This window comes from Gossypium hirsutum, chromosome D11 (assembly GCF_007990345.1).
Source record: "Gossypium hirsutum isolate 1008001.06 chromosome D11, Gossypium_hirsutum_v2.1, whole genome shotgun sequence".
NCBI lineage: Eukaryota > Viridiplantae > Streptophyta > Magnoliopsida > Malvales > Malvaceae > Gossypium > Gossypium hirsutum.
Genome location: NC_053447.1, coordinates 11,028,898 through 11,171,225, shown reverse-complemented (window position 1 = coordinate 11,171,225; position 142,328 = coordinate 11,028,898). Strand labels below are relative to the sequence as shown.

The 142,328-nt window shown below is 33.2% G+C and overlaps 19 protein-coding genes across 26 annotated transcripts; 8 read left to right on the top strand and 11 right to left on the bottom strand.

Annotated features, from left to right (window-relative positions):
- The first annotated feature begins 12,060 nt into the window (after positions 1-12,060).
- LOC107912362 (RING-H2 finger protein ATL5) lies at positions 12,061-13,867 on the top strand. The gene has a single exon (XM_016840496.2). It carries the CDS (start codon positions 12,474-12,476, stop codon positions 13,236-13,238), a length of 765 nt encoding a protein of 254 aa, XP_016695985.1. The 5' UTR covers positions 12,061-12,473; the 3' UTR covers positions 13,239-13,867.
- Positions 13,868-19,519: 5,652 nt separating this feature from the next.
- On the bottom strand, positions 19,520-21,514 carry LOC107912361 (probable pectinesterase/pectinesterase inhibitor 7). The gene is made up of 2 exons (XM_016840495.2): positions 20,497-21,514; positions 19,520-20,417 (listed from the first exon to the last, which is right to left on the bottom strand). Exons 1-2 carry the CDS (start codon positions 21,482-21,484, stop codon positions 19,726-19,728), a joined length of 1,680 nt encoding a protein of 559 aa, XP_016695984.2. The 5' UTR covers positions 21,485-21,514; the 3' UTR covers positions 19,520-19,725.
- Positions 21,515-26,578: 5,064 nt separating this feature from the next.
- Positions 26,579-29,903, top strand: LOC107912360 (pectinesterase). Its single transcript, XM_016840494.2, has 3 exons — positions 26,579-27,906; positions 28,009-28,169; positions 29,039-29,903. Exons 1-3 carry the CDS (start codon positions 27,080-27,082, stop codon positions 29,731-29,733), a joined length of 1,683 nt encoding a protein of 560 aa, XP_016695983.2. The 5' UTR covers positions 26,579-27,079; the 3' UTR covers positions 29,734-29,903.
- An 8,139-nt stretch (positions 29,904-38,042) lies between these two features.
- LOC107912359 (endoglucanase 17-like) lies at positions 38,043-40,276 on the top strand. The gene is given in 8 exon segments (NM_001327069.1): positions 38,043-38,303; positions 38,398-38,604; positions 38,729-38,929; positions 39,027-39,119; positions 39,227-39,388; positions 39,466-39,577; positions 39,672-39,835; positions 39,944-40,276. Coding segments are annotated over 8 exon segments (1,533 nt in total).
- A 3,290-nt stretch (positions 40,277-43,566) lies between these two features.
- LOC121223742 (protein PFC0760c) lies at positions 43,567-46,519 on the bottom strand. Its single transcript, XM_041106025.1, has 2 exons — positions 46,183-46,519; positions 43,567-45,129 (listed from the first exon to the last, which is right to left on the bottom strand). Exons 1-2 carry the CDS (start codon positions 46,437-46,439, stop codon positions 44,019-44,021), a joined length of 1,368 nt encoding a protein of 455 aa, XP_040961959.1. The 5' UTR covers positions 46,440-46,519; the 3' UTR covers positions 43,567-44,018.
- A 72-nt stretch (positions 46,520-46,591) lies between these two features.
- On the bottom strand, positions 46,592-47,736 carry LOC107912358 (protein SEED AND ROOT HAIR PROTECTIVE PROTEIN). The gene is made up of 2 exons (XM_016840491.2): positions 47,212-47,736; positions 46,592-47,141 (listed from the first exon to the last, which is right to left on the bottom strand). The coding sequence occupies exons 1-2, from the start codon at positions 47,399-47,401 to the stop codon at positions 46,795-46,797; spliced, it is 537 nt and encodes a 178-aa protein (XP_016695980.1). The 5' UTR covers positions 47,402-47,736; the 3' UTR covers positions 46,592-46,794.
- Positions 47,737-49,218: 1,482 nt separating this feature from the next.
- Positions 49,219-50,389, bottom strand: LOC107911285 (proline-rich protein 1). Its single transcript, XM_016839154.2, has 2 exons — positions 49,868-50,389; positions 49,219-49,740 (listed from the first exon to the last, which is right to left on the bottom strand). Exons 1-2 carry the CDS (start codon positions 50,346-50,348, stop codon positions 49,406-49,408), a joined length of 816 nt encoding a protein of 271 aa, XP_016694643.1. The 5' UTR covers positions 50,349-50,389; the 3' UTR covers positions 49,219-49,405.
- A 563-nt stretch (positions 50,390-50,952) lies between these two features.
- Positions 50,953-53,222, top strand: LOC107912357 (60S ribosomal protein L19-1). The gene is made up of 5 exons (XM_016840490.2): positions 50,953-51,254; positions 52,044-52,166; positions 52,424-52,737; positions 52,842-52,903; positions 52,987-53,222. The coding sequence occupies exons 1-5, from the start codon at positions 51,143-51,145 to the stop codon at positions 53,009-53,011; spliced, it is 636 nt and encodes a 211-aa protein (XP_016695979.1). The 5' UTR covers positions 50,953-51,142; the 3' UTR covers positions 53,012-53,222.
- A 93-nt stretch (positions 53,223-53,315) lies between these two features.
- On the bottom strand, positions 53,316-57,106 carry LOC107912356 (ethylene response sensor 1). The gene is made up of 6 exons (XM_016840489.2): positions 56,688-57,106; positions 55,158-56,087; positions 54,675-55,043; positions 54,303-54,569; positions 53,898-54,016; positions 53,316-53,803 (listed from the first exon to the last, which is right to left on the bottom strand). Exons 2-6 carry the CDS (start codon positions 56,061-56,063, stop codon positions 53,554-53,556), a joined length of 1,911 nt encoding a protein of 636 aa, XP_016695978.1. The 5' UTR covers positions 56,064-56,087; positions 56,688-57,106; the 3' UTR covers positions 53,316-53,553.
- A 13,783-nt stretch (positions 57,107-70,889) lies between these two features.
- On the top strand, positions 70,890-72,137 carry LOC107910941 (protein EXORDIUM-like 2). Its single transcript, XM_016838856.2, has one exon. The coding sequence runs from the start codon at positions 70,945-70,947 to the stop codon at positions 71,896-71,898; it is 954 nt and encodes a 317-aa protein (XP_016694345.2). The 5' UTR covers positions 70,890-70,944; the 3' UTR covers positions 71,899-72,137.
- Positions 72,138-75,877: 3,740 nt separating this feature from the next.
- LOC107912353 (uncharacterized) lies at positions 75,878-79,547 on the top strand. 4 transcript variants are annotated; one of them, XR_005921086.1, is made up of 8 exons: positions 75,878-76,476; positions 77,023-77,222; positions 78,025-78,277; positions 78,380-78,465; positions 78,551-78,642; positions 78,753-79,011; positions 79,155-79,336; positions 79,448-79,547. XR_005921086.1 is itself a non-coding variant. In XM_016840486.2 (7 exons), exons 1-6 carry the CDS (start codon positions 76,150-76,152, stop codon positions 79,004-79,006), a joined length of 1,212 nt encoding a protein of 403 aa, XP_016695975.2. In that variant the 5' UTR covers positions 75,878-76,149; the 3' UTR covers positions 79,007-79,011; positions 79,155-79,547. The 4 variants fall into 4 exon arrangements, 2 of the variants coding, with proteins under 2 accessions (XP_016695975.2, XP_016695973.2); XR_001688134.2 differs by having other exon boundaries at positions 79,123-79,336; XM_016840486.2 differs by having other exon boundaries at positions 79,155-79,547.
- Positions 79,548-79,685: 138 nt separating this feature from the next.
- On the bottom strand, positions 79,686-82,689 carry LOC107912355 (protein DEHYDRATION-INDUCED 19 homolog 3). Of its 2 annotated transcripts, none has more exons than XM_041106024.1 (5): positions 82,415-82,689; positions 82,192-82,337; positions 81,183-81,260; positions 80,699-80,958; positions 79,686-80,153 (listed from the first exon to the last, which is right to left on the bottom strand). In XM_041106024.1, the coding sequence occupies exons 1-5, from the start codon at positions 82,488-82,490 to the stop codon at positions 80,045-80,047; spliced, it is 669 nt and encodes a 222-aa protein (XP_040961958.1). In that variant the 5' UTR covers positions 82,491-82,689; the 3' UTR covers positions 79,686-80,044. The 2 variants fall into 2 exon arrangements, with proteins under 2 accessions (XP_040961958.1, XP_016695976.2); XM_016840487.2 differs by having other exon boundaries at positions 82,192-82,334; positions 82,415-82,686.
- A 14,532-nt stretch (positions 82,690-97,221) lies between these two features.
- LOC107912352 (syntaxin-41) lies at positions 97,222-99,841 on the top strand. Of its 2 annotated transcripts, none has more exons than XM_016840483.2 (8): positions 97,222-97,735; positions 97,861-98,117; positions 98,267-98,356; positions 98,481-98,552; positions 98,859-98,936; positions 99,005-99,070; positions 99,153-99,233; positions 99,469-99,841. In XM_016840483.2, exons 1-8 carry the CDS (start codon positions 97,663-97,665, stop codon positions 99,583-99,585), a joined length of 834 nt encoding a protein of 277 aa, XP_016695972.1. In that variant the 5' UTR covers positions 97,222-97,662; the 3' UTR covers positions 99,586-99,841. The 2 variants fall into 2 exon arrangements, with proteins under 2 accessions (XP_016695972.1, XP_016695971.1); XM_016840482.2 differs by having other exon boundaries at positions 97,254-97,735; positions 97,844-98,117.
- A 933-nt stretch (positions 99,842-100,774) lies between these two features.
- On the top strand, positions 100,775-102,830 carry LOC107912351 (two-component response regulator ARR1). 2 transcript variants are annotated; one of them, XM_016840481.2, is made up of 5 exons: positions 100,775-101,100; positions 101,247-101,399; positions 101,480-101,830; positions 101,908-101,993; positions 102,064-102,830. In XM_016840481.2, exons 1-5 carry the CDS (start codon positions 100,992-100,994, stop codon positions 102,664-102,666), a joined length of 1,302 nt encoding a protein of 433 aa, XP_016695970.1. In that variant the 5' UTR covers positions 100,775-100,991; the 3' UTR covers positions 102,667-102,830. The 2 variants fall into 2 exon arrangements, with proteins under 2 accessions (XP_016695970.1, XP_016695969.1); XM_016840480.2 differs by having other exon boundaries at positions 100,783-101,100; positions 101,480-101,833.
- A 186-nt stretch (positions 102,831-103,016) lies between these two features.
- On the bottom strand, positions 103,017-105,897 carry LOC107912350 (COBRA-like protein 7). Its single transcript, XM_016840479.2, has 2 exons — positions 105,081-105,897; positions 103,017-104,536 (listed from the first exon to the last, which is right to left on the bottom strand). The coding sequence occupies exons 1-2, from the start codon at positions 105,634-105,636 to the stop codon at positions 103,122-103,124; spliced, it is 1,971 nt and encodes a 656-aa protein (XP_016695968.1). The 5' UTR covers positions 105,637-105,897; the 3' UTR covers positions 103,017-103,121.
- Positions 105,898-110,954: 5,057 nt separating this feature from the next.
- Positions 110,955-113,301, bottom strand: LOC107912349 (probable galacturonosyltransferase-like 7). 2 transcript variants are annotated; one of them, XM_016840478.2, is made up of 2 exons: positions 111,681-113,301; positions 110,955-111,499 (listed from the first exon to the last, which is right to left on the bottom strand). In XM_016840478.2, the coding sequence occupies exon 1, from the start codon at positions 112,805-112,807 to the stop codon at positions 111,704-111,706; it is 1,104 nt and encodes a 367-aa protein (XP_016695967.1). In that variant the 5' UTR covers positions 112,808-113,301; the 3' UTR covers positions 110,955-111,499; positions 111,681-111,703. The 2 variants fall into 2 exon arrangements, with proteins under 2 accessions (XP_016695967.1, XP_016695966.1); XM_016840477.2 differs by having other exon boundaries at positions 110,955-111,469; positions 111,681-113,299.
- An 11,638-nt stretch (positions 113,302-124,939) lies between these two features.
- Positions 124,940-126,051, bottom strand: LOC107912348 (uncharacterized). Its single transcript, XM_016840475.2, has one exon. It carries the CDS (start codon positions 125,706-125,708, stop codon positions 125,280-125,282), a length of 429 nt encoding a protein of 142 aa, XP_016695964.1. The 5' UTR covers positions 125,709-126,051; the 3' UTR covers positions 124,940-125,279.
- A 1,924-nt stretch (positions 126,052-127,975) lies between these two features.
- LOC107912347 (histone H1) lies at positions 127,976-128,930 on the bottom strand. Its single transcript, XM_016840474.2, has 2 exons — positions 128,693-128,930; positions 127,976-128,602 (listed from the first exon to the last, which is right to left on the bottom strand). The coding sequence occupies exons 1-2, from the start codon at positions 128,759-128,761 to the stop codon at positions 128,150-128,152; spliced, it is 522 nt and encodes a 173-aa protein (XP_016695963.1). The 5' UTR covers positions 128,762-128,930; the 3' UTR covers positions 127,976-128,149.
- A 12,317-nt stretch (positions 128,931-141,247) lies between these two features.
- On the bottom strand, positions 141,248-142,006 carry LOC107910939 (secreted RxLR effector protein 161-like). The gene has a single exon (XM_016838855.1). The coding sequence runs from the start codon at positions 142,004-142,006 to the stop codon at positions 141,248-141,250; it is 759 nt and encodes a 252-aa protein (XP_016694344.1).
- Positions 142,007-142,328: the final 322 nt, after the last annotated feature.

Genomic DNA, 142,328 nt, shown 5'->3' with positions numbered 1-142,328 from the left:
CAGGCTAGTGAGCTGACTTTATAGGTTGAAACTTTTTGCACAGTGAATGTGAGTTGAAACTTTTCAAAGCTTTAATAAACATAAAGGTTTTGTAATAAATAAAATGAAAGGCTTGTCCACTGAGTACGTTAGAGTCAAGAGAGTTGGAGAGTGAGAGAGTGAGTTAAGAGGTTTTTTAATGGCAATGATAGGTGATTTGTTACTCCTTTGCGTTTGCTTGACTGGTTTGTCCAACAATCATTTTAAGGGAGAACTATTACATAGGTATATATACATTGTAATCGAATTGCCGACAGTGTGGTGTTAGGTTTGTCTAGTGGCCATTTTGTCAGCCTTACAACTCAAACTATGTCAGGATCCTTTCTAGTAGAATTGTCAATTCTTGAATCCGTTAAGTGATTAGCTTCTTAGCTATGTAGGGAGCTTGGGCCTTACAACTTGTGTGTGTTCATGGTCATGCTGGGCAGAGGCTTGATTTCAAAGAGTTTCAAGCTCGGTTGGGCCCAAATGGCCTATATTACTTTTTAGAAATAATAAAAATTACTTTCTATTTAAACTGAAGTATAAAAATATATTAATATTAATATAAAATATTTTTTTATTCCTTTTAAATAGTAAAAAACAACCAGGGTTGACCCAGACTAAGGTTACAAATATAAGCTCAAGTTGGGCCATGAACAAATTACTCTTTAAAGAATAAATAACTTTTTAATTTTAAAAATTGAAAAATACCCAAAAAATATTTTTAAAATTTTTCTATGATTTTTTAATATGGAATTATTTTTTAAATGATGCTTTTTTATGTATTTTTATAAACATCAGATTAATAAAAACTATAAACATTAAGTGATTTTAATGGTTGGGTATCCAATGAATAGATAAAATAAATTTGTTTTAAACCATAGTTTCTCTTTGCTACTCATTTTAATAATGTCGATGGATTGGAACAGGGGAGAGAAATGTATATAAGCTAAAATAAGACATTCCACAGAAGAAGAAGATGTGTCTGCTACTAAAATATTAGCTTACACATGCCAATACACGAGTTATTAGAATAGTTTACCGTGAAATTATTATGGAGGTCATTGTATTAAAAGTTAGAATATTTTTTTCTATTAAAAAATAGGTAAATTAATAATTGTGCATTAAATCAATAAGCAAATCAATTTTCTGTTAAAAATTTTGTCTATTTATACAGTTAAAAACTAGCATGGTGAACAAAATAACCATACATTGTCACATGATGTGCCACGTGTACCTTGATAATATTCTCCACCACATTGATTTTGTTGTTGGGATTCTTCCTTTTCTTTAGTAATATTATCAGCTTTATTATCCAACATTTAAAGTTCAAATATATTATTGTTAAATAGTTTATTATTCCTCTATGTATATATAGGTTGGTATTGTTTGACAAGAGGGATATGAATAAAAACCTTCTTCATATTATTGTTCTTCGCTAAATTACTTTCTGTTTCTCTCTTTCTATATGGTATCAGAGCCTATCTCAAACGAGGTTAGATTTGGATTCCAATGGCTATTGACAACTCTCTTTCCAACCCTCTTGACCCCAACAATCCCCTCACTATAGTCACAATCCAGAACTCTATCAAACTCAACTCTACCAATTATCTTTCCGAGAAAACCCAAATTGTATCCATCGTCATAGGCTATGACCTCTTCAAATTCATTGATGGCACACATCCTTGTCCACAAAAAATTATCACTACCGATAACACAACCTCCACCAATCCGACATATCAAACATGGCTACGACAAGACAAACTATTGTTTGGTGCATTAGTTGGCACCATCTCCCAAAACCTTATACCTCTAGTCTTAAGGTGCACAACCTCAGCTAAAACTTGGACGATCCTCGCCAACACTTATGCTCGTCCATCTCGTGGCCATATCAAACAAATCAAAGATAATCTCAAAAACATTTCCAAAGGCTCCCAAACTATCACCGACTATATGCAAGCTATTAAAATCAAAGCCGGTGAGCTTGCTACTTTTGGTAAACCGTTAGATGCAGATAATATTATTGAAAAAGTCCTAGAAGAGCTTAATGACACATTCCAACTAGTTATTGATGCTGTCAATAGTCGAGATGCTACCATCACCTTTGATGAGTTGTACGAGAAACTGATCAACAGAGAGCTAGCCTTACACAACTCGTTCTCAAGTGTATCAGTCACTGCACACTCAACGCTCCAACCAGTGGTTTCACCGATCTCCTACGCCATTTGCATCTCAACAGTACAATAGACCTATGTGTCCTTTTTTAGGCAAATATCAGTGGTGCTGAACTCGGGGGCATGTTGTCACTCAGTGCTCTCTCTTTCGCCAACAGTTCCCAAATGCAACCGCACCTCCACGTTAGGTCAATTCATCGACATTTCGCACGCCTCCATCGTGGAAACCTCAATCTCATGTAGCTACCTCTAATTCCTCATCCTCTAATCCTTTGCTATTAGACAGTGGTGTAACACACCACATCACAACTGATCTCCAAAATCTGTTTGTTCACAATTCCTACACTGGCTCAGATGAAGTAATGATTGGTGATGGCTCTGGAGTTCCTATTACTCACTCTGGTTCTACCACTCTTTCCACTCCCTTTTACTCATTTACTCTATCTAATGTGTAACAACCCGGTTTTGACCCTAATCGGAATAGTGGTTTTGGGACCACAAATCTGAACTAGAAAAATATTTTTAATATTATTTTGTGTGTTTATTTTGTGTGCATTTGATTGTGTGAACTTTTTGTGTTTTAATTTCGTCGTTAAAGTGTCCGATTTAAAAAAAAGGCTTAACCGCGTAAAATGAAAATTTAGGGGTAAATTTAAAAGCACCAATTTGTTGATGTCTTTTTAATTGGGAGGCTTAAAGGTGAAATTAAACCACTATATTGCATAGTGGGTGGTTGAGGACAAATTTAACCTTAATGAAAATATATTATATAATTAGTAAATAAGGTTAAATAAGTAAATAGTTATATATTATAATATATGATAAGTAAAAGTATGAAAATTAAGATTATTTCATCTTCCTTAGCCGAATATTTGAAACAAAAAGAAGCCATTAAAGCTTGGAAAGGTTCGGCCATATTCATACCAAATTAAGGTATGTTTTTGCTTCGGTTTTTGATGATTTTTACGTTTTTGAGATCGTTGCTTTGAATACTACCCGACCCATGCTTGAATTTCTGATTTTGATGAATATCTTGAGTTATGCCATTGATGAATATTTGTGTTTTGTGATGTTTGATGATGAATAATGAAAGATATGTCTTAGATTAACATGTTTTGTCTTGGGATTTTTGATGAATTTGAGTATTTAGGGCTAAATTGTGAAAATAAATTTTTGAGGGACTAAAATGTGAAATAAATGAAATGTATGGACTTGTATGAATACAACGAAGATTCGGCCTAACTATAGTGTTGTGAGATTTTGTGTATTTTGTGTTTTATGCAATAGGGACTAAATTGCAAAAAGTGTAAAATGTTTGGGGCAAAATGGTAATTTGCCCATTTAAGTGTTTTTGGATAAAATTGAATGATTTGATGAATAAAAGGGTTAAATTTGAATATGTTTAGATCGCGAACCGAAGAAAACAGAATTAGATCGGGGAAAGTCGAAAGTAAACGAATAGTCGATCGCGTCTGCTGATATCCGAGGTAAGTCTATTAGCAACTAAAAGTTATTAAGTTAATATTTATACATGTATACTAATTGTATCTTAAGTTGAGCTATAAATTAAAGTATAGTAGTTGAATAAATTTTGAATTGTAGATTATTGCATATATCATGTTCGAATATACAAATATGAACTTGTATAAATTATTAGATTAATTAAAGATATGTATAAGATATATGTATATATATAAGGTTCGAATGATTAAATAAGTATGCACATATATGTATAAACTCTTGAATTTGATTTGTGATATGTATGTTATAATTATATATATATAGATTCGAATAAGCATACAAATATACATGTATGGGTTGTGTATTGAATTGAGATAAGTCATTATATAAGTATATGAGGATCGATTATGTATTTGAATTTTATTTAAGGTATGTACGTTATATTGAATATGTGAGTTCAATTATATATATATGTATATATATATAAGTATAGATTTTCGAATTAAAAAAAAACTAAAAAGGTGAAATACATATACGAAAATATATGAGGTTGAAATAGTTGTACGTGTATGTATAAATTCTTGAAATGAATTTAAGGTATGAACTATGTATTATTGAATGAGTGTGGTTTGAATGGGTATAAACGTATGTACAATTATTTGTATTGAACTAAAAGTATGGATTGTAAGTACAGATTGTAACCGGGTTATGTTTTGCCAATTTCTTGAAAGTGTGGTTATAGCTACATGAATTATGTATATATGTTTAAAACATGTGTAATGCCAGTAAGAGTTATATGAGAAATTATTCTCGTATTTATGCTACTCAGGTTATGTACCTAGCAGGCTTAATGCCGGTGAAGTAATTCAGACTTTACGTCTAGCAGGCTTAATGCCGGTGATACATTTTAGACTATATGTCTAGCAGCCTAAGTGCCAGTGTACTGAATCAAGCTTTAAGCCTAGCAGGCTAAATGCCAGTGAATCTGTTTAAATTGTGTGAGAATATGCTATTGATATATCTATGATTTTTGATTATATGAAATCGATGAATACATAAACATTAGGTTGTTATATGTTTGGTGAGTTTACACTTACATTCGGGTTTTGCATTGGTTAAACATAATTGTATGGATTCGGTATATACAATTTAATAAAGGCATATGTACATTAGGTATATGCGATTGCTGAATTTATAAATGCATATGGTGATATGTGGTTGTTAAACATATATGTTGAGCCTATGTGTTTGATAATAAATTATGTATGCATTTGAGATATATATATACATGTACTCATTTATATGTATATATATATTCGAATGTATGTGTTAGCTATGTATTCAGGTATAAATTCATAATGAATATATATATATACAAACGAATATAAAATGTGATTAGTATATATATATGTGTTAGATTTGAATTGATTTAAAGCTTACCATGAGTGTACATATATATATTCGGTTATGATATGTGTATAATATGTATATATGCTCGATTGTATACATTCAATTGAAATGTTGTTTGTATAATATATATTCAATTGATTTCATTCGACAGGTATACATATCTGATTATAAATGAAATGGTCTGAGTACAATAATGTATGAATGTTAGTTGGTCGTGTTAGTTGAAATTTTAGTAAAATAGATTAAAAGGTTATAATATTTATATATTTATATATATTTAATATTGCTGTAGACTTACTAAGCTATAAAAGCTTACTTCGTTTGTTTTCATTCATTTGTTTTATAGATTTTGGAGACGCGTTACGAGCTCGGGGATCGTCAGCAAAGTTCATCACTCTATCTACTATTTCGGTACTTAAATATTTGAACTCAACTTATGGCATGTATAGGTTGGACGAGGTTTTGAATGTTACATTATAAATTTTGTATATGAAATTAATAGCCATGCGAAAATGGCTTATTTCCTATGATTGAATTTGGTTTCGTTGCATATGTTTTAAAAAAAAATGGTTGTGTTTGTTCGGTAATGCCTCGTAACTCTAATTCGGCGACAGAGACGGGTTAGGGGTGTTACATAATGTCCTGTGTGCTCCTAATATAAAACATAATTTAATTTTTGTGTTTCAATTTTGCAAATCCAACAATGTTTCTATTGAATTCTTACCTTATTCTTTTATTGTCAAGGATCTACAAACCAGGGCAATTATTTTCCAAGGTCAACCTAAACATGGTGTCTATGAGTGGCCCTCAAACTCCACCCCGTTTTTTGTTTTCTCTACAATAAATACAACATCTCATGTCTGGAATCACCGACTTGGTCACCCATCTCTCTTGACATTCAAGTACATGATTTCTTCTTTTCATTTAGATGTTAACACATCTTCTCTGTCAGATACATATTGTAATGCCTGTCATTCTAATAAAAGTCACAAACTTACTTTCTCTGCTTTCACCTTATTATCTTCATCCCCTCTTAAAATAGTTTTTACTGATGTATGAACCTTTCCAATACACTCTATTGAAAACTTTAAATATTATATGATCTTTGTCGAAAACTTTACAAGTCTGAGGCTCGTGATACTTTCATCCGTTTCAAAGCCATTGTCAAAAAGTTCTTCAACACTGAAATTAAAACAATTTATTCAGAAAATGGCAGTGAATACCAAGCCTTATTACCGTTTTTTTAACATCAATATAATTTCCCATCTTACATCTCCTCATCACACCCCTGAGCATAATGCCTTTGCTAAATGTCAACATCAACATATAGTAGAAACTGGTCTCTTCCTTCTTTCCCATGCCTCAATGCTTCTATCCTATTGGTCATATGTCGTTTCCACAGTCGTTTATCTTATAAATCGTATGCCTACGCCCACCCTTCAAAATGACTCCCCATACTTCAAACTTTTCGACACTCTTCCTAACTATAGCAAACTCCAAAGCTTTGGTTGCCTTTGTTATCCCTGGCTACGTCCCTATGCCTCACACAAACTTGAACCCAGATCGACCCATTGTCTCTTTGTTGGTTACTCGTCTACTCAGAGTGCCTATCCCTGCCTTGATACGTCTTCTCGTCGCCTATATACTTTTCGTCATGTTCATTTTATTGAAACCGTCTTCCCTTTTACACAAACTACTTCTACTCTCCCGATAGCTACTCCCATTACTATTCCTGAATGGTGCTCCTTGTTTATACCAATTATTACTTTATTCGCCTCAACACCTACCACTATATCCGCCTTTAATGCTCTATCTCCTTTCACCACTTCATTTGATCCAAACCTTTAGCTGCCTTTTCGAACTACTCTAGACCAAATCGTCTTACCAAACACTACATATACTCAACCTGAATTACCAACCCTCCCCACCTCCGCTCAACCTGAAGTACCAACCACTACCACCATACCCTCTCCTGGTATTGTTACTCGTTCCAAACACAATATAAGCAAACCCATTCAAAAACTCAATCTTCATACAAAACTCTACCACCCTACCTGTAAACCAGCCATAGTTACTCAAGTCTTAAAAGACCCTCAGTGGAGGCGTGCCATGTCCGATGAATTTGATGCTCTTCTTCGCAACGAAACATGGGAGCTTTTAAATGGATATTTTGCACTAAATATCATTCTGATGGTTCCCTTGACAGGTTTTCACCAACACCCGGATGTCGATTTTACTAAAACTTTCAGTCTCGTTGTTAAACCAACCACAGTGTACCTGGTATTTAGCCTTGCTGTTAGTCATGGTTGGGCCTTTCATCAGCTTGATGTCAATAATGACTTCCTCCAAGGCACTCTTTCAGAGGATGTGTTTATGACTCAGCCTTCGGGGTTCATCGATCGCGATAATCCTAATTATGTGTGCCAGCTTTGAAAAGCTAACTATGGGCTTAAAGAGGTCCGCAAGCTTGGTATCATAAATTACGATCATTCTTGCTATTTTTTGGATTTATCAACTCCATTGTCGATGCCTCGTTGTTTTTCTTTTGTGGCCACGGTACTATAATTTATCTTCTTGTCTATATTGATGATCTCATCGTTACCGGCAATACCTCTTCAGTTATATCCCAGTTTCTTCAGCACCTATGCACTCGGTTCTCATTGAAAGATCGTGGTCACTTACATTATTTTCTTGGTGTCAAGGTCATTCCTCATGCTGATGGTTTATTTCTTAGTCAGCGCAAATACATTGCTGACCTTCTTCACAGAGCTTAGATGACTGAAGCTAAACCGGTTTCAACCCTTATATCCTCCTCGGTGTCTTTTACATTACATTCTAGTTCTCCATTAGTAGATGCAACTACCTATCGCATCATTGTTGGTAGTCTTCAGCATCTCTCATTAACACGACCCGATATCTCCTATGTTGTTAACAAGTTGCCGTAGTTCATGCATCAACCCACGACCGACCATTGGACTGCCATCAAACGACTATTACGCTATCTTTGTGGTACCTTGGATCATGGTCTCTCCATCCATCGTCATTCGCCTCTTACCCTTTATGTTTTCTCTGATGCTGATTTGGCTGGTGATAAAGATAGCTTTACCTCTACAAGTGCTTATATTTTCTATCTTGGTCGCAATCCCTTGTCTTAGAGCTCGAAGAAACAGAAAACGATTGCTCGGTCTTCTACCGAAGCTGAGTATCGTTCCTTGGCTGATACAGTTGCTGAGTTATGCTGGCTGTGCTCTCTTCTGTTTGAACTCAGTGTCATCATACCACAACAGCCAGTGATATATTGCGACAATGTTGGAGCCACTCATCTCTGTGCTAATCCAGTATTTCATTCGTGCATGAAGCATGTTGCGTTAGACTACCACTTCATTCGTGAACAAGTACAAAGCGGTTGTCTTCGTGTGTATCATATTTCCACTACTGACCAGCTTGCTGATGCTCTCACAAAACCGTTACCTCACTGAAAGTTCGTTAACGTTGACAACAAGATTGGCCTCGCTTCAACGTTGTCCATCTTGCGGGGGCATGATAAGATTCTTCAACCACCTTGATCTTGTTGTTGGGATTCTTCTTTTTCTTTATTAATATTATCAGCTTTATTATCCATCATTTAAAGTTCAAATATATTATTGTTAAATAGTTTGTTATTCCTCTATGTATATATAGGTTGGTATTGTTCGAAAAAAGGGATATGAATAAAAACCTTCTTCTCTAAATTACTTTTTGTTTCTCTCTTTCTATATACCTTATGTCAATATGCATGAACCTTTTTTAACAGTAGAAATTGATGAAATTTTTAAAAGAATAACTAGTTTACTTTTTAATTTAATGTACGAGAATTAGTTTACCCATTTTTTATTAGAGAAAACAAAATACAATTCATCTACTAATACAAAGAACTTAGTTCTCAATCAAATATGAAATGGGATAAGTATACAGTTCCAAGTTGCAAACATAAAATAGTAGCTCCTTTTTAACTTTTAGTGTTGTGTCGTTTTGTAGACGCCTTCCGTTCGTTTTGCATGTTTGGAACTTGGGATAGTATGAAATGAGTTAATATTTGGAGCCGTCAAGTCCAACAAGTTGATGTTCTCTTTTTCACTTTTTCCTTTTTATTTGTAGATAATGTAAAGATTATAATAAATTTCAAAATTATTATTATTTTGTTTTGGTTTATATGCTCAACTTGTTAAAGTTGATAGGCTTAGGCCAAAATATTTATTATGAAGTAATTGGTGAGCGGAGCCGACCTTAATGTATAGCGATGACCATAGTGCTATGTATCCAATTGGGAAACCCGCCCTTCATTGAAACCAAATTCACGACTAACCACTGTCTATGTAATATTTTATGACACGTGTCCTTACCTATTTTTTCGGACTAAATTTCAATCTAAAATAATTTAATAAGAATACAAAAAATTAATTGCACCCTAAAAACCCAGTTTCTATGTAAGCCCATATATATGTCCATTAATTTCGTCACATGATGCGCTAGGATTGTGCTATGTGGTAAAATATGGTAATTTCTTTTACGATTGTACCATGTGCAAAGTTAATGGGTATATAGGACTTACATGGAAATTGATTTTTTAGGACTTAATTGATTACTTATATTCAATTAATGGTTCAATTAAGTGTTGTTTTCGATTAAAGACTCAAATGATTATTGAATTATTTTACAAGGATTTTTTTAGATAATAAGCTCTTTGTTTTTAAATTATGTAAAAATAATCAAAATTTAATTTCGGTGCTTATACAATGTTCAAATTTAAGATTAAATCTTTATATTTTAATTTTTGATATAATTTGGTACATCAATATTAGCCTAGATACCTTAACCGATTAAAATGCTAACGTAAATTTTAAAATTTATTAACATTATTAAAATTTTTTGTTCAATTCAAATTAATTATAATACTATTTTTTACATGATTATCAAGTATATACTTTTTTAATTTTAAAATATCACATTAACAAATTTTAACTATAACACCCCTCGGCCGGCCAGGAACAGATATACATATAAATGGGTAGACTTTCAATACATTTACTAAAAATATTCAATATACTTCTTATATTATAATTAACAAAAATGTAACATGAGGACACGTCAATAGCAGCATTTAGAAGAAGTTGAAAGTGAAATTAAGTCAATTTAATAACTTTCATGAATTATATTAATATATCTGACCCAAGTTAAATATCAAACCTACTTTTTTTCCCCATAAATTCAACTTTAGCACAAGATATTTCAAAAAGTGTAATTATTGTTTCTTTTACAATCATAATTGCAAATACAGTACTACATTTTAATAATTATTTATAGATGTAAATGAGAATAAATTTATATATAAATATGAAATGAAATGTAAATTTAAAATATTAAAAATTTTAAAACTTCAATTTTATTATTAAACCAAATCCTTATTCTTTATTTTATTTGTTTTAAAATTAGAAAACCTTCATTTACAGGAAAAATGAGAGGACTTTTAGAAATGTATTATATATGTATGATTCATCAGAGTGGGAGTATATTACTCGTAACAAAATAAGATTATAAGCAGGGGCGAGTTAAAAAATTTTAGGGCCGGGAATTAAATTTTAATTTTTAGTAGTTTATATCTTTATAATTTTAAATGATTAAATCAAAATTTTATCATTTTTAGGGAGGTCAAAGTGAAATTTTATCTTTACTAATTTTAAAATTTTTAAAGAACTTAAATGAATAATTTTCCATTTTAAGGGAACCAGCACCCCTAAATACGCTACTGATTATAAGTTTATCATCAATAAATAAATTGATTGCACAAACTTTTAACATGCTTTATAAATTTAAATTATAATGAGTTTAATTATAATCTAACAAATAAAAAGTCAAAATCATAAAAAAAATTACGAAGTCAAAACTTTTTTTATTAAAAACTGAGATTTAGTTATATCACACGAGTATAATAATATTGATTCATAATTAAATCACTCTAAATAAAATTCACATATAGTAAGATTTAAGTAAGAATAAATCTAATAAAATTTATGCATAATTTATATCCGGGGAAATCCGGATCAACTTGCCAACACAACCGATTTATAATCTATATTAATAAATAAAATGTTTGATTGAGTTAATATGTATGCATCAACTCAATTGTAAAAATACACTTGGTCCACTATAATTTTAAAATTTCTCATAATTTTATTTTATTTAATAACAAATAAATCCAAAGAGTTGATTTTTTAAAATTTCTCTTAATTTTATTTTATTTAATACACTTGGTCCACTATAAAGTAAAAAATTAAAATCTCATTTACAAAACTATTTGCATTCATTTTATTTCAATAATTATAGTCTTTAAAAACGATTACTTATATATAATTTTATTTCTTTCTGGATATAGCATAAGAGTAGTTTTGTCCATGTCTTTCACAAAGAAGTTATATTTGAAGGAACAGCAGAGGGGCCGATGAACCCCAGAATAGAGTTGTACATACACCAAATCCTGCCCTAATAAAATTTTAAGTTCAGTAAAAAAAAATGGATTTAATATTTTATCTAAATTTAACCAGGATAAAAATGTTAAAATTCGAATTTAATCTAGTCCAGTCATATTAATTTTTTATTTTTATATAATTTTTTTAAAATATAAAATACCAAATATGCTAAAAATATTAAAATAAATGGTTCTCAATAAATTGAAAATAAAATTTAAAAAAATTTTATACTTAAATAACACTAAGATAAGTACAACTTAACAAGTAAATACTTGTAAAATAGTAGCAAAATTAATAATAAAACATGTGTTATATAATACCTAAATATTAATAACAAAATAGTAGGAACGTGATAGTGAAATAATAGCAAAATGATAGTAAAAAGTAGGAAAACAATAATAAAATATAGAAAAACAATAACAAAATAATAGGATTTTTTTTATTACAAATTTCGATTAGACAAAAAAATTTACTCAAAGCTTGGCCCATTTTTTAAATAAGTTTTATTTTTTACTAAAATTTACATTTTAGACAAATTTTCGAACCGCGGCAACTCTACCCTAGAATATATGATAGGACACAATTCACATAATGTGATGAGGGGTTTTGAGAAGACATAAATGTGGGATACATGCTAAGAATACAGGACATTACAAAGACGGAATTAGAAAGCCGATGGCCTGGTACAAAGATAACTAAATAAAACCTCCCTCAGCTTTAACAACAACATCAAAAGCCAAAAATTAGATCCCCCAAAAAGTAAAATATCTAAGATCAAGAAATCCAAACCCCGTCAAGATCCTTCCTTTTTCCCTTTCCCTCCTCTTCTCTCCATAAAAACCCTCCCCCACCATTCCATCCTTTCTTCTCCACCTCTCATACCTTCATTTTCTTTTCTTCCATGGATAACTACACTGATTTTCAAACCAAACACATTAATTATGCTCTCAATGGCAAAGTAATGCTCTGCACCGGTGTCCTTCTCTTCATAGTCTTGTTCATCCTCCTCTGCTTCCATAACTACGCTCCTTTCTTCTTCGGGAACCGCCGTCGCCGCTACCTCCGCCGGCGTCGTGCTCAGCACTTGCTCTCCATTTCCGCCGCCATTACCCCTCCGCCCTCCGCTGCTGCTGCTTCCAAAGGTTTGGACCTTTCTGTCATTAAAACAATCCCCACCCTTATTTACTCTGACATAGCCAAGGCCAGCGATTTGACTCCACTTACTTGCGCCGTTTGCTTGTCCGAGTTCGAAAACGACGAGAAAGCCCGCGTTTTGCCCAATTGCAACCATGCCTTCCACGTTGACTGTATCGACATGTGGTTTTATACTCACTCTAACTGTCCACTGTGTAGAGCTCCAGTCCGAGTTGATGTTCCGGTCAACCCACCTAAAACATTAGAGCAGGCTGCCGTTGCTGTACCTGAACCAGCCGGTTCTGAGCCTCCTATTACAGTTATTGGAATGAGCAGCCTTTCTGCTACTGCTTCTTCTTCTTCATCGTCGTCGTCGTCATTGAAAACGGAGAGTTGCCCCATGAAAAGACTAGAGCTAGTGGGGGTGGGAATTCTAGTGGAGGTCCCCCCCGGAGAAAATAGATTAACGGGTGGTCCGGATGCGGGTTCGGGTAACCGGATTCTGAGCCTAAAGAGAATATGGAGCGCATAACAATAATAATAGGACAGGAAGTAGTAAAATCTCTGTAAACTGTAGGTATTTGCATTTACTCGCAGAAGGCTTTAGTAGTCAGATATGTGTGGCCGGAAACAACAGGTGGTGTTAGCAAAGACGGTATTGTTTATGTAAACGTGGCGATCATTCATTGCGAAGCTTGGACAACTCTACCTCTGAATCCCTACACCTTTCCTTTGATGTCACATCGGCACTGTTTCTGTCCTGGCTTATAACGTGAATAGGAGAAATTACTTTGACTTCAAACTAGCGAATCTGGACAGTGATTTTATATGTAACTGTAAATATAATCCCTATATTTTATTTAAGTAGAAAAAAAGTGCATCCTTTATAATTATTTTATTCATTGAAGAATTATGAACCAATACAATACAGGTAGGTCGCTGTGTCTAAAGAAGCATATTTGGCAAGCTTAGGAGCTGGTTCATCAGAAATTATTCCATAGTTATTGTGTGAACTTACCCAATATATTTTATTTTGAAGAATGGTAAATTCATCTATGCTTGGTTTATCCTTGGCTTCTGTTTTGTCAAGTTATGGCCTTGGGTCCCCTGATGTATTCATTCTTCTAACTTCTATTAATAAAAGCTTCAATTACCTTTTTCCCCTTAAAAAGAACATTTAAAATCTTGCAATTGTGGTTAAGTGTATTTATGAACTACTCAAAATTTTCGTTTCATACTTTTATTAAACTTTTTACTTAATATAAAATCTGTACATCCAACCCTAAATTTGACAATTTTTCTCATTTTGATTTTTAGATTTTTTTCGATCATATTAACTTTAAAGTTATGAACTGTTATACAAATTAACCTCTAAAACAAACGAAATATGAGTTGGCAGAATTGACGAATAGTATATTGACATGAATAAAAACGTTGATATTAGAAATTATAATTTAGTGGTAAAATTGTTCATTATAATTTCTTTTAATTAAATATATATGATATTAGAAAGCAATTTTTTTACACGTATCACTATGCTGTTCGTTAATTCTGTCAACCGGTTTAAAATAAAAATGTCGCTTGTCTTAAAGGTTGATTTGTGTAACAGTTGGCAACTTTAAAGACCAATATGATAAAAAGAAAGTACTCTAGGATCAATATGAGAAACGTTGCCAAGTTGAGGGGCTAATCAGTATGTTAAGCCTAAAATTTTCAAAAAACAAAAATTGAATATAATAAGTAAGGAGATAACTATTATTGAATTAGACTTCATTTTTCAAAATCTTATTCTTAAAACAAATATTTTCTCATCCTATTAAAATTTAACTTTTATTTAAAACTATTCAAAATAAAATAATTAATATCATATTAATAAAATTAGAATTATGAAATAATAAATTTTCAAAAATAAAAATTTACCATTGTAAAATTAAAAAGTTATTATAAATTCAGTGCTAACAAAATTTAATATTGAAAATTCCTTACTTAATATTTAAATTTGTTAAACACCCAGTGAATAATGAATGAATGAATCAATAAATGACTCAGCAATACGAAAATGTCAACAGTTTGACTTTTTGGTTGTTGAACGAATTGACAAGATAATTAAATTTAAAGTTGTCAACCCAAGTTTGGGTATTCCCAATTATTACCTGTACTTTATTTTCTTTTCAGAAATAAAAACTTTATTAGAGGATAGAAATTAAATCCAAGCCAAGATCTTATTAGTATTTTGTCCAACTTGATTTAGTATTTTTACGCGTTCAACAAAAGGATAAATTATAGAAATGAAAACCAATCAACCAAATGCTGATAAAGCTCTACCAGCCAAAGCAGAACTTTAGAGAGTGCAAACTCAATAGCTAATTTAGGCTTCAACCATAAAAGAGAATGACCAGAAAGTTTGTTGATAAAATTACCATCCAAATTTCAGATTAAAGCTGCAAAATTGGTCGACCCTTCAGCCATATATAATACAAGCCGCACCTAAGTTGCATTTTAATTGACTATCAGTAGGCCTAATCCAAACGGAACCACTAGATCACTCTATCAAAAATGCCTGACGCATTTGCAAACAATGGTGGAGCCATATTGATGCTTGTTGGGTACCTCACAAAAAATTTAAAAAATAAATATTATTTTTAGAAGTTTAATTTTTTTATATAATTAATGTATTAATTCAAAAAAAAATCTCACAAAAAATTAAAAAAGACTCACAACATTTTTTTAAAAAGAATTATTTTTATAAAATAAATGAATCTCTCTCTGTTACTAAAATTAAAAAATCTTTAATTCTTTTATGTTCTTCCAACACTCACTTTTTTCTCGGATTTTTTTTATTCTCTTATCCTCTAGAATTTTTACAAGATAAGTGTTCAATCTTTCAATACTTTCATGTTGGTCTCCTAATTTTGGTAATAACTCTCTCTTCTTCTTTTTTTCTTCCTTTTATGTTTTGTCTATTAATCTCTAAAAATTAGGATTGTGACTTTTTTTTATAATAGGTTAAAATTTTTATGCAAGCTTTAGTTTTTTTTTCTTTATTGAACAATTTTGAGATTTTTGATTTTGTATGAGATTCTTAACTTCGTAAGTGGATAATAATTTTTAGAGGATAAATAATACAAATACTTGAAAATTAAAATTGATTAATACAAACACTTGAAGAAATTAAGATTGATTAGAAACTTAGCGAAGCGCTATTTCTATTGTGATTATTATGAATCTTGTGTTTGAAAAATTGATATATTAAAAAGTATTTAAGTGATGTTTATTTTTATGAAAGAAAATAACTGATGATATGTTGATTTCATACAAACTTTTATATGTTTTTAAATGTTTAATAAAAATAAAAAATATTTTAAAAACTATATCGATAAAGTAAAAGAATAACAAAAAAAAACATTAATTTATACTAACTTTTATAAACATTTTAACTTTTTAAAAAATTAATCCCATAATCCAAATTTTCCTCACTATGCAAAAAATAACGGTTGCCAAAACACCAGTATTATCACATGCGTTTTTTCTTAAAAAAAATATCTTATAATTTATATTATTTATTTCATAACACATGCGTTTTTTCTCTAAAATTTTTTTAACTTGGCAAGCACTTGCGAGTTAGCACTTTGAAGAAGGAAAATTGTCTTGCCAGCTCGAACTATTAGGACCACTTATTTTGTACAGATTGAATGTTCATCATTCACATATTGCATATATTCGTTCTCCAAACATGATAACCCATATTAAATTAAAGACATGCCTAAGATAATTTAGGTCTACAATACACCAATAGTCCAAAAGAAACATATTATTGTTATTTATCGAGTAGTTAAAAGTTAAAAAATTACTCATGTTTCCATATCAGCGTGACTTGATTATTTTTCAAAAAAAGAAGAAGCTACACTTGCTTAATATTCATACAACATGATCCACCGATATCAATACTAGTATATATAAATTAAAGGCTCTAAGACTTTTCCTACATGACACTTGTTCATTGTTTTTTTTATTGTCATTAGAAGACGGTGGTCAAATTTTATTTTTCACCCTCTACTATAATCACAATTGAGATTTAATTTTTATATTTTAGATTTATAAAACATAGTATAAGACATTAATGACATACTCCATCATCACCTTTTCTTGCCATATAACTTGCCCTATAAAATCTTGCACAAAACACACACATAAAGAGACAGCCACAACACAATCATGCCATCAAGCTGTAGCAGTAACGATGTGGAAGCATCTTTTAGAAAAAATAGTTATGAATTCATCAATTATATATTTGGAAAAGTAGAAGGATGATAAGATAATTAAGCTTAATTTGTCATCTGGACAGATTAACATCCTTACCACAGGTGGAGAGTATTCTGAAATTCCAACCGGTGATTTCTTCTCGATGAGCATGTCTAATTTATAAAGTGGAATCTAAAAATGATTAAAATATATATATTCATTGCCGATTATGAGATCACCTTCAGTTAGCACCTCCAGCTTTGCATGATTATCGTGCTATAATTAACTTTATTTACTTTTAAGGGTAAACTGTAAAAATAGTCACTTTTGTTTGCCTCATATTACATTTTAGTCACTTACGTTATCGTTATGTTACGAAGTGGTCATTCTACCGTTAAAATCTATTACCTTCCCAACGGCAGCCCGAATGGGTTTTAAATGCCAACTTGGATGTCTAGTTTCTGGGATGAAAATAGGTTTTTAATTAAATAAATTTAATTTGGACTGTCATGTAGGACATTCAAGTTGGCATTGAAAACCCATTTGGACCTCCGTCAGGGAGGTAACGGAGCGTAATGTTAGAGTGACCACTTCGTAACAAAACAATAACGTAAGTGTCCAAAACGTAACATTTCAAACATAAATAACTAAAATATAATTTGAAGCAAACAAAAGTGACTATTTTTATAACTTACCCTATTTTTAATTATAATATAGGAATTAAATAAATGATAAGAAAAAGTTGAAAAAATAATTAATATATATAGTTTCTTGCTTAGCATTTAAATCCCAAATCGTACATTGAATGATACACACGCTCTTTCTCTTTTTTTTTTTCATTTTAATGCCAATCACATAAATATAATACAAATAATTATTCCTTCCTGTTTTTGGAAACTTGGAGTTGATTTTTATTTAAAGATTGCTGGGATGTTGAATTATTTAATTCTTGCTTAGAATTTGAATATGATTCAATAATTATCAATCATGTTCAAAATTTTATTAAGATCCTAACTTGGACCCTATATTTTAGCTCATTTCGATTGTCGGTTGATATTTTTAATTAATTAAAAATTTATTACTATCATAAAGTAATACAGATTGAATCAATATAAAAAAAGAAGGGTTTTTTGTTCCATACAAAATTTGAAGTTTATTAGGTAAATAATAAAACATTAGCGAAAGTTAAACTGTATTAGTATTGATTTTCCGCCATCAATGTATGCATCCCACGATATATATATATCATCTTCTAGTAGATTTTTTACATACTCTGGTGGATCTATATGGATAATTAACTGCTCCATTTTGCCTCTAACCTTTTTAGCAATACGATCAGCTACTTTGTTGTTGTCCCTCAAGATATGACGGAGTGGCACATCCTAATTTTTAAAGCACCACTCGTATATTTTACGAACTTCACAATATTTACTGTTCACAGCTAAACCGTTTTGGATAACTAAGACATTGCCGTTTTCAATTTCCACTTTTAAGTTCATTCAACAATAATATTGAGTTTACATATAATTTGGTAATAAATCAATAACATGCAAGTATTTACTTACTAGATTCCGATTTATTTTTTTGAAATTTTGACTTATTTTATTGTTAAAAATTATTCTTTATCTCGTGCGTGGTTGTTTGTAATTTAAATTTTAATAAGGTATTTTTTATTTAGTAGTTTAAAACTTTTTATTAGAAAAAAACGATAAATATTAAAATTACACATAAACTTTGTTACAATTTGTAATGTTATACATCAACTTTAATTTGGTGTATGTATATATATCAAACTTTAATTTTGGTTTAATTTTCACATTTCACTAATCTCGTTAATTATATAACACAATTTTCCATTAAATCATGTATAAATTGCTGACATAACATTTTATTAAGTTAAAAAACAAACAAACAAATTTAAATTATTTTCGCTTAGATTTAAAAAATAAACACACTTCGAAAAAGGGTTTCTTATTTTCTATTAAAATTTTTTTGTTTGTATTTTAATATTAGATTTTTCAATTTAAATTTAATGTTTTTATTTTAAATAAACTTAATTACCACGAGCTACTTTTTGATTGATTGAATGTGCCACATGGTATAATCTAATTGGTGTCATATGTTAACTGATTTTTTAACATCGCTATCTAAAATAATGAACTCAACCAAATAACGAAATCATAATTTAAATACCAACTTGAGAAAAAAACATGCATACCACGTTAAGCCATGAATGCCATATGTATTTCATAGCCTTACTAACTTCATGTAAAATGGCCGATTGCAATGTCATCTTCTTCCTCTTGAAAAAACGAAGCATTCTTCGTTTTTTTTTCTTTTGATTCGTGGGAGGGCATTGAAAGTATTATGCTATTCTTTTTGTTCTTTTTAAAATGGCGATTCGCCATTTACCTTCCCCGGAAGTTAAAATTCCTTTTATACATGAATAAAGACGTGCCCTTATGGGCATCTTTTCTTACACACACTACTGAACAATGTGAGAGCATTTCTCAAACCGCGGATGGAGCTATATATTCGGTTTAATAAAAATAAATTTGGATGAAAAAGTTGACTTAAAAATTATAGATGAGATCTTGAATATTTTAAGTATATTGAACTTGTATACGCTTAAAAGAGAGAATTTTACCAACCAAAAAAAAAAAGCAAGATTATCCAAATTGTAATAGCTAAGGCATTTACACGTTTATTACATCACAAAACCAATGACAAGAGAAAGAAAATAAAGGACATATAATATCATATGATAAACTAATTGCTTATATTAAAGTTGCATTATAAGGAACTCCTGTATCTGGCAACCAATCGTCTCCCAACAAAAAAGACGACACCGTAAAGTTAATAGCATCGGTAGCATTAATCACATGGTAACCAGGCCATGTGACCCTATTCGAAGTGTTTGATCCAAGTCCATTATTGTCATACTCAGCATAGTACAATGTACTCAAGGCAAAATCTCCATCCCATTCTCTCCATCCGGCGGGGTCTATTAAATTGTCCATGAAACTTTGCATGTATACTGTCCTTGAATACTCTTTCCATGGTCTCCCCAAATATGTTTTGAAGCTTGTATTGCTCGAGGCCAGATCATCAGCAGCCATGATATTGCAGTTGTGAATTGATGTGCCAGTGTTTTGGTTCGGGTCGGTTCGCCCTTGTGCGGTGATAGCATTGAATTGACCGCTCATTGGTTGTCGAGGATATATGTTGCAATTCTGCAAAACAACGGCAGCGTTTCCAAATATGAAATCAACGGTGCCATAGATGTCACATTCTCTATAGAATTGCCTCATGGAATGAGTGTATAAGGTATCTTGGTATCCTTCGAAGCTGCAACTATAAAATGTTGACAAATCGGCCCCACTTCGAAGTGCGACAGCCTGATGCTTGATTGCTCCAGCAGTATTTTGGAAAGTTATATTTACCGCAACGAAGTTTGAAGCCACCACAGCTATAAAATTAATCATAAATGATCAAAATTAAGCTGATAAACATTATGCAAATTCACATGTAGTTATTGAATAACTTACCAAAAGTTGCAGAGTTAAAGGTTGTCCACCCGTCAACAACACTGCGGTTTCCAGTGATAATTGTCTGATTGATTCCGTCACCGATCATCATCAAGTATTTTTTGTTCTTAGGAATGGAAATGTACTCTTGATAAACACCGGCAGGGATGTAAATCAAGAAGTAACCATTTACACCATTCGTGTTGTTTGGTGCTGCTGATATAGCGTCGTTGATGGTAGTGAAATTTCCGCTACCGTCTTGGCTCACTGTCACGATGTTACTGATTAATACTTCATTATCAGAACCACTTGTTTGAAGAAGCTTTCTTTGGCCTAGAGACTCATAAATTGTTGACAGAGTCTGACTAGACAATTTCATTAGCAAACGCCTATGTTTGAAACCTATCTGCTTACTACTCGGATGCCGTGAGGCTGATTTTTTCTCCTTAGGAACCCATCCCTTTGTAAAAAGAGCGAGAGAAACACTGTAAAGCTTTGTGTCATTAGACATAGGAACTGTGATGTTTTCCCTTATGCCTCGAGTTGAAGCAGTGGATTGTATGCCGTCCAAACAGGTTTGCTGGTTAGTTAAAATAGCACTAAGAAGAGTTTGTACATCCTCAGCTTCCACGGGGGGTAGAGTTTCACTAGTGCCATTGACGGTTTTAAAGGAGCTCGAAAGGAAATCCATGTTCAAGTTAGCTAGATAGCAGCAGTCCTCTAAAGCACGAATGGCGGATATTGATAATGAGGACCGGTATTTATGTAGATACTCATTGACTAAGTCGAGGAATTTTCGAGACTGTGACAGAGATTTGCGAATGGAGAAACGACCGTAGCCATAGACATTGGTGGTTCGATTAGGGAGCACCGATTTGCAATAGGAAGGGTATGGAGTGGAGTCGCAGATGGTCCCCGGTGAGACAGGGTCAGATGGGGAAGCATCTGCAAGAGAAGGAGAGAGAAAGAAGAAAGATATTGTTAGAAGATACAATAGCATGGAAGCCATAGCTTTTGGAAAGATGGTTCCTGGGGTTTGGTGTATTTAAAGAGAAGGTATGTTGATTCTATTTCTAGCACGACACCTTCATCTTAATGAGGATAAACGATAATTAATTTGTAAATTGAAGTAAACTGCTAAGACTTTTGATTCTAATCCAAGATTAGGGAAACCAAGCAACCAAGGGTTCCAATGACATTAACGTAATTTACAAGTTAGTTTTTGCGTACATTAAAGAAAGAAAACTCATCGCGCATGCCAGGACTTTGTTCAAAGCACTTGGGATCGAGTTTTTTTCGTAAACAATGAAGCTTCCCCAAACTATAAAATTAGATCCATCTATTTCCCACTTTTCCTTTAATATAAACTATCAATATTCTAAAGTTGAAATTTATTATATGGTTTACTTTTTCAATTATATCATTTTTAAAATGTTACAAATCTTACAATATTTTTTCATAAATAAATGTAATACATTTCAATTAATATGTACAATCAAATCTGTACATTAGATAAGATAAGAAATTAATTATTGTGATTATGGCTCATAATCACGTGTAAATATACATACATATTTATTTTAGACGAAGAAAGTTTTGTTTGTAGATATACTAAAACATTTAAAGTAATAAAATACTTTTTATAGTCATTTATAATATTCCCCTCATTTATAGTCATTCAGTTGAAAACGTTTAAAGTAATAAAATACTTTTTAGAGCATTTACTTAAACATGTGGTTGCACTATTTTTCTTGTGGCTAGCAGAAGTTATGATAAAAGGTCCTGGTCTCGAAAGAGATACAACTATTACGAGCTATTCGTAGAAGTAGTATATTATTAAGTTTCGTATGAGATGTAACCCTTATGCCACATAATGGTTGTAGACCCCCTAAAAAAAGACACGTGTAGAAATAAACACTAAAGAGATTTCAAGAGAAATAAATGATTCAGTGATCTGATCAAATAAAATAATATTACTATGGTTCAAGATAAAGTAAAAGTCTTTACTTCGGCTTGGACACGACAATGGAAGTGTGTTGAATCAAGAACAAATAGCAAGCGACTTTATCATGGACGCTTTATTCTGCCTCCACTTATGAAAGGCCAAGCTGACACAATACGATGCGAAGAGCTTTACTTGGAGAACTAAAAGGAACATGCATTACACGTGCAAAATCTGAGAAAATACCACACGAATAATCTACCATAGTAGGTATTCAAGAATTAGTCTATGAAATTTTAATGAATTTGAAAGAAAATGTATTGAGAGGGAATTTATACGTCTCTTTTGAGTTTTTTTTTTCGCTTGGCTTCAGTGTCTTAGAGAATTTCTATGAGAAATCTTATTTTCCAAAGTAAAGCTAATTTATATTTGAATCTAAAAAATTACCAAAGACTGTACGGTTTACCAGACTAAAGTCTTAGTCTCATAACACTAGTATTAGAGAAATGATTATATGAAACTATGATTCCACGTTATCTCTATCTCTTTCCAATAGGAGAATGATAAGTCGGATCTTTCCTCCTAATTTTCAGTCATTTCCTTCTGAAAAAATTTAAATACAACTTAAAATGCTAAAAATCAAGAGGAAAAAGTTGATTTGTTATTTTCGTATTAGAAAGAGATAAGGATGACATGAAATCATAGTTTTATACAATCTCTACGTCTCACTTCAAATGGAAGTAGCTTAATTTAAAAAAATTAGGTTATTCAGGAATTTTAAAATAGACAAATAAGTTTGACGTTTATTGCATATTAAAATTCAATTGGCATGTAAATACTAACATTATACTTTTAGTAAATAAAACTATAAAATCTAATAAATCAAAACAAATAAGCTCAAATCTTGTCATCAGTTTTGCACAAAATTTTATTCTCTGAATTTTTTAAAATTTAAAAATAATTAAATTATGTTATTAGTATTATATGTTTATAGATTTGACTTCTATTTGACATTGCTTTTGTGGGGGGATAATTCTATTTTTTAACTCAAGTGGTGCCAAAAAGTGTTTTTCTATCCAAACTCAAAACCTTTTTTTTATTTACGAGTTTTGAAGTAAAATTATCAAAATGTCCTCAATTATATTAACTATTTAAAAAATTTAAATTAATTTATATTTCATATATCATTATATTAAATTATTTAAATATCATTTATCATTATCTTTGTTTTTTTAAAAATATTTCATGTATCATTAATTTTACAAAAAAATTATATTAATTACTTAAAAGATTGTTAAAATGTATATTTTATCTATAATTATATTAAATTATTTAAATATTATCTAAATTAATTTATTTTTATTTTTCAATATTATGTCTAAAATGTATATTTTAACTTTCTACCTCAAATTTGGGCAACAATATTAAGCACTTAAAATTATAAATCACACCTTTTTCCGGTACTTTTTGAAAACATTTTTCAACGGCAATAGTAATTCCAAATTAGCCCTTAGTCAATATTCTTTAATTAGATCATTCTTAGTCTATATGTTTTATCAATTTTAAATTTTTTAATTTTGACGCAAGCGATTGTCTTTAAACTCATTAATTGATTTTTTGTAAGTAATATGTAAAAATAACAAATTGACATTACATATGATAAAATATTTATTGCATTAAAACTAATACAATTTTTTTAATTTAATAATTACGTTTAGGAAGGATTAAAATTTTGAAATTCAGAAAATATTGAAATTAAAACTATAACTTAAACATGAATTAAAGTACATGCATGGCTTCTATTTCTCCTGTACTCTTAGTTGTTTATGTTTTAATTAATTGCATTTGCATGTATCACCTTCCCTAGATGTGGGCATCACTTAGATTTGCCCAATGGCTGAGTAGCCCGTCTGGCCCAGTAGGTCCAATTTAATTAGAGTTATTTGGATAAAGATTTTTGTAGGTTGGTTCAATTCAATCCGAATATAATTTTTTAAAATTTAAATTTAATTATAAAAAATATATTTTTAATATTTTATTATTTTTTAGATAGTGAAATAAATTTTCTAAGCGGTCCGTCCCAACTTGAAAAATTTTAAAATCAAACATCAACTGTATTCATGAACACTTCTAACAAGTCACCTATATTTTTATTATTAAGTATCCTTAAAATTAATTAAGATGTTGGAGTTAAAATTTTGCTTTTATGAAATATATTTTGTTTGGTAGATTTTTGAAAATAGTTTTACATAAATTGTGGAATATAGTAATTAATAATTCGTTGCATTTTTCTATGCTATTATTTTAGTTTGTTTGGGTTAAACTTGACAAAATCTTTCCATTAATCTTCCCTAGAAACTTTAAACATCATTAGCAAGTTTACCATGTAGTTATATGTAGACAAGATAAAAAAAAATGGAAACTAATATTTTAGGAATTGGTCAGGATTAAATTTTTTAAAATAATCATATAAACGTTTAACATTTATATAAGTGTTCAAGTGAAAATTAAACCTTTCAAATAAAGGTCAAATCATTTTAAAAGTACTTCTCAAATGTCGTATATCATATTTCAAATTATGTTTTGATTGCTTTATTTTCTTTTCAAGCAATGCTTGATTCAGGTGTTATGTGTTTTATTCTAAACATGTCAACATTTACCAATTTTTTTTCTGCGAATTGGGTTGAAATACGTGAAAAGCCCTTATTTGGCCATTTTAAAATATATTTTTTGAGGGAAAGATATAATTTAAAAAAATAGAAAATTGTTTTTTTATAATTTAAGGGTGTATTTAAAAATTATAAAGTAATTGGATCAATGTATCCCTCTTGTATTTGCAAAGATTTCTAATTTTCTATGTGTGTGTTTGATCGATAAAGTGAAAATAAATCATAATTCTTCATGTCCTATTTAATAGTATAAATTGTAACAATACAAATACATAATTTTAGATTCTAAAAATTATTATAATAAGATAGTATTTATAATAACTAATATCTAATTAAAACTTAATTTGAAGTTATGTATATTACATATAGGAGAATATTACATTGGAGCAGAACTGGATAAATGAAGTTAAGTCTTTATACTATAAAATAATTATTACTAAATATTTTTAAATTGTGATATATTTATTATTAAAATATTAATATAAAGTATTTGTCAAAAAAGGTTAAGAATATTATTTAACATTCAAAATCATTAATGTTATAATTTATTATTAAAACATCATAATATTAAAGAATTTCATTAAAATAATTAATTAGATCAATATTTAAATAATTAATTATATTATATTATATTAAAATAATATTTAATATTTTAAAATGGAAATAAAATGTTATTTTTAATATAATAATATTTCACTTAATTCAAATTAATTTTTCAAAAGAAAAAATAAATAATTCTCAATTGATGATGGATCGAGATATTTAAAAAAAATATTCTTCATAGATTATTTTCCACAGAACAAACTCACTTTTAATTATAAAATATAGATATTTGTCATTTAGAAAAATACAATTATTGGTGGGCTAGATCGGCTTCATTCTTAACTTTACTCAAATCTAGTCCAACCTACGAACATAACATTGGTGGACTCTATATATTTTTGGAGGTATTACACTGTTCCTTTTACAACATTTGATATTGTAAATGATATTATCAACTTACCAATTGAAAATATCCACGTGTTAAATCGATTTTCCTGATAATATAAAGATTATATGGATATAAATTTTGCCGCAAAAGAAGGGGAAGGAAGCACAGCCTTTGGGTGCCTTTATTAACTTTTTCCATATGCTAATGCTATCTAGCTAGGCACTATGATGGTTTTAATTTAAGTTTGAAATATACAGGTCGAAGATAGTAGTGATGATAAGCACCGTCTGTCCTCTTGTTGGTCCAATACCATAACATGAATAAAGACAAAAATACTGGTCCTTAAGTGTTATCAACTCTTCTTGCTATATGTGGGCTATTGAGAAAAAGTAAGTTTAAGATTAGGAGGTATTCTTCATTACTCTCTCCATAATTATGAATTTTATGGGAACACTTTATGGATGTGGTTGATGGACGTATTAAGTGAAAGCATGAGCGTGGCGTACCCAGCCCAACCATCATCATCAGGCTTTTAATTTTGTCACGTGCATTTCTGCTCCCAAGTTCAAAAAATTTGGCACTCTTTCGTATTTCGAATCTCTGCATTTTAAAAAAAATTGTAATTTATGAATCTGGCATTTGGTTCTTTATTACAAGTTTAAAGATACGGCTTCTGTCACAGAAAAATGCGTATCGTTAAGACTGCGGCTTTAATCAACTACTTAGAGGCGCAATTTGTCATGAACATTGTGCTGCTGCTTGACATTTGCATATTCACGACAAAGATTCACCTCATGCTATCTGCCACTCAAAACTTAATTTCCTCTCTAAACAGCTAGCATCAGATTCGATTAGGCTGTTACGGTAGGCCCCCAAAAGCCAAAAGTTCCCTTCAAGCTCTGCCGATCTTGTGAGTTCCGAATACAAACATTACTCTACTCAACAGTGATCACCAAGCTTATTTAATAGCCAACCAGCCAATTCGCCTTTGTCCATTTGTCAGTAACTAAGGGTCTAAGCTCTCTCCTTCTCCTACTCTCTGTTCTTTTACTAGCATCGAACATGTATCATCCTAGTGCAAGATCCAAGACCTTGCTTGTTCTTTTACCCATTTCAGCACTTGTATTGGTCTTGCTTTCGTTCGTAGCTCTTCTAACAAACAGCCCCAGAGCCACACAACTCCAGCATTTACACGTCCACAATCACCTCCAAATTGCTCACTCAGCATGTGAAGGGACCTTATACCCCGACCTTTGCGTCTCCACCATCTCTGTTCTTCCAGATCTCGCTTCCAAATCACTGCCGGAGCTCATCCAAGCAACTCTAAACCAAACAATGTACGAGGTCCGTCTCTCCTCTGCCAACTGCACCGGCATTGAAAAGCGGATCAAAAGTTACAGCAAACGGGAAGAGGCAGCGATAAACGATTGCCTAGAGCTTTTTGATGACACCCTGGAGGAGCTGAAAGTTTCCCTTGCTGATCTCGCCCCTAAGAAATTAGCAGTCTCCAGGAACTACCACGACTTGCAGACATTTCTAAGCGCCGCGATGACCAACCAGTATACGTGTCTTGATGGGTTCGCACGTAGCAAAGGAAATGTTAGGAACATTATCAAAAAGGGTCTTCACAACATCACTCATCACGTGAGCAACTCTCTCGTAATGCTCAAAAAAGTCCCCGGTGTCAACAAATCCAAATCCGAGTATTTTCCTCAACAGGGACGCTTGAAAAACGGGTTCCCTTCGTGGTTATCCCGCAAAGATCGAAAACTTCTACAGGCTTCAGTTAATGAAACCGAGTTCGACCTCATAGTTGCCAAGGATGGCACTGGGAACTTCACTACCATCAACGACGCTGTTGCCGCTGCTCCAAATAATAGTAACACAAGGTAGTTTAGCTGACAAATTTGCGCTATTCCTCTTATATGTTACATTGAGAACGTTAATTAAGAGAGACTAATGAGGTGATTAACTACATTTGTTTGTAACAGGTTTGTGATATATATAAAAGCAGGGTCTTATCTTGAAAATGTAGAGGTGGTAAAGAAGAAGAAAATGCTGATGTTTGTGGGAGATGGGATCGGTAAGACAGTGGTGAAGGCCAGCAGAAATGTCGTTGATGGCTTTACGACTTTCCGTTCTGCCACCGTCGGTGAGTTCCAATTTCTCATTAACTTTTTAATTTACCACGAATTGAGTATTAATTTCTTTTACAAACTTTTTGGCTAGTAAAATAATTGTCTCAGGACTCACGAGTGTAATAATCCATATTGGATGCATTCACTAGTTGGAAGGTTTATCTGACCATTGATTTTTGACCAAAAAAAGAAAAGAAATGAAGCCCATTGTGACCTATCCGGCTGATGGGCTTTTTGGTTCCTTTTATTTGTCATTTCATTTCCCCTCCGGATGCTGCCTAGTCATATACAGATGACAGTGAATAGTGATAGCTCTTTGATGGCAATATGCATGTAATGATAAAAGCAACCACGTTCGTTCAATGATGGACCACCACACTCCTCATGCGCTCGTCCATTGTCACTGATTTGGGATTACAGTCCCAGGCATTCAATTGTTTTATCCATTTTATATGAATGGCGAAAACTTTGATTTTTAGGACGTCGGTTACTTGTTTTATATTTTTAATTTATTATAGAAAAACATAAAATGTTTATTGTGCTTTTAAATTTTCGTGTGTCGGCAGCTCAGGATTGACGGAAGCGCGTTAATCATTAATATGTCTGGGAGAAAGTTTTTTGTCTTCACCACTTATTATTATTATTATTTAGAACAACAAATCCATTATTCCAATCTTTATTTGCTAGTCATAATCTAGTAATTAGAAAAGACTTTACAAAAATTTCAACGAACTCTATTGCTGCTCACATGCTAAGTGGGTCTTCTCATTGATTTCGTTTATCTCCCTTCCTGGATCCCCACTTTTAATTATTTTGATCATTGTGGACAGTTATCCAACTAATCGTAGTAGTACTTTATATTTCCCTTTTTAATATATTTCAGCTGTGGTGGGGGAGGGATTCATAGCGAAAGGGATAACCTTCGAGAACTCGGCGGGGCCGAGCAAACACCAAGCGGTGGCTTTAAGGAGTGGGTCAGACCTCTCTGCATTCTACAAATGCAGCTTCGTTGCTTACCAAGACACTCTCTACGTCCATTCCCTTAGGCAATTCTATCGGGAATGTGACATATACGGGACAGTGGACTTTATATTCGGAAACGCAGCTGTTGTTTTCCAGGGCTGCAATTTATATGCTCGTAAACCCAATCCAAACCAGAAGAACATTTTCACCGCTCAAGGAAGAGAAGACCCTAACCAGAACACTGGGATTTCAATTCTGAACTGCAAGATCGCTGCAGCTGCGGATTTAGTCCCCGTAAAATCATCTTTCAAGACGTTTTTGGGGCGTCCTTGGAAAGAGTATTCCAGGACAGTTATTATGCGTTCGTACATTGATGATTCAGTGGATCCTGCCGGATGGTTAGAATGGAATGGGACGTTTGCTTTGAGTACCCTCTATTATGGGGAGTACCTGAACCGAGGGCCAGGGTCCAATACGAGTGCAAGAGTAACTTGGCCTGGTTATAGGGTCATCAACAGTTCCACTGAGGCAACTCAGTTTACTATTGAGCCATTTATACAAGGAAATGAGTGGCTAAATTCTAGCAATATTCCATTCGCTCTCGGCTTGAATTGAGAGCTAAATGCCACTTACGTGCCTCCCTTATTTTATTTTTCGTTAATAATTGGATTCTGTGTTTGTCTGATCAAGTTAGCCACCATGCAGTTTGATCCCATGTCAAATTGCTTTTGTACTGAAAATGAAATTAATAAGAAAATGAATAATTCTTTTCTCTCTTCCTAAAATGATTGCAGTACATTAATTATATCATCAATTTCAATCAAAAGAAATCATTATAAGCATTTAGTTGAGTAACTAAACTCATTTCAAATTAACTTATAAGCTTTAACCTTACTGATACTACCATACAGCAACATGCAAAAGTTTGAACTGCAGAAAGAGCAAGCGAGGCAAAGATGGGTCAGATTGAGGGAAAGGAACTCAATTTTATTGGGCTTAATACTACTAGACCGATTAGGCTTCCTATTCTTTTATGTCATCTACATACAAGGAGCCCATGTAGTTTAACTCAATTCTCACAGTCAAAATCTCTCTTTGATGTGCGATGGGAATTTTTTGAATTCACAGCCCTCAGGTCAGGCTGCTAGGATTGTGAGGTTATCAACTTGGGATGACATGCTTTTGCAATTCACTTCCCTTTTCTGAATAAACTAAGGATTTTAAACATGAAATCTTCAGATATCCCAACTTGTTCCACAAAGTATTCTTCTTTTGTTGTTTTAGTTAGAGCAGTCATAATTAAAAGCTGAGGAGTAATGGATGGTCCCCGAGAACACATTGGATGCCCAAACTGTAGAAATAGTGGCACCAATTTACTGTATCAAATATCGGAAATTGCGGGATACAAAGAAAAATATTATAATGAAACCCCGACCCATTGGTCACTCTCATACCCCTACTCCAATGATCCATTGAGCTCCGAGAAAAGAAATCATTAAGTTTTACTAGCAGTTTCAAATGTGCATGATTTGTGTCCTGCTCCTCCGCAATTTTTTTAATTAAAACTGGGATTTGGATATATTTTAATTTTTTAGGTGTTTTGTTGGACAAAATAATAAAATCTAGGGTAAACTATTTAGATTAATTTTAGAGAAAATGCTGTTTTTAAAATGTATTTAGGGAAATGAATATTTTTTTTATATTTAGGGAAATAAGTCGATTTTGAAGAAAGAAACAGAAAACATGTACCGAATAAAGCATTTTCTATTGAAAATATGTCCTGCAGACGCACTTTCTGACTCTTTTAATAAATCAGTTTTTTTGATAAGATGATTAAATGTTAGTGGTTTTGTCATTCTGTCTCGAGTTTGGTTTCTTTCTACCGCATATTTTTATTTTTGTTTCAAGCTTTGCTTTTATTTTTAATTATTGTTTTTAACACATTAGTGTTCTTTTTGTTAGATGGTTAAATAATAGTGAATATTTGAGTCCCAAATTCAGTTACTTTTCTAAGCACATAGTATTTTTTTTTATTTTAAGTTGTTTCAAGTTTTTTTTTAATTAATAAATATATTATTTTCAAATTTTTTATTTTTAATTAATAATTATTTTATTTATAGAATCAAATAATTATTGTCAAATATCATTCTTTTTAGTAATTATAATTTTTATATGTGTAATATTTATTTTTCAATCCATATCATGAGTGTAGTAAATTTTAGTATTATATATTTTTATATGTGTATTTCAAATAACTAATTGAAATATTTCGCATATAAAAATATTTGAAATAGCATAGTCACAATGTAGATGAAAAAACAATTATATTTAAAATATTTTACATATAAAAATAATAATGATATTTGAAATAATTATTTGATTTTGTAATATTAGAAAATCACCGTACCCACAATATAAGTGGAGAAAATAAATATTTGGCACATAAATATTATATATAAATAAAAATATATAAAAAAATAGTTGATGCTTTTAAAATATAAAATATATTTAACATAACGATAAATATCAAATTTATCAAATATATATTTTATTATATGATTTCCAATAATTATTTGATTTTATAAATAAAAGAGTTATTAATTAAAAAGATTTAAAAATAAAAAAATTTAAAAAAAATATATTTTTTGTTAATTAAAAAAACTTAGAACAATATGAAATAAAAATACAAATATGAGTAAGAGAGGAATTGAACTCAACACTTAAAGATAAAACTATTAACATTTAACCATTTGACCAAAAAAGCTAATACGCTAAAAAAGTTAAATATGTTTTCATTTAAAATTGGCATATTTCCCTAAATATCACAAAACGGGCACATTTCCCTTATTTTTATTTAAAATTGGCCTCATCAAATTTGGCCAAACTATACTTATGGTTACTAAGTTATTGGTAAGTTTACATTTTGGTCATTCAATTTCAAAAAGTTACAAAATGACCATTTAATTATTGAAAAGTTTTCATTTAAGTCACTTAATTATTCAAAAGTTATTATTTTTAAAGTCCAGCTAGTTAGCTTCGAGTGATAATTTGATAATTGATATAGTGGATCAATACTCATCGACAAGTAGAATAACATACCTCAGATCTAAGTGGATTTGACGGCTAGTTTAGGAGATTAGAGAAGAAAACTGTTTGGATTTTGGTTTACATATTCGTAAAGTTCAGAGCTATTTCATGAAAAATACCGAACTGTAGAAAAGAATGAGAATGAAAGCTTTCGGTTGGTGTAAGCGGTGTGAACATAGAAGGCCATACAATAGTGATTAAATAGTCCAATATCTTAAATGAAAATTTTTGTGTAATTCAGTGACTATTTTGATAACATTTTGAAGTTTAATGACTAAAACGAAAATTTACTAATAATTCATTGACGTTGAAGTATAATTTAATCTAAAATTTAATGAACCAAAACTAAGGGTCTGTTTGATTGACGGAATTGATTTTCCAGAAAATCATTTACAACTTTTCCAGCGTTTGATTGGCGGAAAACATTTTCCATTTGGAAAATGAACTCCAAAACAAGGAAAAATGGGTTACATTTTAGGGAAAATGTCTTACCCTTTCAATTTCCGTAAGACATTTTCCGTGCTCTCCTCTCTATCGCCTCCTTCATTCCTTCCTTCATTTCCGGTAGAAAACTGCTTCTGTTTATCGATTTTCCAGTAACTTGTTTTTTTAATTATTCAATACTTGTTTTTTTAACACAATTACAAATAATTTATTTGATATTAGTTTTTTTCAATTTATAACGATTAATATTGTAGCTTAATAATTGAGTATTATTATAAATAAATCATTGCAATATATGTAAAAATAATTTAAAATATAAAAATTTATTAATATATATTAATATATGTAAAAACAACTTTTCCGAAAAATATTTTCAAAAAATCTGCCAAGCAGCAGAAAATATTTTCCAGTAAATCATTTTACAGAAAAGTAAAATATTTTCCAGAAATCATTTTACGGAAAATATTTTACTGGCAATCAAACAGACCCTAAGATTATTCTATTCAAAAAGTGATTATACTTGGGTCCCTTTAGATCTAAATTTTAAACTAAAATTTATTTTTTTTAACTCTTTCATTTTATCTTTTCGTTCTCTTACTTTTTCTTCCAATTTGAGGTAAAAACTTCCATGCCTCGTGAGTAAAATCTTGCAAAGGTGACCTAGTATAGCAGGAAGTTAGGTACCAAAAAATAGTTTTAGAAGAGAAATATATATTTTCCAGATTAGCAAGTAGTAGCAGTTGAATAATAGAAGTCAGAAGTATTACTAAAAGAAATTTAAAAACAATGGTGAATTGATTTGTAGGTCTATACCCTGCATATGTAAGTAAAACTGAAGGTTCATCACCTAATCTCAAATACATTTGCCATTGCCCTAATTATTTCAACGTTATTGTGTAAGGATGTCAGCTTTTGTATCAGCATTTGATGGCTATTGATAGTGATTACTGATTAGTCGCTTCTTCTTCGCTTTTCCAGAGGCGCATATAGGGAAAGATTGGAACATGGTGTGTGTTGCATGCTTTTGCATGTGGGTGGGAGGGAGGATTTCAGAAGATCACATGTGAATGTGATGAAACCAGCTATATTTTTATTAATAAATATTGGGTCGAATTTTATTTTTCAAAAAAAAAAAAGTCTTTACTTTTCCATTTAATAACATTCATTTTGTTTGTTTTATTTTATGGAACTTTTAGTTGATTAATTAGTTGAATGTTTGAGAATAATTCCTTTTACTCGATTTGCTTATATCTCTTTGCTTTTACTTCAACACTGAGTTTAGTAATAATATGAAGGCTAAATTATTAAAATATTCACTTTTATTTTATTTAGGTAATATTTTAGTTATTTATGTCTGAAATGTTATGTTTTAATCATTTATGTTATCGTGTTTTAACATTGTAGTCACTGAGCCGTTAACGGTGTAACAGTAAGTTGATATGGCACGTTAAATCATTATTTTAAACGAAAATTTTATGTTAAATTTCACAGTTGATCCATATATTTTTTTCATTTTAAGCAATTTAAATTTTTTATGTTCTTTTAACTTTATTTTTTTCTTTATTTTTTATTCTCTTCTGCTTCTCCCTCTGTTTTACTTCCTTCTTCATTTCTTTTAACTTAGTTTTTTTTATGTTTTCCATTTGTTAAATCTAGTCCATATACTTTTATTTTTTTTAGTGAGGCGAGCTTATGAACTAGTTTTAATAAATGAAAAATATAAAAAAAACTATGTTAAAAGAAATGAAAAGGGGAGGAAAACAGAGGGAGAAGCAAAAGAGAATGGAAAATAAAGAAGAAAAAAAAAGAAAGTCAAAAGAACATAAAAGAAAAAAATTAAATTGCTCAAAATGAAAAAAATATGAGGATCGATTGTATAAATTAACCTAAAATTTTTGTTTGAAATTTTAATTGTTTACCCTAATATTAATTGTTTAGTAAGAAAAAAATACATGAATAATTTTTATAGAAATTAACTTGTAGGTTTTGACCTAAAATAGAATTCCCTCAATTTTCTTTTAGAAATTATTTTGCTGGTTAATAGTAACTATGATCAATTTAATACTTCAATCATGTTTCAATAATATATAGGGAGATTACTATGGCTGCTTCTTCTTTTTCTAATTATTATTTTCTTTTCCTTCAATTACATCAAACATTGGCTGACCATTTTGCTTGGCAACATGACATGGGTCCTCCTTTTCTGCCACACCTTTACATAAATTCAGAAAATTAAGACAAACATTGTCTAGCTATGAGTCTAGTCTCAATCCTTTTTCTGATTGGCAACAAATTAAGGGTATTCCCACCTAAATAATGCTGTATCGCATATGGAATACACAACCAAAAGAAAAAGGTTGCATCACAAAAAGAAAAAGGAAATCCTTTCCCTCCCGCATGGAGAAAGTTTGGTTGGGATTGTATGATACAGATTGAGAGTAGTATAAGTTAGGCCATTCATCCACTGCCCACAGCCTTTTTAGTCACTGGAGGCACCAAAGAAATACGAAATTAGACCAATTTAACCAATGTGGGAGAAACAAGATTGTATGACCGGACATCTACAGATGGGTGAAAGCTATTTGGGGGTGGATGCGACCGATTCAATAAAAATAATCCCATGTGAATTACAAGTTTGGTTGCCTTTGTCTTGAACTCTAGATTCAAAGGTATCATCACAAAGTGCAATACCTCTTCTGAATGCATGGGCCTTTCCTTTATCCATCCTTTTGTGGCTCACTCATTGAACTCAAACATGGATTCACATAGCATTTTTTAACCCCACCACGTTTTCAGTCTCCAACTTTCTCCGACATAAGTGTTTAGTCTCAGAGATCAACACCCATTATCTTCCCCCAATTTTTTCTTTTCTGTGTACTGTTTGAACGCCTTTCTCTGTCAACACCAATGTTTTTCAACCTCTGAGATTTTCATCTATATTCCTACATCGGTTGAGTTACTCAATGCGTTGTTCAAAAACTATGGGAACCCTGTTACTATTTTTGGCTTTGGCTGTGAAATTATTAGTGAGAAATGAATGCTGCATTTGCATCATTGCATGTTTCTTAAGTGGAGCAATGTTAACCGTTAAGTGTACTTATTAGGGGATACCCTCATAATCTTTGCAGATGTGATATGATTTCTTTATTTTGCAATTGATGTGAATTTCCATCCATCAAGGCATACCCTTTTTGCTTTATTCTTTTATGGTATTTTTTTATATTTTTAATTTTCATTTTAATATCTATATTAAAAGTTTATGGTTGTATTTTTTAATAGTGTCGTTTCAACGTTTAAATTCAAATTCTCTCCTTAGAAATGCAAAGTATATTATCATTATCCAAACGTTTGAGACGATAAACTGAACCAACTTTTTTCCATATCTCAAGATTTGACTTGCATGCAGCAACATTAAACCAATAAGTCTTGGTAGAGCATAACTGCTTTAACTATAGTATGATTAGTAATATTTACACATTCCAACGTATAGGTATTATAAAATGTAAAATCTAGTTAAGTTCGTTTTCCTATCAAATTTTATCCTGTAGTACTGTTTGATAAACCATAAAAGTAATATGTTTTTAATTCCATTCTTAACGCGTTTTTGGATGATTTATTATGTAAATTAGTGAATTTGATGCTCCTAATCCTTTAAATTCATGTTTCTATACTTAGGTGAGCATAGGGGAGCGAAAGGAGCTAAAAAGGGGCCAAAATCAGACAAAAAGAGCTGTTTTCATATCTACACGGCCTGGGCATTTCCACACGGGCTGGTCACATGCCCATATGCCAACCCGTGTCGATTTCGCACCCTGCTTCCCTTTTACGCGGAAAAACTCAATTTGTTGGGTTTCTGAGCATTCTAAAGTTTATAAATATATATTAGAAGAGAACCCCAAAAGGATATACAGAGAAGATTGAATAAAAGACTCGAAGAACGCTATCAGAATCATCTCGAAAGCGGATCTCCTTCAAGATTGAAGATCTCCATTTAATTTCTTTAAAAGTTTTATTGAGTTTTTTTATGTCTTGTTGTTATCTTAACTTTGAGATATTTCTATTTAGGATGATGAACTAAATTCCCTAGATACCTAGGGAAAATGAAAACTATGATGAATCTTATTATTTGATTTCCGAGTTACATGATAAATATTTGATTCTTGTTCTCAATTATGTATGCTTATTTCATGTTTTAGTATTTTGAGGATATTAATTCATGTTTAATGTGCTTAATTTGTGGAGTAAAAGTCCCTGCTTAAAAGTAGATATAGCATAATTGAGTGAAGTTGCATGGGACGACATAAATCTACTCGATTAGAGTTAAATCTAATAGGGGAATCTATAGATCGAGTTAATGCGACAATAGGGGTTTTAATTAGAAAGAGATTTCAATTAATCAACATAGAGTCAGTTGTTCTTACTTTCGAGATATTAACATAATTTAGAAATTTCTACGGATCAAGGCACAGGTGAATAAATCGTTTAATTCAGATTCAGAATAATAGGTGGAGTCTAGGTGTATTCTTTTCCTGGGTATTGTTTATCTCATTGGTCTTATTCGATTATTTTCCTAATTCATTATCTGTTGCATTCTTAGTAATTAGTTTAGTTAATTTTAAATTAAAAAAACAAACACTTCAATTTATCAACTAAATAATAAAATAACAGTAATTACTAATACTTTTAGTCCTCGTATATACGATATTCCCTACTCACTATAACTATACTAGTGTTCGAAAAGTGCACTTACCTTTATTATAATTATAGTTAATTTAGTGACTATAAGTGTTGAAAAAAATGATAAAGTAGTGAACAGGGTGAATAGAATACTTTGGTACAATATGATTTCTATTGTTTTGTTTATTTTTTTTCACATCCTATGCAGAGTAGCAGTTATAGGTGTGGAAAAAAGGTGACTGGCAGTACTTACATGTCATAACACTATTGAAAAAATTTCCCAGAACATGTTAACAGAACATTAATTAATGTAATCAAAACACCCATGTGAACACGGGAATTTCTGTTATTAAACTCCCTTGCCTGATTGCATGTCCGAATTTTTGGGCAAATGAAACATTGAATTCTAAAGGGTATCAATATTTCAATAAATTAATGTTGAAAAACATAGGGAGAAAAACGAGTAAAATTTATGAGACAATGCAAAGCACCTGAGAGAGAATGTGGGTCTAATTATTGTTCTAACAGGTAACTTCTTAAAAATTTAAAAAAGAAAGAAAAAGAATGGAAGGAGCGGTAACTTGTAGTTAAGCAGGAAGGTAACAGAGCAGCAGCTTTTACTATATAAACAACAAAGGCAAGTGTTGTGCCCTGCGGCTTGCAGAGATTGATTGGTTAGGGACTTGGGGTTGTAAAAACTCTGGGGTAGCCTGAAAATGGGTCTCTCTCTTTCTCCTTTGGCGCTGATAGTCCTTCTTGCTTGTTTAACTGCTCTTCATCAGTGTAATGGCAACCCCTTCCGTAGAAACAACCCTTTTCGTCACCACCATCACCCTCGCTTTGCCAAGCATAACTACAGAGATGCACTTACCAAATCTATCATGTTTTTCGAAGGCCAAAGGTCAGGGAGGCTTCCTTCTAACCAGCGGATTACTTGGAGAAGAGATTCTGGCCTCTCAGATGGTGCAGCCATGCATGTAAATATGCAAAACCATGATTCCATTTCTCTTTGAATACTCTGTTTCTTTCATGTCATGTATGGTATTTTGACTGCGAAATATGGAGATGCAGGTTGATTTGGTTGGAGGATACTATGATGCTGGAGACAATGTGAAGTTCGGATTCCCTATGGCCTTCACCACCACCATGCTTTCTTGGAGTGTGATTGAATTTGGTGGGCTGATGAAAGGAGAGTTACAAAATGCCAAACAAGCCATCCGTTGGGCTACTGATTACTTGCTCAAAGCAACCGCACATCCAGACACCATCTATGTTCAGGTTTTATTACCTTGTTTTCTCTTAACTCTTCAAAGCTTGTGCTTTATTTTGCATACAATGTGCATTCTTGTTTGTTTCACCCTAAACAGAGGATCTGATACAAGCTCTGCGTTGTTGTGTGTAGGTTGGTGATGCAAAGCAGGACCATTCTTGCTGGGAAAGACCAGAAGACATGGACACTCCGAGAAGTGTTTTCAAAATAGACAAAAACTCTCCTGGTTCAGATGTAGCAGGAGAAACTGCTGCTGCGCTTGCAGCTGCCTCTTTGGTCTTCAGAAGAAGTGACCCCACTTACTCTAAGCTTTTGGCTAGGAGGGCTATCAGGGTAAAACTCTTATTCTTTAAAAAAAAGCTATGTATTCATCACTGCTCTGTTCTAAATTTCCTGAGAAAATTGAAATTTGTTGTCTCCTGAGTAATAGGTATTTCAGTTCGCTGATAAGTACAGAGGACCCTACAGCAATGGATTGAAAAAAGTTGTTTGCCCATTCTATTGCTCTTATTCTGGTTATCAGGTGCGTTAGTGTTGTTAAAATTTTGCTATCTAGGTGTTGGTTGTTTGGTATAATGTGCTGAAATGTCAACCTAATTTGTTTCTCTGCTACTCTAAAAAAATTTTTAGGATGAACTGCTGTGGGGAGCTGCTTGGCTGCACCGAGCCACCAGGAACCCGACCTACCTAAACTACATTCAGGTGAATGGACAGATACTTGGAGCTGCCGAGTTTGACAACACTTTTGGATGGGATAACAAACATGTCGGAGCAAGGATTCTTCTTTCCAAGGTTCTATTTCTTTCCTTCTCCTTTCTGCTTCGGTTGTTCTTCATCCAAATTTAATTGTGAGGTCATTGAATTTTCAGGCATTTCTCGTTCAAAGACTGAAGTCTCTCCATGATTACAAGGGACACGCAGATAATTTCATTTGCTCTCTCATACCAGGGGCCCCATTCTCTTCAGCTCAATATACTCCAGGTTCCTACTTCGTTTCTAGCTTTCTCGAATAAACGTAAAATGTAATCTTATTAACGGGTGGTTTTTTTTAATGTCGTTTGTGTATAAACAACAGGTGGTCTCCTGTTTAAGATGAGTGACAGCAACATGCAATATGTTACCTCCACTTCCTTCCTGCTTCTTACCTATGCCAAGTACTTAACTTCAGCCCACCAGGTCGTTAACTGCGGTGGCACCAGGGTCACCCCAAAGAGGCTCCGAACCATTGCCAAGAAACAGGTCATTGCAAAAGCAACACAGCAATTCAAAGTTTGTTGGTGGTTCATTTTCTTTGCTCAGTTATATTTTATACTAACAACCAACTTTCATGGATGCGTTATGGATCAGGTGGACTATCTGCTAGGTGACAACCCCTTGAAGATGTCCTACATGGTAGGATATGGCCCAAGGTACCCACAACGTATACACCACAGGGGCTCATCTTTGCCGTCGGTTGCAAATCACCCAGCCAAGATCCAATGCTCCGCAGGCTTCAATTTCATGAAGTCTCAATCCCCCAACCCCAACATTCTGGTGGGTGCAGTCATTGGTGGTCCTGACCAGAAAGACAGGTTCCCAGATCAACGGTCCGATTATGAACAGTCTGAACCAGCAACGTACATCAATGCACCCCTTGTCGGAGCGTTAACTTACCTTGCTCATTCTTTTGGTCAGCTTTAGGGCCCTACAGGCGTTACTACTACTACTACTACTTTTTAGGGTTATCAGTAACTTTTTAACATATTTAGGTGTTCGTAATGTATTCCCTTTTAGTTAATTTTAAAATATTAAAAGGTTATAGTAATATTCCTCTGGAAGTGCACAAGGCGTCGAGGCAAATGGGTTCAGACCTAAGGCTCGAGCCACAAACCTTGAAGACTGAATGCACAATTGTCAAGGATGAATGCCATTGTGGGGGCGTGTTTGTTTTTTCATCTATAACAATATTATTATCATTGCCAAGTGTAAACAGTTATCAACCATTGTGGCGTTGTCGTGCAAAGAACGGCGTTCAATTGTAATGACATGCTCAAGCTCAGACTTATGGGCTCCAACAAGTGATAAGCAGTTTTGGGGCTCTGCTTTTCTTTTTTAATGTTGTTTTGGAACTTGTAATATGCCTGGTCTACTACTAGCGTTTAACTTGTAAGGGCACCTCTTCTCTCCTCAACTTGTGGGATTTTTTTTTTTAAAGTAGGGACCGTAAATGTGGGATTCAAGAAAAAGAAAAAAAGCATTGATGTGCTGCCATTGGAACTAGTAACCAGTAATGTTAAATAGTGTGGATAACGTTGCATGAAGAAATTGAATATTATACCGTTGAAGCTTTAATGGGAAACCCCACCATATTTTGACCGTTGAAAATGTGTAGTAAGCGAATTGGGATATGATAAACAGAAAATATTGGTCCAAACCAAGACCAAATCACGTGACAAAGATTGTTAATGTTTGTGGTAAGGAAAAGGCTGGTTTTTTTCACAGAGATTGTCAGTAGTATCAGAACTGAGCTAAGTTTAGTCTAGTGGATAAGCCTCCCAAATAGTTGCAACTAGTTATCTGGTTGGAAGAACCAAACCCAAAAATTTAAAATGTCATTCCCACTTACCACTGTGAATAGGGGTGTTCATTCGATTAACTGACTAGTTAATCGATTCGAAATAATATTAACCGAATTAATTGATATTTCAAAATTTTTAACCGTTAATCGTTCGGTTAATTCGGTCGGTTAACCGAATTAACCGAAAATTATATATTTTTATTTTTGGTTAAAAATTAACCGAATTACCCGAATTAACCGGATTACCAGAATTAACCGAATTAACCGAATTGAATCACTACATAATTAAATTATTTTTAGACTTTTAGACTTTAGTTTTAGTTTTAGTTTTAGAATTTTATTTTTATTTATTAAATTATTTGTAATTTTTATGATTGGGTTGGGTTGGGTTGGGTTGAATATTTGGGTTTAGATTAGGTTTAGGTGAATAGTGGGCCTATTGATATATTATAATTTTATTTATTAATTTTTTCGGTTAAACCGAAAAAAATTCGGTTAACCGATCGGTTTCGAACCGAATGAACCGTTAACCGAAAAATCAAAAAATAATTAACCGACCCCGACCGAAAAAATTCGATTAACCGACCGATTAACCGAATTCGATCGGTTAACCGAATTTTTTCGATTTTACCCGAATTTTGCACACCCTAACTGTGAATGTCCCCCATAAAGTACTTCTTAAACAAGTGTTGTTTAGCAAGGATCCCTCCTTCCTTCCTTGGAGTTCAGTTCTTTTTCTCATTTCAAAATTGAAAATTTATATGCAAATTTACGGTCAAGGAAAGTAATCCATAATAATTCTAGTACATAAAAGAACATGAGTCTTAAAGTATATATATATATATCTAAGAAATAGTATCACTTGATCAAAACCAGACCATATCGCAAAAACATCTGATTTTAAAGCATTGTTTCAAAGAAAATAAAAATGACAGGTAGATCACGAACATCTTGAAAATAAGCCACGTCCTATGGCATCAGCCGCTAGATCAAAACATCACGAATTGGTGTGCCGATTCCGTTAACGATAATCGGGATCTTTCCAGCAAAACTCATGTAGCTTCATGAACTAAAGCTCATCGAACCAAGTGAAGACAACAGGAGTCACCAACGACTTGAGAGCCAGCCTTGATTCAGACAATTCAAAGGAGTTCAATTGATTGAAGTGGATTTATTTAATAGGACTAAAGAGGCGGTAAGGATGAGATTAGTTAATACCAACATACAGAAAGATGATTCTATAAACATGAGATTGTATATAGCATGGGGGATTAGCTAATAGGGTACAGTTCAACTGTAGATACTTCATTGGTTCATTTGTTTGTTAATGTTTGTAATTATAAGGCAGATCACTGCTGCTTTTGGGTAATAAAATAGTATACACATTTATCCAATAAAATAGCCCTGTCACCACTCTTGGGTGACGACTACTACCATTGATGCCATAGGAGGTGCACAGAACGCTGCCAAAACATTATTTTGTCAAATTTGAGGAAAAAAAAACAAAGAAAAGGGAAGCGAGTGGTGGGGAAAGGAGGGGGCCAAAACAGATGGAATGGGGCAGAGATGGAAGTGTAGATCTTGAAGGTAGCTTTGTGTATGGCACATCTCCATCGATATCTGAAACTCGAGATATAATCAGAACAGTGACCAGTGTTCAAATTTGGAATGCTATGCAAGTCTATGCCGCACTTCATCCAAAATCATCTTAACCTACATAAAAACTTTGTATGCACTTATTCAAAATAAAAATTAATCAAAAACATATAAAATAAGTTAATTAACTATAAAAATTAAATTAATGCAAAATGTGAACATGCAAGCTAATATATTAACTTTCTTAAATTTTATTTTGTGATATTTACTTTACATCGTTTGAAATTTAATTATTATTTTAAATTCACCCTTTTACTTTCTTTTTTTTACTAAAAACTATCACTAACCTATGTGGATACAGATTGTATCATACAATCTTGTTCACTTCTATTTACAAGTTTATTTTTTAGTAAGAATTTACTTCTGTTTAATTCAACACCCATCACTTTAAGGACAACCAAAGTAACAACTAGCTGTGGTGGGATAGTGTTGGTGGGGTTCATGAAAGAAAGATTTTGTTTTTTTGTTTAGAAAGAAAGGAAAAAGGAATAGGAAGAAAAAGAAAAAGAAGGGCTAGAACCCTTGGACCCTTTAACCTAGGTGACATTAATGTGGATTACATGTAGACATTTAACAATAATATTTGTGCTACACGAGACTTCCGTCACACTTTTAATGGACAGTAACAATCCAATGATCAAAATTTAACAAATCGATAATATTAGTGACCATTTCATAACAAATTAAAGTTTAGTGACTAAAATGTAATTTAAACCATACATAAATGACTATTTTATAGTTTATCCTAATTTCCCACTATTAGACAATATTTATACCATTATTACATGCTCAATGAGAAAAGATTGTATGAAACCGTAATTTCACGTCTTTTCTATTCCTTTTCAGAAAGAGAATAAAAAATCAGATTTTTCTTTTAATTATCAGGATAGGGATGACATGAAATCATATATTCATACAATCAATCCCTTCTCCATACTCAAGTTAGGGAGGAGTTTAATAAAATGTGATTTTTAGGTTAGATTATGCAATTGAGAAGTAGAAGTAAGGAACGACAAGTCTAAATCAAACCAAGCCCAAATATGCCAATTTGTTGAATGTTTTATTAGACCATTCATGAGGACAAGCTTCTAAGTCTCTTTGTTGTTCTTGCCATTAGTGCAACCTCATTTGTCAAACGTTTTAGCCAAGTAGTGATGAAACGTTTCTTTGTTGTCATGCCCCTAGTCTTTGTTTACAGATAGTGGAAGGCTAATTATTCATCTTTTTGCTTTCTTCTTCTTCTTCTTCTTCTTCTTCTTCTTCTTCTTCTTCTTCTTCTTCTTCTTCTTCTTCTTCTTCTTCTTCTTCTGTTGAAAATGATGATTGCATTTGTGAATATTCTTCTTCATCTTCTTCCCCTGTTGACAATGATGATTGCAATGATGAGTCTTCTTCTTCTTCAAGTGTTGATCCCATCGGTGAATGTTCTTCATCTTCTTCTGTTGAATTTGGTGATTGTAACAGTGAGTCTTCTTCTTCTTCTTCTGAAAATGGTGATCCCATTGATGAATATTTGTTGCTGTTATCATCATCATCATCTTTTTCTTCTAAAAATGATCCCATTGGTGAATATTTGTCATCATCATCATCGTCGTCATCGTCGTCGTTGTCGTCGTCGTCATCATCATCATCATCATCATCTTCTTCTTCTTCTTCTTCTTCTGTTGAAAATGATGATTGCATTTGTGAATATTCTTCTTCATCTTCTTCCCCTGTTGACAATGATGATTGCAATGATGAGCCTTCTTCTTCTTCAAGTGTTGATCCCATCGGTGAATGTTCTTCATCTTCTTCTGTTGAATTTGGTGATTGTAACAGTGAGTCTTCTTCTTCTTCTTCTGAAAATGGTGATCCCACTGATGAATATTTGTTGCTGTTATCATCATCATCATCTTCTTCTTCTAAAAATGATCCCATTGGTGAATATTTGTCATCATCATCATCATCATCATCATGGTCGTCGTCGTTGTCGTCGTCGTCGTCATCATCATCATCATCATCTTCTTCTTCTTCTTCTTCTTCTTCTTCATCCTCTTCGGATGATGACAAAGATGATCGTTTTGGTGTTGACTTTTCTTCAACCATTGATTGTTTTGCATCATCATGGACTTCTCCATTCTCTATCTCTATGTCAATGGCTTCCACCATCAAATAGTCATTGCTCTCATTTTTTACCATGTTTATCGGATTATGATCAATTAATGATCGAGAGCTCTCTTCAATAGCATCATAACTTTCAGTCACTCCAATAATTTCTTGCTCTGCATTATGGATTGGAATCTCTACGATGCCAAAGTTTGATGTTCCATGATTTGAGCAACTGCAAATAAACAATCATCCAACATCATTTATAAAAGAAACATGCCAGCGGTATTTTGAGAAATTTGTACATGCAATGCAACAGTTAGAAGTATCTTATAACAAAGAGTTTTGGCTATAGAACTTGGTGAGATTTAAATGTGCTAGAGATTAAAGGTGTTCATGGGTTGAACTAGGTCTAAGCATGATATTAATATATTTTATGTTTGTCTAAGCCCGACTTAAAATATGAGCTTAAAATTTCACCCATATTTGAAAATGGTTAACCCAATCTCATTTTAAGCTTACTTATATTATTTAAAAAAAGCTTTATATTATTTTAATTTAATATTTAATAATTTCATATATGTTTTATTTATTAAAAAATTATATATAATTATCTTAATATTTTTATAGATTACTATACATTTAATTTTTATGAGTTATAAGTTACATAATATATAAAAATTTACATAATATAAAATATTAAAAACTCAAAACGAATTAAAAGTTGTAAATTTTTTTGAAATTGGGTGACGATCTGACCTCATACATGAAGACCTCTAATTATAATACGGTCTCTTCAAAGTTTGAATTATTCATATAGTGCTTATTAAATCATACTTGAACAAGTTTTTTGGATTTAATTCAAATAATTTATATATCAAAAATATTTTTAATTAAATTTAATTATAAAGTATATGAAATATTAGTGTAAAATATTTTTTTAATAATTATACAAATTCTTAATCCGTTTGAATTAAATTTTAAATTTTTTTGTTCAAATACCCTAAAAATTCAAGACTTAATTTATTATATTTGTAATTTTTGACAAAATAAAAAAAATTTAAATTTTAAAATCATTTTATAATTGTTTATATATTTTTAAAGAGTAAAAATTAAATTGACAAAAATGGTTAAAAATGTTAATTCTAATGACATAAAAAATTTTAAATAAAAAAAATATAAAGATTTAAAAAAATTAGAGGCGGAACCATATATGTTTAAAATACCTGTTGTTCCAAACCTTGGTATTGTAATTCTATGGTGGAATGTTAACATATGAAATACTCACCATGAAATTTGATGTAGAATTGAGGAAGATACCTCCTGCACTACAAAATCTAGCCCTTCAATACTGCTGCCACCTGCATTATTTCTCCCTTGTTCACAACTTCTCTTATGCTCCTCCATATTGTTTTTGTTTTCGTGAAGACTAATTGGTTTAATATTGCTGGTTTTTTTGTTGTGTCTGATTCTTGGCTTTAGTCTCTCACAAAGGGATTCTATTCTTGAAGAGGGGAAGAGTATCAAAATCGTTTCTTGAAGCATACATTAATTCTCTGGTGAGGCTATTCAGCATCTTATTTTGCTTCACGCACGCTCTTCTCTACAGATTCCGTTGTTTTCACCTCTCAAGACGATACGTAACCCAAGCAATTGACGCAAATCTAAAAGAAAAAAATTTCTTACAAAAAAAGCAGTAGAAAATAATTGCTTGTAGCTCGAAAATTAATGGGAAGTAACTGATAACTTTGGGATATAAATAAATTTTCTCCCATCCAAACAAGAACAACTGTAATTCTTTACATTGTTCCTAAGAAGTATATTTTCAATCTGTTATTGATGGAATCCCAGTACTGGAAAGAAGTACAACAAAAATGAATGTTTTATAGCAGCGTTTATTTCAGTATCCATCGTCGGGGATTGATTTAGCCTCCTGCTCTGGAACGAAGAAGAAAGGCCCCACAGTGAATAACTTGATGTTCTTGTCGTGGAGGCGTTGGAAGGAGGCGAGAGGAGCACCGGAAATGCCTTTGTTGTCATCAGTGGGAACATCGCAATCCTCGGTGGGAGAGAGTTCAAGGAAAGCCTTGCAATTCCTAAACCTCCGGTTTTGATCTTTGACCTCGTAAGGAGATATGGTTGCAATGAAATAGCCCTTTTCATCTGTCGCACAACTCAAGATGGACAATGACTCTGTTTCGTACCCATACTCATCCACACCCTCACAGGTGATCCTCGCCACAGCGCCTACACCCATAAAACACATTCTAGAACAATTTGCTAAACAGTTAAATGATAATGTAGGGAATTGATTTACCTTGGAGCGGGGTGAGTTGACTTCTTGATTTGCAATAAGCAATGCCTTGAATTCCAATCATTGTGGAGAGAAGCCTTTCTTGTTCAGAATTTGGGTTCATAAGGTTATATTCAGCATCACTGGCCGAAACAATTGACAAAAGAAGCATAAAAATCGCAGAAAATAAGAAATTGTCAAGAACCATTTTCATGTGCTGATCAAGTAATATGGTTGAAATTGAAACGATGGATAATTGCTTTGGGGGGGGGGGTAATGGGGTTTATATATGCACAACATTGGCCTTTCTAAGGAGAAGGGACAAAACTTGCTGGATGGATGGATGGTATGGGAAAGACTTGGGTGCACGATGGATTTAACAGGCAGGTGGGTAGCACCAAATAATCAACCAGGCATGCAAGATCTAATTATCTAAATGCGACGTGCAAACCCAGCTAATAATCCGTGTATTTGCTTCTTATTTTTTAAAAAAAAAAGTTTATTTCATTCATCCTAAGAATTTTATAGAGAAAAGAGAGGATGTTTCTTAATTACTTTATCCATCAGCTCGTTGACTTTAGACCATTAGTAGTAGCTAAGACATTATTTTAGACGGTGCACTGCTGTCCAGTTTTCTATTTTGTTGTATTGTATTTTTATTTTTGGCATAAATTACGTTCGCAATTAAAAAAGAGTGTGAACGAAAATTAGACGTTGTCAATCGGAAATGGATCTGAAATGTCTATTATTTGATAAATTTAAAAAATAAAATACTCATTTTTAGTATTAAATTTTATAAAAGAATTTTAGTTTTATAAAACAATTAATTTGTATTATAAAACTGTTTCATACATTACTAAAATTTAACAAAATAAATATGATTATTTTGTTTGATATAGTAAATCTTGATTTTTGTAAATTTACTATTTTTATATTTTTAATCTTATTAATATTGTATTATTTATTTTATTTTGAATAGTATTGGATAAAAATTCAAGATAATAATGTGAATAATTTATTTTAAAAATAAAATTTTGAAAAATAATATCAATTAATTATCTATTTACTTATCCTATTTAACACTTTTTTTATTGAAAACTTATATTAAATAAAAAACATATAGTTATATCAAAATTTCCATTTTAAATGATTTATCAAATACACTCTTAATATTTTCGATAACGAAATATATGTGGATTACAAATAAAATAAAATAGATGAGGGATATAAAGATTAAAACTAAAAACTCTATACCTTAATGTTGATTTTCTTAAAATTTTATGCTTCACAAACTATGTTACATCCAATACAGTAATTTAGTATATCACAATAATTATATGTATGAAAGAAAAAAATAAATAATTTTCTATCAAAGTCGTAGTTTTTTATAAGAGGATGATCATTAAAAAGATATTTTTAAATATATTCTATAAAATTAGTTTTATTATATTATTTAATTGTAAAAATGATTCTCTTTATTTTTTTTAAAGTAGTGTCATTAAGCCAAGTGATAACTCAAGTAGTAATGTTATAATAACTAGAATTTCTTCCAAAAAAAAATTCATTTTAAATATAAATTTTATTTCGAGAAGCAATGAATTTTTTAAATGATTTTTTTTCTTTTTGTAGTTTTAGGGGTTTTTATTTTTTTTTCATTTTTTTTGTTTTGGAGGATGTGATATTAGAAATATATATTTTATAAAAAATTTGATTCAATTGATTTGATTTTTTAATTTTATCAATTAATTTGGTGTCACTTCATGTGTAAATTTTACATGTAATATAGATTTAGATGCAAAAATTAAAATTAAAATTAAAATTAAAATTCTAGCTCCTTTCAAAAATTATTAATTTAATTTAAGTTTTTTAATTAAATGAAAATTTGTATTTTTAGTCCCTTACAAAAATTAGTTATTTAATTTAAATTCTTAACTCATAGCTCTAAAATATTTTTTAATTTTTCCCTTAATCAATATAAAAATTCTGATATCGTCCTTAACCTAAATTGTTTACCAACCCAAAAAATGAAAAAGAAAAAAGCGCCTTATAATTATGATATTCAAAAGTCAAAATGTTACAATTGATAAAGCAAATCTCTGGTAGAGATTGCAACAGCCAGCTTATAATGACAACATTACGAAGCAACAAAGTTCAATACACAAAAGAGGTTCAATACAGAAGATAAAATTATAGAAAATGGGGAGAAAGAAGTGAAATTTTAGTAACCAGTAGGGGTGGATTGAGGTTGGGGAGTGTAGAAGAAAGGCCCCACAGAGTACAATTTCATTTTCTTCTCCTTTAGAACACGGAAAGCAGAAAGAAGAGCACCATCGATGCCTCTGTTGACATTGGTGGGAACATTGCAGTTCTTCAACGGAGAGCTGTGAAGATAAGCCTGGCATTCTCTAACCTTTAATTTCTCAAGGCCACTTAATTTATTAGACAGTGGAGCAATGAAGTAACCTCTTTCATCAGTTGCTTCGCTGCTAATGGAAACACTTTTCTCCTCCCCATCCTCATCAACTGCTTTACATGTTATCTTTGCTGAAGCACCTGTTCATATATGAATCCAATTCAACTCAAATCTTCTTAAATTAGAAAAAATAAATTCATATACATAATGAACAAAAGGGATTATCATGAAAACACTCGTTGTTGTTGTTGTCTAACTAAACCTTACCTTGAACTGGAGAATACCCGGAATCTGATTTACATAAAACAAGGCCTTGAACACCTATGGTGAGACGATTTTCCTTTTCTTCTTTTTGTGTGCCATAGTAAGGCTTTTCTTTTTCTTCTACTTTTTCCTCAGGTTTTGGCGTGTAGATATCTTCTTTAGTGCCATAAATAGGGTTTGCTTGGGGGCTGTCAGCTGGTATTCCATCAAAACCATATTTAGATGAATCATCATAACCAGCGGAAGCAATGACTGGCAACGACAACACAAGTAATGAGAAAGGCAAGGAGAGACGAGAGAGAGCCATGATCATCTGACTATTCGTGCCAACTCTGCAATGTAATAAATCAGACGAGGAGATGAAGAATATTAGGGGCTCCCATTGCATTTTATAGGGAAATACTGATAGATATATTTTTATTAAGATTAGGACAGAAACCAATTTAAAACTAAACGTAGAAATGAAATTGGGTGCACGATCCATCCATGGAGTGCCACTATCTAATTCTCTCTCATGTATACGACTGGTCTTTTTTTCCTTTTGGTGTCCAATAAACGAAATATCATCTACATTGTTTTATCGGTGTATTTTCTCTCTTCAAACTTTCTCAAGGTCATTTTTGCAAACAACCTAAAGGAGCATGTGGTTGATATTTAATAACCAAAGTTTAAATCCTTACAATAACATTCCTTCCCCTAATTTATGATGTGCCGAAAAATGTTAACAAAAGTATCATTTTCAACTTCCTTAATGTACCAGATCATTTTCTTGAACATGGCAGGGATGACCATTGAAGCCCACCAATGGCCCCGCTGGCTGTATACACCGGAGTACGGGTTTTAATCCAATTGAGCCGATACCGTGCTCTTTTGGGGTCTTTTAACGAAAATTTTTATTCAAATTAATTCTTAAAATCTGACCTTTTTTCTTTCTAAATATTTAATTAATGTCGACGGCAAGATTCTTTTGAATTCTCTACTCTAATCTTACCATCCATGTACGTCGAAATTAAGGATTTTTGAGCACGTTCATTTTAGCCTGCACTTAAATGGCTTAGGGTTTCTCCAAGACAAGCTCAAAGCCTTAACCAAAATTAGGCCCATGAAAAAATTGAAGTCTCAACCCGGTCCAAACAGGAAGAAGAAAACAAAGTAGCAGCGGTTCCAAACCCTAGGGTTAAGGAGTTAAAACTCTTATAAAACTGCCGCTATCACTTGTTTCTTATCCTTCTCCGCTACCTAAGACATAGAGAGAGAGAGAAACACAGTGAGGGAGAAATGGTTTCTCTGAAGCTACAGAAGCGGCTCTCCGCGAGCGTTCTAAAGTGTGGAAAAGGAAAGGTTTGGCTCGATCCTAATGAAGTCAACGAGATCTCTATGGCAAACTCCCGTACGTCTTCCTCTTCTCTCCTTCTTTTCATTCTCCCAACATCTTCCACTTTCCTTATATCTGTTTTAAGTGCTATTTGGCCTTGGTTTTGAATCGTTCGTTGCCAATTAAATGGTGGATATGAAGCTCGCAGCATGTTTGTATAAGCAGCTGGTGGTAAAATGAAAGCTGAAAAGCTAAAGTTCCAATTTTTTTAGGAATCGGATCCATAACAACCTCGGTAATTCAAATCTCAATTAAAGCGCGTTCCTTTTTATGGTTTTTCTAGTAATTTATAAACGCAGAGTTTCGTGTAGCTAGCGCGTATGCGCCTAGGTTATGTAGACGTAGGTTTGTGATTATGCAATTGTTAATTTTTTTACAGTATCCAATTTCTTGTTAGAAAAAAATATCACTCTTTTTATTAAAACGCATCCTCTGGTGAATACATCACTCAATTTTGGGGGTTACTGAGAAAAACCGAAAGTTTCCTTTCTTTTTCATCTTTCTGTGCAGGGATTATGAATGCTATTGAAGCAGTATCGATTTTGCCTTTTCCAAGTGAAATTTACTTTAATTGAACAAAAAATTACTTTCTTGTTTGTTCTAGTTCATATAGTATATATCACTCAACTCTAAAATAATTGATTGCAAGTTCAAAATTTATACAACCTTCTGTTCATAAGAGAATATAATATCCACACATTAATGTTATGTTAGGGTATTGTTTTTTCTTTAGCAAAAAGAAGTTTTTTATTTTTTGATATTGCTTAATTTTCTTCATTTTCGTACATGAATTGGAACCTGCAGGCCAGAACATAAGGAAGTTGGTTAAAGATGGTTTTATCATCAGGAAGCCAACCAAGATTCACTCTCGATCTCGTGCTCGTCGCATGAAGGAAGCCAAGAGAAAGGGACGTCACTCTGGATATGGTTGGTTATCTTAATTATGATTGTGGCATTAAATGGACTTGGTTACATGCTTGCACATTAAGTACAATGTTGAATTATTAGTATATTGTTGAATGCTCATGTTTTTGGCGTTAGGATGTCCAAAACATACTAAAAAAAGTATGGAATGATGTATAATTTAGATTTTTATCCTGCTAGGAATCTATTGTTAGCTATCGGAAAGTACATGTATGTATTGAATTTTATTAGTTGGGTGCTAAGTCTTATGTTGATTCTAGGTAAGCGCAAGGGTACAAGGGAGGCAAGGTTGCCCACAAAGATCTTGTGGATGAGAAGGATGCGTGTACTTAGACGCCTACTCCGCAAGTACAGGGAATCAAAGAAGATTGACAAGCACATGTACCATGACATGTACATGAAAGTCAAGGGTAATGTGTTTAAGAACAAGAGAGTCCTCATGGAGAGCATCCACAAATCCAAGGCTGAGAAGGCCAGAGAAAAGACATTGGCTGACCAGTTTGAAGCTAAGAGGGCTAAGAATAAGGCAAGCAGGGAAAGGAAACATGCTAGGAGGGAGGAGCGATTGGCCCAGGTAAGAACTTTTGTATGGTGCAGTGTTTCTGGTATGCACTACAGCGGGCAAAATGTCAATAATGTTGAGTAGATTACTTATATGGCTGGAGTTCTTTTCTTCAGGGACCTGGAGGAGTAGAGAAGCCAGTTGCAGCACCACCTGCCGCCACTGCTCAACCAGCTGGGTAAGTATATCTTCGATATTCTACTTATTTTCCTAAAAGGATCAGTGTTCAAGTGATTAATTTCTCTCATGTTTCTTATTCAGTGGTTCCAAGAAGTCCAAGAAGTAAGGAGGTGATCTAGCGAAGAAGTGTGAGCCATGAATTTAGAGAGAAACATGTTCAAGTAGTTTTTTTGTCGAGCCAGTCTGCTGTTTTTGGCCAATATGAACTTGTTTAAGTTGGATTAAGGTTTCATGATTTTGTTCTCAGTTTCCATGCTGTTTTGTTTACTTTTTAGTGACATTTATTTATTTTTGCTATGGTTTCATTGATTTCTAAATACCATCGTTTCATCGACTGCTTAATGCTTGCTACCTGTCGCTTCCGAAACATCCACGCAATTTTTTATCGTTTACAAACTGAGGAAGATGGGTTACAACCTCGAAACCGTACAACAATTCTATCATTCCAATTGTTACTACATCGGCAACCAATTAATTCATAACATGTCAAGCAAAGAAAAAGAAAATGCCGCTTCTAGCTCGCTACTTATAGCTCTTTTTTATGAATAAAAATAAGACTATTATAGAAGTTTCTTTAATCAGCAATCATCACTTAAAATGATATGAAAATAAGAAAATAGTGTAAGTCGTATTTCTCTCATTGTAACTCTAAAGACTTCTTTGGTATCGTGCATTGGGACTGGATGAGATGGCTCGATGACCGTGATCTCTTAATATAGGTTTTTGTCCACTCAGATCTGCACTTCCATGATATGCTCTAACTTGCGATGAAGCTTGATGGATAGCTGAATCATCGGGATTGCTGCAGATCCCAAGTTTGACAAGGAACGTTACTGCGCAACCTTTGTCAAGGCCCTCACTCTCAATCCATATGTGGCCTCCCATCAAATTTACAAACCTGAATTCAAACATTTAAGAACAAAGGTCATTTTGATTATAAGAGAAACAGGCAAATCTTCCCATGAGAGGGAATTGAATGTTTCTAATTTTACCTTCTACAAATGGCAAGTCCAAGCCCCGCACCACCGCTATTTCCACTTTGAGGCTGTGCAAATTTGGTAAAGAGAATTGGTATATCTTGTGGGAGAACACCACAGCCTGAATCCTTAACCTGCAAGACCAGATGATAGGATCAACAGGAACATCACGTAGTAAGCTAGAAAAGATCCACACAATCTACACGAGGAGAACATGATGATAGTAATTCATTGGATTGTAAGTAATAAACAAACAACAGGTGATGCCTTCAATGTAAATCCTAACTGGCATGATTTGAATTGAAATTTAAAGCATTGGATAGCAACAGACAATCTAGAGATGCCTTTGAGATCGTACTGTCAAAACCTAAATAGGAGTAAACTGAAATGAAAAAAAAGTTAAATGAAGCAATTGAGAACCTGCACTCTTAGATAGAAGTGGCCTTCGGTAGACACTGGGTAAAATTCTGGAGGTCGCCAGTCTCTTAAAGTCTCCGGTTTTGCAACAGAAGCTATAATTGAAATGTAACCCTCCTTTGTGAACTTCACAGCATTACCCACAACATTTAGAATAGTTTGCATAAGCCGTTTCTCATCACCAATAGCAAACATCGGCAAATCAGGTGCCAGAATCATAGTCATAGATAGCTTCTTTACAGACGCGATTGGCTTTATCAGATTAATGACCTAAAATACAAAAATATCAACATTAATACCTAAGTTGAACTGCAAAAGCGAAATTATTTCCATCTCATTCATTAAAAAGAAAAGTGCAATATCCCAATTAACTACCTCTCTGAAGATTCCATGAAGATCGAACATTCCAAAGTCTAGTTCTAGGTTATTATCTTCAAGTCTAGAAAGATCCAGAACATCATTAATTAGTGTCGCCAAAAGGTTGCTACTCTTTAGCACTGTCTCAATCATAACTCTTTGCTCTGGGGTTAGCTCGGTCTCCAGAAGAAGGGAACACAATGCAATAATTGCATGCATTGGTGTGCGCATTTCATGGTTCATTACAGCAAGGAAATCATTCCGTGCATGAATTGCCTTCTCAGCCTCTTGACGAGCCAAGTCTAAATCAACATTTTGCTCCATGAGCTGATCACGGGCCCGCATAGATTCCTCCAGAATAGCCGCATGAGAGAGAGCAACAGCAACCTATACAAACACTACCATAAGTTCAGCACTGGAGCCATGTTAAGAATCAAAGGCTCATAAATCACAGTAAGTAAAATGAGCCAATGAAAGAAAGCACATAAATCATAAGATGACCTGGTCTGCCACAACTTCAACAAGTTCCAATTCATGGTCTCGCCATTTTCTGGCACTGTCAGTGGGGAGAATAAGAACCATGACTGCATAGTTTTTTGCAGAGAGATCAGGCCAGTCATTAATTTGGAAATTTGAGAGATGCAAAAGGGGAACCCGAACAGCAACAACTTCTGGCGGCACATATCTTCCCACTAGTGGTCTGATCCTAGCTAGAGGGCAGTTATAGGGTATACGCACTGCTCGGGCACTATTGAAGACTTCATTGACGATAGGAAGATTTATTTGCACAGTAGATCCAACTTGTATTTGGTAGTTTAGAGTATGGGAAAGTTGCAGATTCATACCGGTCCTCGATGGCATCCACAACGCACATTCCTCCAGGCCCAAGGTCCTACCTAATTCAACAAGGGTAGTCTTTAATATCGTATGCCTGTCAAGCGTGCTTCTAATTTCATGTGTTAGCATCCTTACATGCCTTCCAGTTTCTTCTTGAGTGAGAATAAGGCCCATTTCCCTGTCAAGCTGTTCAGCCTTGTTCCTCAGAAATAATTCGCGAGTTTTAACACTCAACAAATCAGGAATAATGTGCACAAGCATCAAAGCAGTTGCACATGATACAATAGCACATGCAACCTTCGCAACAGTCATCACCACAGCAACAGCTTTAGTGTGCATAGTGAATGTCCACAAGTTTATAAAGTGGGTTGCTCCACAAAGAATGATAAAAGCACCAAATTGCATAAGCACCCATCGATATGGGAAGAATGCAGATTTTTTAACAAAATAGATAAGCTCTAGAGGAATTGAGAAATAAGCAAGGGCGATTAAGACATCCGATATATACTGATATTTAACCAGCAGTTCATCAGGTGGCCACTGAGAATCGATACAATAACAAGCCTCCATAATGTGACAACAATAGCTCTAAATCTGAAAAGAAAATCGAGGAGGAAAAAATAAGATTATATAACTTCCAATTCAATAAAGTCAATGAGAAGTTTCTTCTGCTCACAAATATCCTGCAGATCTGCTTAATTTGTTAGGATGTCTACCGAAATTTCATATATCCGTATTTAGACAGAATATATCACTCTTAAAATTTCCTATGAGGACATTAGCATAAGATCCATTACAACTTTTTTATAAAAACTATATGCTATTTCCATAAATATTCACCGTCATCTTCTCCATCCTTATCCGTGAAATAAAAAAGGGGGGGGGGGAAGAAGTGTTCCTAAAAGTTTGCATAGCTAATCAGTAACCGCATCACTAAATTAATGATATGAAAGCAAAACTAGAGAAAAACTATTTTTTCTAATGCAAATATTATCCCTCTAATCAAACACGGTTTAAGAAACAAAACTACTCAAACCACGCAAAAAAAAAAAGCATATAAAGCCTGAAACCCATTCACCTTGGATTTATTATATCAAAACATATTTCATCTTAAACAAATAAATAAATAAATAAATCTCAAAAACTTAATCTACGGATAAGTATGACTAAAGAAATAAGAAGAAAATGGAATACCAAGCTAGTGAAGACAGAAAAGGAGGATTGAGGGCGAGAGATTAGTTGCAGAGGTAAGGCGCGTGATCCAAGCCGTCCATGCGACGAGAGAGCTGTCCCTTTATCCTTCCCACCTTTCTTTGATGTTATCAAAGTTGAGTTGCAAGTTGCAACTGGGAGAGAAAGAAGGGGGAAGGAAGGTGGACAAATTAGTAAAGTGGAAGGAGGCGGAAAGCCAATGCCTAAAAGGCCAAAGCCAAGGCAAAAGTTTCACGAATCACAGACAGAGAAGACGACGCACGAATTCAAAGGGAGGTTTTGCACGTGCAGTTAGTGATTTGGATTTTTCTCTTTTTTTCTTTTAGTATTTTATAGTTTGGTTTTTGTTAAAATATATGGTCAATCTTTTTCTTTCGAACAGGAAATGTTACAACCTAAGAAATTTGTATGAATGTTTATGGGAAAAACATTTTATTCTCCAAATATCAAGAAGAATGCGAATATCATGGATACAAAATTATATTATTGGGTTTTCTGTGGCCAAAAGAGATTCGGATAGTATGTTAGATTCGACAACAATAATTTGTGCTTTCTAAGTAGTTTGTAAAAACTTATAAAATATTAAATCTTCTATATTAGATATAGACAAAAACATGTTGACTCGGACTCAAGTAATCGAGTCACCATGAGCTCGAGAAAATCAAGTCACTAATGGCATGAGAAAACAACAAATCCTCACCAAGTTGGGAAGACCTCCCTGATGGTATGGGTATAGGGCCAAACCCTAGGCCAACAATAAGGTATTAAAGGCAATGTGGCATAGTCTGACATTGCTGTGTCACAATGTTGTCATGACAACCCACTTGATGGCCTAAATATGGCCCAAGCCTTGCAATGAGAGCTCTCCAATGGTGAGTCTAGATGGGAAAACATCATGCGAGCAACAAACAAACAACATGGTGGTGAATCATAGGCAGATGAGATCGAGAGGGATGGTGATCCTATACAACAAGATGAGGTAATGAGGAAGTGTGAACCAATTGTGCTTAAAGAATGCTATGAGATGGCCCCGGGTGCTAATAAAAATGTCCTTGTTCAAACATTTTAATATTCCATGGGAGAAAGCTATAAAAGTTATTATGCTTTTTAAAGGGTAGTGATAGGTGTCAACTCTCTACCTCCCTCTCACATTGTCTAGTTAGTGGGATTTTTTTGGTGCAAGCGAGCTACTCTATGGCTCGCGAGGGGCCATGGTGTCTAAACATCGAGCAAGTGGAATACTCGTTGTTTTTTTGGGAGGACAATTTAGGGCCTACTTATCATGCAATGTACGAAAAGCTTTATTGGGCTAGAAATGACTCTTGGTAATGGCCAACGATTGAATGGCACTTTGTGTTACGACACTTGAGATGCGTCAAGCAAGCTTGGTATTGGGTTCCACCAAGCCTTGAGAAAAAATACATTGCAACTTAAATCAAAGCGAGCTTGGTATGAGTGCCTAATGCGCGTTGGGAGTCAATATTTTCCATTAAGTTAAGAAATTAGATTTGAATGGCCCAGTGAGGTCGAACCGAGTGATAGGCCTTTGAGACATCAATAAGACATTAATGGGAACTGAGATAGTCCATAAAAAATGGGACATGAGAAAGGCTAACCATGGCTAAAGATAATCATTGTGTTGCATGGAATCATGTTATTTCAAGTTAAGGAACAAGCAATCTGTGACACAATGGCAATAGAAAGGGTGGAGGGTAGGGAAGGACAAATGAAGGGAAAGAAAGAGTGATACATGGGGAGGGGGAGATGACGGTAAATAAGAGAGTTAGGGTTGCTACTGAAGATAGCATTGGTTGTTGGATTTAGTGCCCTAAGTATAATATTTTTGTCTAAGTACACTTGTAATTTTTCAGACAAATTGGTTAATAAAATTATTCTTGAATCACATTAATACTTTGTATATTGTCCTCACATGGTTTTTGCACACAAAGCAAAATGGAAACAAATGTTGCTCACTAGTTGTCTAATGTTTAACTAATATTAAGCGGTACTACGTGGTCGAATTATAATACAAAAAGATAAATTATATTAGTAGGCGAACCTAAACATGTCCTTAGTCTGATCGGAAATGAGTAAACCGATTGAAAGACTAATATGTGTCATCTATAAAGTCTAATTGGGGAGATATTTTGTCTTGGGCATCAAACCTGATATTTGATGATCTCATCCTTGTTATTAATATTTACATGAAATACATGACTAACATGTTTGTTGAGGTTATGTGTGTTAGGCTAATGGCCAAATTGCTTTGGATGTATTCTTGTATGTTTACTATAAATGTAAATGAATGGTAAGTAAATTTTCTATTATACGGACTTACTAAGCACTAAGTGTTTATTCAATTGTATTTCCTCTGTTTTATAGTTCTCGGAGGCTCATTGGGTTGGAAGCTTGGCGGAGATCACTCACACTATCCATCGGCCTATTTTCGGTACAAGTATGAAACTAATTTTGTTTGTAATGGCATTTATAGGTTAACTTGGCAATTGATGGCATATACATATTTTGGTTGTAAATAGCCATTTAAAGGAATATGTTTGGTATGTTTTGATGTGTAAATAGTCTTAATATACTTTATGTGTGTTTGAAATGGTCAAACGATGGTAAGTACATGGATGAATGGATCAAGATAGCATATTTGTTAAAATATGCATATATGTGAATTTGATCAATTAGGTAAGATAAAGTTTATGAATACATGTAATGAAAATATCATGTATATGACTTCGTTTTGGTTTGATTCAAGTGTCTTGTATTGGATTGGGAATGTGTTTAAGTGTTGATGTAGGTGGAAGACAAGATTGGGTGAGAAATAGAGCTTAGAAATGGCCTTATTTTGTCCACACGGGCAGAGTCATGGGCGTGTGTTTCAGCCATGTGTGACACACGGCCTAGCACATGGGCGTGTGTTTTTGTAACACCCCTAACCCGTATCCGTTGCCGAATTAGGGTTATGAGGCATTATCAAACATAGCACAGATCAAGACAGACATTTATTTAAATTCAAGCACTAAGCAAACTCGTATATATATATATGGATCACATAATCAATTTAACGATGTGCAATGAAACATATTACAAGTGCTTAAGGCATAAAGATGTTCGAACCACATGATTTAACATTAATGGCATCTATATACTTAAAACGCATCCCAACATATAACATTATATAGTATATATATAAAACATAAATCAAAACATATATACATATATATCATAAATTGAATATCGATTATTTTACTTCAATACTTGCGCATATTAACCAACCGAACTATCTTATACCATTAAATAATTCAATATAAATTCAAGCATAGTAATATTTCATCATAGCCGAACCTATATAGTCATCATACAATCTAATACATCATAAACTCATTGTTTACCATTCATTAATCAAGTATATAAGCAACTTTGGTGCAACTCATAAGACCTAATAAACATATTTTATTTCGTAACGAATAATCAAAACAAACTATCATTCCATCTATAGTATAATTAACATTTCACCTAAATTTATTAACATATAAGTAAATCTAATTATCATGCGAACATGTATTTATTCGACCAACTCATTACAATTAACATTAGGACATATGCGTATATGAAAATACATATATAATTTCAATTAATCTATCATGACCAACATTTATGTATATCATCTATTCTTTCCACACCAATTCTTAATACAAAACATACATATCCATCAATTCAATATCATAGCACAACCGAAACTCATCCCTTAACCAATTTACAGCATAAACACCACTTCAAATTAAGGTTAGATCATGATCAAATATACATTATGTTCTTTCATACTCTTTAGCCGAATTGTTTAGTAAAAACTTACAAGCATTTTTACTATGTTTTAAACTTACTAATACAAACTAATTCATGAATTATTCATGATGTAACCAATCAAGACATAAAATCAAATTACCAATCATACTAATTATCATTTATACAAATAGACTTATACCATGGTCGAATCATTGAAACCAAACACATTGAACATTCAACCTAGAATATATATAAAACTAAGTTTAAACATAATGATCAAGCCATTTTTAATTAAACCGAATTTAAGCATGGGAATTAGACCATTAAAGCATATTCGTTAATACCAAATTCAAAACAAAAAGAGATAAGCCATTTTCGCACGGCTTTTAATTACACATACACATTGATTTCAAAATCACCATTTTTAACTAAGCTATACATGCCATATATTTGAAAACAATTTAGCAAAATACCAAAAGGAGACACCGATAGTGTGATGAGCTTAGCTGGCGATACCCGAACATGTAGCGATCTCCAAAATCTATACATCGAAACAATAATCCAACACCTTGTAAGCTAATTTAGCTTAGTAAGTTATAAGCAAATAACTCTACAATTTAACTTGATATCTAGAATAATATTTAACCAATTCATACTTCTAAATCATCTTACCTTTAACTTCCCATAGCATAATATAATTATTCACTTCATACTATGATTTAACAAAAATCAATATAAATACTCAACTATAAGCATTTCTTCAAATTTAAGTACAAGGCCAAGTACTTTATACATTTTATTATCATAAAATATAATGAATCATCTTAAATAAATATAAATCCAATTATAATCACCACCTAGGTTTGATACATACAGAAATTAATCTTGAATACCATCAAAATAATTATTACTCACTTTGTTACTCATGATTTCTCGATAAGTCAAATACTCGATATTAATAATCTTTCGAAAATATTTAATAAGTAAGCACACTTAGTGCTTAATAATCACACTCGCACACTTAGTGCTTTACCATTATACTCGCACACTTAGTGCATTTCAATTAAACTCGCACACTTAGTGCTAATCTCATTATCATTTATTTTTATACTCGCACACTTAGTGTTGGGGGTCAACAACTCAATACGTCATATTTCAAAAATCATATCACTACATATATATCAATTCAATTCAGCATAATTATGTAGATGTTAAGATAATTAAAACGACACAAATATGTATGCTTAATAACTTACCTCGGATGTCGTCGACAAATAGATCGGCTACTCAACTACCTTTGATTTCCCCCGATCTAAATCCGATTTCTTGGTTTCTTGATCTAAACATATTCAAATAAATCTCATTTAAACATATTTTCATTCAATTTAGTCTAAGAACACATAAATGGGCAACTTACATTTTTACCCCTAATATTTCACATTTTTACAATTTAGTCCTTTTTTGCTCAAAACACAAAATACACAAAATTTGACTACAGTTCTTAAGGGCCGAATATTCCTAGTATCCATACAAACCCACACATTTCATTTATTTCACATTTTAGCCCCTAAAAATTTATTTTTACAACTTAACCCTAATTACTCAAATTCATCAACAATTCAAAGACAAAACATGCTAATCTAACACATATATTTCATATTTCCTCAACTAACATCATAAAACTCAAACATTCATCAATGGCAAAGTTCAAAATTATCATCAATTCACAAAATTTAAACATGGGTTTTAAAGAACACAAAGCAACGATCTCAAAAACGTAAAAATTATTAAAAACCGAACAAAAGACTAACCTCAATCTAGTTCAACAATGGCCGAACCCTAGCCAAGCTTTTATCTTTTATTCTTTCTCTAGTTTTGAAAGTGAAGAAAGATGATATGATAATGGCCTTGTTATTATCACTATTATTATTATAACATATATTATAATATTATCATTTTTTTAATTTTTAATGTATAAAAACCATATATTAAAACAATATGCCGTCCACTATATATAGTATTGGCTAAATTTCAACATAAGGCCTCCAAATTATAAAGACAAAAATAATTAGGCACTTTCTTATTTAACCATCAAATTTTCATTTTATGCGATTAAGCCCCTTTTTATTAAATCGACACCCAAACAACAAAATTAATTTACGAAACTTTCACACATTTAAATTCACACATCATAAACACACAATCAATTAGCCTCTAAAATAAAAAGCGACACACGACCGTGTGACATCCCTTGTCCCAGGCCATATACTCCAAAATTAGCCTCTAAAACAAGCTATTACAAAACCAAACCTTGCCTAAAAAGCTACTCTATTTGAACACACAATCAATGGACCTAAACACATCTCAAACATTCATAAACATACCAATTAAAATAGCCTAAGTCTTCTAACCAATATGCCAGTCAAAGGCACCTTATTTCATACCAAAACAAAATCAATTAAGAACAAAGTTATAATGCCACTTCTCAATCACAAAACTTAGGTCAAATAGCTACCTAATGTAAACCATTATCATCCCATATTACCATTCAAAATAAGCATACCAAAATAACCATTTACATATATAAATTTTAACATGTACAAGTCAACTATACCATATATGCATATAACCGTTTACAAAAGTAACCAAAACACAACAAAAGTATAAATGAAATTAAACCCTGTATATTAAGCCTTATACATGCTATTTATAACCAAAGCCAAAATATTCAAAAACTACCAAGGTGATTTCTAGATAGTGTGATAAGACTCCGATAGGGTTCCAACTGATCAAGCTTCCGGTAGACTACAAAACAGAAGAAATACAACTATGTAAGCATTAATTGCTTAGTAAGCTCGCTTAAGATTAACTTCAACTTAGAGAACATCAATTGATAAACCATTCACCCAAGTTCATTTCAACATTTAAACATTATACCTTCCTATCCACTAGAGGTGCTCATGGGCCGGGCCGGGCCGGGCCAGGTTCGGGTCGGGCCCAGAAAAAAATTTCAGCCCGAGTCCTAGGCCCGGGCCCGGCCCGACCCAAAATATGGGCCTAGAATTTTGTCCAGGCCCGGCCCGAGAAAAAATTTATAAGCCTGGGCTCGGCCCGGCCCGGCCTGTTTTTTAAATAAATACCAAAAATTTATTTTAAAAATTAAAACAAAAATTTTAAAAATATTTTAAAATTAAAAAAGTAGTTTAAAAATTTTTTAAAATTTAAAAAATTTTAAAAAAGTATTTTAAAATTAAAAAAATAAAAATATTTATTATATTCGGGCCGGGCCGGGCTCGGGCCAAAAAAGTGGTGCTCGAGGCCCGGCCCGTTTTTTAATTGGGCCTCGTTTTTTTGCCCAAGCCCATATTTCGGGCCTATATTTTTACCCAAACCCTCCCATATTTTGGCCGGGCCGTCGGGTCGGGCCGCCCGGCCCATGAGCACCTCTACTATCCACCATAATCCACATGGTTAAAAACCAAACATAATATCTATGTGATATAGCATATACTAGGAAATGAATTTACATAATTCATCTTTTCCATCACATGATAAAAACTAACCATTAACATTTCATAAAGTCATGAACAACAGATAATTGTAAACATGCCTTTCTTCAACTTTTACTTACCTGTTGAGCTTAATAGAATCACAACGGTTATCTGATTCACAACACTGGCACGAAGCCTGCTAGGCTCAAGGCCTGAATCGTTACACCGACACGAAGCCTACTAGGTTCAAAACCCAATACATGTCTCCAATATAACTCAATTTCCATCAATCAACAAAATTGTAAGCACAACCACCATGAATAATTAAATAGAACAATTAGCTAAGAATTTAATATAAAAATTTGTATAATACAAGCTTACCTCGACAACTATGGTTGCGAAAACAGAGTCGAATGCTAGTCCAAAGCTTTAGTTTTTCCCCGATTTAAGTCTGATTGTTGCGTATCTTGATCTAAATAATATTTCATTTAATTAAGTACTTCAAATAACTTCAAACATTCAATTCAAACCTATAATCCAAATTAATCAAAAATTACAAATTACTCCTAATATTTTAATCTTTATACAATTTAGTCCATTGGTTTATAACTTGCAAATTTACCATTTTTAATTAAAACACATATTAACCATTTTCCCTCTAGGTTTATAATAACCCACATTCTCCCCAAATTCACAAAATATACATGGAAATTTACCATTTTAACAAACAAATCTCAAAACCTTAAATTCATTAAAAATCTTATAACCAAACATGTTGATTTAACAATCAAATTTAACTATCTATCAATTAACTTCCCAAATACATAAAATGCATCCATGGCAAGTCCCTCAACCATTAACAACTTAACAAAATAACCCCCGGGCTAACTAGATTAAGCTAAAACAAGCTCAAAAACATAAAAATCACTAAAAACGGGGCTTGAATTCATACCATGCAAATTGATTTAAGCTTGTCGGAACCTAAAACTAAACAATGGTGTTTTTTGTTGTTGTTAAATTCGGTGGAGAAGAAACAATTAGAAATATGACATTGGTTTGTTTTATTTAGATTAAACTTTATTTATTTATTCACTATTTTACCCTTAGTTAATAACTTACAAAATGACAAAAAATTAAACTCATAATGGTCCATTAACTTTTCATATGGTATAAATATAATCTAAGTCCATTAACTTTCATTTCTATAGCCATTCAACCTATTTATTAATAGAATCTCACTTTTACAACAATTACAATTTACTCATTTTTAATTAATTAACCATTTAAACTTCAAATTTTCTTAACAAAAATTTAATACGACTTTAAAATAATCCTATAGACATTAACTAAACATTAAAATATTAACTCACTCGTCGGATTTGTGGTCCCGAAACCATTGCTTCTGACACCACTGAAATTGGATTGTTACACTAGGAACGTGCCAGAAATGCGGTGAATGGGGACATTATGCATACAATGGATGTTTTGAAAAAAAAATGGTGTTTAGTAGGACTACGCCCTAAGAGTCTATCTTTTTTAAACTGGTGTTTAGGAAACTGTTGGGATGTGGATGAGATGGGAGAAATGTATGGAGAATTTGAAATGATATGCGATTTGCCTCCGGCAGGACATGAAAATGCAAATTGTGAAAGGCAAATGCCCGACCTTGCAAGGGTACACGTTAGTGTTCAAATTAACAATGAGGATTTGCAGAGGTTTGGTTGGATATGTAAATACTGGCTCTACGGAGCAATATCATGTATATGAAACCGTAGCTTTTCAAAGCATTAAATGGATGAGAAGCTAACACAAGGGGTTCATGACTATCCATGCAAAGCATGCATGTTTTACGTAAAAGTGTTTGCACATGAATGGTGCTTAAATGATGGGTATCCGCGTGATATGTGTTAATTGTGATAAGTATCCGCATGTGAACTAAATCTGATTGAACTTTGAAATTTGCTTGTGATTTGAAATCAGAAATAGATGATGTTCGCGTGTAAATTGAAATTATAGTAATTCGTACTTAGAAGCGGACAGTATCCGCCAAGGAACAATACTCATTTTACGTTATGATTCAGCCCTCGAGTTGTACACATTTATAATGTTGCATCCGTGTGTGAATTGTTTGATGATATCCATTGCTTATTTATTTAACCTAATTTCATTTCTTGAAACCTTGATCAGAAGGTCAACCAGTTACTTTGGAACTCATTAAGTTCATTTGAACTTACCTAGTTTCCTCTTACCATTTCAGGTTCGGTAAAAAACTGCGGACTCAGCCAGACACTGTGGACTTGTTGTGAGCCATTCATTAATTAGTTTGTAACATGTATATCATATGGGGTGGCCTATAATATTAGCCTCTTTTGTTAGAACAATGTATAAATTATTTTGGGATGTTTCTTAAACGAATAGTTTGTATTAATTGAATGATGGTACTTCGCTAAAGAATTTCCTTTTAAGTCATATGTGTTCTAGCGTACATTTATTTTCCCTTGATTTTTGCTCTAAAAATTATAATATGCCAAACGACACTTTTAAGACTATTTTGCTTAATTGTATTTATTAACTTAACTTCTGAAACCTTCGTGTTTGTCGTTCTGAGATGATATATGTTTTCCATAATGGTTATGATCAAGCCATCCCATTATCTTTATTTCAAAGATGGTTTAATAGCAATTAAAGGCCTCAATTATTTTGTTAATCAAATTTCACTCTTTATAACACCTTGTAAATTAGTCCCATATTATAATTAACAATCGATTTAATTTAATTCCACATTAAAATTCGACCCTAAAGTTTTTTATTCAACACATTTATTTGATTCAAATTTTTAATTAATTTGATTTAATTAAAATTGACCTTAAACTGAAATTTCTGATATCAGATCATATAAAAACCGCGGAGCCACGTAGTTATTTTGTTCCTGAACCATGGAGTGGAGGCGTGCGATTTCGTTGAAAGGGGAGTGTTGCTTGTCAAATGGTTTGCCGAGGATTGGGGCTTCTCTCTCGCCCACCGAATTGTGAAGTCAAATTTATAATCTCTCACCAAAGAATACCATAGTCTTGGATTTGGCACAGCCAACTTTGTGGTACAAGGTTGGATTTTAGTAATTTAAAATTAATGATAGTAATTTCATATTTTGAAATTATAGTTTTGTGCTTTGATAAAGAAAGTTATTTTGAGTGGATAATATAATATTACACAGATTAAGATTTCACAAACTCTTGTTATACTAAAAATTTATGGATAATTTTGATATCACATTTTTAAACTAATTTTACTTCATTTTTAATTATTTGATTTATTTTCCTTAACTATATTAATATTATCTATTACATTCCGCCAAAATATTAATTTTATAACATAAAATCCTGATTGAAATTCAAGGGAAAAAATGAGAATTTCGATTTTTAAAACAAAAATAATTAATTTAATTTGAGATCCCAAACTTAAAAATCTAAAGCTGTGCACGCAGTGCTAAAAGAAAATAGAATACGTAACATACTGGCATACCCAAGTCCTTGTCTGGGTCCGTCCAGCCGATGCTTGGCGGAAACTTGAAAGACCGAAAGCGACTTCTTATGGTAAGATGAAATGAATTTGAATATGCCTGATAAACGTGCCTCATCCCATTGCCATTGGGAGTCTTACAATTACACCTCCATTTTCTTATGTCACATTTGATTTTAAAAATCTACATATATATATAGTTGTGATTGATGATTTAAGCTTTTAAGTCAACATACAACTGTCAATGAAGTTTTGGATTTAGTGTACTATACATTCTGATTATAAATGGACCTAGAGGCTGCAATGGGTTATTACAAATAATAATATATTGTTTGTAAAAACATTTCACAAGCATTTTCACAATATATGTTTTTATATATAATAAGCATAATTGTAAAAAATACCTTTAATAGTTATGGATTTTTGGGTTTGAATTCTTAACATTTTTAACGTTATGATATTTTCAGAAATCAACCCAGACATACCATTAAACCTAGGTTGATTTATGAAATAATCGTAATTTTGATATGTTAATACAAGAAAAAAAAAAGTTAAAAGGCTAAACCCAAAAACCAGGTTACTTTTTACAAGTATACTTATATAATAAATAATAAAAAGGCTGTCACGGGTTGAAAGTTAAAATCATTTGTTTTTCAAGTGAGAGTATTCGAAGCAAGTTTTGAACCTTTGCATGGTTGTAGAAGAATTAGGGTGAGTTTGGATGGGCGGTGCGTTTACCTGCGGTTAGTGTAAAAACAGCGGTAGCGATGAGATTAGATACTGTAGCGATACTGTAGCGTGAGACAAAAAGTAAGCTAAACGCACCATACCGCACCCAATCGCCCATCCAAACCCACCCTTAGCCGCTAATAGCATGTGTTGACTTGGGCCATTAAAATATCGAGGGAAGTTAGGAAAATTTTGAAGAGAGATTTGAATAAATTTTTATTTTTTATAAGTTAAAATATAATTTTATTTTTTTAACAATTTATATTTTTTATTTTTAAAAATTTAATTTAAAATCTTATAATTTTTAGAAGAGTTTAATGTAATTTTATCATTTACTAACTTAAAATTATATAAAATTTAAAAGACTAAAAATTAAATTTTACCTTTTAAAGGGTCGAGACCCTTGCTAATTCCCCTCCATCCACCCCTGCTTTAGAGGATACATTCATATTATTTGGAAGGAATGTAATAATAGGTAATTTAAGAGTTTAAAAATGAATGTGGGTTAGTATCGCTTTAAGTCTATTGTTGTTAATATAAAAAGACATAATTAAAATGAGTTTATCTTTCTATTTAAGCATTTTATAGAAAAAAAGTTAGTTGGTAAAATAATTAACAAGAGGATATAGTCAATAGGCATTATTTGAATGCAATACAACCTGATTTGTACAGTTCTAAAGACCATGTAAAGGTGATTTTTAGTAGGTGTTTTTCTTCTATTATCCAAATAATTATTATTATTTTATAAGCAGTTTTAAAAAATTAGTATGCGTTTTTTTTAAAGTCTAAAACCTGCCGTGACAATGAATAAAATAATAAAAAAAATCATTGTAAAAGGAAAAACTAAGGCTTCTTCTTTTGAAACGTTTGGGCTTTAAATGTGGATTAATATTTAATGAGACTTTAAATGGGCTGTTGATTTGTTAAACCCAAACAAAGGAGGAGATTAGGCGACCCTCTTCACGAACTGAACTCAAAATGTGTTGAGTATCTCCCTGGTTAAATTAAATTATGAATTCGTTTCCTTTTAGTAGAATTTTTTAAATTTAAAAAATTATTATTTTTGTTTATACTATATTTAAAATATTTAGTTGAACGGATTCCATCACCAACTTTGTGAATTTATAGACAAACTATATAATTTTGAATAAAATGCAAAAGATTATAAGCTCAAGAGAGTAAGCTTAAAGGCAATAAAGATTAGACATTCATTTTAACATTATTCTCTCCGGCTCTTAAAATAATGTAATATTAAAGGAGTTGATGACGTCGGAGAATCCATGTATAAAGCTGAAACTCCCATTGGGAAAAAAGGTTATCTACTGTGCTACTATTACAAGGTTGAAGATGAAGGGCGCTTAATCAGTAGGACAAAATTGAATATAATCTTTCAGATTAGGAGAGTAAATTCTGATGTCGGCAAATCAAATTCATTTGGAAAAGACTTAGCTAGTGGCGTCTCCCGCATTAGTTGGTAGGCTGTCAATGAAGCTTCAAGGTCTTCACCTTTATCCAAAACAACAAATACGAGGGAATGGTAATTTTGAACCCGGGCAGCTAACTGTGCCTATCTTAGCATTCAATACCACCTTATCTTTTGCATGGCGGCATCCACATGATTTAACATTTCCTATCTAATCATTAAGTTGCAAATTAATACAGGTTGGAATTTGATGAATTAACTTTTTAGGGTTAAACCCCACCCCATGTCGACCATAAGATAAATGCATGAAGTTTAATGATTGAATGTTTTGGTGTATGATATATGTGTACCATGTACGTCCAATATCTCATCTGTTGATAAAAGTATCATCGCCCTTTGTATTAAGAATTAAATTGTACCTCACCTTATTTATTTAAAAAATAAAAAAAATATGTTGAATTAAAAGACTAAAATAGTCTTTCGGTGAAAAAGTACATTCACTTCTACTTTTAAAAGCTAGTCTTTTTAGGTCAGATAAAATAGATATGACATTCTGTTAATCACGTCAGTTTTTAATAGTTCAAATAGATAAAATTCTTAATAAAATGATCCATTCGCTTATTAATTTAATGTACAGAGATAAATTTACCCATATATTAAGTAAAAAAATCAAAAAATAATTTCACTTCTAATACAAAGATTTCAGTAATACTTCTACACTCCTCTGTAGAATGTTATGCAATGAGTGGAACAGTGATTTTAAGACCTGGATCATATTAAAAGAGAAATAAAAGATCCATATGATATATTTCAATAATAATAATAAAGGGTTGATATCAAAAGATGTCTAAACGCCAACTAATTAAGAAAGTCCAACTCGAACGTCTGAAGTAGTACTGTTGGGCCATTAGCGATTGATTAGAAATGATAGGATGAGGAATGGGCAGGCTTACACGTCAACTTTAACCACGATAATTACCAGCTGCACCTAGAAATCCATTTGTTCAACCTACTCCTTTTCTCATATGTCTTTGTCATCTATCTCCTGCGGTTTGGAAAATACTGCTTTCATGACAGTACACGATTCCACGGATTTTTGGCAACATTTAGGTTCAGGTTTATTAGGCAGCCCTTTATTGCAATAATGCAATAGTTATCCGACATTAGGCTCTTATGTTCATTGCTGATTACGTCTCAGGACTTCCTAGCATCTATAAAAAGGACGTCCCCTTGGCCTAGCTATAAAACCCACCATCTCCAATCTGCATATTTCAATCGAGAAATGTCCACCATGTTTTTGAGATCTCTGCTATTGCCTCTCATGGCCCTGGCTACATGGTCACACGGGATGAGCCGAGGGCAACAGCGACCTTCCTCTTTAGACGCTGCATCCAACACACTCCAATACCATGGAGGCCCTCTCTTGACCAAGCCGAATGGCATTAACGTTTACCTCATATGGTATGGAGGGTTCTCTCTGAAAGACAGAAACTCCATAACTGATTTCTTCGCTTCCTTCGCGAGCCCTGGTCGTCGCCAAGGACCCTCGGTTTCGACATGGTGGAGAACGATCAGTACATACAAGGATAAAACTGGGAAACCTGTTTCCGACACTGTTAGACTTGTCAAACAAGTTGGTGATGTATATTCTTCGGGAAAAACCCTGAAGCGCGCCCAATTAGCCAACTTTGTGAAAAGCAAGATAGAGAGCAAAATCTTTCCATTAGACCCTAATGGAATTTACTTGGTTTTGACTGCTAAAGATGTTACAGTAGAGCGGTTCTGCATGGGATCATGCGGTTTCCATGACAGCATATTAGTAGGGGGATCAACTCGAGTGGTTTTCGCACACGTGGGAGACCCTACAGTCCAATGTCCTGGTCTTTGTGCTTGGCCTTATGCTCTGCCGGCTTATGGTCCTCCAGGCCCAGCCTTGGTGGCACCTAATGGAATTGGAACCGATGGCATGATCATAAACATTGCCACCCTACTTGCAGGGGCTACCACTAACCCCTTCAAGACCGGTTATTTTCAAGGGGACGCGTTGGCACCATTGGAGGCTGTGACAGCTTGTCCTGGAATATTTGGCGCTGGAGCTTATCCAGGGTATCCTGGAGCTTTGTTGGTGGATAAAATGAGCAAAGCTAGTTATAATGCATATGGTGCTAATGGTAGAAAATTTCTTCTTCCAGCCACCTGGGACCTCATTAGGTTGAATTGCAAAGTTATCACTTAAAAAAGTTTCCTCGGAATAAGCTCTACCCCTGATTTGTGACAAAACTATTAAAACTAGGCTTAAAGCCATGTAGAACCCCGTTGAAGCTTTTTAGTCCTGTTTCTTCAAATGAATTCTCTCTCTTTTTGTCAAGTGAAAAATCTACATATTTTGCACTTCCACATAAAGAAATGAAATGATTGTACAGAAGTACGTTTGTATCACAAATGAAGGGAAAAGGAAGATAAGGTTGTTCATAAGGTGCAGGTCCAATCACGTTTTGTTGTCATCTCTTTTATTCTTCATTGAACTTTCCCTCCTCACAAAACGAGGGAGGCTTTCAATTCGTTACCCAATCAATACAGCCTTGATTTGACGCTTTCATTTTATACGCAAAATAGGCTTCCCTGTTGGTAATGGGAAGTTAAGCAAACAGTCATTTGGATTGATGATATTTTTAGCCATTATCAAATAAAACAGTCATTATAATGCATCGTAGCAAACTATAATTAAAATTAACTTTACATAAAACTAAAATATATCCAAATTCAATTATAAAAGGAAGCATTTACACATTATAAAATTCAAAATTAAACTCGTTAACATTACTAAAATCACTTTATTCGTCACGGATACTAGTATTTCATCCGTAATGTCTTCAAATTTTAAACACATATAGATGTTCCATAATGCATTGGTTTGTGGGATGGGATGAATATCATTCCTTCCAAAGATCTACAATGAATTTACCAAATTTATTAATTTAGTCCTGAAAAATAAAGCAAGACACTTTATTCGCGCAACAGGAAGAAGGAACAGTGACATGATCCATTTGGAGTAGATGTTGCCGCAGTCAGACAACGTGTTGTGCATTGTGGTCAAACGTTTTACAATCATCTTAGATATATATGCCTCCATGCTAATAGATTTCCAAATTCCATCTCGCAAGCCAACGAAAACAGACAGGCAATGGGCTAATATCCATCTCCATAACTCGAAAGTATGGTGAAAATTTTTTGTGGTATTCAAGACGTTTAAGACCTCAAATTAATTTGTCAAAATAGTTCAAAACGACAATGGCAATCGTCTCACTCTGAGAACAAACCAAATGATGGCTTTGCGCGTCAACTCACTTAACCCTAACTTCGATGTCTCATCTACTTTTCTTAAACATGGATAGTCAGAAGTATTTACTCGTTACCAAACAAAGTTTTACGTACTTCGAGGTTTGACCGAATTGTAAAGACTGTACTCCTCACCAACTAAAACAACGGAGCAACGCACCTAGGGTCCAAAGAACCCCCCATATTTCCATCAGTTTCAGTGCAATTATCTTTACTTTTTACTCTCACAAATATCAAAGCTATCGTGACGAAAATAGGTGAAAAATAGCTGCCTCCACATTCAACTCCCTTAAAGCCAAAGCGGTGCTGCAACCCCCTCCGTCCTGTCCTGTTCATGCATCCTCCATTTTTTTATTTGTTTAAATCATTCAGTCGAATTTCATTTTCAATATTCTATATTAATTTTAGGGCTTAACTTTTTAAAATTATATTAACGAAACGATTTTGATGAAGTATCAAAAATATTTTTCATCAATATTTTTTAAAATATCAATCTCTCAAGTAAATAAACATATTTTATTTGGAGTGATTTTTTTTATTTTTCAATATTTCATTCTCAACCTTGCAAAAGAGGAGCCAACCACCATGCATAAACAGCTTGTAATCCTTTATATATTTGGAAGTGTCCCTATCCCTCACTCAGCAGGATAGTGTTATCTATCCTCTTTTGTCAAGGTATTTTAATAATCCACAATTATTTTAAGTAAGATAAGATTAACACGTGATTTCATTTCTTAATATATAATAACATTAAGAAATGGAAGAAAGAGATCCCGATCTCACAGATTCCTCCAACTTAATTTCTTCAAATTTAGGTAAAATGCTAATTTTAAATTCCATTTAGTCCATTTTTAGAATTTTCAAACGATTTGATTTTCGGTATTTTCATAAACTTTGAATTTTTTATTTTATTTTAATAAAATATTTTCTAAAAATTATTATATAATTTGTCTCCTCAACTTGTTTAAAAGTATCTAATTGGAATCTAATTTTTTTTAAAACTTAATTAATACCTAAACTTGTATTTCGTTATCCAAGTCACTAACATAATTAATTTGCGCTAACGTGACACTAATAACCAGTTCGATGGAGACACATGACAACCTCTCTATATTTTTGAACTTTTATTAATTTATATATTTTAAAGACTTTAATTTTTTTATTTTATACCTGTCACATGACTAGACCTGCTCATGGGTTGATCAACCCGGCCTGGCCTAAAGGCCCGCCCTAGAAATGAGAGGGTTTGGGCAAAAATATAGTCCCGAAAAATAGACTTGGGCAAAAAATAAAGCCCGTTTTAAAAACAAGACAGGTATCGGGTAAGACATTTTGTCCCGAGCCCGGCCCTGCCCGAATTCACTAAATGCCAAAAAAAAATCTACTTTTTTCTTTTTTTTTAATTATTTTAATGATATTTTCTTATTGTTTTATCCTTATTTTGCTATCATTTCACTATTATTTTGCTACTATTTTGTTGTTATTGTTTGACTATTGTATAACACTTGTTTTATTGTTAATTTTGTTATTATTTTAAAGACATTTTCTTGCTAAGTTGCATCTATCTTAGTATTATTTAAGTATACATTTTTTTAAATTTTATTTTCAAATTGTTCAAAAATATTTATTTTAATGTTTTTAGTATTTTTGATGTATTATATATATATTTAAAAATTATGTAAAAAAATATAATGTAAAAAATAATAATATGGGTGGGTCGGGTCGGGCCTAGGTTTTAGCATTTTTTCGAGTCAGGCCCAAGACTAGTAAACGAGCTTATTTGTTTTGCTTGGGTCTGACCAGAACCTGGCCCCGACCCATGATCACCTCTACACATGACATACTGAGAGGTTACCATATATCACTATCGAATTGACTATCAGTGCCATGTTAGCACAAATTAACAACGTTAGTGTGAAGGTACCAACCTAAATAACGAAATATAATTCAAGTATTAATTAGGTGCTTTTAAATAAATTAAGGGAGCAAACAATATATTAATTTTTTTATAAGGTTTCAAGAAACGAAAACGAAAAAAGAATTTGAACTTAGTTTAAAAAAGAGTTAGGATCAATTTAGCATTGCTTCTAAGAAGCACTTTTGAGACAAAAAAAAAACTTTTGGGACAAAAATACTTTTGAGATAAAAACATTGCCAAACAAGATGTTTTTTCCTCCTGAAAAAATTTAAATCCAACTGAAAATGCTAAAAATCAGAAAAAAAATCTAATTTGTCATTTTCCTATTAAAAAAAAGATATAGATGATGTGAAATCATAATTGCATATAATCTCTCTCTTTAAAAAGTACTTTTAAGACAAAAGATACTTTGTAAAAATAAATTTTAAACTAGAAAGAAGGAGAACAAAAAAATTATAACTTTAAAAAATAATACTAAATTAATACTTGTAAAAATAATACTTTGTAATTGCAAGCAGAGAAGCGCTTAGCGATTCGCATTTTGTTCATGCTTTCATTATTTCCATACCTTTTTTCGCCAAGGTTTTTAGCACTTTTTTCCAGTGTTTGGTGATACTCGTTTTGTTGCGACACCAGATAACGTAAATCTCCTCTCCCCTAAATAAAAGCACAAATTATTATTGCTATTTGGTGGGTTATATTATTTCATATATGAAATACTAATTCAAGTCAAACACACAATAAAAAGAAAAAAAATATAGATCGGAGGGTGATGGATGCATCAAATTTAGCTCAGCGTCATTGATGGTCTCATTTATGTATTTGTTTCATAATATAACCATGCAATGAAAAAAAAGAAAGATCAATCAAGTGGATAATAATTAATTAGGAAAGAGAGGGTCAACGTCGTCATTTCGGTCGTTTTTAATCACGCTATAACCATCGTTGAAAACGCAAGCGAAATCAGAATTCAGGACGACAAACCCCTTTTCTGTTCAAACCTTTTTTTCTTTTACATGTTTTTATTTCTTATTTCCTTCATCAAATCTTTTAAAGAAAAAAACCAACGCCGCAAAGAGAAAAACACTCGTGGGTCGTACGTGGGCTGCCTTTTCACTTTCGTCCTCATTATTTTACCTCTTCAAATTTAAAACCCCTCCAAAATCCCTCTCAACGCTACTCCGGCAAAAGGAGCTAAGACTTTTAATTTTTTCTCCCCATAGCAGTAGCATGTCAAACTCGAGCGGGTACGCGGTAGCCCGAACTCAGACGAGGGACCGATTCTACAATCCGCCAGCGCTGAGGCGACATCAGCAGTTGCAGAGGAGGCAACTCACACAGAGACCGTTGCTGAGTGAGCTACGGAAACCGTCGGATAAGGAGAGCGGAGTCAACTCAGTCGATTCAGTGGCTGAGACTCGGGCTGATTCTGACGACTCTACATTGTCGAGGCCTAACTCGGTCTGCTACTCTTCACCGAATATTGCTAAATTGACCAATTTGGATAGGCTCATGGAATCAGTCACCCCTTTTGTCCCGGCTCATTGCTTCTCTGAGGTATTGTGGAAGACTTTCGTCGTAGCTAAACATAGTTCTGGAGAATTATATTTTGAGGTTTTTTTTTTTGAAATTTTTAATGGCTATACAAGAACAAAGAAAAGAGAGCTAATTACTATTTGGCTGAGAAAAAGAAGAGCTTATGTTAGGAAAGTAATGCAAATGCTTTTTTTTTTTAATTTCTAATTTAAAATGTAATGGTCAGAAGTTTGGTACAAATTCCAACTTGTGAGAATTAGTTGCATTATGCTAATTAATGGTGTTGGGGGTTTTACTGTGTGTCTATGAAAGATTTAGATTTATCTGGTTCGTATCAACATTACGTCTTGTTAATGAAAATAAAAACAGCGGATTTATATTTCTCATATATTAATGATCAAAAAGTAGATTGATTTAATTGGTTCAAGCTATATTTAAGGGAGAGTTTGAAAGAGGTTTCATTATATATTCTCTTAGCAATTTGTTGGGGATCAGGAATCTTAAGTTCTTACTTCACGGCATTCATTTCAACATTTGTGTTTTTCCTTCTGTTTATTGGTTTGATAGGCACAACTGAGGGGAAAGGAAACCCGTGAAGTGGATTTACGCTTATATTATTGGCTCGGTGATCTTTGGGAATGTTTTAGCGAGTGGAGTGTATACGGAGTCGGAGTGCCGCTATTGTTGAATGGGAGTGATTCTGTTAAGCAATACTATGTTCCTTACTTGTCAGGCATACAATTGTATGTAGATCCACATCAGCCGAGGTGAGCTTCTTGCTGCTATATCCTTCCTAAATTTTCCTCTTCCCTATTCATAAATTCCCGTTAGTATGGTAGTTGTATTTATTGTTTTTTGTCATGTCAGATTGCTCTCTTAACTATGTGGCAGCGATGAATATTCTAGATTCTTATACATTATTGGTTCTTATGCTTCCTCTTGATATTGCAATGATGTAGTAAGTTCAATTGATGGTTGATATCTATATCGATTTTTTTTCCTTATTATCTGGCGACAAGAAACCTTGAATGCTCTCACTTAAACCACCTAACTTGTTTTGGAATGGTTGGTTGGCTGTCCTACATAATGCATCCATTGCTACAATATTATTTGCTGACAGATAATGTTGATTTGACGTGTTCTCTAGTTGCACTGTCATCAACCAGGGAATATGCTTCCCATACATGATTTTATACTTTATACATACTGAAATGCACCTGAAAAATAATGGTTCCTTAATTGTTAAATTATTAATTTATGATGCTACATCTGATCTGCACAAATACCACTGCCTTGCTTTGCTCTCTCTTGGACTATGACTATTATTTGACAGAACTGTAACTGTGACAGTATGCTTAGGAGAATGATCATTGACTTTGTGCAAATGAGTGACTAATTACCTGCTACATCCAGGAATTGATTCTGTTATACTTGGTCTGTTAAATCTTATTTTGGGTACTAGTTGAGCAGCATACCTGATATTAGGTGATACGCATGTAAAAAACTATGGAGCTTTTGAGTTGCCTTACTGTTAATCTGCAAAAATCTGCCAATGTGCTGAACTATCAGGAGGACTAGTGACATCGGTGATGCTGAGTCTTCAAGAGAAATTAGTAGTGCTGGAACTAGCGACTCTGAAACAGACAGGAGAGTGAAAGGTGGTATTGATGGAGCTTGGGCGCATCACAACTGCCAGAGGACAAATGGATCTCCTATGAGTACCTCTAGTGATGAAGTGGAGGTTGGCAAGTCAAATGGGCTGCTGGTTTTTGAATACTTTGAACAAGAGCAACCACATCATCGGAAACCTTTATATGACAAGGCAAGTTCACATGGTGGTGATTTACAATGTTAGAGTTCTTTTTCCTGAACTGTTTGTTTGTCCTTACTTGGATGCTTGTGGCACCTTTTTCTGACCCAACAGATTTCAAGTCTTGCATCTCAATTTCCAGAGATCAGGATGTACAGGAGCTGTGAACTATTGCCAGCAAGTTGGATATCGGTGGCTTGGTAGAACATCTTATACTTCTAAAGATTGCCAAGTCACTGTTTTTTTAAACTTTATCTTTGTTTGGTTATATTATTTTTGGTCTAGGTACCCAATATACAGAATACCTATGGGTCCAACCCTCCAAAATCTGGATGCATCTTTCTTGACGTTCCATTCTTTGTCAACACGTTCTCAAAGTATACCCCATTCTCTCTCATTTAAGATCATGGGGCTTAAACCCGCATTGCTGGGCTATAGTACATATTTTGTTGAGTTAATTTTGCCCTTTATTTTACGTCTGGTACAGGTAAAAATCAGCTGGAGTATTCTGCTTCTAGCAGTAGGAAAGCCTGTGGTGTTGATCCCTCTTCAAATATCTCTCTACCTGTTTTTGGTCTTGCTTCCTATAAATTGCGAGGTTCAATTTTGACTCCCGGTGGTATCCAAGAATCGCAGCAAGCAAGCTCTCTGTTACAGGCTGCTGACAATTGGCTGCAATGCTTACAAGTCCGACATCCCGATTTCCAGTTTTTTTTATCACATAACTCACAGTGGAGATAACAAAGGTACCTTAATTCTCTGTAACTGAACATTTGAGTAAGTCGGGAGAATCCTAAAGCTCAGTTGGAATGATATTTGGTGAGGAATGATATGAACTTACTTGAAACCTGATACAGACTGCTTGTGGTTGCATGATGCAATAATGGAGGAGGAGATTGGCTTCTGCTACTAGATAGCATTCATCGAGATTCCCAGGCATTGGAAACGATGGGTACAAGGCAGCTGTTTTGCAATATTTACTGGCAGGATCCAAGAAACTATGATTTGCTCATTGGAATCTTGATCATCACTCAATTGTTTTGCTGTGTGGCTGGTTCAAGTTTTGTCATGGTATGGTTGTGAATCATAAGCATGTAACCTTGTTTCTCTGCATCAACATGATTCTCTAATGAACATTTACAAATATCGACAAAAGTTGAAATGCCTGTCCTGTATTTGCAGATTTATACGCATACCTGTACTTCCCAGGAAAGGAAATACTCATATAACTTATCACCCTTTTTTTTAATTACTTTTTATAAAGCTTTCTTTAGTTCTGTGATGAAGGGAATACTGGTTATTGTTATTCCTGGTCATGTGAGATACGTAGCCTGCTTGACTGAACCCGCACCAAATCTTAATTAAAATGAGCAAATTGCATCAGATCGGACATGGAAGACCTTTGAATTACAAATATGAAGAAACATAAACACACCATAGCACATATATTATTAAGGCACGTGCCATTACTGAAACACATTGTTCAATTTGTTAAGACCTATGAAGCTTTACATTCACTAGCAAATGTAAGGTTTAAACAAAGCTGCTATTGGCATTTATGAACCGATGCTTTAAACGGGAAAAATACAAGAGTCTGAACTCTGTTGTGGCCTAATTGATAAGCATCAACCAGTTAAATAAATTACATTACATTCTTGAATCTATCCTAGCTTCTATATTGAAGTATCAGAATGTTCAATGCAAGAACATGGCTGACGGGCAACGGCATGTGCGCTAGAAATTTTGAAGTCACCAACCGTCTACTCTTTTCTGTCTTGATTATAAGCCACCATCAATGATGGTGGATAATAATAGCCCTTGTACAAATTCACACCTATTTGCCTTCTCCGAGTGCTCCTTATCTGACAATGGCGACGGGTGAGCATCTCTGCACACCATAGAACTATCATGAATTTGTATTCGGTGAAGGGGAAAAAAGCTTTTAAAGTAATAACCACCGGTAGAAAAACAGGAAGGTAAAACCATATCCCGGTACCATTAACAGCAGAAGACAACATTAACCTTGTATGTCCCAAAAGAGGCGAATCAAAGGAAATCAATTAGAAAAATGAAACATCTACTTGACTGTACGAGCTTAAACTTGCTATCAGGATTGCATTAAGTAGAAGATTAAATGGGAGCAAAGCCTCATAAGACATTGTTCTCATTCTTAGTTTCCCACTAACGATCGCTGGATTTTATAGTCCCTTCTTTTTCCTCAACATGTAAGTCAATGTCGTTATGGTGTGTAGCAATTTGGTTAAGCTCTAGAATTTAGAAAACCAAATGTTATCTCTTATTTTTTCATGTACTATACCTCTTTAACAATTGAAAGAGAATAGCATAATCATGCTGTTGCAGCTTGGTTTCCAAAGGGTGTAGCTTAGCTCAACCACGGAAGAAAACATCTTAAAAATAGATAAAATAACTTACTTTTCTAATATATTCTCATTGGAGCCTTTTTCTTCCATGGTCACTTCAGTAGGAGTGACGGGCTGTACACTTTCGGATGAATCAGCTGGAGGTGCACTGTAAAGAAATGAAAGCAATGGATCGGGTGCTGTATTGGACGAAGAGAGTGAAGACCATGACCTGGAAAGAAGAGACTGATAATGTGCATCATGCAACTCCTTCCTCAAGGAAGAAAGAGTTGAATAAGAGTCGCCTTTACCAAAATCTAATTTGTGGTTACTGTAATCATTGGTCAAGGAACACAACTCATGAACCTCAAAGCATCACAAGGTCTCAGAAACATAAAAGGGAGTTTTTCAGAGAGATTATTTACTAAGAGAAAGAGGATGTCATGAGAAACGATTCAAGCACAATGACATAATCTAGAACAGGTAGTTGAAATAAAAGGGGGGAAAAAAAGAAAGGAATAATTAAAATCTCCAACTCAAATGAAATAAAAGGATATCCTGAAAATATTCCCATGTTGTGCTGTTATGTGGTCAACCATGTTCATCCCTACTCTCTGAGCACAAACGGGACATACCTGCAATTACAAGCAATATTGATTAACTGATTTTAAACTCCTTTTATGTCAAAAGTGTAATTAAAACTAAGCTATCTTGAAGTGCCCTGATTATTCTGAGATTCAATAAGAACACTTCCGTCTGGTAAGACCAGCATCAACTATAATATATGGACACATATTAATGAAAGTTCTGTAAGCTATAATATACCCTGACTATGTACAAAGCCCTTATTCCTGCCAACTAGCCAACACGTACACAAAATAAGGAGAGAGACAGAATGGGTTCTGCCACCTTCAGTAAATTAAACCAAAGCACATATACCAAAAGGGACTCTACAAATATCATAAGAAAGTGGCCATTATGGTCCAATAATAAAAGACATTTCACCATTAAATGGCTGAAGGTGGGAACAAATATTGTTCAGTGGCTTTAGCAATCATCTATGCACTACCAGTGATAGAAGAAATTATAAGTCATATAATTTGGAAAGGTGGATGAAGCAAATGATCACTTCTAAAGCTTCTACGAGTCAGAATGTGAAGGGGGTTGGGGATAAAATGAGTGACACTAGAGATATAGTGGTGAATAAGAAGGGGGTTGGGGATAAAGTGTATTCATGAATCTAAGTTTCCAGCTGGATTACCAAACACCATCAAGAATCATTCTTCTTCCCCGAATAGCAAAAGCATAGATGGCACTAAAACATGGATCCGTACAGTAGAATATTATAGCGTTGACCGTGTTTAACTTCCAAGGGATTCTTTATGTTGGGTCAACTAAAGCAAACAGCCACTAAAGGATGCCTTCTTTTCTAACCATTATCCACGATCACCAAAGTAAAAGCATATCCAGGAAGACTAAAAACATTCCCTAAATATCAATTCTAACAATGGTTCAAAAAAATTATTTATGCCTAACAAAAATCCAGAAGGGGAGTGCATAGCATACCCCATATCCAGCTTCAAGATGATGCTCCTCGTCAATATGGCAGCACAAGCCCAGTAAATCGAAATCCTCCGAACAATACGGGCAGGGGTATTCCGTCATCAATTCATCATCTTCTTCAATCTCTTCAAAATCAATACAAAGATCTGCTTCCAAAATCAAGAACTCAACATTCAGTAACCACGTAAAACCTAGAAAACAAAAGAAATATAAAAAAAATACTAACCACTTTGGGATTTAACAGTGGATTGATAGCTCCTGGATGAAGCTGAGAAGGCAAAGCTCCAAGTATCGTCCTCCATTGAAACTTAGATAACACTGTAAACTGTAGCTGGGTTTGATTGTAAAAGCGAAAGAATCCAACACGACTGCTTCTTAGATTCTCCTTTTCTATTCCTCTTTTTCTTCTGCCTTAACCTTTCTGGTTTAGGGACAAAGAGCGACTTAAATAGGAGGAAACTAACTTCGGGGAAAATAGGGGAAATTTTTGTATGTTTTCTTTTTTCGTTTTTATTTTACCCTTTTTTATAAGGTTGTAATTTGTACGAGAGAGCTGCAAACTTAGCCAACACGAATTCGGACTTTATGAAATGACCACCAGCTCCCGCCTATTTATCATTAACTACCCTCTTAACCAACCAACACTACACCATATTTTATTATCTTTTTCCACATTTTTTAAAAAATTCCCTAATTAATATAATATAATTATAAATATTTATAAAATAAAACAACAATAAATAATAAAATTGGAGGTACAAATGTAACATTGCACGTGTCCATATTTTACCCACATAGAACTCAATCTCATTTACCTTAATTACCTTTTTATGCCAAAGTTCGGCTTTATTACTTAACTCACACATTGAGGTTCCTTAATGAGATGGAATTGCGGGTGCCGGCCGTGGCTGTTTTGTCTTTTTTATTTTATTTTTGCTTTTTTTAGTTTTTTATTTATTTGCACTTTTGGAAAGAGAAAGGTAATTTACATGCTTTTTTCAGGGAATTTTATATAATAATTACTACTTTTTTATTTCTTAAAAAATGGCCGGTGGAGATTTTCTTTTAAATGTGCCTTTTTTTTTGGGGGGGAGGGGTTAAGTAAAATAATATTTTAAAAAATTAATTACAAAAATATATAAGGTTTAGATTATCTACGAAAATCGGATGTTTTCTACAATGTTATTGGATGTCGTCAACCTATGAGGCGATACTGCTCTAAATTTCCCTAAATGATCAACCAATTATGTCGTTCAAAAAAATACTTTTTAAGTGGTATCATCTAACACATTGGCGACATTGGTTTGAAATTAAAGAAATACATGTATTTTCTCCTAATTAATATACAGGTATAAAAAATTAATTTTTTGTGGTGTCGCCTAATACATCGACAACACCGGTGTGATTTTTTTAAAAAATGTGGCAAAAGGGGTAAAAAAGACGAGAAAGAAAAAAAGAGTTGATGTCAAAGGGTCCTGCCAACATGCCAGGTGGCATCGATTTGAAATTAAAAAAAAAATTGCAGTTGTGAAAAGAAAAAAAAAAGAGATGAAAAGTGACTTTTAATGGATATTGCCTAATAGTGTGGTGGCACCAAAACCCCAATAAATACCCCTTCTCGGCCAAATAAAAAGTAAATTTCGATTGTTTATGGTTTCAAACAAAACGGGAGAGAAAAAACGAGTTGTTAGAAATCAAAATAAAAGATCAACAATATTTGTTTTTCATTTTAGAATTTAAGTTTTTTTTTTCAAAAATCAAGTTTGAGTTGATAAGGCCAGTTTGTAATTATTTTTATGTAATTTTATTTTATTTTACTATTATGTATAATTATGTGACTATATATTGATATGAGATGCAAGTTATATTGTTTGATAAAAAGTGTTTTTGTTGCTTTAAATTTGTATGATAATTTTAATAAGAACTAACATATATTTTTATTTTTAACTTATTTTATAAATTTCGTATGGAAGATGAATAACTAATTCTTCGTATACATCCATTTTGATAGGGTAATTTTTCAAACAAAAGTTGGTTTCATATTTGAATCACGCCATCAAATAGAAACGAGGTTTAACAAGACTGTAAAACTTAATGAAATCAAATAAAAGATTAGTGCAAAAATTGCTCGATGTTGTGGGAGGATGATGTCTAGACTATTCTACAAATTGCCAATTTCATCCAATCCGTACAAATATAGGGAGATGGAACTTATAAAGGATGATGACGTAGAGACTATGACCGCACTATATTGCTCTCCTGGTAACATTGAACTAGTTGAGATGTTTGCTGAGTTAGCGGATGTTGAGTTCGTACAAAATGTCACCCAGATAAATCAATAATATAGAGTTCATGACCTCGTATACAGATGTTTTGAGAGTGTTTGTCAACAGGCAATCTTCTGTACATGGGTTTGATTTTGATCTGAATGTTGGGTAGGTAAAATCATGCGATTATGGAGTAACATCGACATGGGGTGACAATCCACACAATGCTCTTATTGTGTATAATAACCCTCATTTAGGTCCCCATTTATGGATACATCCATTAGTGTTTGGTACTGATGTATATGTGAAAATGGATCCAATAATGATGGTGGTTTTGATCACTAGGGTGAAGATTTTAGTGATCCCAATCTCGATGAGGTCCTAGATGATATCAACGACAAAGGCGCTGACGATGATGATAATGTATACGCCCTTCTGCTCGAGAACCTGACACGTGGCATTGTTATACGAAATGATCCTTTAGCCGACATGTTGAGCGTAGATCCCGATGTTGTCTATGCATCCGAGTTCCTTGAATACCCAGATATAACACCTTTCCATATGTTGGCACCAAATCCCGAATCAAAAGAGTTGGCTGTAGGTCAACAATTCCCAAACTAGAAGGAATGTGTATTTGTCATCAAGAAGTATAACATGAAAGTGTCGATGGACTACAAAGTTGTTGTATCTAAACTAACATTATATATCGGGGAGTGTTGGAGGCTTGTAGAAGGTTGCAACTGGTAGGTATGAGTTGTATTGATGTAGAGGTCACAATTGTGGGAGATTTAGAAATATGTAGGGCCTCGTACATGTATTGCTACACAAATGACACAAGATTATAGGAAACTTGATGCAAAAATAATCTATAACTGCATCATGTCACTGGTGAAAGACATGCCCACCATTCCTATATCGGTCTTAGACCTGTTCATGGATCGGGCTACCAGTCCAGGCCCGTAGGTCCTCTCGAAATTTGGGAGGGTTTGGGTAAAATTATTAGGCCTGAAAAATGTGTTTGGGCCAAAAAAAAATATGCTCATTTAAAATATGGGTCAAACTAGGGTTTGAACATATAAGGCTCAAGCCTGGTCCATTTTTAAGTTTATAATTATTTATATTATGTTATTTAGAACACATTAAAAAAATAAGTATATACTAAATATATAATACTACTCTAATGTAAACATTAAAATAACTTTAAGATGACTACATAAAAATATAATATATAAAATTATTAAATATTAAAATAATATAATATAAATATTTAAAAAATTTAAAAATAATATGGGTGAGCCTAGAATGAGCTTGGGTTAGTCTTTGTAAATATGGATAGGTTTGGGCAAAATTTTAAGCCCATATTTCGAGTTAGGCTGGACTTAAGCAAACAGAAAATATGTTAATATCATGCTTAAACATGGCTTGATTCGACCCATGAGCACCTCTAATCGGTCTTGATTGCTGACATGCAATCTTGATTTCAATACAGAGTGTTAGACAGGAAAGCATGGTAGGATAAACATATGGCGATGGAACAATTGTATGGTGATTGAGATGTGTGTACAATGAACTTCATGTTTGATATGGTGCCTTAAGTGTAATATATTCGTTTGTAAACTTGTATTTTTTTGAACAAATTGGTTAATAAAACAATTCATGGATTACATTAATATACTTTGTATAATGTCCTAATGTGGCTTTTGTATGCAAAGTAAAATAGAAGCAAATATTGGCTCATTGGTTGTCTAATATTTAAACTAATACTAAGCGGGTATTATGTGATTGGATCATAATACAGAAAGATAACTTGTATTAACAGACGAACCTGAACCTAAACACGTTCTTAATTTAATCGTAATGAGCAAAGCGATTGAAAGACTAATAAGTCGTCAATCAAGTCCAATTGGGGAGATGCCTTGTCTTAGGCATCGGAGCGAATGACTCCTAGAAGATAGAGACATAGATGTGACTAACTAGATTGACAATACATGAAACTGGACCCAAGAATAATTGACCCTGAATCTGTTTATGGATTTATTCACTTGTGACGTTCAAAGTGTGAGATATCTTAATCCTGAATGGATGATGGACTATGTATGCGTGACTCATATATTTTAATGTGAGTAAAAGCTTGAGTTCAAATAGATAAGGAATCAAAAGTTGGTGTGTTGGGTATACGACTTTTGCAGTATATAGTGTCATTCACAACAGTGGAACCCATAGCCCGAGATATTGGTAAATGATATCCTCTTATAGGCATTACATGGTAGATGAAAAGTGTAAATGCCCAATTTTGCCCGGACCCATCAAAAAATAAACCAAGAAAAAAAATAAGTCCAAAAATATTTACAAGCCCAAAAGAAAAATTATTACAAACCTAAAATACAAAACCCTAGCCCAAACAATTACAAGCCCACAGCCTAAACTAATTCAGAAACCCTAAGTTCCCCATGTGTGCCACACCCCTCACCTCGGTCTCGCCGCTCGCGCCTCGTCCCGAGGCCTAACCCCTCATTTGCTGCCTTACACCAAAACGACAAAGGCGCCTCTTCTCCGCCTCTGTCAACACTTGCAAAAATGACAGAAAAGAAAGCATAAACAACGCAATAAACAAAAAAGAAGCAAAGACAAACAGAAGTAGCAAGGGTAGTAGCAAACAAAAAAGTAAAACATGTATCAATCGGCTATAAAAAGCCACGAATCCATGTAATATTTTGGGGATAAGATATACACATGAAAATAATCAAAAGCAAACAGATAATTTTAAAAGGTAGCAATTTTATTTTTCTGATTTTATTTTCGAAGTAAAGAAATAATAGTAAGTAAATAAAAAGAAAGGAAATTGGTTACCTTAACCGCCATAGTCGGAGTTTTCTCCAGTCTGGAGGGTGGCCGAGTCTGTGGTTCGCTGAAAATCTCATCGGCGGCTACTGGGAACCAAAATGTCCCTTCATTTTTTTCCTTTCTCTTTCAAAATTTTGGTGGGTTTTTGGGCATTTTGGTTTTAAATCGGGGTCGAGGGTAGAAAAACAATCAAAAAGGTTTTTTTTTTATTTTGTCAGCCATCGTGGATGGCGGTCACGGCGGAGCCCGGCTACCCCGACGATCGAATGTAGGATTGGTTCAAAGAATAAAATAGGAAGACTTTCAGTATTTTTAAAAGGGGGAGAAATGAAATTTTTAAAGAATTTTTTGCTTAAATAACCTAGTGAAACAATGTCATTTCTCTTAGCCCCCCAAACGCCCAAAACGGCGTTGTTTTGGAGGGCCAACCCGAGATCCGACCTAGGACCCCTAAGATCCGCGTGTTTTTAGACGAAGGGTCTAATTACGCATTTAGCCCTTTTGCTTTTTTAGTTTTTTAATCCAGTCTTTTTTTTTTGTTTTTTAATTCGTACCCTATAATTTTATTTTTATTTCATTTTAGTCTTTAAATGAACGATGCCATTTTGGGGACAGGGAATAGTTTCCCATTTAGCCCCTGTTATATTTCACGCATTTTGTTTTGATCTTTATTTCTATTTTATTAATTTTTTTTATGATTTATAATCTGTACCCCTAATTTCATTCCGATTTCAATTCAATCTTTAGTCTATTTAAGTTCAACTTTTTATTATTTTAAACAGTTTCATTTATTATTTTGTTTGATTTATTTATTTATTTATTTTCAATTTTCAATCAAATTTTTATTAGTATTCACTTATTTATTTACTTATTATCTCCTTTATTATTTTTTTAATTTCAAATTGGCTTGTATTTTCCATTTATTGTGCATTCTTTTATTTATATTATTTTTATTTTTATATTATTTTATCTTTTATTATTGTTATTATTACTCCATTATTTATTTACTTACTTATCGCTTTTTTGTATATAAACTCTAAAAATTATTTATTAGTATTATTTTTATTATTTTTGTTATTATTAATATTATTATTACTATTATTATCATTTTCATTATTATCATTTACTGTTATGCATATTAGTATCATGATTTATTATTGCTATTATATTGTATATTTTATTATACATATTATGCCATTATTACTACAAATTTATGTCACATTATCATTACTCGCTAAGCATGACATTTTCTTTCTTACTTTTTAGTCGTTTTTTTATATCATACCTAAATAAATTAAATATATATCATTTTAAGTGTCATATTAATTTTTATCCAATACATAAAAAAGGAAAATTTTAAAATTAAGGCAATGTTCCGTATTTGGAGATCCGAGAACTCGTGCCCTAACTTATGGGGTTCGACTTTCTCTTTGAACCAAGATAACCGAACATTCCTTTTAAAATTAAAACATATGAGATTTTAATTAAGATATTTTCAAAAATCTAAGGTATTGTGTCCTAACTTACGGGGCATGGTCTTTCTTTTCGATTAACTCAAAATAAGGCATTTTTCATTTAATTTAATTTAGTTAAATCGTATCTTAATAACATTCTGCAAAAATGAATCGTATTTTAAAATCTCCTCAAATTTTCAATTCTCGACACTAAAGATGCCAATTAATCAACTAGGTACCAATTTTGGGCGTAACGAGGGTGCTAATTCTTCCTTGTGCATAACCGACTCTCGAACTCATTTTCTAGATTTTAGTAGACTTAAAAATATTGTTTTAGTAAATCGAACCGTTTATCAACATGATCAAATTATGAGGTGATCCGATCACACCTCATAAAAAAGGATTGGTGGCGACTCCCATTTTCATTTTTAAATAAAAAATCGATTTCAAAAAAATGGTTTTGACAAAAAGTAAACGTTACCATGAGTTGTTCGTATTTGTTATGAATGACTTGATTACTATTTGATAGTAATTGACTTTTCATGAAAGAAGATATAATGGTTACCACGAGATAAAGTAGAGTCATATTGGGAGAGCGGATTTACCCCAAAGAGATTAAGGATATCCTATAAGAGTAACACGCTTATGACAAGGTCATTGGACAAGCACTGATCGAGTTACTTTTGTAACAATTTGTCATTAGGGAGAGCTCAATCGTAATACTATAGTGGAATGACTTCGTGACTAGATGAGTTTATAATTAATAGGTGAAAAGTTTGAACTTAATTATAAATCATTTGAGTCCTAATCAGATATGTCCAATCGATGTCTCCGCTAGCTCATTGAAACAAAAAATAAATTGCATGTAAAATCAAATAAACATAAATAAATAAAAATGGTAAAGTTAGAAAAATGACAAATATTTGGAAATGAATGTGGTTTTCTCTAAATGAAAATGACTTGAAAATTTAATTTATGGTTTTTTAACTTATTATTTAATTAATTAAATAATTGAATTTCAAAAATAGAATTAAATTAATTGGTCATTGTGAATTCGTTGAATGTTGAAATATTAAATATATTTTCTCACAGATTCTTTTACGGTAAAGTTGCAATGATTTTAATGAAATTAGAATTGGGTTGATAAAATTATTTAGTTAAGAATTTAATTAATTAATTAATTTAAATTAATTAATTATGTTTATTTTAGGAAATAGAAAAACAAGTATTGGATTAGACTGAATTATAAAATATTGGATTAAATGTCCAAGAAGTACTTATAATTAGACTCGATACGGAAGAGGCCCAAAAGCCCCCCATGTTGATACATGGGATGGCAAATCCTAATTTATTTAACTAGGGTTATCGCCCCTCTCTCTCCTAGTTAAATTAGGATTTTATTTTTCTATTGAAATAGATTTCTACTAATTCAACAAGGGCTTCACTTTTTCTCTGTATAAATAGATGGCACTGATAGGGTTAAATACACAAATTTGAGATATAGTTATTCTGCCCAAAAATAGTGAGAACTTATTTTCTAAGTATAAATTCTATTGTTCGGAATAACAATTATACTAGTTTCTATTAAAAGGAGGTTTGTTTTTCACTGAAATGTAACGACCCGATAGTCACAGGTATCGAAAAGTGTATTTTTGGGTCTCCATTTTCGTAAAACGGAATCATAAATATTTATTAAAAATATTTACGAAGTTATTAGTTGTGTGGTTAATTAGGTTTTGGTTAGGTGAATTTGTATAAATTAAGAGTAATTAGGTATAGGGATTAAATTGCATATAGGGTGAAAGTTGAGTTATAGATTAAAGAAAAAGTAAAGGGACTAAATAAGCAATTAAACCTTATTCCAACAAGTGGATAGTGTTGGTGAATACATGTGTAAAAATAATATACATATGTATATAATAATAAAATATGTATTACTTAATATTTAAGTATATATATTATATTATTATAATAATAAAGTAAATGAAATAATAATAAAACAAAATAAATAAGTAATTAAAACAAAACAAATAAAGAAATAGAAAAAGAATAGAAAGAAACAAAATTGAAACGAAACAGAGAAGGAAAGAAAGAAAAGAAAAAGAGAAAGAAAGGAGAAAAAGTTAGGGTTTCAAGGGTTCAAATCTCAATTGGTTAGTTAATTTAGTTTCTTTTCTTGTAATTTTTATGTTTTTGAAATCCCAGTATTAAATACTACACAACCTATGTCAAAATTTTAAAAATTATTGAGTTTTTAAATGTTTTTTATATTGAATAATTTGAGTATTGGGGATTAAATTGATAGATTTTTAAGTTAGAAATGAAAAAGGATTGAATTGTAGAATAAATTATAAATTTTGAGTACTAGGGACTAAATTTTGAAAATTGTGAAATTTAGGGATTTAAGTGAAATTATAGAATTAAATCTAGTTTAAAGTGGAAATTAAATGGAAATATATAATTAATTGTGAAGAAATAAAGTTAGTCTCGATTTAGGGACTAAATTGGAATTTAGGCAAATGTTGAATAAAAATTGAAAATATTCAATGTGAAATTGAATTGTATTGTATTAATAAATTTTAATTGTTTTAATTTCGCAACTAACGTTGTGCCGGAAACCTCGACTAAGAATGGAAAAGATAAAGTCAACGAGGAATAGCTCGGAAATTCTGGTTTGTATTTCTATAATTCGAAACTAGTTATTAATTGTTGTAATTTTAATTTAATGTATATGGTAAGTGTTGAGGTAAGTAATTGATATTTTGATAATTGATTGAATGAATTGAATTGGTAGATATATATTGAATATATTAATTTTTAATTGAAATGATTATATGTGTAATTATGTGATTATATGAAAAATAAGTATTGGATATTGATTATATCTGAAATGCGAAATTAAACCTTATTAACGGTATCGGGCAGAGTCGGATATAGATGGCATGCCATAGGATTGGACGAGTTTAGGGATTTCTTCGACTTCGAGTCGATAAGACACTGGGTGTCAATTTACTACTTTAGATTAATTCGATGAGGTACTGGGTGTCAATTTACTTTAGTTTAGCCGATAAAACACTGGGTGTCAATTTATTTCTTCGAATTATCCGATGAGGTATTGGGTACCAAACTAGTGTGTTTTGGTTGGGTCCGTGTATCCATCAGAGTCCGAGTCGTGTTAATAGGGGTAATTAAATGAAATGATACTATGATTGGTATTGGAAAACATTGAATGTGAAATGAAAATGAGACACATGAATTGTATTTTATATTATGAAAAGCTATTTGAATAGAAAATATGAGATTTGAAATAGCAAGTGATGAGAATTGGATATCTTATGAATGATGAGTTTATGAAATTGATTAATTGAATGATTAATGTTGCGGTGTGATTAAATGTATATATTGTAATATCTTGCCTTTAAATTATTCGGATTATAGAAATACCACTGAGTTTATACTCAGCGTATGGTTTTGTTTTCCATGCGCAGGTTAGGTACTTAAGTTTGATTGCCGATTCAGTATTTATCAACGATCCTGAACTCAAAACGTGGTGATGTATATCTCTTTTTGTGTCGGCATGTACCTAGGGCGTCTAAATGTTAAATATTTTGTGGATTGATTGTAAATAAGATTATAAGTTAATATTGGTTGGTTATATACATATGAGTATGTGTTATGTTAAGGCTATAATATGGCATGTTTTAAATTAGTGCATAAATGAATATGATATAGGCAAATAAGAATGAATTTGGTATCTTTACAATTTTGATTTGAAAAAATGTTTAAATTAATATGTTTTGATAATATAATTGTGGTACCTATGAGGGTACATTGGTTAGACATCTAGGTTGATTATTTTGACATGTTTTGAAGGTATTTGATCGTATTTTGAATTGGTTGAATAAATGATTTTAAAGTTGCTTGGTGTTCAAGATTTCAGGGTATTGGTAAACTTGATGTCTAAGGTTTATTTTAAGTTCACACGGCCAGACACACGAGCGTGTGACTAGACTGTGTGAGACACACGACTAACACATGGGCGTGTAATTTAGCCGTGTGTCTCCTGCAACTTAAAAATTTCAAAACAGAATGCTCAGGTATTTTCACATGAGCAGAGACACGGTCGTGTGTCTCAGCCGTGTGTGGCACATGGCCTAGCACACAGGCGTGTTGCTTGGCCGTGTGACATAAGTCAATGAGCACCCAATTTTGGACATGACCTAAGATATGGGTGTGTCTCTTGACCGTGTGAGCCACACGGCCTGGCTACACGGGCGTGCATCCCCTATTCCTTTAAAAAATTTTGATGTTTTTGGAAAAATTTTCTAAGTACCCGGTTTAGTCTCGATTTGTTTCTAACACATATTTTGGGCCTCGAAGGCTCATTAAAGAGACAATATGATTAATTTATGATATGTATGTTAAATGTTATAAATAATGTATGTATTTGATCTGAAAAGTCAGGTAATGCTCCGTAACCCTGTTCTGACGACAGATAAGGGTTAGGGGGTGTTACATGAAAGTAAAATAAAGTAAAAACTTTCTAGTTTTGTGTTTGATTCGAATTCGTTTGAACCTACACTCGAAGTAGTTTGTGGTACGAGAATAGCAAAGAATGTCGTTCAATTGAAAGCCAAGAATGACAAGATTCATCTAGATAAAAACACAAGTGTAATTTCGATAAAGGGTTTATTGTTATGAATACAAAAAATTGGCTCGGTTTTCAAAATTTTAATTTTTTACCGTGCAAAAAAACCATTTTCGAACCAATTTTTTTTCAACACTTCAAGGATGGTTAGCTTAATACAAGAGTACGCGCCAATGACTATGGTTGACTTGCAAACACTGCCTGCTTACGGTTCGGATAACCAACTAGATCCGGGAAAAATAATTTTTCCACTGCTTGTTATGAACATTCGCTCCATGCATTAGAGTCTTTCCCTACTATAAGCCGCTTATACAAGTTGATGGAACTTGGTTTTATGGGAAATATGCACAAATCCTCCTTATTGCGGTTGCACAAAACGATAACCAAAACGTACTATTGATAGCCTTTGCCATTGTGGAAGGTGAGAACATGGAATCGTTGCAATTTTTCATGACGGACTTGTGGAGGCATGTTGTAATACAAGAAAATATTTGCATTATTTTCGATCAACTAGAGAGGCTAATTGTGACGATTAAGCGTTCTGATGTTTTATGGAGATCTGTGTATTGCATCCGTCACATTGTGATTAACTTTTATAGGGACTTCAAGAATGCAGATTAGCGTAAACAAGCCATGTACATGGGTAATTCAACGATCATGTTTTTTTTTAATCTTTTGAATACATTTAGAAACTCAAAAGAAACATAACAAGTTATATAGAAATATGTACGCAGGGTTAGGGCTAGAATAACATCATTTCAAACTGATGATGGTGAGGCTTCAGGATAAAACGAACAGTGACGTGCACGACTAGTTTAATAGGATAGAGCCATATCAATGGGCTCAATGTTTTATTGATGTGTCTCGTTATGGACATATGACCACCAACCTCATAGAGTCTGTTAATGTAGTGTTGAAGTGTACACGACATCTGCCCATTTCAGATGTTTTCTCAGCTATATTTTACAGGCTAACAACCTTAATCCAAGAATGAAGGAGAAACAAGCAAATCAGATGGAGGCGGGACACATTCACTGTGAGGAGGTTAGGAAAGCAACGACAGTCAACATACAAAGAGCAAGGTCAATGTCCATACAACTATATTCTGACACTTGGAAATTTTACAGGTGACAGAGTTTACCGACCATCGAGCATGTATCTGGGCCATGTTCTACGGAGTTGATCTCCGAAACAGTCGGTGCGGCTACGGGAGGTTCCAGACTTTTTAATACTCATGTTCACACGTTGTTGCAACATGTGAATGGGCCAATGTCGATTGTTACCAATATATCGGTGAGGTGTACACGTTGGAACACACATTACGTATTTGGTAAAACGAGTTCCCCATCTTCAGGGATGTTTCGACATGAGAGATGTCTTCGCCTACATTTGAGTTGCTCATAAGCTCAGGCAACATAAGGTGCCCAAAGGTCAGCCACAAGCCAACAGGATTCAAAATGACATGGACTTCCATATTAGACAATCGCCGTAATCAATGCGAATATAAATTTATGTACCTAACGTTTGAATGTATTTTAAACATTATATGTTGTATTTTATTGTTGAATTATAAATGTAAAATAAGTATGAAACAAACACAAATTAAATAACAAAATAACAACAAATAAAGAAATCAACAAACAACAACAAAAAGAAGTAAATAAATAAATAAATAAATTGATAGGAAGAAACTTTTTGAATTACAATTTTTACTTTAAACAATTTATTAATTATATTTGTTTCTAAAAAATATTTGTTCCTATAAATAATTATAAAAATAATTTTTAAAAAATGAAGGAAAAATGAAACATTGTTACAAATTCAAATAAAGTTTATTAGAAAAAAATGGAACAATTACTTCACATTTACATGTATCAAAATTGATGGCTGGATGGAGTTTTTCGTTGGGTGAAATGTTGTGATGGCCTTCATTGACGTTTGGGTTGTTCGCAACAGCCAATCAAGAGTTTAATGTTTTCCTCTCCTGAACCCACATTCTTATCATCTATTAATGAACCTAAAGGTGTATCAAAGTAACACGAAAATTTGTATGTCCTAAAGGTTTGACCAAGAGGTGTGGAGTACTGGGTGCAAAGCTAAACACATCAACTATCATTTATGACCCTTATGGTTGATAATCAAGATTGGAATCGGGCATCTCCGAACAATAGAAGTAGCCTTGGAACTCTGGCGCAAAATTGTCATTGTGCAACTTCGGATGATAAGAACTACCCTTTGGTTGTGTTTGTGTCCTCGCAGGTTCGAGCTCGAGAGCAAGATGCAGATGTCTTTGGTGAGGATGAGAGTGATTTGATCCACTTTGCTAATGTCCCTCTCGGTGCATGTGTCTAGGGATTATCATTGTTATAGTGACATGAACAAAATAACATAACTAAAATAATTACATGACATTAATATAATATTATTTTGAAAAAAATACCTCCCCCCTGACGTATGTCTCAATAATTTTTTGTAGACAATGAGAGTTTTTGACTTCCCAATCCCTGGACAAGTACATCATCTAAAAATAAATCAAACTTGTTAGATAACATTTTTATAAAAAATAATTCTTAATCGATGTTTAAATTTTTTTTACCTATTTACAAGGGGGAAAATGTATTGTTGATGACTGAATGATGCCAAAAATAGCATGTTGTATAGTACCCATGACTGCAGCAGTAGCAAGCACCCATCTATATATTGTGCATCGTGCTTTGTCGCTTGACAAAGCTCACAGTAAAGCGTTGCTAATACCGCTGAACCCCAACTATACGGACGAGCAACTTGAAAATCAACCAACAGAGTTAAGTACATAAGATGGACTTTATTATTACATGAACCCAACATGAGTATCCTTTATTAGCTTTAGTATATAAGCATGAGCAACGCATATCTTCTCCCACTCAAAGACAATATTCGGTAAGGTTTCGAATTTTGGTTTGAGTTAGGAAAATTAGTAAGCTTAGCATCACCATCACCCAATGATCGCACAAGCAACTAATAGCAAAGTAACGCAAGTTCGATCATTTTACTTAAACTCGTGACCACAACATTGTCAACTGGGAGACCAAGTTGCAATGCAACATCTTTTAAGGTAATGGTGCATTTCCTTCACGACAAATGAAACGCATGAGTCTCCAGGTGCCACCTCTCAATCAAGACGGATATTAAGTTGGCCCTAAGCTCAAATGTCATAATCAATGCCGTTGCTCCAAATCCTGCAACATACAAATAGGGGAAAATACATTTTTCTGGTCGTTAGCTCGAACCATGGACACATGCTCCCAATACGCGGTACTCACCTTGTCCATAACAAATTACCATATTAATTAAATGTCAAAAAGAATAATGACAAGCAAATTTATAAAATACCCGTGAATAACAAGTAGCAATTTTTTTTACCAGCACACATTAATCATCATGGCAATGTTATCGGATGTTTTGATCAATGAGCCTATTTCACACAAATAAAATTGAATGAACATATCATTTTAAAACAAACACTTCCACCTAATTTAGCAAAACCCATTTTTGTAAATAACTTTTTTTAAAAATAAAATTTTCACATAATAAGTGACAGGTGCAATTTATATATAAGTGACAGGTGGGAGGCATAGATTTTACCTTCCATAAGTGAGGTGCAATTTATATATAAAGAAAAAATATTTCGAAAATTAATTTTCTAAACACCGTGAATAAAGAAAAAGAAAAAGAAAAAGTCTTTCCAAGAAGCACAAGTCCTTAGGTAGGTGTTAACAAAAAGCTAAAAATATAATAAAAATTTATTTAGTATACAAAGTAAGGCCCAAATGACCATAAAGGTCCAACAAGTGAACGTTGGCTGTTTGCAGTGGCGGATGAAGTTTAGGCGGTCACATTAGGCCCGGGTCAGATCAACGAGGAACGCGGATCCGTCTTGACGGTTGTGGTTAGTGGACTGGAGTACGGAGAGAGATTTGTTGAGAATTCAATTCAAAGCTTTCACCATCTTCAACCGTTCCCTCTCTCACTTTCTCATTCCAAAAACCCTCAAAAAAGAAGAAGAAAAGATCCAAAATTATTAGCTTGTAATTCATCCTCCTTCCCCGGTCATTTCATTTCCAATTCCCAACGAGATAGGTACCCGTTGGTCTTTGTTCCCTAATGGCTACCAGAAATCGGACCGTCCAGTACAAAAAAACCAGGGATGCAGTGAAGAGCGTTCGAGCTCCTCTCTCTTCCTCAGCATCCAGTTCCGGCGGTCCGGTTATTGAAATGGTTAATGCTTCTTTCCTTCGCTCCAATCGCTCTTCCTACGCTCCTCTCAGCACTGAAGAAGACCCTGGTCCTTCAAGGTAACCGATTTTCTCTCTTAATTCTTTTTCTTCATTAAAATAAAGTAATTGTATTTGCTTAATAATTTCTATCAATATCTTTTTTTATTTTATTTATTATTGCGGTAGTGGCGCGTTTACGATAGGTTTACCGCCGTCGTGGGTCGACGATTCGGAAGAAATAGCGGCTAACATTCAACGAGCTAAGGCCAAGATGGCGGAGTTAGCCAAAGCTCATTCCAAGGCTTTAATGCCTTCATTTGGAGACGGCAAAGAAGATCAACGCGCGATTGAGGTTTTGACCAAAGAAATTACAGATCTATTAAGGAAATCTGAGAAGCGATTGCGAAATCTTTCGAACAACGGATCTTCCGAGGATTCCACTCTCCAAAAAAACGTACAGGTAAATACTAATAATTCTCGTTCTTGAACAATGTGGATTCTTTGTCCTAGCTTCACTTATAGATCATGAGAATTTGGTATAAATTAATATCTGATTATTTATGCAGTGATTTACTTCTTTATTTTTTTGTTAAATTCCTCTTTCGGCAGCGTTTGCTCGCAACAGACCTTCAGACTCTATCCGTGGAGCTGCGGCGGAAACAATCAACTTATTTGAAACGGCTACAAAAGCAAAAAGAGGTTTGTTTGGATTGTGTTTTGGTTAGGTTCAGGTTAATTTCTATGAAGCTTGCTGCTGCAATGCACGATGGTTGTATGCCCTGCTTAACTTTGTATATGTATTTGTTTTATGGTGTTGGAACAGGATGGTGCTGACTTGGAGATGAACTTGAATGATAACAGATATCGATTGGACGACGATGACTTCGGTGGCATGGTAAGCCCTTTCCTTATTTGTACTTAGTTTTTGCTACTGTTTCAATAGGTGGAATTATTAGGCTGTACTAGGTGTTAAGGCCTACGGGATTTCAATTTCTACTACCAATTGAGTGATGCTTTTGTAGAAATCTATATGTCAAACTCAGCTGAAGTGTAAATTGTGGATACTTTTGTTATTGGAATTTGCTTTGAACAAAGTTCACGTGTTTTGGAAATGTTTTGGTATATGATTGATTGCAAGGACTGAAAAAATTATGATGGTCTACTACTCCAGTACAAACAACATGATGGGTGATTAATGCAGGGTTTTAATGAGCACCAAATGAGCAAGCTGAAGCAGAGTGAGTTCTCAACTGTAGAAAGGGAGAGAGAGATTACGCAGGTACCTGAATAAATGTTGTTTATCGTTTCAATGGCAGTTCCCTTCTAATGAATAAAGTTGTTTTGCAGGTTGTCCAGTCTGTAAATGAGCTTGCTCAAATCATGAAAGACCTCTCAGCCCTTGTGATAGACCAGGTTTGACTCGCATCTTTCTTTTATGTTATTAACTGTGGTTGTTCGATACTAACTGAGTTTTGTATTTAAAATCTCCAATCAGGGCACAATTGTTGATCGAATAGACTACAATATCCAAAATGTTGCTACATCAGTCGAGGAGGGCTTCAAACAGCTCCAGAAGGTGTTATATATTTCTGACCCATGCTTGCTCATACACATAGGCAAAAACTCATCTGCTAATGTTGCAGTCATATCCTGAACTCCCCTCCCCAAACCCCTGGATACCAAAGATCACCTCTCATTTAGTATTCGGTGACTTGTGTATTCAATGTGTGCATTAGTTGTTATGCGGTCCCTCAGTTGTTGCAGTTTTAACAAAACTTGAGAGTTGTGTATGACTTGTATTGGAATTGCAGGCTGAACGAACACAGAAGAAGGGAGGGATGGTGATGTGTGCAACAGTGCTGGTTATTTTATGCTTCATCATGATAGTCCTATTGATCCTCAAAGAGTTATTGCTACAATCGTTTTAGGGTACAGTACTAACAGCGGCTTAACACCCTAGTTTCACATGATTCATCATGTATATATGATGTTCCCGAGTAAGATGGAGGCTGATTATAATAAATATAAACTGCGTTGTAAATAGTTTCGTAATGGTAATGCACTGTTTTTTCCGTAGAAAACACATTTTTAACGTTGTAATGAGGCAAGTTTGTTTTAGTTGTAACGATTCATTCTTTGTGGGAAATGCTCAAACTAGTGGAAAAGTGGAATGCATTACAGTGATCGTCTTGTCTGCGTTGAACTCTTGATATTCTAACTAATGTAGTGGCATACAAGGTTGACCCTTCCTAAGTTTCAAACTACCGTGCTATGTTCAATCTTATCTGACTATGGTTGATTATCTATAATCGAGGAAAATAATGTCATCTACCAACCATAAAATAATAATTACTATAACCAAACCTTCAAGTTATGGCTTTTGTTTCTTTCGCTTGTTCATGAAATAGCATTTAGTTAATCAACGGGATATTTCTAAGGTTCCTCACGGGATGCAAAATAACCATTAAAGATATTAAATTAAAAATTTTTTTATCATTAAACTTATAACATATTAAACGATCTAATATATACTTAAAAATTATTAAAATATTAATTAAATACTTAATTGTAATATCTTAGTTAATACATAATTATATAAACTTATTATTAAACGAATAAAAAAGTTAAAAACATTTAATTATTTTCATAAAAATAAATAAAAAAAGTAGAAAGAAATTAAAAACTTAAACTAATAAAGAGAACCTAAATTTTAATAGAAATAACTTTAAATATTAAAGTGAGCATGTTGATAATCATTTTAGTAAAGAATAATATCAAATCATATTTGATAATGAATATTTAAAAACTCATACAGGAGTTTACTATAAAATATAAAATTAATGTCTTGAGAATATCCAAATATATAAAAGTGAAACAATTAAATGTAATGGATGTTAGCATTATACAGAATTAATAATCAAAAGTAATAGATACTAATAAATGAACTAATTAATAAGAAAGAGAAAGAAGGTAGTGATTTTCGGGTAGACCGCAGCTTCTTTTCAACAGTTAGAAAAAACTATAGACTTCGGAGCTAAAAAGGCGTCCCAACTTAACAACCTATCCATAAAAACAGAATTTTCAAAATTTTCAAAAAATAAAAAAAAACAAACAAACAAACAACAGCAACAGAGTTTTCAATATAAAAAGAAAACCAAACAACCTAAAACCCTAGAGATTGTATCTCTCTATCTCAGCCTTATTCATCAATAGTTTGGATACCAACATATCGGACAAGTCAAGAGATGTGAAGTGGATAAAGGTTTAGCCACCAGCTTCTTCAAACAATTGAAAAGAAAATTTTAAAAATCGGTAATTGAGAAAAAGGTGTGCAATGACTATGGCTGGTGAATTCCCGGCTGGTTTGAAGATTCTCATTGTTGATGATGATAGAACATGTCTCTTAGTATTGGAAAGAATGCTCCGGAAGTTTTCATACCAAGGTTTGTTATGTATAACATTCATCCTATTATACTTCAATTTTTTACCATAATCAATGCTCCTTCTTCTTCTTCTTCTTCTTGTTTGTTTGTTATTGTTGGTTTTATTTTCCTTTAATCATGATTTGATTGATGTGATTGATTTTCAGTTACCAAGTGTCAGCAAGCGAGGGAAGCCCTTGCTTTGCTTCGACAAGACAAAAACAGATTTGATATCGTCCTATGTGATTTACATATGCCTGATATTAATGGATTTGAGCTTCTTCAGATCATTGAAGTAGAGATGGATTTACCGGTTGTTAGTAAGTACAAAATACATGCATTAGTTTCATGTTTTTCAAAATATTCCTTTTTCACTTTTTCAACGTTTATGGTGATACAGTGATGTCTTCTGATGATGGAAAAGGAGTTGTTATGAAGGGTATAGTCCATGGAGCTTGTGATTATTTGGTAAAACCAGTTCGCATGGAAGCTATTGGACTCATTTGGCAGCATGTGGTTCGCAAGAAGAAGAAACGTTTCTCGGGAGAAATTACTAGGTCATTGCCATTACAACGGGCTGACAATGCCGTCCCAGCAATGGATAAAAGAAGCCTGAAATACCGGAAACGGACAAGTGAAGACGAAGATGTAGCTGAGGATGGGGAATCCTCCGAGGGGAAGAAGCCGAGGATGGTTTGGACACAAGAGCTCCATGATTTGTTCGTTGCTGCTGTAAATGAACTAGGGCGTGGTAGTATGTACTCTACCTCTATACATCCCTTAAAGTTTATTTACCAAAATGCTTTGTCTTGACAAATGTTATTGCAGATGCTGTTCCTAAGAAAATTTTGGAACGTATGCAAGCTATGAATGTGACTTTTCTTACAAGAGCCAATATTGCCAGTCATCTTCAGGTGAACTTTATACTACGCAAGAATATATTTAACTTGTCTTACAACTCATATCTTAAATTACATGTTGCAGAAATACCGCATGCATCTTCAAAAGGAAGGTGCAGTACCCTCCAGTGATAGCAGAGATGTGAATGCTTATATTGACCACCGCAACCTACAATTTCAACCTTCACCCACTACTCCATATCAACTTCCAATGCAAAATCTAATCACCGAGAGAGCCAATGAAAACGTATTAAGTATAGCTCCAAGTCATGTTGATGGAGGGAGCAATATTTTCAACTCCAATATTGCCTCGGAATCAAGTTGCTCTCTCCCAACTCAAGTCACCTTGTATGATCTCTATCGAGCAAACCTGTTATACCAGAATGATTTTCCTCCTATTAGTAATGGTGTTGCTATCTCTAATGACAATGAATTTCCTCCTAACGATGGTGTTGCCAACTCTAATGATGAAAGTTTGTACTGTAACGTAGTAGACGGTACGGAGCTTTCGAACCCATTTTCAGCTGTTGCAGTAGACGGTACGGAGCTTTCGAACCCACTTTCAGCTGTTGCAGTAGACGGTACAGAGCTTTCGAACCCACTTTCAGCTGTTGAGGATTTGATCCACGAGCCCTCATTTTTGGTCGGACAATATGATCAACAAGCCTTCTTTCGTGGACCAATTTGAATAGGGTTAGCTAAAATTGTTCACTGATATGTTATTTAACGGATAAGCCTTTTGAAGATTTTCTTCGCAAAACAAATCCTGGTTTTCTATCCTCTGTACGTCTCGTGCAGTTCTATTTGTTTTATTTAGACATTAAATTAGTTCAAAAATTTCTTTCAATGTTACATATCCTTTCCCTTCTTCTTATATGTATATAAAGATGTAAGACTTTGAAAAAGAGGAGCTTGCTTCTATATTAGCGATAAAAGTCTTCATACATGTGAAGGATTACACTTACTGCAAACAAATGGATGAATGGTTGAATATATGCTATAGCAATACCATAAAAGTTTTCTATATGCAGTAGTAGTTCAATGCTAAAAATCCACCTCTAACCCAGAGGTATCGAGGCTAAGAAGGCAACTGGAAAAAGAATCTGGAGTAGTTGAAATAACAAATTTGTCCCAATGCGGTCACTACTGCATTAGCAATAGAAGAGCAAGTGTTAGAAAGCCAAAAACGCTGCTTCTACCACTGACCATGGGAGCTTTGCTAGGAAGTCTTGTGGGAAGTGCACATTCCTCTCCGTTAAACAATACTTTTGTCGGGAACCCATCACCGGCGGCCACTTCGATTCCCGGTGTGGACTTCTTCTTGAAAGAGATAACTGATTGTTGAGTGCCGGGAACACGTGGATCCTTTTTCGGTTTGGCACCATCTGTTTCGGCTAGAAGATAATTCAAACCTGGACGACCTTGCATGAATAGTGTATTGTTGGAGCCAAGCAACTTGCTTCCATTGAAGGTGTAGACTTCTTCAAAGCCTGGTACTGCTTTATCCAATTGAACTGCTGCAAACCAGTCTTCAAAGCTAGAATCACCCCAGTTAAAAAGAGTGATCCTTGCAGTCCATCCATCTTTATGATCTGATAATAAGTGCCAGTTTATGCTAACTCCACAGTTATCTCCACAAGGCAATGGATTAGGAACTGATCGTCTTTTTATATCAGCCCACGACAATGCTTCAGCAGTCCTGTTCTCGAAAGGGATAAGAAGAGCATCGGGTTGTAGAAGTAGAGCCGGCTCTGTTGCACTGCAGGTTTGGCTTGGGTTGCTGTTGCAGCCACAGGCACATGTATTGCATGGAATAGCAGAATCATTGAAGAAAGCAGAGTATGAAACACAACATCTTGGAACTGCCTGCTTGGATTGTGTTATATTGCAAACCACTTGCCAACTAGCAATTGACGCTGTTGCTGATGGCAAACCACTTGGATCAGGGAATTGACTCGGGGTAACTCGTATCGGAGACCCGCATTCGTATTCCGGATTCATAGTGCCTTTGATCTTCCAGTTCTGAGGTGGAACTAACTCTGTTCTATTCAAGTCTGGTGGCATTTTGTAGACTTGCATGTTGAAAGATGATATAGACTTGCTAGGATCCATTAAAGGAGGCAGAATGGTCCCGTTTCGACAGCAAAAGGGAATTCTTCCAAGGATCGAGTCATTGGCTCTTGTGGGAGGCAGGTCAACAATAGTTGGCCTTCTCTCACAATTCAATACCTGCGAAAAATCCATTTCTTTGTAGTGCTGACCTTGCCTGCCGAAAATGCAGTCTGTTGTATCAACAACATAAGGGTAAGCTCCTCTCATGGCATAAATGAATTCCTCCCTCATCCAATCAAAGCTCAATTGCCATTTATCAAGGCGACCAAGAGGGTTATGAATTGAAATTGAAACCTGAGCCCAGTAATTATCACTATATGTCCTTATCACGTCATACATGATTACAAGATCACCTTCTTGCCTGGCCAAGAATTCATCATTTACCCCATTGTTCGAATCAGAGTTTATATCATCTTGAATGCAGCATACATGCATCACATTGTTCCCTATTGAAAACCCACAAAAATTAACTCAACAATGAATAGAATTGCAGGTAGATTTCCAAGTTTTAAATTCCTAAGACAGATTAGGTAGCTAAACAAGAAAGTAAAATATATCAATGGAATACATATCAAGTTTTCACATTTCAATATATATATATTATTACTTTCCTTAGACTTTCATAAAAGAAATATTAATTCTGAGTGCAACTTAGGGTTTATCTGGTCAAAATATTAACATACATATAACAGGTCAAAGTTGAAATGTATTCATGCATTAAAGCCTTAAATGTTGACTTTTCGACAAAACTTATACTAGAAATTATTTAGAGTTTGTTTTCTTACAGCAGAGTTTTTTTAATCATGGGGATGTTTTCATTTTCTCATTACGTAAAGCTACAAATTATCATTTTCAACAATTAATTAGAACAGCAAATTTCCTTAAGGTTCCTCTGTTTTATAGAATTATTTCACCTACTATGTTACCAATTAGAGTTCTTGAATAAAAAAATAATCACAAAAACTATTTTCATTAAAAAATATATTAGACCTTCATTGGTGGCGTTAAGACAAGAATACCCATCGTTAACGAGACTAATATTAAGCGGCATGGGAACATCCGGAGCTCCGACACCGAATTGAGTACCCACTAAACCGACCCTAACCTCCATTTGTGCCCTGTCCCCTGCAGTCTCCACAGCCGATTTAAGGTCATTGATGGGGAAGCCGGCGAGAACGGTACCGTTTCCAACCTCAGCAGGGAAGGAACTCCCATCGGCCAAAACGGCGTTAGAAGCAGAGACCAAGAGCTCCTGGTGCTGAAACCCAACGAAGGCTCTCCAAGACTTGAGCTCGTGACGTCCGTTGTTGAGAACAGTTAAAGTGGACTCGAAACGGTAGGCTTGGTTGGTGGGGTCGGTGGGAGGGAGGGCATGGCCTCCAGTGTAGTTGTACGATAAGAAGATCCCGTTGCATGAGTCGGAGGGGGGAGGTGGTGCTGGCGCCGGGGAAGGGGTCTGGGGTTGAGAAAGTGAAGTGTCGAAGAGAGAAAGCAAAAGCAAAATGAAAGAGAAGATGATAGAATGGAGTTGGGCGGGAACAGCCATGGTTGATGATGTGGTTTCGATTCGAGAGGGACGAAATAGTTTTGAAGGAATTCAAAGTGGAGAGATTGGTTTGATTAAGTGAGAAAATGGGTTTAAAGAAATGGAATTGGTAAATGGAGAGCCGGCTATGTTTCCCTTTCTTCTTCACTGCAACTTGGCTGGCATAAGTAAAATAGTGGGAACCGGTCTTTGCACTCTTCTTTCATTTGCTTCTTCTATTTTTCTGTTCTTTTCAAATTTTGCTTTATTTTAGAGCCGGTCTTACTTGCTTAAATTTTTGTTGCTTAAAATAGTTACTTTTGTTTAATTCAAATTATATTTTAGTCATTTATGTTTAAAATGTTATATCTTAGCCACTTACTTTATTGTGCTATAACCTTTTAGTCACTAAATCATTAATTTCTGTTAACGATGTAACTATAAGCTGACATGGTACATTAAATTATTATTTCAAACAAAAATTTTAAAGTTAATTTATACAATCGATCCCTATATTTTTTTGTTTTGAGCAATTTAATTTATTTCTTTTCTTTATTTTCCAATCTCTTCTGCTTCTCTCTTTGTTTTCCACCCTTTATTTCTTTTAACGTAGTTTTTCTATATTTTCTATTTGTTAAAACTAGTCCATATACTTTTATTTTTTTTGAACAATTTAATTTTTTTCGAGTGAGGCAAGCTTATAGACTAGTTTTAACAAATGGAAAATATGAAAAAACTACGTTAAAAGAAATGAAGAAGGGAGGAAAACAGAGAGAGAAGCAAAAGAGAACGGAAAATAAAGGAAAAAAATGAAAGTTAAAAGAACATAAAATAAAAAAATTTAAATTGCTCAAAATGAAAAAAAATATAGGGACCAATTGTAGAATTTAACCTAAAATTTTCATTTGAAATAATAATTTAACGTGCCATGTCAACTTAATGTTACACCGTTAACGACAATTAACGGCTTAGTGCCTAAAATGTTACAACGCAATAACGTAAGTGATTAAAATGTAACATTTGAAACATAAGTGGCTAAAATGCAACTTGAGGCAAATAAAAGTGATCATTTTAGTAATTTACTCTCTTTTTTTAATCTAACTTGTATGACCGAGTTTTATTGTTTTTTAAAGCATTTTTTTGGGCAATTTACCAATAAAAGCCCTTTTTTTCAAAAATTACCGAAATGGACCCATTTTTTAATTATTTACCGGAATGGTCCTTTTTCCGGGAAGTCAAGTCCAAGTCAGTGCGATGTCAGAGTACGCGTCAGGAAATCGCGTCCACGTCAGCGCGAGATGCTGACGTGGAAGGAAATCGTGCTCTCAAGGACGCGATTTCCTTCCACGTCAGCATCTCGCTCTGACGTGGACGCGATTTCGGCCCGCGCGTGAACAGTACCCAACGGTCAAAAAAATAAAATACCGGGCCCATTTCGGTAAATTTTTAAAAAATAGGACTTTTTTTAGTAATTTACCTCATTTTTTTATGGTTATAGTTTTTGAAATTTGTAGCTTCACATAAAGATCACTAAATTATTAGTAAGTTTATGTTTTGGACATTTAATTTTAAAAGTTATAAAATAGTCATTGAATTATTTGAAAGATTTCCTTTAAGTAATTGAATTATTTGAAGAAAGCTATTTAAATTTTGATTTAGAGATTCGTGACATTCAAAATTATTTAATGAAAAAAACTGAATTGTAGAAAAAAAGGGGAAAGAGAACATTCAAATAATTTAGCGACTATTTTGTAGCTTTTTAAAATTAAATAACCAATACGTAAACTCAATAATAATTTAGTCAACTAATTTACCCTAATTAAAAAATAAGAAAGAAAATTATCATTTCAACTTGTAGTTCATATCGAGCATCTAAAATTAGAGATGCAATTATTTTTATGGTAAATTACAGTTGCATCATTAAGGTTTTTTTTTTTTTTGTATAAAATGGTTATTTAATTTTTTTCTTTTTCAGTTACTATCTTCTAAATTTGGTATAATAATAAATTTAGTTTTTGATGTTTACACATTATATCAATTTAATCTTAACTTTTAAATATTTAGCCCTCAGTGTTCATATGTTACCTAATTTTATCCTATTTTTTATATGAAATATGATTTAATACACAATGTTTAAATTAGAAAAAAAAGCAAAATTATATATATGTTTTTAAAAAATTGTTTATTATTAAATTAAAAAAAAATCCTCAAATACATTGTTTTCCTTATCCTTCAAATAACTAAGAATTTGATATCTTTCAAATCTCAATGATAATTAATCCATTTTTGCTATTAGGATGAAGCAAACCAAAACTCAATAAATAATTACAATCGAATTGAATTAACGAAGCAGATCCTTTTTTATTTTGAAGCAATTGAATTGACTATTTTTCAAAATTTAAGTCGTTTTGTTTCTTGTTGTTTGTTTTTCATTGAATCGAATGCATGAACAATATCGGCAAGGTCACAAAGAAAAGCAGAACTATAAAAGGATCAAATTACACTATGTGTAAATGTTGAGGGTTCAATTTTAGAATTAATAGTAAATTGATACAAGTTATAAATGTTGAGGGTTAAAGTTATTATTATGCCAAACCTAAAAGCTACCACGTTTCTCATTTAATGGTTAATGACCAAAAAGAAAAAATTAAATAATTAAGTGGAGTATTTTATAATTTTTCATAATTGACTAACTAAAAAATAAACTTAACAAGAATTGAGTGACTACTAATGTTGTTTACCCTTATTTTATTATAATTTTGTATTTTGTAATATTTCATTTAACCACCGTTTAAAAATTCACTGCCACGTAATATTCGTAAGACGTTAATTCGAACTAAAAGTTGTAAGGAGTTTAAAAGTAATTTAAAAAAAAAATGGAACAGAGGGGCCCATGATTAGAAGCTTCCGGCTCGTTTGGTGACTCGTCCTCTTGAAATACGGGCCTTCTGTTTCCTCAAAAGCCCATATTAAAATGAAAACCCCAAAAAGAGTACCCTTTATTGCTAATATTAAAAAAAATAAGATCTGTACTAAACATACAATAAAAAAAGGTCGTTTCAGTTAATTCATATACTATATGACCAATTAAATTAAATATGTTCCGATTCTTATCATTTTTCTTAAATTTGTTTGGTCATGCATGTCGTCCTATATGAACAAGTCTCTTCTTTTTCTATGCTTCTCTTTTGAGAAATCATGAATAATTACACTAATTATGCTGAAGATGGTTGGCAAGGTTCTGTTGAACCACGTGTATGAAATAAATTTTAAAGTTAATTTTGCTGCATAAAATAAGATTCAGTTAGTAGCCCAGTGAGACATTTGCATGGAGAAGAGAGGCAAATACTCATCGACAACACGACACGTATATATTGCTCCTTTTTCAAAAAAAAAAAAACATTATATAATTAATTGGTTGTTTTTAATCAAAATAAAACAGACGCTTGAAATTGTTATTAGTAAATCAGATACATGCTTCAATTATAATTAATAAATGTCGGGAGGAAAGAAAAACATGTTTATTTAATTAATTTTCCAATTTAAACTCTGTATATAGTTAATGAACAACTTGTTTGCCTTTGGGCTCCTTTTTTACTTGAATCCTTTATGTTATGATGGAATGCAGAACAATTTTACGAGTGCATAATCTGAATGACAAAACTTGATTGCCCCAATACAACTTCATACAAGGCTGCGTATGTCTCGTTAGCTAGAAAAGGTGACGTCTTGATCAAAAGCAAGGCCGCTGGAGCCATGAATGCTCTGGTTCGAACCAGACCTCATCATGTTCATGTTAGGAGGGCCATTCCCTTGCTGTTTTTGGCTATCAGTGAAGGGATGTGCTTTATGGTTGAAAGAGGTGATACTCTTTGCAAAGGGTACACTCTCAAGGTACAGGACAAGAGCGTCTCAATGTATCTACCACACGAGATTCTAGGTCTACAGTAATAGCACCTTGTTTTAGAATCAATGATTCAAGATATAGGATAAGAGTGCCTCAAGGTCAGGTTTCTTATGACTTAAATTTTCACATTTAATGTTTGCTTTATTTTGCTATGTTTGGAGTTTCATGCTTCTTATGACCCCATAGCTTGATTAGGTTTAATAAATCACTTGAAGAATGCAGCATTATGAATGATCTTTCTCACATTTATTCAAAACCTGCTTTCAAATCCAAAATCTGTATACATTCAGTTAACATAGGACAGGAAATCCATTCTTACTCCCACCCCTGACAGCCTTTTAAGTCCCTCCAAAGAATTGTTCTGATGCCCCACACCATTGTTTAATGATAAAGCTCCGTCGGCACTTTATTCTCATTTATCCTACTAAAACCTTTCTTTTTGTTGCATGCTTGCCCACAAGAATCTATTCTATTTCTACCCACTGTCCTATCTTCTGTTTCATGGCATTGCGTCAATACTTTTCAATGGCTCCACTGAACTCAAGAGCTCCCACGGCCTGGCTGAATCCACATGGCTCAAACAAAGTTGCCAAATAAATGTTAAATCCATAATCTTCTATAAACTAAATGAGTTCCAATTTCGAATTAGGTATTTTTCTCTCCATTTCATGACAAAAGCAGGCTACAAGGGATATTTTCTGGTACATTGACACAAAGTGAAACAAAAGCTGAAATTCCCGCTCACTTAATTAAATAAAATGCTAGGCGTACGTATGCATCCCCACACAAGAACATGTTTATAACGTAGGTTAGTGGCAAAGAAATTCAATCATTCATGTGGTAATCTGTCCCACTTAGCTAGTCTACTTGCAGCTAAAGCCTGCAACAATACCCAAATTATGTAAAAGCCATAAACCTCTCCTTCCAGAATCATCGAACCTCGCCAAATGATTAAAACTAACGGGATTAGCATATGATTAGAACAATTGAGGTCAAAAGCTATTAGTATCTGATGACTTTCATGATTTCACCACCAGCAACCATGTAGGCCCAGCAGCAGCTGTTAACTATGTCCATGTCAAACTTTAATTAATTAATCAAATTATAGAAGAATTTTATTTTGCATCATAGATAATAGGTATATCTCAAAGACAAGGCCGGCCGCTCGCATGATGCCACATAGTCAATTAAGCTATAACATTAACGATGAACATGAAAGGATTAATATCATAGGGCGCTAACAAAGATCCAAACTGACTGGCTACCTGTGCTGTGTTGAACAAAAAATAGAACCCAATTGGCCACGTGTGGGCAGGGCCAAAGAAATCGATTTTTCCCATTCCTACTTTGGACATTTCCTACGCTACAATGACATCTGGGTCCCACCGATGCCGCCATATTATGATAGGATTTAGCTCGACATCTTAGCTTCTTTTAAACAACCGCTCATTATTAATCATTATAATAAAATAATTTATTTTTTGGATAATGAAATAATAAAAACAACAAAATTTACCAAGAAATAAACACAAGAATCAGACTCTAAAGGGCGAATTTGTGGGTGCGCAAAGCAACAGTGTGAGCAGGTTGGTAGCTCACAAGCCTTCCGCCGCCACCACATAAAAGCACAAAGCAACCCGAATAAAAATTTTACAAAACTCCATCAACTAAGCAAGAGGCTTGACCAAAACATCCTTCCAAAGCCTATAATTAGTTCTCCACTCCCATTTCAATTAGGTCCTTTTCGGCCACCACTGAAAATGAACCAACCAACTGGATACAAGAAGAAAGAAATCACATTCCCTTGTCCACCGAGGTGAGGTGAGGTGAGGTGGTGCGCTTATACTGATACACATAGAGCAATGCCGCTAGCTAAACCTTAAAACACCAACCATATTTTGCCAAAATGCCTTACTTCCCATTCAATATCTATCCTCCTTTTTTTTCCTTTTAAATAAAAAAGACGAAAATAAAAAGCTGGCCAAATAGAATACAAATGGATTGATAAATTAGTTAATAAAATACAATAGAAAAAACAAAAAAAATGGAGTAGTCATCATCAATCATCAATTCATCATAGTAAACAAGACGCAAGAATAATGTAGATGAAATGACGAACTGGAGAAAATGAAACAACAGTCTGGGTAGGAATTTTTACCGAGGACTATGCCAACTGGGACTTCAATGTGGGTGTCTGTACAAGTCATAGGGCGCCCATAGGGCATCAAGCGGACACGGCCTTTTTGAATCCAGCCTAAGCCATGGCTTGCCGCTGCCGGACCAATGCAAGAGGCTAATCGGACCCGGATGCAAGTCTCGGCAACTTCCCCGCACATTGTCCCCACCCAGCCCGTGTTGGTTCCATCTATGCTCAATGGGCGCAACGCGGCCCGCAAAAACTAGCAAGAACGGCGGCAAGGAACCAAGCTCGTAGATTCGGTTGCTTTTCTGGATCTCCATCCACCTTTCGATCCGTCTAGTGAACCCGGCCCGTCTCCATCTCACCAGATCTATCACCATCACCCCCGTGTTAAAATAACATGGTTTCCTTCCTCTGAAAGTTCCTGAAAATCGATCGTCCGACCAGAAACTGTTAGTAAAATATTTTGTGAAGTTGGCATGACAATACTCCGGTGCTCCAATTGTTCGTGAGCGCAAGTTAGTACTCCATAGCTTAGAGATATTGTCAACAAAGACCAGATCAGAATCCAAATAAATCACTCTTCGTACGCATGGCTCTAGCAGATCCGCTAGGTAATTTCTAGCATAATTTAACGGCTGTTCAAGCGCTTGCCTAACTGAAGACGATATCAAGTTTCGTACAATCTCAGGATCGAAATAATAAACCTTGAATTTCAATTGGGGGAAGTTTGATCGAACCAGGGTTTCCATATCGGTCTCTGAGACAAGGAAATGGAAGAAAACGTTCTCTGGACACAATGAATGCTGGAGAATGGAGTGAACGGCAGCGATTGACCCACGGAGGTACTGAACATCTAGTGTTATAGCCGCGTGCACCAAAGTAGGATCACAAACGCCAGTGGTTTTGTGGTCGGCGAAGCCACATTCATCGGCATTGCGAAATTCGAAGGCCTTTCGGAAAGAGAATCGATCGTCCTGTGAGTCTGGTGATGTGGACACCTGAAACGACGGTAACCGGATGTAACTGTCGAGGTGAGAGGATCTAATGGCTTCAGCTGGGGGAAACGACTGGAGTGAAGGAGAGAGAACAATCATCATCATTGCAGCTGAAAAGAAGCCAGGGAATTGCATTATCCAAAGCATCTTAACTCTGTAAATCCCTCTCCACTTATTTTTTTAGATTTGAAATCAAACCAATATGGTAAGATTATAGAGAGGGATGATCGAAAGAACGATAAGGTTCCTTTTCGGTCCGCCAGAGTTCAAAAGGGTAGAGTGAATAAATATGAAGAAAGAAGCAAAGCTCAGAATCGCCTTTTTTTTTTCTTTGGGTTCTGTGTCAAATTGGAAATTGCCGTAGGAACGAAGCGACCTTTGTTGGGAAAGATATATACTATAGAAAAGAATCGCTGAAAAAATAACCAGAACGTAGAATAAGAGGGCCCGGTGCTACCGTGTGCCACCGTCCCAACCCTCTCACTCCCTTCACTTTTTAGCCCTCTCTTTTCACAATTAGAGAAGCTGATGGGGGTGACCCAAGAGAGAGATAAGAGGCAAAGGCTTGAAATAGAGAGAAAGATGGAGGGCAAGATGAATAGATATTTTCTTTTAATTTCCCTTAGCTTCGCGTTTTCTTCTATCGTAGATATCCAAGATCAAACTTAAAAAAAATAAACTTTAGGAAAAAAATTATTAATAGCATAACAAAAACAAAAAAATATGATGAAAAGATAAAAGGGATTTTTTCCAAACAAAAATTAATTATCGAAATAATATGATTTATTTTTTAATTACCCTAATATTGTGGAATTCAAATTAACATAGCGACTGATATTCATTCTGTTGAAATCAAATATGATTGTATCGTAAACCTCTTATTGAAAAAAAACATATGACGATGCTTTTTTCTTTTACCTTGCATTTTCAAGTGATTTGGCCTCTTAACCTTTCATTGTTTTAAATATATTTTTTATTGATGAATTATAATTAAAACTTTAAAAGTACATAATTTTTTATTTTTAACCTCAAAAAACAATTAATTAAAAATAAATTAACTTAAAGAAACATCTTAAAAAATTGAAAAAAAACTTAAAACAATTTGAATTTACGATATCATCCTGCCTAGTTTTAATAGAATAAATGTAGGCGTTGTTACCTCGAATAATTCTCATAATTCTTTTTCATGTTATTAAAAAAATGGATAAAAGATATAATATAAACCGGGAAATGGTTGTCCTTGCCTTCAACAAGAATGACGATTGTATCCCGAGCCCACCACGTACATTTGGTACACTTGGATAGTTATACACGTCACTCATCCCCTTTTTACTATTAATCAGTTAAATTATATTTAAATTAAATAATAAAATATAAGAAGAGATGACATGGCTTGGTTTAAATTCCGACGTTTTTATGTTGTTGGATGTTTATCCCCACGCATGTATGGTAAGAAAATTAGCTTAAAAAGAAGGTTAGACAATTGGATGAAATATATCATTTTATAAACGGAAATTCCTTTTTTTTCTTTTTATTTTGGGAGACGGGAAAGTGCAATTCACACTCTGATTTTTTTTATTTTATAATTTTCTTTTTCGCCTACAAATTGACTTTCTTTGTTATACACAGTACACCATTCACGGTACAAGTCTATCCAGCTAGACCATGATTTCATTATACAAAATTTTAGGGGTTTTTTGCAATGAAAGCAAACAAACAACATTTAAACTACTGTCATCATGCAGAACATTTAAAATCTCATCAGGTGGAACTGAACAAAAAAAAAACTAAACCCAACATTCCCATTGAAAGACATTGCTGCCATTGCGTCTGCAGTTCTATTCACCTCTCTAAACGTATGGACCACCCTGACCTCCAAATCCCGGCTCAACGACCGAACAACCGCATTGTTCTTAAATATCCACTTTCGGTTTTGTTATGTCTCTAATCTAACTTTTTCATTAAAAAGTAAATCTAATCTAACTTCATTTTAATCTATTTGATCACTCATAAAATAAAGCTTAAAGCCTTATTAGTTAATACGTGTATACATTATTATATTAAAAAGTTTAAAAAATATATATTTAAAGTTACAAATATTAAATAGTTAATTATCTTTAATTAACTAATTAATTAAAAAACAAATCAACTAAAATAAATTTAAAGAAAAACTCACACATTTACATACATTGAACCTTTAATCAAATAATACAGAGATGGTAGTGGAGATATTCAATTCACCTCATTTGATACAAGACTAAGGGCCCTTTAAAAGGTTGACTGAAGATGGTAATAGCTCAACGTGTATTAAAATTGGAGTGAGAATAGGAGGAAAAAAAAATACTCACTTATATTATTGATTTTCGAATCATTACAAGATAACTCATTTACATCAAGAAAGTCCCAACAACTAGCTAAGGTTAGTGAGAGGGGAAAAGTTAACACAATGACACCTATCACTGTCCCTTAAAGAGCTTAATAACTTTTTTAGTTACGGTCCAAAAAAGACATTAAAATGTTTGAAATAGGGACACATTTCTTACCTGACACTCCAAGGTCATCCCGTAGCATTCTCCAAACACACTTGCCTTACACATGAGTTGATCGTTGTCCCAACTCATTGCATGGAATCACCATTTCTTTCGATCTCGTTCGCTCATGACTTAACGCCATGTTACTCACTCATTGCTTTTACTTAATGTTTGTCCTTTACGATCCACCCTCGAACACTTCTCATCTCAAAGCTCAGGTTCCATCTACAGTATCAAATGGGATGTCATGACGACATTGTAGAACATAATATGAAACCATAATTATTGCCATGACACTTGCACCATCCTTAATCTTCTAATTTATCCCCAAATATTTTTATTCACAATGTCGTAACATTAACTATTCTTTGTCATTCTGTCACACATTTAACATGTAAGATATAAATTAAAAACAAAATTACACGACAACCGAAGTGGCTAAAAAGGCAAAGCTTTAATAGTAAAATCTAGTGAGTTTTGTCTTCTCCCGTCAGAAAAAAACGCAAGAGAGGCCTGCCCCTCTGCCACAGTACCACTACCACCAATAGGTTGTGGCCACGTGGGTTGACAAGGAAAAACCAGGTGTACCCAATATGTCGGCGTTGAGGGTACAACGGTGTACCGGGAAATATGTTGCCCACTACAGCTGTGACTGTGGTGGCAGCCCAACCAACGTAATTGAGCATGATTTTACAATGCTTGGTAAAGCGTGTTCCGCGGTCCGTACAATTTCAGTCTTTTAAAGAGTCTTTACATTCTCCAGCTTGGACTCCACATTTTAAACTTCACTGGAGAAAGATAATTATTAATGGAGATGCAGGTTTCCGACATATGGATATGATTCGCTGGCTTTATGATATAGTTGAATTGTGGGTGCAGAATCAATTAAATTTTTGATCAAATCAAAGTTAAAAATAGACGTGCAATATTAATGCGACATTTTCACCATCTTTGCATTATTGAACCAATTGGGGTAACCCATTTGATAATGTATACATTTAATGGAAAATAATAATTCCTGGTATGGTTTACCTTTTGGATAAGCCATCCTAATTTGGTTGTTAGTGGATTTTGATTTGGTTTACTTTAAGCGGATGTTTTAATGTCTGGCGATTTTTATTTTTATTTTTGTATAAATTACAAATCAATTGAAAAATTAGGTTCTCTCTAATATTTTAATTATTAGATAGGACGATATGGTTAAAGGTGTTCATAAGTCAGATCAGGTTCAACTAAAATTTTAAGTTCGAACCGAGAAATGGGCTTAAAATTTTACCGGATGAAAATGTTAAAATCCAAACCCGACCCACCCATATTTATCTTTATGCCAAAAACAGTTACAAATCATTTATCAACTAAAATAAATAATTGATTTTTAAGTGATGTACAAATTACAAATGATTTGGGTTTTAATATATAAAAAGAGTCGACTTTATTAAATTTGTATACAAACATTTTACTCAATTATTATTAAACAAATTATTAAATCAATGGAATACAAAGATTTAAGTGATGATATAAAAATTACAAATTATTTTAATTTTAAACTGATAAATTGTGCATTCTTTGCACGATATTTTAAATACAAATTAGAATGTAGTGTTACAAATAATTTGTAATGTATAGTATATTTAAGCATTAATCTGATTAACCAAACAGTTTGTAATTATTTTTTAACCATTAACCCGTGCATCAATTTAAAATTATTTTAATCTGTAGTGTTTTTCACACATCTCTTAATATTATATATGTTTAATTTTATCACCAAAATATTCTATCACATCTCTTAGATCTAGTGCTACCAGTTTTAATTGGGCTGCCTGATCATCTGGCCTCCAAGACCCAGACTTCGCTAGGCCGGTTTTCGTTTATGTGTCAAACAAGGCCCACTTACTTACTATTAAGTACCGAAAGTGATGGGCACATAATTTACTAATTTATTATTTATTCCTTACACTATTCTAATAAAATGAAACTTTTGAAAATTACAAATCATTTTTCAATGCTAAATATATAAAATTTAAAGTTTTAGAAAAATGGATTTTGATATGGATAAATAAGCTTATAACCTAAGTAAGGGCATTAAAATGGTGGAACAGGAGCTTGGCGTGGTCTGTTTCTAGCTTGCTCGTTCCAAGCCAAGAGTTAGTTGAACATTTTTATTTTCTTTAAAATATGAAAAATATTGATTCAAAAAATTCCAACATGATAGACACAATATTTCAGGCTAGGTGTAAACTAAGGTAAATTCTAAAACTATGTTATTAGATTTGAGTTTGGAAGTACGATTAACACCCCATCCACACTAAATTTTAACTCTCAAAACTTGCAGTGTTAATTATGGTACAAGTTTGAAGGACAATGACACTTCAAAAATTTTCCTTTTTTTTTTTGCCTTTATGCACATGCTTACATGGAGACATGATGTTGATTCCTCGTAGCACATCTTTAAAGAAAACCATGATTAGAAAAATGAAAAATTAAAATTTAGAATCGAAATTATGCTTAAAAGAAAAAAAAAAAAAAGAATTTCGTCATAAGTTTAGATTTAGACGGAGCTCCAAAGTGGTAGGATTGGCAGCCTCCAATTCCATTAACGTTTCCATCAAATTTTTAATCTTATAGGTACAGTAATTAATTAATTAAATCTAAGATAAACTTGGGCTAAATACAATGACGATAGAAACCTTAGAGTGGGAAGGTTAACCTTTCCATAAGTTCATGAACAAGCTAAAGAAACAGAAGGCATTAACTTGAAGGTTGGTTATAGTAATTATTATTGTATTGTTGGTAGATGACAAATTATTTTCCTTCATCATATATTGGGTCCAATATGATTCATCATAGCAAGGTAGTTTTGAAACTAAGGAACACGCGATGCTGACGATGAAATTTGTACTTCCTTAAAATTTTCACTTCTTTTGATTTTAGATATAAATTATTTATTGTTCATATTATATAACATTCGCTACCTGCCGCTTTCATTGCAATTTTCAGTTTTTTAAATTATATATATAAATTATCATGTATTCTAGATTTGTTGTCTAAATTATATAACATTCACTTCCATTGGTTAAACAATAATCTAATATTAATGTATGATGGGCCTTGAAAGACTAAACTTAGAGGCTCAATATGAACTTTAAAGATAAATTCCATAATTAATTGATTTGGCTCATACCCATACATATTAGGTTAGTGATTTTATTGTATTTTGATTTGTATGTCTTGCTATGGAATTATCTTCCTTTGGTAAGTTGCCGGCACTGCCAAGATAAAAAAAAAATGGAGTTTGATGTTGAGACTGAAAGCATGGAGTAAAAAAATACAAATTATCTTTTACCGGATCGATATAAGTTATTCCCGAATCGATACATTCACTATCAGTTTGATATATTCATTGTTGGTATTGATTCATTGCTAACATAAATGAATTCTCACTTTAATGATGAGGTAGTAGAGTTACTTGTTTTTAACTTCGCTTTGGATCCACACGATGTTGGAAAATATGGACATCACATATATAATAAAGGTAATTACATGTTATTATTTACTATCATGATAGTTTAGCCAAAATTAAAAGTTATCTAATTTGGTTAAGGTCAATAGCTTTAACTATTAAATAAAGTATGAGTCAAATATGTGTAGATACTCTAGTAATTGAGTTCTAATTATTTTTTAACTAATGATGGGCTAATTAGGAATTAGGGCTAATGTGTCAAAGTTATTTTTTAATTACTTTCTAATATCCCATCCTTAGGAAAGAGAGAGCAAATATTATCTGAATTTCTTGTGTGCTAATTTGGAAGATCAAATCCTCAAGATTCGAAAAAACTTCAAGGAATTCGTGGGTTCAGGTACGCTTCCGAATCTAGTTTTATTCTTATTTTGTTCTTGATGATTTGACATGACAAATCCTGATTTATAATTTCTTAAGTTTTATATCATATCTTAATTTATAATTCTAACACACAATAATTACAAAGCTTTTCAGGTGAAAAGTATCTGCAAGCTTATGAATGATTTTTATCCAGACCAATTTCCGGAGTAAGAAAAGCTACACATGAAGATTCAATTGGAGCATTTTCAACTTGATGCTCATCAAAGCACAGAGTTGCAGAAAGCTTCTACAGTTGCTGAGTTGTGTCAAGTGCTAGCACAAATAAGTCAAGTATTTATCCTCTTCTCGTATCTACTGCATCAACTAAATGAGCATTTTCAGCCATGAAAATTGTGAAGACAAGGCTTTGCAACAGAACGAAGGATGATTTTCTTTTAGATTACTTGATGGCATAAATTGAAAAAGAAATAGCTCGAGAAATTTCAATAGATTCTATCATTGATGAGTTCGATCTTATGAAAAAGCGGATATGCAATTTAGGATGCTTAGTATTGAGAAATAGAAGTACGACCAAGTTTTTAAAATTTTAAATTTGGAATTATAATGATATTTATGAAATTCTTAGTATAGTATTAGTTGTTCTTTTTTGTATATTGAAAAGAAATATTTAATTTTATATAATGTGATTTTTTCTTTTAGTATTTTTAAAGTAAAATCGTTTATACTTTTTAAAAAATATTAAATTAATTAGTTTGATAAACAAATATTTAAGAAGAATCGACACTTTTTTGCATTAAAAAAAATCGTTCAAAATTAGAAGTTTCACCCTCTTGAAATAAAATTCAAGATCCGTGTTTACCTATATTCTACTACATTAGTTAGAATACCAAGAGGTCAAGGCAGACAAGACGATCACTGTAATACATTCCACTTTTTCATTAGTTAGAGAATTTCCCACAAAGAATGAATCATTACAACTAAAACAAACTCGCCTCATTACAACGTTAAAAATGAGTTTTCTATGGAAAAAAACAGTGCATTACCATTACGAAACTATTTACAACGCAGTTTATATTTATTATCATCAGCCTCCATCTTACTCGGGAACATCATAAATACATGATGAATCATGTGAAACTAGGGTCTCAGCTGCTGTCAGTACCGTACCCTAAACCGATCATAGTAATAACTCTTTGAGGATCAATAGGACTATATCATGATGAAGCATAAAATAACCAGCACTGTCGCACACAGCACCATCCCTCCCTTCTTCCGTGTTGGTTCAGCCTGCAATTCCAATACAAGTCATACACAACTCTCAAGTTTTGTTAAAATTGCAACAACTGAGGGACCGCATAACAACTAATGCACACATTGAATACACAAATGAGAAGAGGTGATCTTTGGTATCTAGAGTTTTGGGGAGGGGAATTTAGGGGATGAGTGTTGGCCTATGTGGACGTGCAAGCATTGGTCAGAAATATATAACACCTGCTGGAGCTGTTTGAAGCCCTCCTCGACTGATGTAGCAACATTTTGGATATTGTAGTCTATTCGATCAACAATTGTGCCCTGATTGGAGATTTTACATACATAATTTAGGGTTTATGGTTATTAACAAAGAATATCAGATGTGGAGTCTGATGACAGATTATTTGGTTTAGTTGAGGAAAGGGTAACGAAGAGTATGAATGACGAATTGCTACAGGAGTTTGTTGAGGACGAGATCGTGCAAGTAGTAAAGCAGATGGCACCTTTGAAGGCACCTGGTGTTGACGGGTTTCATGCAGTATTTTTTCAACGATACTGGCATATTATTGGCTCGGAAGTTTCCAAGTTTTGTTTAGTTGTTTTGAAGGGAGAGAGTGAGATTGGAGAAATAAATAAAACACGCATTATTCTTAATCCAAAAGTTGATAAGCCAAATGATATGACTCAATTCAGACCGATAAGTCTCTGTAATGTGATCTACAAGATTATTCCGAAAGTGCTGGTGAATCGTATGAGCAGCAAGTTAGGACGATGTATAAATGAAGCCCAGGGGGCTTTTATTCCGGGTCGCCTAATTTCTGATAACTTTTTAATTGCCTATGAAGTTCTGCACTCATTAAAGATGAAGAAACGTGGTAAAAAAGGTCATTTTGCGCTTAAACTGGGCGTATGATCATGATCGTGTTGAGTGGGATTTCCTAGTAGGTATGATGAAGCATTTAGGGTTTCATAACGATTGGATTATTTTAATTATGCATTGCGTGTGTTCTGTGACATACTCGGTTAGTATTAATGGCTACCATGGCGACTGGTTTTCCCCTTCTAGAGGTTTAAGGCAAGGAGATCCGCTTAGCCCTTATTTGTTCCTGATATGTGCAAAGGGGCTTTCAGCCCTTATAAATGATGCAAGAAATAAAGGGAGGATGGTGGGAGCAACAATTGGAAGGGAAAGATTTGCAGTGAACCACCTGTTTTTTGCGGATGACTGTCTCTTATTTGGAGATGCCTCTCCTGAGGGAGCAAGAATTGTCCGGGAGGTTACTTGTGAATATGAAAAGGCGTCAGGTCAACGGGTGAACTTTGATAAGTTGCTTATCTATTTTGGAGCTAACGTGAAAGATGAGACAAATGCGGCTATTGTAAATCAGCTAGATGTTCGAGTGGCTTCAAACCCAGAGAAGTATTTAGGCTTGCCGATGATGGTAGGGAGGAAGAAAAAATGGGCTTTTGCAAATTATGTGGATAGATTCCGGAAAAGGGTTGACGGATGGAATGTGCGTTATCTATCAATGGGGGGAAAGGAGGTTTTCATAAAGTCGGTGTTGCAGGCTCTGACAACTTATGTGATGCAATGTTTTCTTTTACCAAAGGCTGTCTGTCAAAAACTTGAGGGAATTATGAATAAATTTTGGTGGACTAATAATAAAACGTCAAAGGGGATCCATTGGAGGACTTGGGAAACTCTCTGTAGACCAAAATGGTTAGGGGGAATGGGGTTCAGGGATTTGTTTCTGTTCAATAAAGCTTTGTTAGCTAAGCAGGTTTGGCGTATTTTGAATTATCCCAGTTGCCTTTTAGCTAAAGTATTTAAAGCTCGTTACTTTCCGCATTCAGACATCTTAACAGCTAAGGTCGGTTCTTACCCCTCATTTACCTGGAAAAGCATTTGCAGTGCTCGTGAAGTTATTCGGGATGGGCTGGTGTGGCGGGTGGGGAATGGAACCCGCATTAATCTATGGAATGATCCCTGGTTACCTGGGAACAAAAACAACAAAATTCAAGGTCATGAAATTAGATCTAGATGGACAACGGTTGATCATCTTATTGAGGACAATACCTGGAACGCTGAGCTCATTCATAAGCTAGTTGATAATGAAACAGCGAGTAGAATCCTCTCTATCCTTATTTCTGTCAGTAGACCAGAAGACATAAGAGTCTGGAAATTCGATGGCACGGGCGAATATACGGTCAAGAGTGGTTACAGGGCCCTTGTTACAGATTTGTTACAAAATAAATCTAGTTTATCCTCTGAAAACGAGGTGTACAAAAATTTTTATAAGGGGATATGGACATTAGATATTCCTGCAAAAGTTAAAATACATGTATGGCGGTTGTTCCATAATCTGGTGCCTCACTACGGAAATCTGGCACGACGAACACTGTGCGAAGAAACAGTCTGCCCACTGTGCAAGACTGAACTGGAATCTTCTTCTCATCTCTTGTGGACGTGTGCTATTTTGCAAGACATTTGGGACGATTTAAAAGTGCAGACTCATCCTCCTGTCGATTCACTAGAGCATAAAGAAAGTTTTATTAGAACTTTTTTGGCGGTTGATAACAGCACCAAAAATCTTATTGCTATTTCATTGTGGAGCCTCTGGCATTGTAGAAATAAGGTAGTCCATGAAGGTGTTATTTTCTCAAAACAGGAAACCCTAGGTTTTATTCGTGGATATGCACGAGAACTAAGTTTCCATACAGCGAATTTCAGTTCTGTTGTTGGACCTGCTGTGAAAGAGTTCTGGAAGCCACCGAATGATGGTATCATCAAGATTAATTTTGATGCTTCGTTTTCATAGGCTACGGGGTTAGCTACAACAGCAGTTTTAGCTAGGAATCATAAATGGGAGGTAATTGGAGGGGAAACTTATTTGGTCAGTAATGTAGCAGATGCTTTTGTGGCGGAGGCGCGGGCGTGTGAGCGAGCTTTAATTTTTGCACATAAGATGGGACTCCGGCGGGTGGAGGTGGAAGGGGATGCACTCTCTGTAATTAAAAATGTCAGAAGCAGGGAGTTAGGTAAGTCGATTATCAGACCGATCATCTTCCATATACATCAGTTAAGTAAGGATCTTCGAGCAGTTACCTTCAAATTTGTGCTTCGGAAAGTGAATGAGGCGGCGCATGCTTTGGCCATGGAGGGTCGGCGGATAGGGGTTGGCCGGATCTGGACGAACGACATGCCGGAGATGGTTCAGAAAGTGGTAAGGAAGGACTGGCTTGCATGGGAACAGGTGACTTAGATTTTGGATGAAGTTTGGCTTTTATATTGGAGAAGGTTCTGTTGAATCTCCATGGGTTTGTTCAAAGCTTCGGGTTTTCTCTCTTACAAAGGTTTTTTTTCAGAGAGAACCATATTGGCTGGTTTTGGGATGGATATGAATCACTGCGGCTTTGCTTTATGTTTTATTTGCCTTTTCATTTCTTTATTGCTTTATTTGCTTTACGTTTTCACTTGTCTTTTCATTTCAATTTTATTGCTTTATGAGGGACAGCTGGTTTTGTCTTTTTCTGGGAGTTTTCTCAGTTTTTTGTGTTTGCAGTGATTTATAAAATCAGTCTATATTCTACTAAAAAAAATTGTTTTGCCATTCATATTAAAGAAATGAAAAATAATTAATGTTTAATTATACTTTAATAAATTTATCCTTATTTATAAATCTTTTAATAATGGTTTATGATGATGCATTAAATATTAATCATTTTGATCACATTTGCAAAAGAAATTCTATCTAACGAGACACAAAAACCTAGGAGAACACATTTTAAGTTTTGATGTTATGTGTAATAATATATATTTCAATCAATTCTCATATTTTAAATGCTATGTATGCGACGGTAACCTTTTGAATCTTGATGTTCTAAAAAGATGGATCCAGTATGAAAACTCAAAAAATTATTGATAGGTAAGTTATAAGTTTAACGAATGAGACCTGAGTTTTGGGGACCCTCCATTTTGTTACGCATTTATGTGGGGCGGGCGGATGGATTTCATCATCTTTTTACGGTAGCAGCCAGCGGCGACCACATCATCCATGACGCCATATTATTCGGAACTTGAATCACAAATATGATTTGTTTAAGGTGAAGATTAACTTATGATTTTTATCTACATATTCTAATAAAGTTAGATATATGGACTTACTTTTATATAATTCTCCATGCCTTATGGTTGTAGCTGAGAAAAAATTATATTTTGGAATGATGGGAAAATAAAAGTTTCAAGTTAAACCATGCCACGTTGTTCTGATTTGGATATAATGGAATATAGGTATGATGCCTTAAGTGTAGAAACCCATGGTAACTGGATCTTTAGAGAAAGCTTCTTATGCTATAATATTTGGTGCAACCAAAGATTGTGAAATCAGAAATGATATGTTTCATAAAACCTAAAACTAAAGGAATTATATGATCATCAACGGCAAGGCCTCACCAACCTTGAATATTGGGGGTTGAGTCAAACGAAACATTAAAAAGTTTCCCTACCTTCTCTATAAAACATCATTTATTTGGTCTTCATCTTCCCATTCTATGAATCCTGATTAAGGTGATATGAAAGAATGTTGATTTGATATCCACTTCCATACATCATATTCAAACAATTTCTTGTGTGGAAGAAAATGCAGCCTAACTTGATATTATAATATTTTGGCCATCTAATATGCATTTATTATGTTTAAATCAGAAAATGTTAACATCTACTAATTAAAACCTCTTTTGGTCCCACATAAACCATTTAGGCGGTTTTAAAAGCTTATTGCTAAACTGAACAAGTTTACATGCCTTACTTAATAACAACATTTTTGGAGAGATTAGAAAAAAAAAAAAAGGAAGAATTTTCATATTTTATCTGCTTTTCTTTAGGAACTGTGCTTTCTGTAATTTTCATGAACTAATAACTGCTATTTTCACCACAGTTTTGTGGCAAAAAATAATCTGACATACTTCAAAATAAACCCTTTACTTAATCTGATTTTCAGCGTTGACAGATGATGGCAGAGCAAAGCTTCCCTGGTTCCCGAGGCACCAACTGACCTTGAGCCATCACCAACGATTTGTAGATCTCAACGATCACCTTCTCGTCATACTCTTTAACTGGACGCTTCCCAAAGGCAGCGATTCCTTGATCCGTTATGCTACCTCCATACCCACTGCTAACCATCCTGGAGTTGGCTAACCCCAGCATCATTTTCACGTATGCATCACGTAGCCAAACCAACCACTTCTTCGGCGACCTTATTCTCAGCTTTGCCTTGATCCTGATCTTCCAGAACTTCTTCCGCCGTGAGGAGCCCAGCTCCACCCGACTCCGCCGTGCTCCACTCGTACCATTTAGCTTCACGTAGCCTCTCCTCCTCCAGTACCCTGTCAAGTTCTTGTACATGGTCGCTGAAATACCTTCCATCACTATTTCAGTATTCCTACTTCAAGGTGGTCTTATTTTTTTTCCAAGAGAAAAGAGGTGGGTGGAAGGTTGAAGAGAGTGATAAATTTGGTATAAGCTTGATAAGATATATATATTAAAACCATATTATATACGGTGAAAACTATATAGTAAATTCCAATTTCAAAACTATATGGTAAAATAAGAAAAGAAATGAATGATGTAATAATAGTTGTAGTATGAGGAAGCTATGTATAGATATCTATATAGATGGGAGAGAGGGTTGGCATCATAAATATGTAGCGGCATTTCTCACGGGTGTCGCTGTCCATATTCAATGTGCGTGGTACATTCCACGTTTCCACCTCCACACATATTTTAGTCGTCTGATCCCTTTGTTTTTTAATCAAAGAAATTCATCCATGGCATTCCTCTCCTTTTCAACATTAGAAAGAAAAATAATTTCAATCTAATTAGAAAATAAACTAATAAGCACATAATTTTGAAATTAAATAGAACAACATTTGCATTTAGTGATATGATCTTCTAAAAATTATAATACCGAATATTTATTTTTATTTTTTATTTTTTTTATGACTTAATGTATTTACTTATTTCAACCATTTAAAAAATAACGTCTTGAATGCATTTAAACGTGTAATACCCTCTAATTTATATATTTAATAAATTATGAATAATTTAATAATGGTATAAATAAAATCATATTGTCTATAGTATTTATATATTTGACAAATTATTGACGTCAGAAAATGGCGATTAATTTTTTTAAATTACAATATATCACTAGAATCATAATCAATAATTATAAACATTTAACTCTATAATTAAATTAGCTTTCTATATGTTTAAATTTTTAAGTAAAAATTAAATATTTTATTATGAATTTGGAGCATCATAAACTATTATAAATTGATTACTTGAATTTAGTAACTGATTATAAATTAATTATTTTAATTTGATAATTCATATTGATTAGTTGAACTTATTAGATTTATGAATTTTATAATTAATTATATGAAAGAATGTAAAATAAAATATACATAAGAATAATAATACATGCACTTGTTATACGTCTTTTAATTTTGTTGATTTGATTTCCACCTCTTTTCATTTTTTAACATAATTCTCACCATTTTTTGTATTTAATGAAAATTCACGATATAAATTCTATGGTAAGCTTATAGCGATTTCCTCTCAATAACAACATTCTGCAGCAAAATCTAAAGTGTTATAAGGAGGATGAATTGATAGTAAAATAAGAAAATTGAGTTTTTTAAGGTACAACTCAAAATCATACATAGAAGAAGTTATGGAGGATGGGATTGAAAGTGGTGATTAATAGTAAGGTGTAAGGAATAGGAATGTGACCTTCAAGGTTTTATTTGTAATTATCTTATTGCTTCGATCAGGAGTTAGCGTCACGAATATTGGAATATTTTGTCCTGGACTGCATTTGAATTTTATAATAATGAAGAGAAGGGGGTGGGTTTGTGTGAATCACATGTTGTTCATATACACTTTTTGTGGAATAACCATATATCTTTATCTTCCTATTAATTGAAACACAATACAACTTCCCTTTTTCTCAAATAAAGCTAACTCGAATCTTTTATGAACTTATCTTATCATCTATGTCCTTTTATATAATAATAAAGTTTATTGTAAAACTAGAGAGTTAAATTGTTGTTTTATTTTTATAATTTATAACAACAATAATAAAGTATTAAATACACTATTACAATCACATAATAAGATTAGTTTTATAATAAAAAATAGTTAAGACATTATTTTAATAAAATGATTAATTTTTATATAAGAAAAGAAGAGGAGGCATTGATTGGGAGGCAGACGGCAAAAAATTGTAAAAGTGTAGACATAAGATTTATATTACACGTGAAGCAATAGAAGAAATAGGAAAAAGAGGTAGAAGACTTGTGTTCATAAAGAAAGCAACCAGGTTTCCAGATATGGGTGGGTGTTGGGGAATGCATAACATATTGAATTAAAAAGAGGTCAACTCATTTCTCCTACGGTACAGCCAGATGTTGTGGCCCAAAAAGGATCAATAAGCACCCCTTTCAACTCTAACACTATTTGGTTATGCTTGGAGCATGACATGAGTAACTGTATTGTTGTTTCTAGGGTAAATTCAGGGTTGCCAAATTAGGGAGATCGATGGTAGTAGTAGGAACGAACAATGCCCCGAGGTCAAGCACTAAAAAGCAGCAGCAATCTTTGCTTTCGAAATTCAAATTGCATTGCAAAAATCATCAAAACTAGTAAGTTGATATATGGAAGTACAGAAGTTGACATCTTCAAGAACAAGAAGCCAATAAAAATTTCCATCATAATAAACAACTATATCTACATGCATACAACCAAAAAAGAAACCCTACCATCTTCACCTGTCAACTAACATTGACTTCCATGTCCTGTTTTGGCTACTTGGAGGTCTTCCTCTTCAACCCCTCAGGGGTCTTAACCTGACTCAAGCGCTTCAGTGTTGAACCCGAAACCGCCTTCTTCACATCCTTTTTTGCTTTCTTAAGAGCCTCTGGGGTCTTAACTTGACTCAGCCTCTTGGTCTTCACGCTTTTCTCCGATACTTTCTTTGCAGCCTTTTCTTTGGGGTTTGAGGACTTGTTTTTTGCACTGCCTTTCCTTTCCTGGGTCTCTTTGACGGCCAGCTTCAGTTTTTCAGTCGAAGAAATCTTGTAGGAGTTCTTGAGTTTAACAAGCTTCTCCGATTTCACCAACTTCTTCAACTGAACCGATAGCAGCTTCTTGAAATTGGGAGGCAGCATTTTGCCGTACTTCTCCTCCATGAACTTGGCTATCGCTGGCTGGCTTGACCCTGTCCGTTCCTTCAGCGTCGATATTGCTTCACAAATCATCTGCAATTACAAAACCCAAACTCGAGACCAAAAGAAAAACAAAAACAAGCTGAAACGTTGATGAGCATAAAGAAGAGGAAAACAGGGGACCTCAAGGTAAGGAGGATGGGAAGCCTTATCCTTATTTGTAGAAGCAACTGCTGGCTTTGCTTTTGCCATTGTTATTGAGCGGCCTTGTTTCAGAGTTTTGGAGAAGAAAAAGGCCGCAGTAGTTATAGTAATGGGAAATTAATAGATAGATTTCAATTTCAAAATTGGGATTAGGCGGGAATGTTTCATTGCGGAGTGTGGAGCCAAGCCATTAGATTACATGGTTACAACTTACGCTGTGTCTCTACATCTTTACCCTTTTCCCATTATGTAGGCATTCGTGGCCTCGTGGGTTCATGGGCTTTCTCAGTGTCTTCTTTTGACACTTGTGAAGATACGAGAATGACATATTTTTTAGGACAATTTACTAAAAAAAGTCTATATATTTTTTTTAAAATTATCGAAATGAGTCTGGTATTTTATTATTTACTGGAATAGGCTTTTTCCGGCAAATCATGTCCACGTCAGCGTGATGTCAAGGGACGTGCCAGAAAATCGAGGCCACGTCAGTGCGCTTTGCTGACGTGGCAACAAATCGTGTCCACAAGGGGGCGATTTGTTGTCACGTCAACAAAGCGCGCTGACGTGGCCACGACTTGCCCAACGCGTGAATAGTGCAACTAATGAAATTTCATATATATAGTTGCACTAAATTATTTAAATTATTTATAATACCTAAATTATCCTTATTTATTTGTTCTATTACATAAAATACTCCTTTGAAAATACAAAACATTATGATAGCTAATTTAAAATTTATTCTCCACAACTAATGAAAATCATTTAAAATACTAAAACTAGATCTGTCTGAACAAACTATAAGAAAATTCATGGAATGCTGTGATTTCTTCATCTTCAACGAAAGATCTCGAGAAAGATCACAGTGAGGAAAGCTTATGCTTAATGAGGAGGCAAATTTGGACACTCGGAATCATCTAACAATTATGCAGAACATCAACCGTCTTTCTTCACAGCTGAAACATCATCCCGAGAGCTGACATTGATGGTTTGTCCCTTGGGCAATGTTGTTTGATCATTCCCTCCTTCGAGTGCTTTTCGACTGATCACATGATGTATTTGAGTTAGTACTTCAGTGAATGCATGCTCAACATTTGTAGATTCAAGGGCAGATGTTTTCATAAAGAAGCGCGTACACATGGGCACGACTTCTCTGTTTACTTTTTTCTCCAAAACCCTAAAAATCTTAAAAACTCTAAACCCTAAAATTTAAAAACCTACAAGTCAGGAAATCACGGCCACGTCAGCGTGCTTTGCTGACGTGGCAACAAATCGCGTCCACGAGGGGGCGATTTGTTGCCACGTCAGCAAAGCGCTCTGATGTGGCCACAATTTCCTGGCACGTCCCCTGACATCGCGCTGACGTGGATGCGATTTGCCGGAAAATGGCCCATTCCAGTAAATAATAAAATATCGGACCCATTTCGGTAAATTTATAAAAAAATTAAGCTTTTATTGGTAAATCAACCTATTTTTTAATCATATAATCATATTACTAGTTTTATATCCCTACTTCGCTTCGGGTAAATATATAATTATTTCAACTAATTTAATTAAAATTTAACTTTTTAAAAATATATCTAACTTTTTATTAAATCAACTCACAAATCATTAGGTTTCAGGTCAAATTATGATTAGGATTGTTGTGTTATGTTTCAATTTAGAAGTTAGTATTTATACTTTATTTTGATATAATTTGATTGTCGAAATATTTTCAATATATATATAGTGTTCTACTAATTACAAATGAAAAGTTATAAGTAATCAAAAGTTATGTCACTTAGTTATTAACCAAAAGTTGTCATTATTTATAGTGATGAGTTATGTCTCTTAAATTTAAAAGTTATGCCACTTGATTATTAACAATCATAATTATTTAAATAGATATCTATTAAATAATTATGTTTATTGCTAAGATATAACTATCAATTTTGGGTAATTATGTCCCTATGAAGAGAAATAAGACCTCCTATAAATAGGAATGAACTTTCATTTGTATGACATACCCAAAAACATAAAAACAAAGTTTCTTTATATTCTCCCACCATTTTTTTTTATATTTTTAGATTGTTCTATAAAGAATTATTGCAGTTTTTTTTTGTAACACCCTATACCGTAAGTGTCACAATTAAATAGGCTTACTTAACAAACTTCCAAATTTGAATTAATTACAATTTAAACCTCACTAAATTTTTTTCGCACCTAAAGTAATCCATTTAACTTAGATTTTCTCCTTAGATGGTAACCATTTTCTTAGCATTTAAACTTCGATTTACTTTCTTTATTATACAATCATTAAAATACTTACAATTATATTGCCCTACTTGGCTGGTCTATTTATGATTATAATGACTTGGATATTAAAGTTTCAAACAATATATTCTTATTTATACCCCGAGGTGTAGCCTCTAAGGGTGCCCCTCAATATACATGATAATACTATGGCGCCATTCACGTAGATTTGGCGATATCTGGCTTTGCCCCTCTATGGTCCCTGAATCATTCTTCAATCCTGCACTTAGAGCAGTTCAAAAGTAAGTCTAGAAGAACTTAGTGAGGTTCTATACAGCTGTACTCATAATAAAATCCTAATTTGACAAGTAAATAATAATTATAGCACAAAGTTGAAACTCCCTGAGAGACTTAGGAGATGTCACAGGTTTTCCAATTCGGCATTAATGCCTTTAAGCGTTCTGAACTAACCGTTAACGGTCATGTCCACTAACATATTTGTTAACATACTTCCCCAGACACCCTTTTTTCTTAGGTCTTGAACCCATCTAGCTTCAACTTAAATTTCATACTCGCCTTCCTGATTCAACTCAGCACAAAGTAACCATATATGTGAATACCCATATTCATGTCCGCTAATGAAGGACCATTAGATGACTCATAATGACTGTTGGTTTCTCACTTTACTTTCCTCATTCCATGCAAAACTTGATTTTAATCTAGTGGTTTATTCCTGACCATGGATTTCTTATGTCATATCCTGCGCATGAATCCCTTCTTAAAAGAGAACCCATTTATCGATACCCCTATTAGCGTATTTGAATATGGAACATGGTTGGCGAATAAGCACCCCTATTTCTTGGAGGACTCATATTTACCATTTAATCCCAAAAGACTTCCCCATTACAGCCTAATCTACCACGGTGCTCCCAAAATCAAATAGTCTCTCCCGCGGACTATCTCTTCCTTAAGTTGTCTTTGGTAGACCTTTACCTCTGTTAGTCCCATGTAGACTAATTCGTGTCGGAAAGTCCTGATGGACATCTTCTTTCCTTGTAAAACCTTGATGGACTTTATCGATCAATCAACTTTGTGCATACTTCATCTTCCATATGGTCATTTGACGGACTACCAACTTGTTTGGCTACCTCTTTATCGATCACAAATTGGAATTTCAACTACAATAATTCCTTTCAAAACTTGCTTAGCCAAAATTGATTTGGCATCAACTCAGACGAACTTTTTATGGCGATCTTATTTTTACCAATACGTTAAAGGAATTTCTCTTTCCTTTCAAACATACTTGCGTTAATACGTTTCTATCAACTTCACTGGTCGTTGAATTTGGTGGATCCTCTCATTATCCCGCTTGCCCATGCTCTCAGAAGTGCCATGACCATTCTGTCATGCTACTCGCTGTGTGAGTCATACAATGACTTTTCCTTTTATACTCTAACAGACTTCCTGGTGTTAGAAAAAATCTGGTTTGAATATGATTTTCTTTCATAGTGGAAAATTAAAATATTAAAAAATGACTCGATTTGTGATATTTATAGTAATAAACCTTAACTGAATTCATACTTATGTTTCTAGCTTAGCGAATGTTCATTTTTCCCGGCTTTGAACCAAACAATCTTCTTTGCTATTCTCGTACCATGAACTACTTCAAGTGTGGGCTCAAACCAATTGAATCGAAACCGATAAAATTGTTATTTTGGAAAAATATATTTAATAATTGAGAATAAATTCTCTTTATTTTTTGGCAAAGTAACAATCTCTAAAAGTTGTATAAATAACTCTACCAGTGCCATCTATTTATAGGGAGAGAAGGTAGAACCTTATTGAATTGTAGAGATTTATTTCAAATAGAAAAATAATTTCTTAGTTCAACTAGGAGAGTTAGAGGGGTTAATAGGGTGTGTTTCCTCTCATATGTATTATGATGGGGATTCGAGCCTCTCTTACATCATGTCTAATTACGAGTACTTTTTGGTCCTTTTGACTTATTACTCTATAATATTATTCAACCCGATTTGATTTTTCTATTTCCCAAACTAAACTTTAATATTCTATATGAAACAACTTTCTCATCCTTATTTTACCCCTAGTAAAAATTTGATGATTTTACCCTAGTAAAACTTTGAGAAAATATGTTCAATATTTTATAACTCAACATGTTCATTGTGACAGAATGGTCTATTTTTACTTTCAAGCTTCAAAATAGCTCAAAAACATAAACTTATTCTTCCATTCATGTTTAAGTAATCCGTATAGAATTGCAAATGAGTCATTTTCATTTCCATTTTTGGAAACCTACATTCATTTCCAAATGATTTCATTTTTCTATTTCAGAAAAAAAACTTTAATAATTCCTAAATATTTTCCATTTCTCTTTCCTATTCATTTTGTTCATTTCTATTCAAACTCGCAATTCATTTCTGGTTTCAACGAGCTAGCGGAGGGACCAATTGAACATATGCAATTAGGGCTCAAACGATTTATAATTAAGTACTAGCTTTTCGCCTATTAATTATAAACTCATTTAGTCACGTAGTTATTCCACTATAGTATCGTGATCGAGCTCTCCCTAACAACATACCATTAGGAAAGCAACTACTCAGTGCTCATTCATTAACCTTGTTATAAGTGTGTTACCATCATAGGATATCCTTAATCTCTTTGGGATAATATCCGCTATCCCAGTATGATCCTATTTTATCTTATGGTAACCATTACATACATGAAAAGTCAATTACTATCAAATAGTAATAAAATCATTCATCACAAAGATGAATGATCAGTGACCAAGTTTAATTTTCATTAACCATGTAATGCCAATGAGAGGATATAATTTACCCATGTCTCTGGCTATGGATTCCACTGTTGTGAATGACGCTACATACTACAGAAGTCATACACCCAATGCACCGGCTTTTGGTTCCTTATCTATTTGAACTTAGGATTTTACATACATCAAAATGTAATAGTAAAGCATACATAATCTGTCATCCACTTATGATTTAAGTATGCCACGCTATGAATGTCGCGAGTGAATAAATCCATCAACGAATCCAGGATTTATTCATCTTGGGTCCTATCCGATGTACTATCAGTCCAGTCAGTGATATCTATGTCTCTATCTTCTGAGAGCCATTCGCTCCGATACCCAAGACAAAGGATATGTGAGGATATGTTTAGGTTTGTCTACTAATACAAACTATCTTTCTATATTACGATCTAACCACGCAATACTGCTAAATATTAGTTAAACAGTAGACAACCACTGAAAAATAGTTGCTTCAATTTTGCTTTACGTGCAAAACCATGTGAGGAAAATATTCAAAGTATTAATGTAATTCATGAATAGTTTTATTAATCAATTTGTTCAAAAAATTACAAATGTACTTAGACGAAAATACTACACTTAAAGCATTGAATCCAATTGTAACACCTCTTACCCGTATTCGACGCTGGAATAGGGCATGAGACATTACTAGAACACATACACTTGTAAACGTATTTAACCGAGTTATAAAATTTCATCTAAATTAAAACTTTCAAATTTTTTTAACATGCTTTTATAATTCTTCACAATATATCCTTAAAATATTATATTCATAATAAATAGGGCCTACGAGACCCGATACATACCCATGCAATTCAATGATTCATTTCTATTTCATTCAGTTCATAATTTCTCATGCTCACAATTCAAATCATATCACTAGCAATTTCCATTTAATTACCATGTATTTCAATTAAAACACAATAATTAATAATAATTAGATTTTAATTACAGTAATACAAACTTACTAGGCTAAATTGTAGAAATACCATGATATAGGGGCATTTTGGAAATTTTCCATATCCTTCGAATTTCTACACGATCTTGATCTAAATTAATAATTTTATTCAATTTATTAATTTAGACAATAAAACTATTCAATTCTTAAAATTTCGTCAATTTTTTCCATTTTTACGAAATTACCCTAAAAATTTTACTTTTATTCAATTTAGTCACTGAGCCTAAAACATGTAAATTAGCTATTTTTAAAATAAACTCATATTATCAGAATATTCACATATATTTTTCCTCCTCCTCCACTCAATTCCACATCCTTAATGTACTTAACACTCTTAGAAATAACATATTCTAAAGTTTCATTATTCACCCTTAAGTATATTTCAAGTTGTCTATCCGAGTCAGTATCACTAAATTATTTTTATCTTGAGCTACAGAACTCTAAATTATGCACCGTTACTTTTACCTGAAACTATACTCATATATCTTTTTACCATAAAATTTTTAGAATTTTTAGTTTAGCCAATCGGTACAGTTTCCTTTCCTTTCTCTACAATGTTTTCTATCAATTACTCTTGTTTCCCTTCACTAAAATATCAAGAACATAGAACCTTATATAATAAATCCCTACATTAACATCAATTCCCTACTTTTTCAATAATATCAAACTCAAAAATATATTGAAATCTTAATGTTCTTACCTTGCTCTATTGATTTCAATCTTTAACTTGATTTTCTCTCTCCTCCAGCCTTTATTTATTGAATCTAACTTGATATTCTAGCTCCAAATAGTCTCCTTATCAATTTTCTCTCTTGGTGGCTATGGAAATTCTTTTGATTTCTAGATGAAAATGGTGAATTTTTTGTGGAATGACCAAATTGTAAAGAAAGCAAAACTTTCTCTCTTTCTCTATTTTTCTCAAGTTGGTGCATGGAAAAATGGTGGGTTGCATGCTTCTTCAACTTCCTGTTCTTATATATATACTAAATAAAATAATAATAAAATAATAAAATATCATTTAAAAATTAAATTAAAATACTAATAAACTAATATTTATTTATTTAATTAATATAAAATATCTCCATCATCATCATTATCTTTTAGATTTCTCTCTCTTATTAATTGACCATTTTGCCCTTAATGATCTTTTAAAATTCCATCCTTGAGTCATCACTTAATTTGGTAAAATTACGATTTAGTCCCTCAAAATTCTTTACCTTTTCCAATTTGGTCCTAATCCATCCATTTTCCTTAGTTTCTAGATCATTCCACCCTTAAAATATTTACACCACTGGTCCTTCAACTTTTTCATATTTACACTTTAACCCCTCAATTTTTTAGTATTTACTCTTGGGCAACAAAACTTTTCTCACTTTTTGCGATTTAATCCTTTATTGAACTAATATGTCATAATATGCTTCCCAATGTTGATATAACTCCAAAATTTCCCCTTTTTGTCACTTTATTTCCTTATTTTATTATATCAAAGATAATATTTTACTATAAAAATTTTTGGGTATTACACCAATACCTTGTTCATTATCCTAGTGGAGTTCATATGTTGTCATAACCCAACTATGTTCTTACACCTTATAATCCTATGTTTGTTGTTCTGTTGGACTTCATATGCTATCATATCTCAGCTATGGTCTTACATATTAAACCTCTTTCGAGGTGTCGTCCCGAAGGAGCTGTCGATAATCGGCATTGCGATGTAATTAACTATCTAACACTAAAAATGACTAAATTGCAAAATAGTAAGCAATACATGATTAACAATTCAATGGACACAAGTGGTTGGTTGACTTCCATATTGCTAATTAGTATTCGAATTAGGGGTATAAAAAGCTTAAACTTTTAATTGGTTCAAATTTACCTCTTGGTCACCATCTTACCAAATTAGACGATTTAGTTAGGCTTATCTCTCGACCTCACCGAACTAAGTCAGGGCAACCAAATTGATTCTCGATAAGTTCTCCTCTCAATTTTACCTACCTAAATTTGACGTATCAAATTACGAAATATCACATTGATGCACACCTTAAAGCCTTCGTTAATTTCTCATAAGTTTATTTCTGTCCCCCACACTAACAATCCCTATACTTTTAAAATATTATCATTTAGTCTAAATAATTGACACCCTTAAAATAAAGTTGGATACGTGTCTTGGGGAAAGCCCTTATATATATTATAGGTAAATTTAGGGTTTGATCCCTCTGCTGTGTTTAAATTTAGAATTTAGTATTTATATAGTAATTTGACATAGTTTGATATAATTAATTTTTTTATAAATAAATAGAAAGCTAGGCCATAAGGACTGAAACTATAGAGGACAAAGGCGACAGCTAGTAGCTTCCCAATTTATCCCCTAACAAAGTGTGCACGATCCTAATAAGTGGCTGGTCAAACTCTTGCAATATAAGTTCTTCAGTAGTGGACATCCGCATCAGGAAATCCATTGCGTGATTAGCCTCTCTGTGGAAATGGCATAGTAGGGCCTCTCATTCCTTGTTTTATAATTGTGTAATGTTGCGCACCAAAAAAAGCACGGGGACCCTGACCCTCCCCACTTGTGTTCTTTATGAAATGAATAGCCAAAGAACTTTCACTTTCTCGCAAAATCCTTTTATACCCCTATCTCCAAGCTAGCATCAGACCATCGTGGATAGCCCATAGTTCTTCTCTAGTCACAAAAAGGCCACCAATTCATTAACAATGCCTGTAACAGCCCGATTTCGACTCTAATTGGACATAGTGGTTTCGGGACCACAAGTCTGAGTTAAAAAAAATATTTTAATATTATTTTGTGTGTTTATTATGTGTGAATTTAATTGTGTGAAATTTTCATGTTTTAATTTTGTCGTTTGAGTGTCTGATTAAATAAAAAAGATTAAATCGCGTAAAATGAAAATTTAGTGGTTAAATATGAAAGTGTTTAATTGTTGTTGTCTTTATAATTTGGAGGTTCTATGATGCAATTAGCCCACTATATAAGTTAGTGGATGCCAATGGTCAAGAATGACCTTATATTATATGTTTTGTATATTAATTATTTAAGGTTAAATTGGTAAACTAAAAATTTTGATAATATATGTTATAATAAAACATAAAAATAAAAGAAACATGCAAAAAGGTTCATCATTTTAGCCGAAACTTCAAAAGACAAAGAAAAAAAAAAGAAAGCTTGGTTCGGCACTTGTAATCCTTAATTTAGGTATGTATTTTGTTGGGTTTTTAAAAAATTTTACGTTTTTAAGATCATTGCTTCGTGTTCTTCAAAACCCATGTCTTAATTTTGTGAATTGTGAATAATTTTGAAATGTGCCATTGATGAATGTTGAGTTTTATGATGCTAGTAGGTGAAATATGAAATATATTTGTTAGATTAACATGTATTGTTTTTGAATTTTTGATGAAATTGAGTAATTAGGGTTAAATTATGAAAATAAAATTTTCAAGGGACTAAAATGCTAAATAAATGAAAATATGGAATTATATAGACACTAGGAATATTCGGCCATAGGAGTGTAGTTAAATTTTGTGTATTTTGTGTTTTGAGCAAAAAGGATTAAATTGTAAAAAGTGTGAAATGTTAGGGGCAAAATTGTAATTTGCCCATTCATGTATTTTAGGCTAAATTGAATAGAATGCTGTTTAAATAAGCTTAATTTGAATATGATTTAGATCAAGAATTAAAGGAATCGGATTTGGATCGGGGAAAGACAAAAGTGGTCGAGTAGCCGATTTAACAGTCAACGATATCCGAGGTAAGTCTATTAGCAATTTAATGTTATTAACTCAACATATATATATGTGTGTGTATATTTATTATATCATTGATGAGCTATAATTAAAAGTATATAAATTGAATTTAGTTAATATAAGCATTTATATATGTAAATAAGAAGTTCGAATAAGTATGTATATATAAGTATAAGTTTTTGGAGTTAAGTGAAAGTATGGATGTTATATTTGTATTTATAATGTTCGAATATATATCTGTATATATATATAAATAAGTTTTTGAATTTAGTTGAATTGTGAATGTTATAAAAATATTCATAGGGTTCGAATAAGCATGTATATACATTTTTATATTGAATTTAAGTATGAAATTATATATGTATATGTTAGATTCGAATATGTATATATGTACATGTATAAGTTATTGTATTGAAATTAGATATGAAGTTATATATATGAGTATGAGGTTCGATTGTGTATGAATATATATATATAAGTTCATGAGTAATTATAAGTATAAATTATATATAAATGTATATGAGGTGCAAATATGTATGTATACACATGTATAATTTTTGTATTGAATCAAATGTATGAAATTATTAGCTTAGATTATTTATAATATGTTTGAATGTATGATATGTTTTCTTTGAAGTGAATTTAATGCCATAAAATGTGTATGTATTTAAGTAATTCGAATGTTAAATGTATATTACTTAGGGTATATTATAAATTTAATAGTATGATATTAGTAGTAGGATTCAAGATATAAAGTTATATACATAAATTTGTTAGGTTGAATCATGAAGTTATTGAGCTGGATTTGGTGTTTGAATTTCATGAACCTATGTGGTTCAAAGATATAGGTTATAAATTTTGAGCTGAATTTTTATGTATGGATTTATATACATATATAGTTCGAATATGAATGACAGCTTCTTTGAACTGAAATTATTGTTGTGAATTATACAAGTATGTTTTAAGTGCATGATTGTTACGTAGAATTGAATATAATTCAATTCCAACGGAGAAACGATTATCGGATTTATTGCCAGTGAAATTATTCAGACTATACGTCTAGCAGGCTAAGTGCCGGTGAACTGAATCAGGCTATAGGCCTAGCAGGCTAAGTGCCGGTGAACGGAATTAAACTATAAGCCTATCAGGTGAAGTGCCAGTGAATCTGTTTAAATTAAGTGATTCTATGCATTGGGCATAAATATATATGATTTTGTTTATATGAAATGGATAAATTTATGAACATTGTTTCAAGGTGGTTGATGAGTATATAATCGTTCGAATCCTTGTGAATAGTGAGTATGTATATATATATCGGTTGTCATGAAATTGTTGGATATATATATGTATATATATGTATGCATTCGGCATAGGTGGGTATAAGTGTATATGTGCATTCGGCACTTATAGTTGATAAATATAAAAATTATGCTTTTGGTATATGTATTTGAACAATTATATTTAAATGGATCCGATGAAGTGCGAACAATAAGTACTATAGAAATCAGTATATGCAGTTAATGATTATGTTAGTAAATTGATTATATGCATATAATGTATATACATTTGTCCGTTTATGTGTATTAGATAAATACACATCCTTTTAGATTTAAACAAAATGACTTAATATAGCAATGTTTGATTAGTAATTATAATTGATAATTGTGATTTCAATAAATTTACTTAAAGAATTATATGATTCTTTTATATGTATTTTAGATATGCTATAGACTTACTAAGCTATAAAAGCTTACTTTGATTGTTTTTGTCCATTTGTTTTTATAGATTTTGGAGACGCGTTACGAGCTCGGGGATCATCAGCATAGTCTATCACACTATCGACTACTTTTGGTATTTTGTTAAATATTTGAACTCAATCTTATGGCATGTATAGGTTTGAGTACGATGTTAGTTAGATTTTGATTGTAAATTATAAATAGCAATGCGAAAATGATTTAATTTTCATGTTTGTGATCAGTTTGGTTTTAAAAATGGTTGTGTTTGTTCGGTAATGCCTCGTAACCCTAATTCGGCGACGTATACGGGTTAGGGGTGTTACAATGCCCAATGATCCAACCACCCTCAACATCTCAAAGAGGCCCTACTGCAACAGAATGTCGAAGGCCTCCAAATGATGCTCCATCATAATTTATCTCTATCTAGTCTTGTGGCGGCGCCTTTCAGCCAATTTACCTTCATTCCCTTCACATAGAATACCCGTATTTAAGCTGCATTTCAATAAAGTATTCTACCCAAGTCCAGCTTTTGCTGAGCAAAGTTGTCGTGGATCTACTGCAACCCTGAAAAATAAACTCATTTCTTCCCTTCCAAATATTCCACCACACAATAGAAGATAGAGTATTCCAATGATCACTAGTAGTAGTAATAAGCTCATTAATTAATTAAAATAGTTGACACCCTTAATCATTTTAGTTAAAATGCTAAAGTTGTTTTGTCTTGAAAATATTAATTCCCACTTATCATGCCAAAATATTCTTTTGTGTGTGTTAGAAATGTGCATTTTACTAAGAAAGACTTAATACTACAGAAACCAACAACATATTATTTCTGGAAAGATTATTTCTTGATTGATATTTCAGAACGCAAACCCTACTATTTATAATACAAGTATTAACAACTGTAACAACCCCCTTAACAACCACATTAACTACTAACCGTCATAACTACCTGCACACCTTAATATGCCACCAACTTCCTTAGCTTCTGCTAAGAACATCTTCTAAGCAGAATGTTTTTGAACTATCTTAAGATAGGACCTGAACTTAGTAAATAGAGATACTGAAAAAGGTTTAGTAAATATATCAGTAACTTGTTTGTGTGCTGGAATGTGCCCTACAACCAGTTTACCATCTGAGACTTTCTCTCGAACAAAGAAAAGGTCCAATTCCACATGTTTAAATTTTGAGTGTAGAACGGGATTTGCAGCCACAGCAACAGCCCCTGAGCTATCACACCATATAGTGGGTTTTTGCAAGCGTACAACATGCAATTCTGACAGAAGCGATTCTAGCCAAACAACTTCTGTAACCGTGTGAGCCAGCCCTCGATATTCTACCTCCGCTGTAGACCTGGAGACAGTTGACTGCTTCTTTGACCCCCAAGCAACTGGATAACCACCAAGAAAGACACAAAAGCATGTAGTAGACCTCCGATCATCAACATCAGACCCCCAATTCGCGTCTGAATAGCCAACCACGTCTAAAGTATGAGTCTTTTTGAATTTAAGACCATAGTCAATAGTACCTTGAAGATACCAAAGAATACGTTTGACTGCTTGAAAATGTTGATCCAGAGGGCGATGCATAAATTGACACACTTTGTTTACGGCAAAAGTAATATCTGGCCTGGTTATCACCACATATTGAAGTGCTCCTACAATACTTCGATAATCACCTGCATTCTCAATAGCACAACCGCTGGATTGAGATAACTTTGAAGTGGAAACCATTGGAGTGGGAGAACTGTTTGCTTGATCCATCTTAGCTTTCTTTAGTAAGTCAAAAATATACTTTGACTGACTTAAAAATAAACCATCAGGAGTAGAAGTTACCTCAACACCAAGGAAGTAACCAAGAGACCCTAGATCTTTTAAAGCAAACTAAGCGTTTAACGTTTCCAGAAAGCTATCGATACTTTGTTGATGGTTCCCAGTAATTATTATATCATCGACATACACGAGCACATACACTAGCACTCCGTCCATCTTCTTCACAAAAAAGGAAGCATCAGACTTAGTAGGGACAAATTTTAAGGCAAGCAAAAACTCACGTAGCTTAGAAAACCATGCTCTTGGAACCTGC

Bases quoted from the DNA above. Each gene is read 5' to 3' on its own strand.
- LOC107912362 (XM_016840496.2), top strand. From the start codon at position 12,474: ATGGATAACTACACTGATTTTCAAACCAAACACATTAATTATGCTCTC.
- LOC107912361 (XM_016840495.2), bottom strand. From the start codon at position 21,484: ATGGCTTCCATGCTATTGTATCTTCTAACAATATCTTTCTTCTTTCTC. The intron at 20,418-20,496 runs GTAAGTTATTCA...TTAATTTTATAG, and splicing joins CTTTAACTCTGCAACTTTTG to CTGTGGTGGCTTCAAACTTC.
- LOC107912360 (XM_016840494.2), top strand. From the start codon at position 27,080: ATGTATCATCCTAGTGCAAGATCCAAGACCTTGCTTGTTCTTTTACCC. The intron at 27,907-28,008 runs GTAGTTTAGCTG...TGTTTGTAACAG, and splicing joins CCAAATAATAGTAACACAAG to GTTTGTGATATATATAAAAG. The intron at 28,170-29,038 runs GTGAGTTCCAAT...AATATATTTCAG, and splicing joins TTTCCGTTCTGCCACCGTCG to CTGTGGTGGGGGAGGGATTC.
- LOC121223742 (XM_041106025.1), bottom strand. From the start codon at position 46,439: ATGCTTCAAGAAACGATTTTGATACTCTTCCCCTCTTCAAGAATAGAA. The intron at 45,130-46,182 runs GTGAGTATTTCA...GTTTATTTGCAG, and splicing joins ATTCTACATCAAATTTCATG to TTGCTCAAATCATGGAACAT.
- LOC107912358 (XM_016840491.2), bottom strand. From the start codon at position 47,401: ATGAAAATGGTTCTTGACAATTTCTTATTTTCTGCGATTTTTATGCTT. The intron at 47,142-47,211 runs GTAAATCAATTC...TTATGGGTGTAG, and splicing joins TCAACTCACCCCGCTCCAAG to GCGCTGTGGCGAGGATCACC.
- LOC107911285 (XM_016839154.2), bottom strand. From the start codon at position 50,348: ATGGATCGTGCACCCAATTTCATTTCTACGTTTAGTTTTAAATTGGTT. The intron at 49,741-49,867 runs GTAAGGTTTAGT...ATATATGAACAG, and splicing joins CGGGTATTCTCCAGTTCAAG to GTGCTTCAGCAAAGATAACA.
- LOC107912357 (XM_016840490.2), top strand. From the start codon at position 51,143: ATGGTTTCTCTGAAGCTACAGAAGCGGCTCTCCGCGAGCGTTCTAAAG. The intron at 52,738-52,841 runs GTAAGAACTTTT...TCTTTTCTTCAG, and splicing joins GGGAGGAGCGATTGGCCCAG to GGACCTGGAGGAGTAGAGAA. The intron at 52,904-52,986 runs GTAAGTATATCT...TTTCTTATTCAG, and splicing joins GCCACTGCTCAACCAGCTGG to TGGTTCCAAGAAGTCCAAGA.
- LOC107912356 (XM_016840489.2), bottom strand. From the start codon at position 56,063: ATGGAGGCTTGTTATTGTATCGATTCTCAGTGGCCACCTGATGAACTG. The intron at 54,570-54,674 runs GTAGTTAATTGG...TTTGTATTTTAG, and splicing joins TTCATGGAATCTTCAGAGAG to GTCATTAATCTGATAAAGCC. The intron at 54,017-54,302 runs GTTCTCAATTGC...CTGGTCTTGCAG, and splicing joins ACTTCTATCTAAGAGTGCAG to GTTAAGGATTCAGGCTGTGG.
- LOC107910941 (XM_016838856.2), top strand. From the start codon at position 70,945: ATGTCCACCATGTTTTTGAGATCTCTGCTATTGCCTCTCATGGCCCTG.
- LOC107912353 (XM_016840486.2), top strand. From the start codon at position 76,150: ATGTCAAACTCGAGCGGGTACGCGGTAGCCCGAACTCAGACGAGGGAC. The intron at 76,477-77,022 runs GTATTGTGGAAG...TTGGTTTGATAG, and splicing joins CGGCTCATTGCTTCTCTGAG to GCACAACTGAGGGGAAAGGA. The intron at 78,643-78,752 runs GTATACCCCATT...CGTCTGGTACAG, and splicing joins TTTGTCAACACGTTCTCAAA to GTAAAAATCAGCTGGAGTAT.
- LOC107912355 (XM_041106024.1), bottom strand. From the start codon at position 82,490: ATGGAGGACGATACTTGGAGCTTTGCCTTCTCAGCTTCATCCAGGAGC. The intron at 81,261-82,191 runs GTATGCTATGCA...TTGTAATTGCAG, and splicing joins ATCTTGAAGCTGGATATGGG to GTATGTCCCGTTTGTGCTCA. The intron at 80,959-81,182 runs ATATCCTTTTAT...ACCAATGATTAC, and splicing joins AACATGGGAATATTTTCAGG to AGTAACCACAAATTAGATTT.
- LOC107912352 (XM_016840482.2), top strand. From the start codon at position 97,545: ATGGCTACCAGAAATCGGACCGTCCAGTACAAAAAAACCAGGGATGCA. The intron at 98,118-98,266 runs GTAAATACTAAT...CTCTTTCGGCAG, and splicing joins CTCTCCAAAAAAACGTACAG to CGTTTGCTCGCAACAGACCT. The intron at 98,937-99,004 runs GTACCTGAATAA...GTTGTTTTGCAG, and splicing joins GGGAGAGAGAGATTACGCAG to GTTGTCCAGTCTGTAAATGA.
- LOC107912351 (XM_016840480.2), top strand. From the start codon at position 100,992: ATGACTATGGCTGGTGAATTCCCGGCTGGTTTGAAGATTCTCATTGTT. The intron at 101,101-101,246 runs GTTTGTTATGTA...ATTGATTTTCAG, and splicing joins CCGGAAGTTTTCATACCAAG to TTACCAAGTGTCAGCAAGCG. The intron at 101,994-102,063 runs GTGAACTTTATA...TACATGTTGCAG, and splicing joins ATATTGCCAGTCATCTTCAG to AAATACCGCATGCATCTTCA.
- LOC107912350 (XM_016840479.2), bottom strand. From the start codon at position 105,636: ATGGCTGTTCCCGCCCAACTCCATTCTATCATCTTCTCTTTCATTTTG. The intron at 104,537-105,080 runs GTCTAATATATT...GGTTTTCAATAG, and splicing joins TCTTAACGCCACCAATGAAG to GGAACAATGTGATGCATGTA.
- LOC107912349 (XM_016840478.2), bottom strand. From the start codon at position 112,807: ATGCTTTGGATAATGCAATTCCCTGGCTTCTTTTCAGCTGCAATGATG.
- LOC107912348 (XM_016840475.2), bottom strand. From the start codon at position 125,708: ATGGAAGGTATTTCAGCGACCATGTACAAGAACTTGACAGGGTACTGG.
- LOC107912347 (XM_016840474.2), bottom strand. From the start codon at position 128,761: ATGGCAAAAGCAAAGCCAGCAGTTGCTTCTACAAATAAGGATAAGGCT. The intron at 128,603-128,692 runs GTCCCCTGTTTT...TTGTAATTGCAG, and splicing joins CCCATCCTCCTTACCTTGAG to ATGATTTGTGAAGCAATATC.
- LOC107910939 (XM_016838855.1), bottom strand. From the start codon at position 142,006: ATGGATCAAGCAAACAGTTCTCCCACTCCAATGGTTTCCACTTCAAAG.